At 41.1% G+C, this 143,669-nt stretch overlaps 4 protein-coding genes across 9 annotated transcripts; 2 read left to right on the top strand and 2 right to left on the bottom strand.

Moving 5' to 3' along the window:
* Window positions 1-1,167: 1,167 nt before the first annotated feature.
* TMEM154 (transmembrane protein 154) lies at window positions 1,168-18,110 on the bottom strand. The gene is made up of 6 exons (XM_009898825.2): window positions 17,936-18,110; window positions 9,158-9,466; window positions 7,362-7,389; window positions 6,132-6,217; window positions 4,516-4,576; window positions 1,168-1,344 (listed from the first exon to the last, which is right to left on the bottom strand). The coding sequence occupies exons 1-6, from the start codon at window positions 18,000-18,002 to the stop codon at window positions 1,329-1,331; spliced, it is 567 nt and encodes a 188-aa protein (XP_009897127.2). The 5' UTR covers window positions 18,003-18,110; the 3' UTR covers window positions 1,168-1,328.
* Window positions 18,111-33,292: 15,182 nt separating this feature from the next.
* On the bottom strand, window positions 33,293-34,828 carry TIGD4 (tigger transposable element derived 4). Its single transcript, XM_009898263.2, has one exon. The coding sequence runs from the start codon at window positions 34,826-34,828 to the stop codon at window positions 33,293-33,295; it is 1,536 nt and encodes a 511-aa protein (XP_009896565.2).
* Window positions 34,829-35,520: 692 nt separating this feature from the next.
* Window positions 35,521-74,373, top strand: ARFIP1 (ADP ribosylation factor interacting protein 1). 6 transcript variants are annotated; one of them, XM_054165230.1, is made up of 10 exons: window positions 35,521-35,755; window positions 38,806-38,885; window positions 42,960-43,061; window positions 50,242-50,356; window positions 53,097-53,192; window positions 54,615-54,724; window positions 58,850-59,071; window positions 62,610-62,767; window positions 64,461-64,635; window positions 72,771-74,373. In XM_054165230.1, exons 2-10 carry the CDS (start codon window positions 38,808-38,810, stop codon window positions 72,924-72,926), a joined length of 1,212 nt encoding a protein of 403 aa, XP_054021205.1. In that variant the 5' UTR covers window positions 35,521-35,755; window positions 38,806-38,807; the 3' UTR covers window positions 72,927-74,373. The 6 variants fall into 6 exon arrangements, with proteins under 6 accessions (XP_054021205.1, XP_054021219.1, XP_054021211.1 ...); XM_054165244.1 differs by having other exon boundaries at window positions 53,097-53,168; XM_054165236.1 differs by having other exon boundaries at window positions 50,242-50,350.
* Window positions 74,374-80,948: 6,575 nt separating this feature from the next.
* On the top strand, window positions 80,949-118,206 carry FHDC1 (FH2 domain containing 1). Its single transcript, XM_054165267.1, has 12 exons — window positions 80,949-81,030; window positions 85,513-86,142; window positions 92,963-93,024; window positions 93,558-93,660; window positions 102,620-102,705; window positions 102,791-102,891; window positions 105,525-105,595; window positions 105,698-105,805; window positions 106,692-106,762; window positions 109,006-109,123; window positions 111,303-111,467; window positions 114,458-118,206. Exons 2-12 carry the CDS (start codon window positions 85,663-85,665, stop codon window positions 116,498-116,500), a joined length of 3,408 nt encoding a protein of 1,135 aa, XP_054021242.1. The 5' UTR covers window positions 80,949-81,030; window positions 85,513-85,662; the 3' UTR covers window positions 116,501-118,206.
* The last annotated feature ends 25,463 nt before the right edge of the window (window positions 118,207-143,669 follow it).

Raw genomic sequence — 143,669 nt, forward strand, 5'->3', positions numbered from 1 at the left:
GGATAAGGATAGGAAGGATATGACAGGATGGGATATGAGATATGGTAGAAAAGGAATTTAATATCTTAAATAAGGAGAGTAAAGCTTTGCACAGACCAGGATTCACTTTTGGTTGTGTTACATATTTGAACTACATCCATGAGATATGCCACCTCCAACCAATGGATATGATTATGATATTTATCTTCCCACCTTGAGGTATCTCAGGAGTCTGATTTATTATTTTATTCTTGGTGTGATCAAAGATGACCAGGCATATTTAGAAGTCTATCTTTCAGATACTTCAAGCTCAGTACTCCAAACAAGAAAAAGCAGAAACCTTACTGAAAAACTCAGCCAAGTTGTTATTGCAGAACACATATTCACCTACATTTCTGTTTGGTATGAGTATTTAGGTGTTCAATTTTTCAACCTCTCTTAAAACAAACAAACGAGTTTCAAGCTGAATATTCCTGAAGTACGTGGCTGTTAAAGAACAGCACAGGGCAGAGAGGATAGTTAAATGTGAAAGCTGGCCCAGGGAACTAATCTGTAAAGATAAACTGAAAGGCAATCTCAGAATATTTTTTCTACAAGGCCTTTAATTTGAAATCCAAAAAGCATGTTGCAAAGATCACGCCTTCGTTTGGCTGCAGTTGTTCCCATCAAATCCTTTGAGAGGCTTTTCAGCTGCTCTGTCTGTCCTCAGACCTGAGCTGTCAGTCCCAGCCTGGTACCTTTCCAGCAGAAGTCACGTGCGATCAGTGCTCCATTACCAAAAAAACACATTGAAAAACAAACATTGCACAAGTATGAGCTTCACATCCATCAAACCTGAGTACTCCAGAATTATGGATGCCATTTATATTTTAAAATGAATGAGCAAAACAAACTACAAAAAATACAAAGAAACCCACCAAACTGGGAACAGAAGTGGTTCTGCATGATACACAACTGAAGAGCTAGACAGAAATTTGGACAGTTTTGCAGACTTTTGGGATGAGGCAGGGAAAAGAGGCTTTTCTTGATTTGTGATGAATCTCATTGCAGAAGGAATTTAAATCAGCCCCTAATCTTGTAATAGTGCTTTCCTTTTTTAATCTTTGTTGTTGTTGGGGTTTGTTTGTATGTGTGCTTGTTTTGGTTTGGTTTTTTGTTGTTGTTTTGGGGCTGCTTTTGCTCCCCTTGGTCATGTTTCTTTTCTGAATACTATATGGCAGAACACATCAAACCCATTTTCTTCTCTGTCCTTTTGAGATGAATTATATTTAAATCCAGTTCTTCCAGTATCTGGGAGATCATTAGCTTGTGTGGTGCTTCCCTTTACCCAGTTCTTCACTGTTCCAACTTCATGATTCGCCATCGCTGTGTATATATGGAAAAGAAAAAAACCCACACCACTGTCATGTTTTTGGGTTAGTTGTCTCAGCAAGAAATAATATGCAAGAGTATCTCTCAAGTCCATGAGAAGATGTTATCAGAAGGCAAATGTATCAGCCCTGCAATATGTGAAAGGACCCCATCTGCGGCGCTAGATACTGGCAGCAAGGGCTGGTTTGATTTCTCTGCTGATTAGTGGCTACCCAGTCCATCTTTCCTCCTGCTCCCAGGTGAGAACTGAGCAGTCAAACTGCCCTCTTCCTACTGGTGAGAATAATTTTTCACAGAGAGAATTTTTGTACTAAATTTGACCTCATACCGTGGTTTTTCCCTTTGTCCCACTGGTCTCTCCCTAGCTAGCTTGCTGCCTAGCACTTTCTTAGTAATGCTTGGTTCATGACAACTTTGACAATGTGCCTTTTGTTTATTTTTTTATTGGTTAGATTTCAGTCAGCATTAACAAAAGGGGTTTAAACTGTCTCTGCAGTTAAAAGGGCCACTCATAATAATATTTCACATGTTTTTTTTAAATGCCTTGCTAAACTTAGGCAGTGTGGGAAAGAAGTATTTTGTTCTCTACTGACTTATTCCCTACCTAGAACTTCTCTCTATAAGAAAGAGTCACCCTTTCTTGGACAGAAATACTAAGAGGGCAACTAGCAGTACCCAGAGAAAGCAAATCCACTCTGGGAGGTGTGATAGAGCACAGGAGCATTGCTCATCATACTTGGCAGCCTACAAAGACCTATGCTATGAACAGGACAGGTGGCACTTCTGTTTTGCCAGGGGAGGTCCCCAGAGAAGAGACTGGTCATGCGTGACTTGTGCACTACAAAAACATCAGCTCTTGCCTGCCACCTCTGTGCCTGCCTGTCCTGCTCACTCCTCCTGTTTGCATGGGACAGGAACCTCAGCCTCAGCATGGCTGGGGAACTTTTGTGGTTCTCTGGTTTTTAGGCAAGGTTTTTGTTTGTTTGTTTGTTTGTTTTTCAAATTAACTTGTCTCATGTGCAAGTTAGGTGACCTCCACCTACAAAGGAACCTGGGCTGTCATGTCTTGCCTCTCATACACAAATCTGCAGCCTTGATACTCAAGAGTACAAATTTTTGCCACAGTAATAGTTTTGTTTCAATTTATTTTACAGTCCTTCAATTTTCCTGCTCAAAAGAGCTGCTTAAAATAAATGTTTATCCATATGTAGTTCTCTTTCTGATGTTATTTTTTCAGCTAAGAGTTTGTTCAGGATAAGCAGCAGATCTTGCTCTGATAAGGCTCAATTGCAGAAATAATCAGGAAATCCTACTTCAGTTACCTTTTTGCTTTGTCATGCAGCATGTTTCAAAATTTCATGTAAAATTTCGTTTGAAGGCTTAAGCCTCACTATCTAGGGTTTTGAAATGGCAATTATCTATTTTACTGATGGGGAACCTGAGGTAGGGTGTAGCCCAAAGACACCTTTTGCCAGTCAGGAGCACAAACCCCACCCTCTGAGGGGGGTTAATACAAATCCAGTACAAAGGCACATTAGTAAGGATGGTATCTAAATGTTATCTCAAGCTAGTTGGTCATGATGATTTTTCTTCTGAAAGTGAACTGTTTAAGTTTTGGAAAGTAACTTTAATGCTTAGAGTGTCATTGTGCCTAAAAAAAGTCTTTTATACTATAACTAACTTCTGCTTAGGTTATCATATGGCTCAAGTCTGTTTTGTCCTATACTTCCTATAGTGGTATGCTCAGCAAATCTGTTTTTAGAGAACCAATATGCAAGCTGCCTCTCCTTGATTTTCTCACTGTGGGTTATCATGTAGAGGCTGGAGGGGAAGACCCAGGTGGTCAGTAAATCCAGCATCTTTTCCAGATGTTCAAGGTAAAATACTGCATTTGCTTGCATCTAGAACCTTGGATTGATGTCTTTCACTGGGAAGAAAAACAAGCAAACAAACAAACAAACACCAAACCAAAACAACCAACCAACCACAAAAGAACAAACCAACCAGACAAAAAATCAACAACAAAAAAGCCCCCACAACACAGTAATTTCTCTTGCAACAGGTGTAAGCAGAAGCCTTTTAAATACAAATAACTGTGGTGAAGCAGCCTCATCCGAAAGCTACCCTGAAACTACATCTTTGAAGTAACTGAGTTGCAAACTCTTCAGCAGTGGTGATTTAACACCACTATTTCACTCCTGGGTAAGGGAGCTCAGAAGAGGGGAGGAAGACACTATGATGGTCTACAATGGGAGCTGCAGCTCTGTCAGAGAGGGATGATGAGCTGAGTTACCTAGTGCTATGGGATAGGGAATACCTCCTGCTGCTACCCTCCCTGCTCCCAGCTTTGCCTGCTTTTCTGTTGCTTCCACTGCACCAGGGATTTTCCTGGCACACAGGATAGTTCAACTGATGATTATTATTTTAACCTGGCACAGAGGAGCCGCTTTGCTCCCTCCTCAAAATGCAGCTGCAACCCAAGCGTGCAGGCAAGCCCCTTGTTTCCAGCTGGAACCAGAATTTTTAATTAGGGAAAATGGGAGTTAAAGAGGGCTTTAGGAGTTCTGGCCAAAGTCCTGAGGAAGGCAGCCAGAAAGTTTACAAGCTGTTAGGATTGTGGATTTGCATCCTTCTGGGATCTCTGCTTGGACCGTGAAGTAGTGCCAGCTCCAGAGGAGCACTGCACAGGGGCACCAGGAAGATCCTTTGAGTTTCTCTTAGGGTCAGACAAGCCCCTGCTTGGTCACAGTTCCAGACAAAACATCTGGCAGTGTCTCAGGGACCTATAGGCACCTGGTGGCAGAAGAGAGATGGATATCTGTGTGGGTGCAGAGTGCCAAGGAAGCTATGCTGAATGCTTGTATTAACACCTTGGGAAACTGTGATTAAAGTCTGATCAGCAAATGAAACTCCATCTGTGCCATCTGTTTGTCTCACACAGGTTTACAACCACAAGAATATTTAGTGGTGCAGTTTACAGGCAGAGACCAGCTTAGAAATGTGTCAAACATTTTGTGTCAGTTAAATTCAAAATCCCCATACATAAAAACTTTAGAACTTAAATAGACCAAAGGATCACTATACTTATAATGACATCTTAAAAATATTATCTAATTTTGGAATTACATTGACCATATTTCTTCAAATATAATGCACTAAAAGTACCTTGGGTTGGCAATTGATTCCTTTTCTTCTTCTCTTACAGTAGGCAAACATTCACAGTCAGCTTAAAAAGAGTAAGAAAAAAGACTGTGGTTACTTTGGGCCATTCTACATTTCTTTCAGAAGTTGCATCAGCTTCTATCATGCAGTTCCTCTAGAATGCAAAACTCCAGATGCTCTTCTGTGCCCTTTTCTCTGTAAAATCTGCATGATCCCCATAGCATAAATGTTATGTGGTTTAAATCCTCTTTGCCTTTGATGGGTGTGGCTGTAACATCTTTGTTTTATGTAGTGTAGCTGGTTTATGTACACCTATACACATGAACAACTTTTGAGGATTGTTTCCTATAAACTACCATGAGGAGTACTATTTTCTGACCTTCCAGTGCTTATACTTGCACTTATGCTTTATAATCCAGCTGGGAATTTGGGGTTGGGACTCAGGGAACACTAATAAAAACAAACAAACAAACAATTTAAAAACTCATGTATGTGAAGTATTTGCTCCTTTCTGTCCACAGAATTAAAAATACTATTCCCTGGGTACTAGACTATATTTAATGTCTCTCTTTCAGCACTGCTGCTTAGCACATGTTTTCTACTAGAATTTACAGACCGCGAAGGTCAAAACTCCATCATGTGGAGCATTGTGTTAACACAAAGAAATGCCCCAAGGAGTTTTATGTCCTGAAAAACAAAGCATCCCTAGAAGGTCAGGCAAATGAGCCGTTTGGATATAAGGCAAGGGACCAGGAATGAAGAAAATATCAGGAGTTCAGCATTTCCTTGCCAGTGAAAAGCTGCTAGCAGTTCAAAATCAGGCCTTGGTTAATTCCCGGTTTACTGAACATCTGCATTATTCTGAGGAGAGCCTTCAAAGAGGATGCAGGGCCTTTTAGAAATTTTGACTGGGGAGACTTCAGTTGGGAGGCAAATGGGCTTAAAAATACAAAATGCTCAGAAGGAAATAAGGAGCTGAAGATGCTGCTGGTGGTAGTTGTCACAGGTATTAATTGCTGAATGGGCTGATAGACTTGCCACAGAGGATGTCAATGGTGAACAGTGCTGGCAGCAAAGAGCAGCCTGCATTTCATGTGGTAGAGACAGCAAGTGAGTAAAAGGGCATAAAGAGCTAAGAAATGTATTCATAGGATCCTGGCAGCAGTTATAGGTAAATAGTGGTCTAAACCACGAGTAAATATGTGTTTCTTCTGCAATAGCACAGCGTGAAGTGCAGAACTATAGAAACTCTACAAGGACTAAATGCTTTGGAGAAATTAGTATTTAGCATTTAAAATGTATATTTAAAAATAAAAATACTGTTCACAGCTACACATGTATTTAACAGAAGTGTCTACTGGCAAAACAAAACATTTATGGTATTCCATCATATGTTAAAAATAAGCCCCCACACAAACTAAAATACTCCTCTGAACAATTCTACCCACGACATTTGTGCTGTTATTTTAGTATCTGGGAGCCAAGAACACAGCTAAAAATGTTGTAGGAAAAGCAGTGGCACATACACAAAATGTCTTCCATTGATTTTGTTTTTAGATGCATGGGATCTACCCCACCTAGAAAGAGAGAGATGATGGAGTAAAGGGGTTACCGTGTACCGTTTTTGTTCATGCTGTTCATCCATTTATCAAGCTCTTCCATTTCTATCTCCATAACAGAGGGGGTGTCTTCTTCAAAAATAGGACTTGAGAGGAGAAAAAAAGGCATTACAAAAAATGCTTAGTTCAAATAACTTACAGTGTAGTATTTTTGCATGAATCTTTCATAATTCCAGACACACATATGAAGTCTGGAAAGCCATCCTAGCCTAGTAATTTGAGAAGACTTCAGCTTGATGGGTGTGAACAAAATGGCCACAAAAAGATGTGAAGGAGCGGTGGTGAGATGCCGGTTCCAGGCGGAGGTAGGGCTGACTGGGACATCACATGGTGAGGGACCCAGACAGTACATTCCAGGGTACACCAGAGCTGCAGCTATTCCAGAAGTGTCCCTACTGTAAATAGACAACTGAAAAATAAAATAGTTTGTCTCTGCCCTGCGGGAACATGTCAAAAATCCTGTCACTCCAGTGATAAAAGTGGAGGGCCTAAAGTTTCATCCTAGCTGTGACTGACATTGGCAGCAACTTCAAAAGAAAAGATAATTTATTCAAATACCTCCATTTAGCTTTTTCCTTTTGTTGATCATCCCTGGAGTTGCATGGTAGGAAAAAAAAAAATAGAAAAAAACTCTTTTTTCCCTGTGAAGCCAATTCAGTAACATTAGTAGCATTGATCAGGGACACATAGCTTACTATAAAGTCATGATAAAAATTATTAGTCTAATAAGACCTATGCAAGTTTTTTGCTTGTTTTCCCATCAGCTAAGGCATTGCTTCCACAGCAGCTGGGCGAGTCTTTCTGACTTATCTCAGAGTGAGAAGACAAACTTGTAAAACAGGGGAGCAAGACACAGAGTTTATTATGAGTAGTGAAAGAGCAATGAGCTTGGGAACTGATCCCTTTTGCTCATGAGGCATCTTGTACGTCTGGAGGCTGGTGGAGCTGGGAGTGTCTAGAGCAGGTGTAGTGGCAGCTGTGGGTACTGGGTGCCTGTGGACGGCTCTTGCTGTTTTCTTTTCTCCTGCTCGAGTCTTACACTTTCAATGAGATACTGAAGTCACACTTTAGCCACCTCTAGAGGTTGTTAACTGGAGCAACTGATGGCAAACAGTAATAGTGTTCAGTGTAAAATTACATTAAAACACATGGTGACGGAAATAAAAATTATAAAATCCCATTAAGATTTAAAGAATAATTTTTTTTTAAAGTGATATTCATAAACTTTACCTTTTCACATTTTCGCTCCCCAGCTCATCTGGAAAAGAAAAAATTTGGTGTTCATAGTTCTGCTCTTTGTATATACAGACTGCAAACAAGCCTTTAATAGGGTCACGTAAAACAAGTTGCATTTTCAAAAGCCATCATAGTTAACTTGTAGATGAAAGACAAATCATCTCAACCTGTTTGTAATTTTCAGAGGAACCCATTATTTTTAATCTTGAACACATGACAAGCAGCTCATTATTAGCACAGCCATGCTGGGAGGAAACCGGCTGCTAGCGCTGCAGCGGGCAGGACCTTGCAGATGCACACTTCCCTGAGCAAAACAGATGTCGTGAGAGAAATGGTATCCTGAAAAGGAACCACTCCTGCAAACAAATTGTTTATTGGAAGCATTAGGACATTTTACTGCCAGGCAGAATGCACACAGACAATCCAGCTCTGCTGGGAGACTCTGGGAGTTGCTCATGGAGAGAAGAATGGGGGAGATGGACTTGCATGGCAGATTAAATCTCGGCTCGGCAAATGAAGCTGAACTAGCCAGATGTCAAAAGCTAGTTAGGACCTTAAGACAAAGCAAGTGTGGGGGAGAAAAAAAGTGTAACAACCATTATGCAGATAAATAACTTTGCATACAGGAATTAAGTGACTGAAAAGCTTTAGCCCTCAAAAAACCCCAAGAACAACACATAGGATTCACTTTGTATATTGTCTTAAATTAGCCTATTTTTAATTAATTGTTGCCAATGGGAGCTGACACCTCCCCACTTATTCCAGCACATTCCCTGACTGCAGTGACACTCTAGGGAGCCATCTGTTCCTGCCTTGAGAATGTCCAAAATCCCAGCTTCATGCAATAGGCACAGGGCAAGAGATCCCAGAATTGTGCTCCTGCAAGGTATTACATTTTCCATCCCTCTGAAGGGTGTACCTGCATTTTGGGTCATCCAGAAAGAGACAGGTAACTAGGTGTTTGTTGTGAATTCAGAGTTTGCTATGATAATGATCCTAAAAATGTGCAGGTGAAAAATGACCTGAAAAAAAAGATTTGAAACCTATGCTGAAAGTAAGTCATGTCTGCAGGCTGAGGAGCTTACAGATGCACTCTTGTGTAGAAATGCTGATACTACCATTTCAGGACTTCACTTGCCAGCTGTGTGGCTTTAATATGACATCTTGGTTTGTTTCTTGTGGATTGGCACTCCGAGTTTCCAATTTCTTTGCTAGTATATCAAGGTACTGTCCTGAAGTGCTGCTTTCCCTGTCACAGCTCCCAGGCGGTCTGATCACAGGATTCCTAGTTCTTTTATTGTGATATCTTCATATCTGCCACCACCCTACAGGATCCCTTAAAAGTGTTCCTTAAAATGCTTTTGTTTGTTCTTATTCTATTGAAGCCCCAAGCAGAGGAACCTAGACCTTGTGAGCAGTCTAGGCAATAGAAACATCAAATTCATCTTATATGAAGTGATTAAACATAAAAGCAGAAGTCTTTGCAGGCAGACAGTTACACCCATATGCTGTACCTGGTATAGCTGGGAGTTGGACCTCAGTGCCACAGCTCCCATGGGTGTGCAGTGTGGGCAAGAGGAGGCAAAAAACAGAGCTAGCTCCTGCCCAAGGAAAGACTTTTGCCCAGATACTGCTGGCCAAGGGTAGACCCTTTTCCCCATCCATCAAATATGCATCTACAACTAGAGAAGTACATCCTAGATGTGGTATCCCAGGCCTCCAAATAACATTTTGTTAATGTTGAGCACATCCTAAAAATACCCTTCTGATGCATGAGAAGACAAATTTACCTTGCTTAGACTTTTTCCTTTTATGGTGCATTACAAAAAATATGATCAGCAGCAGCAGCAGGACCAACAGCACAAGGGGGACAATGTATATTAAGATAGAATGTTCTGCTGCTTCTAGGCTGTCCTGATTGTTCTCAACATTCAATTCAGTACTTGGAGTACTTGTTTCAAAGCTGCTTTCAACAGTGCTTGCAGTGACAAGTACTGGCTCGTGGTCACCCGTGGTTGAAGGAGGTGTAGCAGGAGGAGGCGTTACCGCAACGGTGGGTAATATCGGCAATCCATCTCCTGAGCCATCATTTTCAGAGCCTGCCAAATATATGAGGACAGTTTAGCATTTTCAGGATTTTATTGCTATTATCATCAGTGAGTCAAAGTGCACAGCATTAATATGTATTTTTGATCTGATGTCTTAAAAACCAAAATTAGCAGATACCCCATACACACAGATTTGAAGTCTTGGGCATCAGATGTAGAACTACAAATCTGTCACCAGATCTTACCAGTCCTGTTCACATTTGTCAGCTGGAGTTTACTGGCACACATCAGCATGTGTGGCTTTTCTGCACACAGATGTCTCACACAGACTTTTTTCCTGCAGGTTGGCACCTGGTCTCACTCTTGTGCTTCTCAGTGAACCACTCCAACCTGCTTTGCTCCTCAGCTTTGGTGCGTACAGCAGCAATCTCTTTCATCCCTACCCTCACCAAAAGAGTTAGTACTCCCTTTGGGGAGACCATCGTCTATGGTTCACAAATTCCTCTGGCTCACTCATATCCTTGTTTCTATGCTTTTCTCAAATTTGTTAAACATGTTTCACTGTGAAAAACAGAATTAGTGAAGGAAGTCTGAAGTCTGCAGAAGCTGCTGACTTTGACTTCTGTATGGACTAGAAAAGGTAGTAGTAACACAGGTACTTTACTGGATACACATGAAATTAACAGCTCCTCTGTCTGATCCCATGGGCTGGCCGGAGGAGAATTTGGTAAAGAGTCAGTGCTGGTTAGTCTTCACAAAAGCTAAGACAAATGGTTTTGAAACTTTATGTAGGTTTTGGTTTCATTTAACATGCATTTTGCAAGAGAAGTGGCTAAACTTGGCTACATCAGTAATAGTGAAAGAAGGGGGGTGTTGAGGCTAATTAAGAGTCTACGCTGACTGTCATGGAGTTCAAAGTTTAACAGAAGTGCAGCTAATTCTGAGCTGATACTGTTTTTCACACTGCTGCCAAACATCTGGTTGTAGACAAAGACGCAGGAATCAGTCCTTAGATAAATTACACCAATTTATTCCTAAATGCAAAGCCTTCTCTAATTTTCTTTGCATGAAATTAAATGATCACTTTTGTATTACCTGCCCTTTCAGATCCAATGCTGGCATGGTGCAGCTCTCATTTTATGCAATAATGCAGGAATGGATTTCATGACTTTTGCAATGACATATTTCTCCCCGTTCTTGTATAGTGCTGGGCAACCATATTTCCACTAGAGTTAGAAAGAGCTTTAGGTTTTCAGCACCTCAGTTCTGGCATTTCCAATCTCACAGGACTGGAACCAAAAGTACTTAGCATTTTAAATGCTTTTGTAAACACATTAATCTTCATAATGGCCCTGAGAGATGAGCGGTTATCTCCGTTTTACAAATGAGGAATCAGAAGGGCAGGGATGCTGTCCTTCCCAGGGATGGCACAGGAGAGAGGAAAACTGGGATTAGAGCGCTATCTCTTGCCTCGTCCATTCTGCAGCATCTCCTGTCCTGTCATTTTTTTCTTAAAGAGGAGATGAGTATCTCATGAGACCGTACTCCAGGAAACCCAATTCCAAACAAGTAAACTTATTTGAGTGTGACAGTATTGATTTATCTAGATTTTTATGCTGTGCTCATCACTTAGGCACCTGATTGTTTCAGCCTTTCCTAAAAACTAGGGAAGAATTTTAATACTTAAGAAATTACACCTGATACTTCAATACAGCATTTAATACTGCAAAGCCCACCAAACCCTTTCAACATGATATGACAATGAAAATGTTAGCTTTTCAGTGGCAAAGCACTTTATATTCATAGTCTCTCTGTAGCTTTCTTCTCTGCTTAGCATTTCAGTCAGGAGCAAAACACATTCTCTGCCTCCCTTGAAGCTAATGATGTATGCTCCTCCATCCCTTCTCGTGATCTGCTGTCTATCCTTAATCCTATTGCAGAGGATGGGAGGAAGAGCTCCTCTCCTTTATTAGTCTGGCCACTTGACTTTTCTATCCCAAGGTATTTCATAGTCCCTGGTGCCTGTGGCCACTCCATTACAATTGCTGCTGCACAAAGCAGTGAGGTATCACTAGAGATGGCCATACTGCAGACTGTGGTGTGATGGACCATGCCACTGGTGGAGCTGATGGACCACCGCAGCCTCTCTGGACCACTTGGATACCCTTGTTTCATTTTCCTCCTCTAGCCATTGCCTTTGAAAGTTGTCATCTGCCACATTTGACATGATGACAAGGACAAGCCTGCTGCTTAAAATAATACAAATAGGGAAGGGTGTGGGGGAAATGCCATATTTTTCATTTACTCTTAGAGCTGAAATGGATTTTTCGCATGTCTAAAGCATGATGTGACTTTAAAGCAAAAGCTAACTGTCACACCTCATTAACTGCGGCGCTAAACTTCAAGCTGCAGTGTATGCTGTGCTTGATTTCCAAGAGAGACTTTTCCAATGTCTCTGGCACTTTTTATTTGCCTGTTTCTGAGCTATAAGGCAGATTTCACATCATTTGTCTCTCTGTGAAATAGAATTACCTCTTCTAGTCTCTAGACAAAGAAAATAGCAAATCACAGGGAGTGACCTCGCTGCCATGTATTTTTGTTCACATTGCATAATTCTGGGGATGAAACAGCATCTCTTCTGTGAAGGCCATTTCTTCTGAAGAGATATTTTCTCCAACTGAATTAAACACATCTTTCAGTATAAAGGCAGACAATTGCACAATGTTCTTGCAAGGATATTGCTCTTATTTCCTGTGTTTCACCTGCTGCATTAACACATCCCCCTCCAGCTCTTCTGCCTGTCACCTCTGAGGACTAGAGCTCATGCCTGAGGGATGCCTTACCTGTCACACAGGAGCTGCTCTCACTCTTTGGCCACCCACACATCACATTTTTTATGTGGCAGGAAAATCAAGACCTGCATCTGTGTGGACATGCACCTGGCTTGCATGCAGGGAGGATTTGTACCTCCAGCCTGGTGGGGAGGGACAGACTTAGGCCTCCTGATGTAGGTGCAGTTTTCATCACAGCCAGCTGCCTGGAACATGTGGGACCAATGTGATTGCCCCCAAGGTAGCTGTTGCAATTCAAAGTGCTCAAAATAGCAAGCAGGTGGTGTTGCAGCTGTTTTGCAGGGTGAGTGAAAGGTGGACAATTGCATGGTTTGGAGCAGGGCAGGAGAGCACCTGAAAGTCAGAGAGTCTGTGAGATGCTATTCAAACATTTTCTCCATGCCTGGAGGCAGGCAGATTTGCAGTGGTCATTCATACCATGAGCTGTCTTGTCAGCTATGCTTGGGTTTCATCTTGCGGAGATATACTAGCTCCCTCCAAAAGGGAGTCTGACCATGCCACGCCACGCCACGCCATGCCACACCACACCATAGCATACCATACATTCAGGCTGGAAAACCAAAGCCAGTAGAGTAGAAGAAGGAACAAGTCACATCTGACTATATAGGTATCTCCTTGACTTTGCAAAGCTTGTGCACTTCCTTTTGTTGTGCTCAGCCTCACACTGTTGTCACTATGTTGTCATGGTTTCTAACATCCATACTCAGCCTTCTGCATATCTCAGTCAAGGAGCAGGCACATTACAACAGCATTGGTTCCAGCTTTGCCTGGACCACATGTAGTATACGTGCTGGACACTTCTCCCCATGTAAAGGGAAGTGGATAGGAGCACACCACTACTTCGGCCCAGCCCATATTGCCACTTTCCTTGTTTTCAAGAGCGAAAGCAAGAGGGACTGGCACGCAAGTGTGTCCAACTCTGATGGAGAGCTAGGCAGAGCTGGAACTGGTAAACAGGAAGCTGGAATCCATGAAGTCCTCAGATTTTCATCACTGAGATATTAAGGGCTCTGGTCCTCAGGGCACCTAAATGCCTGAACAAGCACTAGCAGTGGTTCAAGAAAGGTTCCATTACAGTTCTTACAAAATGCAAAAAGGCTATGTCCCTGTATGTCGATACCATGGTATAAGAGATTATTCAATATTTTCTATTTTAATCATATGATTGGATTACTGATGGACTTTGCATGTGTTTTGGAGGTGTGCTGAAGCCTGTCTTTCAAGAGAAACAGAGGGAGCTGAATAAACCAAGCAGCTTTACAGAGTGTAGTGCAAACAACTGCATCTTGAACAAACAAACAACTTTTCTGTTACTGCAGCATTTCTTCCTCTGAGGTTCATCATTCCGTGATGAAGTAAGTGGGCAAACAGGTTTCTGATTTCAGTTGGAAGCACAGCAAAGGAAAATAGCCAGCAGTCAGCACATTTGGTTCTGCTGTGAAACCATCAGTCTCCCTGATGCCATCTCATCAGACTCAAGGGCTGGGGTCTCTGAAGGGAATTTTTCAAATTACACTACAGTACCTACTTATAGAAGAAAAAGAGGTGGGATAAAGGAAAAGCAAGAGTTAAGTTAATGGGGTAGTCAGGCCTATTGTTTGAGAGGATTTTTTTCTCTTCAAAATTCTCTATAAGCTATAAAAGTGCAGTGAAAGGAAGGTTCATGAGAGGCTATAAAGCTGCAGATGCTGGTGTAAAGTTACCACACCCTGTATCACTCTGCTCTGTACACACACTGCTTTTGGTGGTATAGTCATATCGCTCCACATGGTCCGTATGATCCTCTTGCCTATTGCTTGACTCATGCTTGTTCTGTTCCTCTCCTGTATTTCACGTTGCTGTAAGAAGGGCTGTTCCTTGCCGTGGCTATGGCTTGCCCAGCTGCTTGTTGTGGCAGGTCCTGCCTGTCAGTCTGGCTGGAAGAGGAATTGTGAAAAGCCTGCAGGCTAGCTGTTGGATACATATGCTCCTCTGATGAGGGAGCACAAACATTTCAGGATGGCTGATCTGCAGACAAGATCCTATTAAAATGGGGTGCTTAGAAAGTGCTATCTAGGTATAACTTGAAAGGGGAAACAGCTGTGCAAGTTCATTTATAGATGATGGGAACTGCTGTCTCCTGACTGTACTTCCATCCAGCTGCATTAACTGCTGGTGTTACAAATTCAGTCACACTTCTTCGCCTCACACTGTGAACCCATAATCTCATTTCTGACCCCTAGTACTAGAGATTTTCTGGACCAAATTATGCATTTAGTTGTGTCCACTTAATCTTGTGGCTTTCTAGTCCTGCATCAGTGATACCCCTGTGACCTCATAGAGATGCAAATCTCTCAGTGCTCTTTGCTCTCAAGATGACTCTGAAATTAAAGATTCAAAAGCGCCACTGTATGTCCAGCTATCATAAAACCAGAAATCGACTGGGGTCCCTGACTGAAATTTAGCATTACAACCTTGTTGATATAAAGGAGGAATTTTCTGAAAAGTCCATGAAGCACTTAAATAGACTACAGCGGAAATACATGTGTATGGATAAAACATATAGAGGGAAAGAAGGAAGGAAGGAAAGAAGGAAAGAAGCAAAGGAATTGATGTGCTCAGTAGGAGGGTTTTTCATCTGCTTTTTAAGAGGCTGCACTTTGGAAAGAGAGGAGGTAGTAAATCCTCATTTCTTACATTGCTGCTTTGCTAGAAAATTGTACTAGGTGACTCAGATAGGTTCAAATGAAATCTTATGTTCATTACTGTAGTGGGGAACAAATCAAAAATACTGCTTCCTTGGAGACCTTGGCTTTGTAGGGGACTTCACCTAAAAGGCACTTCTCTGCCAAAGACAGTTGCTGCCTGTGCTCATGATAACAGCTGCTGAATACCTGGATTTTCAATAGCACCGCTTCTTTGAATGACAGTGCAAAATGGTAGTGCAGAGACGCAACCAAAATGAAGCACTACTTGCAGCCATTCCAGCTCTTCCACTTAAGTGTCACACGCTTTCCAGCTCCTCTCCCTCATGCATTATCTTGCTCCCCATGTCAGACCACTTCTGCTGCAATTGCTTTATGTTTCACCTAACACAAGGGAGATGGCATGCCCTGGGAAATGCCTGTAGGGTCAGAACCTTTTCCTATAAGCTGTAGAAGGGCCTTAACACTTCCTAAGGTCAGCACACACCATGGTAGCATCATCAGCCAGAGAGGGAAGGCCAACACTGTTCCTCAGGTGGCTTTCTGCCTGCATAGATCAAGGGGATGGGCAAGAGAAAAGGGTCTGGTACAAACCCCAATGTCCCCTTTATGTGGTGGAGAGAGGGCTAGTACCCAGAGCTGATGCCTCAGGCATGCTCTTGGAGATATTGGCTTAGAGTAAATGTAACATAGCCAGGAGCAAAACGTCTGTTAATAATAATCCAAATGGCAAGGCCAGGGTTTTTCATAGCTCCAGCATGTTATGGGAACAGGACTTAACAAAGGTTTCAATCTGTCTGTGCTGCAAGATTTAATCATACTCCTACTGCCTATTTTGTAAATGGTTTCTAGACAGTAGAGGTGAGACGTGGGAGATCTCCAAGAGCTTCTGCCTCCTTTCCTCAGCAGACCACTTTAAAGGTGTGTACTGTGTCTGAGACTGAAGGAAAAAAGCAGAAAAGCTCCTTTAAAGGTCCTTCCCTGTTAATCTGTGACAAGGAGGGACAAGAGCAAAGGATCCTCTGGAGAGGATGCCCTTAGTGGACGGGCTCCCGATCCACCAGTGCTTGCATGGTACATAGGCCCCTATATAAACTCATTCCTCTCCAATTCTCCCCCAAAGTCCAAGTTCACAGATTCCCCCCTCCTCTACTTGCCCTTCTACCCTTGCAGTTAGAGTAAATCCCAGGTAAATTTTGGGACTAAGTGCAAAAGCCACCTTTGTATGGAGAGCAAGGGTCCCTGCTCTTGTGGAATCTCCCTCTCTGGAGATACTCAAAATCTGCCGGGATGCATTTCTGTGTGATCTGGTATAGGTGATCCTGATTTTGCAGGGGGGGTTGGACTAGATGATCATTTGAGGTTCCTTCCAGTCCCTAATATTCTGTGATTCTGTGATTCTTCTCTGGATGTGTATTCGCCTCCCCTTTCCCAGCAGCTGAGGACTGCCTCAGGAGACCCAGGGCTGACAGCAGACGAGGAGAGCTCTGGCAGGACTGACTCACTCCCATGGAGGAATCATTCCAATATCAACCCGAATTTAAAGGTGGACCTGCCAGGAGGAAGTCTCTAAAAGCAGCGTGAAGTGGGTGGGGCACCTGGTATGTGACATCTGCCTGATGCTCTGTCCAGTCTTTAATGCCCATCTCAAAGAAGGGTAGTCGGGGCTCAGTCCTAGGCTAGGGGCACTGGGAAGTAAGGCATCTCTCCACTCTGTGGAGATGGTGATGACATACTAGAGATTAGTACACTGCATATAAGCTCAGGAAGCTGGAGCCTGATCACTCTGTTTTGCTGGTGGTATGCCCCTGTTTTCCTACTTTTTGCTCTGTCCACAGCAGCGTTTTTTTCCCCTGACCACTGTGATTCTGAGCTACATTCAGTGCTGCAAGCATGTTTTCCTAATGCATCTGTAATGCAGCAGGGCTGTGGTAACACAGACACGAACAAACCATTCTGTACCTCACTGAGCTCACTCCTACAGTGAATCAAGACTCCTAACCACAAGCAACTCAGCAGCGTACCAGGAGCCAGCAGCCCAGCTTTACACCCTTCTTATAGTACTGCCTTTCAGGGGAAAAAATAGCCATACCAAACCACCTATTTCAGTAACAGATTTTAAAACCTTAATAGAAGAAGTTCAGTCACAGCCAAACAATGACAGTTCTCTCTCCCAGCTGTCTGGGGAGCTCACGCTTGCAACAGCAGCACAGAGGCAATAAACACTTCCAGTCCATAAAGGCACTTCAGCAGTTATTTGTTTGACACCAAAATGCATCTAAGCACCACCTGGCAAGCATTTACTAAAAGACTTGCCTATCTTGAGCAGCCATGGGCTGCCAAAATGCCAGTGGAACAAACTACCCCCTGCAAACAGGTAAGAGCCTCTGATATGACATCCCAACGCTTCAACATTTTATTTCTTTTTCATTTGCCTTTCTTCCTTTCAGGTCAGGACCTACAGGCATGGTGCTGGTCACTTTGTTCTGCAGCTGAAAGTTCAAAATATTTGTCTCCGGAACCATCTGTTCTTTTGTTAAACCGGTTTCAGTGCACTGGGACTACGGAAACTGCCAGTCAGCTTTTGAATGGAAGCAATGCTCCATCTCTAACTTCGCTATTACATGCTGATAGTACGGGTGTGGGGTTAAAAAAATACAACAAATAATTAAAATCAGTATGAAAATACCTGGCAAGACAGCGTGGAAACTCCAGTTCCCCGCACACCTTCAATTTAGGAAATGTAAGAACTGTGGGATTTGGTTCTGCTGTTTGGGATTAGGTCTGAAGAAAAGAAGTCAAAGCTTTGAAAAAGTCAGGCAGCTGAAAACCGAGAGGTAAACACAGCTAAAAGAAGCAGAGAGCAAGTCCCCACAGATCTTCCAGGGCTCAGTTTGGAGGGTGTTGCCCTCCGTCTCAGTCCCTTTGCTGCAGGCACGAAACGTGGTCCCACCTCAGAAGGCGAAAGGCACTTTCTTACTCACCATTCCCAGCAGATCCTCTAACCAGTGACAGGGCAGAAAGCAGGGCAATGAGGTTTGGCTTTCGCATGCTACCCTGGCAGCGCTCCCACCGGAGGGGTGCTTCGGAGGGCTCCTGCTTCACCCAAACATTTACATTTCCTGTTTCCTGCCGGGGAGCATCTGAGCTGCATTTCTTCAGGAGATGGACTCTCTTTGATGGGTTTTAGGAAGTGATGTAATTCCGTCTGGGCCTGTCAAGCAAGCAATGATTGCAAAAGAAAAAAAAAAAAAAGAATTTGCCCTTCAAGCACTAACTCAGCTGAAGCACCTTTATACTGTAGGTGAGCGAGCTCTGACTCCCCTCTACTTTTTTGACTCTCAACTTTACTACTATCATCTTCATCTGCATGCAGCGTCATGGGGACAATCATCATACAAATAGTAGTTAGATACAAAATGTAACGTATGTGTGTTAGCAGGAAGGTTTTAGGTTGCTTTTTAGGGTGGTTGTGCAAGCAGATTTCAATAATGCCCTCCTGTCTTGGTTTTCAAGCTGTTGATTTTCCTGCTAGCAAGGTGGGATACTGTGTGCATTTGTGAGTACAGAAGGCAACCCCCAAGTGGAGCTTACTCCAGCAAATGGGGAAAAATGCCTGCTTCAATTGGCAGCCTATAACTGAGTATTTTGACTGTTTTGAGATGGGAAAGAGGAAAAAGCAGAAAAACACATAATTTGTTGATAGGAGCAGGTGGCTTACCTGCAAAATACTTAGACACCAGTGTGACAATGGCTGTGTATGATAGGGCATAGAAGGTCATGAGCTCCAGCAGGATGCAGTGCCTGGCATGAGGATCAACAGTGCCACAGAGCTGGCAAGGGGACAAGTCAGTCTCTCCTACCTTCCTCCCTCCTTTTGATTTTCTCTCCTCTGCCCCAGTGGTTTCTGTCTGGGCATACAGAACATAAGGCATAGCTGTGCCTCTCCCACATTGCCCAATCCTCTGTCCCCACTGCCCCACCATTTCCCACTCAGAAACATGAAAGGGTTGACTAGGGGCTTCTGTGTTTCACCTGTCACTTGAAAAGTGCAATGGAGAGCTCAACATGAAACCAAACATTTTCAGTTCCTTGCTATATGCATCTAAATCTGGTGAATTAGCTGAAGCCAGTGTTGATGAGTTTGTCTATTCAGATTGGTGGGAGCTGCTGAAGTAACCAATTGTTGCTCTACCTCTTCAGCTAATTTTTTTTTTCCTTAACACAATAGAATAGAATAGAATAGAATAGAATAGAATAGAATAGAATAGAATAGAATAGAATAGAATAGACCAGGTTGGAAAAGACCTTCGAGATCATCAAATCCAACCTATCACCCAACACCATCTAATCAACTAAACCATGGCACCAAGTGCCTCATCCAGTCTCTTTTAAACATCTTCCAGTGATGGTGACTCCGCCACCACCCTGGACAGCACATTCGAATGACAAATCACTCTTTCTGTGAAGAACTTCTTCCTAACAGTATCACAGTATCACAGTATCACTAAGGTTGGAAACCTCCCCTGGTGCATCTTGAGACTGTGTCCTCTTGTTCTGGTGCTGGTTGCCTTGCTACAACCTCCCTTCAGGTAGTTGTAGACAGCAATAAGGTCTCCTCTGAGCCTCCTCTTCTCCAGGCTAAGCAACCCCAGCTCCCTCAGCCTCTCCTCATAGGGCTTGTGCTCTAAACCCCTCACCAGCTTTGTTGCCCTTCTCTGGACACGTTCCAGCAAGTCAACATCTTTCCTAAACTGAGGGGCCCAGAACTGGACACAGGACTCAAGGTGTGGCCTAATCAGTGCTGAGTACAGGGGCACAATGACTTCCTTGCTCCTACTGGCCACACTATTCCTGATCCAGGCCAGGATGCCATTGGCCCCCTTGGCCACCTGGGCACACTGCCGGCTCATGTTCAGCCTACTATCAACCAGTACCCCCAGGTCCCTTTCTGCCTGGCCGCTCCCCAGCCACTCTGACCCCAGCCTGTAGCACTGCATGAGGTTGCTGTGGACAAGCTGTAGAACCCGGCACTTAGATGACAGAAGTTCCAAGTATTAGTAACAGTGACCAATTGATATAGATACTTTGAGTTATAAAAGCCCCAAAATTGAGGCTACCCAGGCATCTCAAATGTGCTCAATGGCACCATAGCTTTGTCTAGTCCAGCAAAGGCAGTGTTTTCATGAGCATAGACTCAGCTCTTAAGGCGGTTACTACTGTCCAGCCTCAGATTTTCCCCAACTTTAGTCAGAAGTAGGTAAAGTAGTACTTTTTAACAGTATTTTTATCACTTCAATGATAAAAAATTTGTTTTCCCCATCTCTTTCCCAAGTTTGCTGCTCAGTCTTTCTTATATCACATGGGCTGCAAACATGCTCTCCTGGTTTATCTTGCTGTGCATATTTGACTATTTTGCCCCATTCTGCAGACTTAGTGCAGGTCATTCACCCTTAACATGAGCCTAGGTTGAAAGACTGGAAAGGAAAAGAGGAATTTTTTTGTTTGTATCTCTGATGCATTTTCATCTATTTCTAATGTACAAGGCTTATATCTTTCCCTCTTTTCCCTTACAATCCTTCTACATAGCTTGTAGAATTTCCCACTCAGATTCCCACCGACTATTTTTGACACGCATTCAGCTAACAACTCATCACTGCCCCTTGACAGCAAGATAACCACCCACTGGTGTGTACCAAATTAATGATTTCTAAGGCAAATTAAAGTTCATGAAATGTGACTGTGTCACGTTATATTTTAATGAAGACTTTTGGAGTGATAGAAATGCATCTGAGAAATGCATCTGAGGTAGAGCAATAGGAGCAAGGTATTTTCGAAGATGATGAATTGGACCGTCATGGAAGGGCAGTTACCTCGGTCCAGCCCCACCAGTGCTGCAATCATGCTCCCCTGAAGCACTCCCAACAGGCTTCCTTTTGCAAAAGATTCGTATCTTTGCTGTGGTTGTTGCCTTCAGCTGCAAGCTTCTCTTTTCACAGTAGAAATGTGGAAACCAAGAACTATAATGACAACCTTGCTGCAAACAAATTTGTGTATTTGGAAACCCAGGTGGCTTCAGGCACAGATTATTTTTGTAAGAGGTAGATTGTAACTGATTTCATATGGTTTACTGTATTTACTAGGATCCACAATGAACTTTAGCAAAAGGAAATATCTTTTCACAGGTGAGATAACTACATTTTGGGAGTGGTTTTGGTGTATGTTATCCAGCTGGAAAATGCCTATGGATGCTTTTGGTACTGTCTTTTGTAATATCAAAGGTATTTCTGACCACCTAGCTAGGCTATTTGCTAGTGTTCTTCCCTAATCAGAGAAGGGTTTTTGTCATGGAGGATGTCATCAGTGTGACATTGTCATAAACCCACAAATGTTTTGTAATGCTGCAGCCACACTCTTCTTGTTCCTTTTTTTTCACAGGAAAACTCTAATAACAACAACTAAACATTTGAGACTGATGAAGCAAGTTGTTTTTTTACTTACAGGACTTCCATTAGAAACTCCTCCTAGTGCAGCTAGTCTGCTGCAGATGTCAGCAGCTAATCTGCCTGCTCTGAAGTGCAGGCAAGGGCTAGCATCAGTTGAGCTTTGCTAGTCCCTTAATGACTTTTTTCTGCCTATGACATATGTTGGGAAAGTACAGATACAAGTTTCTCACGAGTCACTGTGAAAGAATGGGAATCTCACTGTGTCATAACACACTGCACCATAAAAAGGGAAAAAAAAAAAGTTCCCAAGGCAAAGGAGGGTGTGCAAAGCCCATAGGGATCTTCTCAAGCTACCTGCACACTGGCTATGATGCTGCTTCAGCAGGCTTCTGAGATAAGTAAGACGCGAGAATTAAGGCTACGTTCCACAGCATCCCTGTGTATAAGCTTCACATGCGTCTGGAACTACATCCATGGTTACACTTGTTTCAGAGCAAGCTGAGTGAGTTGCAGAGATAAAGCGCTCTCTCCAGTAAACTCTCTCAGTTCTGAATCATATGAAAAGACAAATCACATTTTATTTCAGCCACAGAGGTGCTCAAGAAAAGGGTTTATGCTTTTTTGAAACCCATGCCACAAAATTAGAACAATGTTTATAGCAATGAGATATTGCCCTTAACTGCATATCATAAAATAACACAAATGAGAATGACAATAAAAGCATAAAACTGCGTACCTGCCAGTTTTAAGTGTCTCTTTGCTTAACTGGGCTTGTAAATTTCTGCTTTCTTTTATTGTCTTTTTTCTTTATTTTCTTCCTCACACACAAAACAGGCTGTTAAATCATGGCTATAGTAATTTAGAGACTTCAGCAGGAACAGAAAGAAAACACAAAACGATACCTGGAAATAGTGCAGATGTTTGTATGCAGGTTTCCTTTAACAAAAAGAAAAATTGAATCAAAGAGATATTTCTAACATTAAAAAAAACCCAAAATCTCTCAAATAAAGAAGACTGCAGGGTCCAGCTAGAGCACCGGCAGACTTATGTTGAAGTGTAGCTGGACACTTCAGTTCTACTCATTTTTTGGGCAGCAGTACATGTATTATAAATTCTTCCCATTTCAAAAGCTTCTGAAGTTATTTGTAACTTGTGTAAAATGAAGGAAAAAAATAAAAAATGAAAGAAAAATATGATGCCTGTATTTTGCTTTGAAATATACTGTTTTCTAAGGGCTCAGCTTTACTTCAGGCAAAACCCACAGCTGAAAGCTGCACTTCTAAAAGGATGGTGTCTGGGCAGCAAAGTCATCTTGTTATTTGACAGCTAGAGAAATACAGCTCTACTATGTGACATAGGTAGTGCCTCCATCTACTATGTGACATAGGCAGTGCCTCCATCTAGCCTGGTGCACGGTTTGCCCACAAAATCCTTCACCCAGGCACGATCTTACAGGAATCCTCCCACTGAAATTGAGGTGAGACTCCATGAGCTCTGTCTTTGTTTCAATGCAGCTGGGATAACAATGGTTTGAACAGCCTAAAGTACAGCTTTGGGGTTTGTTCTTAGGGAAAACCTGTACTTAGCTCAGCACTACCAGCTTCATGTCCCCTTCAGCAGCTAAATAAGGGCTCGATCTTAACTTTGCAACTTCTGAGCTGTGGCCTTGCCCTTTTCTGCCCCCCAAATTGTCTGTTTTGACATGGAAAACCTAGATGGGTGGGCCAGTGGGGTCACTTTCCTGATCTTTTATGTATGAATAAATCAGGCTCTCACTTTGCTGAGCAGCTGAGCTAAAGGTTTGTCTCATTCTTTGAAAATAATTATGGAAACAGGGTTGCAGTATACCCCAAACTCATACTGTAAGTGCATATTTGGTCCAAGATAAAATAGTTTAAAGAACAAGTGGTTCACTGAGGAGCTGCAATTCTGTTGACAGGAGAGGGTAGGGTCCTCCTCCATTCCTCATCAGAAGTTTGGGAAGATGTTTGACCAGAATAGGACCCCGAAAGTAGAGGCATGTAATAAGCTAGGATGAACAAATTGCTTGAGATACCTCACAACAGGATGTGAGTGCTCAATTGCCTGTTCAGGGCAGGAGCTGACTTCATTCTCCAGGATCAGGAATAAAGCCTTTTAGTATGGAAATGACTGTGCAGGCACAGGAGGGAAGCAGACCTCACAGTACAGACAGATACAGGACTGACAATGAAACTGAAATGCTAAAAAAAGTATCTGTGCAATTTGGAAAAACACTTCAGAGAATGGAAATGCTCTGTAACTGCTCATGGAGAAGTGACAGTGCCTGAGTGTCTGGTGCAAGGATCAGAGCCTTGTCTGGTCACAGGCTTTCATGTGAGGCTCAGTTAATAGACGTGCAGTCAGCCACATAAATGGGAGAAAAAGCCATTAGCCAGTGAGGTATCTTCACATAAAATGTCAGTACTGCATGTCTTACACGAAGGCACCTACTCATTAGGTGTCACTTTCAAGTCAGTGTTAGCTTACGATCTGGCTCAAAAAAAAACCCCACAGCACTCTATAGAGGCTGAAGCATCTCTCTTAGAGAGATAATGCAAAGTGAGATTTATGAAGGAAAGGATTGAAAACCAAACATAAACGTGAAGTGGGTGTAATCACTGGTGAATTTAGTAAAATGAAGAGTAGAAAAACCAGGTACTTGAGGGAAAGTAAATTTGATTTATTTTTTTTTCCATGTCTTCTGTTTTTATTTGTAGGGTGCCTCAGCTGACTGTTTGAAGAGAATAAAATCTGACTGTAAGAAGAGAATAAAATCTCGAAAGCACAATTTTGGGTAATATGCAGCTATAAAAAAACACACCAGCACATCTGAACTGTAATGTGAGATTTTTCCAGACACACCTTAAGTATCTGAAGATAAACTTTGATGTCCTGCAATAATGTTGCTTAAATGTTGCTTGATGCTTTTTTAGGTTGTGGCAGCTCTCATTTGATCCTCCCATGTAAGTCCCTTTCTCTATTCTTAAATTAAAAGACTCTCTTATTTTTCCTTTGCATATTTTCACTGTAATTACAGAACTTTACAAATTGTTAATACAGAGTTCAGACTCTAAACAAACATTAAAGATGAGCTTTTTTAAAGCTACTCAAATAACTAAAATTGCAAATAGTACACTGTCAAGAGTATGGCTATCTGATCTGGGTCATCTTTAGTTTCCAGATACTTTGAAAAAGTATCGTTTCCTAGTTGGTCATTTAAATATCTTTAAAGGATCTAACCCAAGAGACCAATTTTATTCTAGTTTTATGAGCCACTCTAAAATCATGGAGGCAGCCTCCAGTCCTGTCTTAGTCCAGCTCTGCAGAAGTTGTACACATGTTTAAGTATGTAAATAGTCCCAGCAGAAGCAAAGAGATGGCATCCAGCTGAAAACCAGACAGATATTAAGAGAAAAAGTGTGTTAGTCTGTAAAGAGCTTGTATTTATTATGTGTATACAAACAAGAGGCTTACTTGTATGCACATGATAAATACACTAACTTGCCATCAGTCGCAGCCCAGGAAGGAATATGTTGAGTGGAGTTAAGGCAGAAATTTCCACTTCTCAGCACCATGTGTTTAACTTTCAGTTCAGTTTTTCTGTCTGTAGTACTACAAGAAAAAGAATCAAAATTTTTGCCTTATGTCTTTTCTGATAATTTATTTTTGTTTCTCTCTCTCTGCCTTTCATTCCTCTTAAGAAACTATGCTGAGTTATTACATGTGTGAAGTAACTGGTTTACTACACAGTTAAATAATTTCATGTGGTCATTCTCTTCATTGTGTCTGAATATACAGAATGGCTTCCTGTTTCAGTTGCAATACATAGTGAAACCGTAAGAATTTGATTAAATTGTATGAGTGCTGAGCTTACCAAAATGCCAGTTAGTGCAGCCTCATGAATTTGTATAAATTGTAGAAGCACTGAATTTGCTAAGATACAGGCAGCAGTCTATGTCCATGTCCTCTTTGTCCCGGTTGAGTCTGGTACGGGGAGAAATGTTTTCCAAACAGCTGGGTTATGTATGCTGTAGCTCATTTTCAGGTGGATCCATGTTTTGACCAATATCTGTGACATCAGTGCAAGTTGGCAAACCTTCATTAGATATATTTTTGGTTGCTGTAGAGTTCTGTGACAGTGAAATATACTTCACTATGAGCTAGCAGCCCAATTACATATCCTAGTAGCAGAATACAAACCAATATCCCTTAATTCCTATGTCTCCTTTTCTGTCTCTCCATGCCATAGTCACAGTCCTGCATAAGTGTAGATGCACCAAGCATGGTGTGAAGTAAGAAGTCCCTGGGTCTGACAGGCTGCTACATTTCCTATATGCTGCTCCCTGAAGATTGATCTACTCTCAGGAGGTACTATTTTTATACTTAGGTGTACCCTGTGTATGAGGTAATTAATATTAAAATCCTGTGAGAATGGCATTTGTCCAGTTACAGGCAGAACCATCAAATGAGGTCAGTGCTAATGGCTGGTAATAAAACCCACAATGGAAAGAATTGTAGATAGGATCCTACAGGAAGTAGAGGCTTCCTAGAAGTGGATGTTTAACTCCTCTCAATACTTTTTGGTTCTGAGTACTTAATCCAAAGATTTATGTCTTCTACCATGTCTTCAAGTGTCATTCCACACACAGCCTGAGTCTACAGTCCCCTTCAAAGTCAGCATGGGCAGATCTTTGCATGGTACAAAGTCTATTAATTGTAGCTCTACAGAGAGAAATGTGGAGTTCATTTGAGGTCCACAACTCATTCTTTTCCCGTTAGAGCTGGAAACACTTTTAGAGATGGCAAATATCTATACTCAAAATAAGCTAAAAGATGCCTGCCAAATATAGGCACTATATTTAAAGCCTGTAAATCAGGCAGGTGGACAGCACAGAACTATCCCAGGTTTCCAAACTGGGGGCCTGGATCAGATCAGGCAGGTGGCTGACAGGGAGTTTTGAATCTCTGAGGATCTGGAATGGCAGAAAGGAAGGAGAGTCCATGATGAATGATGAAAAGCAAATCAGTACCTGCATTTCTGCTTTTGGAAGATGTAATCTCACAAATATGCACTTTGCCTGAGGAGTCATCACTCTAGTAAGAGGCTGGCTCAACCCACCCAGGAGACAGAGCAGCAGTTACACTTCTCACAGGCTAGAGCGTAAGGGCTGTTTTCCATACGTTGCAAAATTTCCCCCTAATTCCTTCAGAATAACATGTTGGTGAACACCAGCGGAACTCCCCACAAAGAAGGCTGTTCAAAGTACTCCCTGTACAAGCCATGGGGTTCTCCCCTCTGTGAGATTAGGTGAGAGGATGAAGGAATCTGAAGGAAGTTTTCAATTCATAAAGCTCCCTAATCCCCATTCTAAATAATCCCTTAGGAAGCTTACATTAATGTAAATTTCATACAATCTCATCGTGCAGGATGCTATCTGCCATCCCAGTATTAGTCCTCAACAGATCAGCACTGAGAATGCAGGCATTTAAAAGAGGAATACAAGTTTGGAGTTTGACATGTGCATTAAGGCTGGGTGTAAATAATGGTGGAGGTATTGTTAGGGAATGATCAAATTCTTTTGATTTCATAAAGCTATTTAAACATGAATATTTAAGATTAAACTGCAAGGCAGTTTCTAACCATTCAAGCATTAAGACTGCCAAATACTCTCCTGTTAGCTCTAGTGGGCAATCTGCTGTCATTAAATTACATTTTGACAAATTTTAGAACTCTATGATTTTAGGCACGTTACTCAACATGAGCTGAGTAAAGGCCAGGTGAGACTGGAACATAAAAACCTGCAAGCTTCATTCAGTTTTACCTTTTGTAGTTCTGGTTTCTGCTGCCAACTTCTACACACTACAAGGGTATGAAGTACGACATTGCCAAATCGGTGAGAAATTATCAGATCTTAAATCTCTTTCAGTTCATAAGATGATTTCTTTAGCTTTTGGAAAAAAATGGGTTGGCAATGGGAAAGCTGTTAAGATGGGGCAAAAGACAGTCCTTTACAGTCATTCAGCAAGTGGGGCCGAGAGTCTGTAGCTGTCTGCCTGTATTTGTCTTTTTTGTCTTGCTGTTGCATGTCTACAGCATATGCCAGGCCGGCTCCTGCTTCTCTGCAGACACTCACCATATAATGCACTGAGTCTGACCATCCTCAGCTCTTGCAGGCAACTGAGCTCTTACAGGCAACTGTCTCTGACAGAATTTGAATTGTAATGTTTGTCTGTGCCATGTGTTGAACATACATACAATGCTCCTTGCCACTTGTTTTTTTTCAGAGCAGTAAAATTTATATTAATCAAGCCAGCTTCTCAAAAACAGTTCCCCAGCCTGTACTACAAGGTGTCTCTCAATAACTTCTGAAATACCATGCCAATTTCCAAGTTCATCTGACTCTTCCTGTAGCATCTAGACTCCACAGAAATGTTGCTCTTATACAAAAATGCTGTTTCAGCCTTGCCTGTCTCTAGGCAAATTTCTGTTTGCTTACTGAACTTAGACGAGCCCTGGGCAGTGCAGTGAGATACAGTTTACATAGATTGTGTTTTGTTAACTCTGGGGAAAAAAAAAAATCAACTCATGTCAATTAATTTTTAAGTGGAGCTGAATTATGGGCAGCAATTTCTTGCCATCCTAAACTCAGACAACTTGTGGTGTTATCTTTTGTATAAATTTGTGTGGCTAATTTGTGTATGGATGTGGACTTTCAGAGGACTCTCAATATTGGTTTTGAATAAAAACTCTGCTTTACCTGATGGACAAGCTCTCCTTGAGTTCCTGCAGGGAAATGGCAGTGGACTGGGGATTCACCACCCTCTTTTTTATAATTACCTGGTTTGCTCCATGATTTCAGACCATATGGGCTGGATACAAAAGCAAATAGGGCATAAATACCTGAAATATCACATGCAATTATTGAAACAGGAAAAGTCATAGTGAAAATCAACAATAAAAAAAGTAAATTCCAAGGAAAAAAACTTGTTAGAAACTAGCTGATGTTCAAGATGGCTTTCAATCTGATTTATTTTATGCAACATTATAATATGGGTAGCTATGCAAATCAATAAACCCAAACACTTTCTTTGCAGGTTTTGTTTGTGTTTTTGCAAGCTTAAAAAATGAACCAAATTCATGCTGGTGATCAGCAGTGCAAAAGAAAGGCTCAAACAAAGGAAAGACATTGAAGTGCTAAGAATAAAGAATGGGGGGAGGGGGATGCAAAGAAGTTCATTTAGGGAAAATAATATACCTGAAATTATTACATAATCTTTGTTCTAAGAGTATAATGAAAAAACACCAAGTGAAATAGAAAGTAAAAAAATGGTTGTCTTCAGAGAGAGTTAGATATTTGATTTTGGAGAAGAAAAACAGACATCTATCATGAAAAGGGGGGAAATTGTGTTTCAAATGTTGTTTAAACATTAGATGGGGCCAGTAAAAGAGGAGGGAAGAAAGAAAAGGGAATGGTTAGACAAAGATACTAAATTTCAAATGGAGAATCTCAAAAGTACAGATCAGAAAGGACCACTAGCAGAAGGTATAAATGACGTCACCTGAAAGAAGTGAAAGATTACATGTTTTATTACCAGTTCTCTCAGACATCCTGGGTGACTGCTGGAAAAACCACTGCTCACCCGCCTCTAAAAAAAAAAGAGAAGATGAAAAGAAATATGGACATACTACATGTTCTCAGCTAAATGAAGCAAGAATTTGGGAAGGCCACTAAATACAGCAATGGAGACATTAGGGCCTGAGATCATGAGCACGTGTACCAAGACAGTGATACTAGCTGATACATGAGAGGATTCAAAAATACCACCTGCAAAAGATAATATTAGAAATAGGGAGAGTAAGGAGAAAAGCAGCTTGCCAAAAGGTGGTGTCTGTACAATGCTGCTTTACCATTATAAATGAAATGTGCAAAAGCAAGCTATCAAACACAAATTTGTTATCTTTTCATCTGTCACAACAATTTTCCTATCACTAATGGATCTATTGACAGAATCTCACTGTCACTCATCACATCACAAAAATTAATTAGATTTGTTTGCTTACAATTTGACTGGACTTGGATTTTCAAGGAAGGAACCCCTAAAACAGGTATGTTAAAACATCTAGATGCAAGTACAGATTCCCTTGCTTAAGAACTCTTCTCTGGTGATAGCACCAATTCAGTTCCCAATAAGAACTTTGCAAAATCTTCCTTTGACAATAGCCTCTCAAAAAACAGGAGGCACCGTTTTTCATTAAAATTAAAGGAAGAAAATAGCATGAAATGCTATCACTGCATGATATCGCTCCCAGTCAGCACATAGAATCATAGAATGGTTTGGGTTGGAAGGGACCTCCAAAGGTCGTCTAGACCAATCCCCCCCCACAGTCAGCAGGGACATCCTCAAGTAGACAAGATTGCCCAAAGTGTTGTCAAGCCTGACCATGAATACCTCCAGAGATGTGGCCTCAGCTGCCTTCCTGGGCACCTTGTTCCAGCACTTCACCACCCTCATGGTAAAGAACTTGTTCCTAACATCCAATCTAAATCTACTCTTCTCTAATCTAAAACCATTGCCCCCTGTCCTATCACTACAGGCCACATGTTTTAGTTAAGTGTGAGTAGGATGATATTCACTCTGCCACTGCAATGAACACAACCACTAAAAAAAGTCTTGAAGCTATTTTACTAATATCTTAAAGTTATAATTTATTTTACATTTAGGAAAATATTCCAGTTAAAACTTAACATCACTAAAATGTCAGTGTGTTTCAGACTGTAATTCTCGAATTTACCTAATAATGAGAAACCATTTACTTATTTACTCCCTCAGTTACTTAGCTATCAAAATGTCACAGATCTCAGGCATACATGAAGTCACAGAATGGTGGGGGTTGGAAGGGGAGTTTGAAGATCATGGAGTTCAGCCTCTCTGCCACAGCAGGATCACCTAAAGCAGATCACACAGGAACATGTCCAGGCAGGCCTTGAAATTCTCCAGAGACAGAGACAAGCATGTAGGAATTCCTCTCCCATAAATCTCTGACTCCCCCCCTCTCTTGTTTTTGCCCAAGGGTGCAAAAGCTTGTTTATTTCCTTTTTCCATTAGAGGCGAGTAACCTTCCTTTGAAGAACAGTTTTAAAAGGATATGTATTTTCATAGATCTGAAAGGTATCCAGCACTACACAGAGCAGTAACACCCACACAAAAAGAACAGAAACACTTCATTTAGTAATTTAAGAATATTTATTAAAATTTGCAAATGCAACGTCTTTTGAAAAGCATAATTAATTTTACATATTGCTTGTCTCTAGAATGATTCTGAGGACTCTTTTGATTATATCAAACATACTTTCAAAATACATTTTTCTGTTTTGGCCTTGTTTGGAAGTCAGCTCTATTTTTAAAACTTCGTATTTTCAGTTCTCACTTCTAGAAGTCATTTTGGGTTACTCAAAGCAACCTGGCTGACTTGGCATCCGAGCACATAATTATTATCTAAGCATAGCAAAGAGTGGAAAAGTATACAGAAAAAAAAGCATATAGTTGTTCAGCCTAATATTTGAAGTATTAAAGCAAATGACAGCCGTAATAGCCTGCCTTCTGCAGAAAAGGTTCTTCTTTATAAACATAGTGCAATCTAAAGCAATAGTCTTCCCCTCCCTCCAAAAGATACCACCTCAGACACCCTACAGTTTACCTAGACAATGTAAACAAATCTCTAGCTCAAACTGTGTACACAGGCTGAAAAGGCTAACATTTACATAGCGTACCACATCCTTTTTCACTGCTAGCATTTTGGATCTCAGGAGTCTGCATCTCCCTGTAAACAAACACATGAAATGGCAACAAGCTTCCTTCAGAATGGATTTCATGTTCTCTATCTGACTGTAAATACAACCAAGTGAAAAGCAATATTTGGGCTCCTAAAGAATCCTGAAAGCTATAGAGCTAGAATATAAAGTGTCTGACCTAAAAAAAAAACCAGTTTCAGTGACTGCATTTTAGCTTGGTTTCTCAGAATGAACTAGGAGACTGGGAAAAGTCATATTCACTAAAGTTACAGGATTTCAATGGGTTATATGTTTGGGTTTTTTTACAGCAAGTTCCACAATTCTCCTTCCAAGTACAGGCCAAATTCATAAATCCATCCTGCTGTTTTCACAAGGGAGTATGACAGTATGCAGAACCGAGTAATTTGCTTCCTTAACAGCTAATGACATCATTTCCTATCTCCTGGTTTTGTAAGCCTTATCTTGCAAATATTACACATCTAGATTGAACCCTTGCTTAACCAGGATTTGCCACTTGCGCAAGTCTTTCTCACTCAGCTGCAACAATTTCACACTCAGAATTCTTTAGAAGGCAACAGGAAATCTCTTTACCTGGAGGTCTCCACACGGAGTCGAATCTTAAACAATATATGCATCTACTATATGGATGACAGAAACGTTATCCTAAACTTGCCTTTGGTAGGAGAAGCTCTTGCAAACAAAAAAATTGATTTAAAGTCAAAAGATCACCATAGGAAAATGATCTGCAGGGCTTTGTGGCATTTATATGAACCTCAAACAAGCTTAGCAAAGACTTCACTTCTCCAACAATTTGTTCTATTTTCTGAAATGCTTTCACAAATGGATAAACTGTCCTCCAAAATGTAAGACTCAAATAAGCAAGAGATTGTTGCTCATGGTTTAATCATAGGCACCATAATAGATTGTTTATTACACAGGTTTCCTAAAGGGCTTCCACCAAATAATTTTAATTAGAAAAATGCCTATCTCTAACTTTCAGAAAAATAAAAATGGATAAGTACAGAAACAGGGTTTGAAAAAAGTCACAAGCAGCCTGTCTCGCATACATTGAGAGTTTGGACTCTCACACGATTTCAATGCTTGACATGCATCGTTGAAGATGAGTAAATGTACTGTGATTTACTCAGCTTCACACAGCATTCATGCAACCCACAGCTCTGTTAGTAGTACTTACAAGAATAAACCACACTGGTGCACTGAATCCTACAGCAAAGCCTTCAAGTTACAGTCAATAATAAGTTCAGTAAGCTTTTGAGTGCAGTTACTATGTAAGATTTTTCTCTGTATTTACTATAGTAACACATGGAGTTGCACAAAAGGACCTACATCAAATCCAAATACCAAAAAGGCTAAAAGAGAGAGAAAGACCTTCCTTTTTGACCTCTTCAGAGAAGGTTTGTCTTTTGACTCCCTGATAAATGGTTATGCCATTTGTGTGTAGTCACATGTGAGGAGTTTTTAACAAAAAAAATACACCCAAAGCTGCTAACTTTCTGTTGTTCATCATTTGCTGCAAGAATAAACTATGGCCAGAATTCTTGAACAAGGCAAAACCAAATGTAATCAAAAATTAAAACCCCCTTAGTTGTCAGAACTTAAGCATGTAATCACTGTTACATGCTTTTTTTTTTTTTTAAGTATCAAAAGCACCAACCTGATAAATATATCCTGGTTCACCCTCAGTAATGCCACAGACATCAGTGAAATTATTAATGTGAAGCCGTGCTAATGTCTTGAAGAAAGAATTCCAAGGGGGCATCAGTTCATGAGTGCACCTAACTGCTCAAGGAATTGTTCTTGCTTTCAATGCACTTACTACAGTTATCATTTTAAAGATTCAACTAATTTTCTGTCTCCACCCCAAAGTCTGTGTTCTTTCCTCCTGATTTCATGGGAAACTGCAGTTCACAGCCTTTTTTCTTAATTTCAAATTCCCTTATATCTAGGCATCTGAGAACATTGCAGCAACACTCATTAAACTGCCTGGTTTTGTTTACTTACACAAATAATTTATTTATTTTTTTCCCCAGGTACAAGCTTTCACACTTTGCTAAAATATCTATTTACATGCTACATTTTCAATAAAGTTCTCCAGGTCAGATAGGGAATCATGAAGAGAATCATTTGCGTCTTGACTTCTGAGAAACTTTCTAAGAGTATCTAAAGCACTCAAAGCCTCATTTTTTGATGGTGAAGGCTGTTCAGCAACTTGAAATTGAGCATCTTCATCCTCTTCTTCATCACCCACAAATATCTCAGCATTATCCACTACGCTTTCTTTGATGCACATTGTTTCATTATTTGCTGGCATTTTGCAAGTTATCAAGTCGTCATCTAAAGCTGTGTATTCTTCAAAAGATAAACCTTCTGGAAACTCCACTCCAGCTGCCTGTGCATGTGCAATCAAATCAAAATCGCTTTCAGTCTCTGTGTCATTACCATTTGTGTTGGTTTCTAATTTGAATCCTGCTTCACCATAGCTTTTTACAATAGTCTCTGGTGTTATTTTCCTCCAGCACAGGTTCAGCATCTCAATTGCATCAAGAAGAGTCAGCATAAACTCTTTATTACCTTTTACACAGTCAATGAATCTCTTGATAAGACAGTGCCTGTATTTAACCTTCAGACTTCTGATGACCCCTTGTTTTGTAGCTATGCATGAAGAGTCTGAAGGAGAGAACACTAATTCAACAGACTTCAGGTTCTTCACTGCTGTGTGTGCAGAGAAAGAATCAACAAAAATAACTACTTGTCGATGCTGTGCTTGAAATCTGTCATCGAGTTTACGCATCCACTGTTCAAATACTTCTGAAGTCATCAATGCTGTATCATTTGCTTCATAGTCTACAGGTAGTGACTTCACATCTTTGAGAAACTGTGAACTTTTGATCTTTCCTATGACAAGCAAAGGAAGTTTCTCAGAGCCATCCATATTGGTACCCGTCACTACAGTTATTCTCTCTTTGCTTAGGTTACCTACAGAACAAGTTTCCCCTTTAAATGCAAACGTGTTATGTGGTAACATCTGATACAACAATCCAGTCTCCTGTATACAAAACACACTTTTTGGCTGATAATCATTTTCATAATATGGAAGAACATTTTGGTACCAAAGATTTGGAGCATCCACTGTAGCAGTAGGAGCTGTTTCTACAAGCTGAGCTCTGAAAACTAAACCATACCTTGACTTGAAACGATCGAGCCAGCCATTACTGCATTTAAAATCACTGTGTCCAAGCTTCTGGGCAAAATCATTAGCCTTGAGGCGCAACATGGGACCGTTTACTGGCACATTCAAGCACTGAGCAATTCTGTACCACTTCACTAATGCCTCCTCCAGGTCGGTATAAAAAGCAGTCCTTAATCTTTTTCTCTTAGGATCAAACCGTAAAGATTCAAAGGCTTCCAAAACTTTTTCTTTATTCTTCATAATTGAAGACAAAGAATTCCTCTTTATGCCATACTTGGCTGCGATATCTGCCTTTTTCTTGCCACTCTCCACAGCACTTATGATGTCAATTTTTTCCTGTATGGATATGCTTTTTTTCCTCCTCACTACGGGTTCAGAGAGATGACTCCCCGACGATTCTGCCATGCTAGAGCGCCCACTTTCAGGCGCACGCGTCCAGCCCCGGGCGGGCGCGCTGCTGCTCTGGCGCGTTCGGCTCCGGGCGCCTTCGACGAGGCCCGTTTTGAAGCGCCGCTCACTGATCTCACACTCATGGCACTTGGCAGAGGCTAAAATAGCCTCCTGCTTCCAGCTAGCACACACGCCAGCGTCACGAAGCTTCAGTCTGCGGGCCGCTCAGTGTGGGAGCAGGCGCCTCAGCCCCGGGAACAGGCTCCTCAGCCAGGGGCCGCCGCCTGCGCGGTGCCGCAGGCCCAGCAGAGCGCCTCAGTCCTGACGGGGAGCGCCTGCCCGCACACACGCTGAGGGCTGTTTGCCGACGCCGTCACTGCAGTGACCAGCATAGCCACTGCAGTGACCACTGAACCCCTAGGCTCCCCTGAGAGGAACCAGCGGAGAGGGGTGAGAAGCCCCATGCCACCACTTCCCAGCCTTTGGGCGCCCCCGAGGGCACCCGCCAGGCGGCAGTGAAATACAAGCAACGGCAATGCGCGGGTAGGACAGGGCAGGGCAGAGCAGCGCAGAGCAAGGCAAGGCAGGGCAGGGCAGGGCAAGGCAGGACAAGGCAGGCGGCGCTGCCGGCGGGTGAGGAGCGGCAGCCCCAGCTCTGGTTGCTATGGCTACAGCTCGGCGGGGCAGCGACCATAGACACGCCCGCTACAGTCTAGAGAGGCCGTTGCCCGCCGCGCCTCCCTGCCGAGGCCGTCGTCAGCTGCTTTTCCGGCCAAGCGCTTCCGGCTCCTGGTGGTACCGGAGAAGGAAGAAAATAAAGCTGGAGAAGGGGCAGCGGCACCACCCCGTCCGGCTTCCTCCCTCACCCCCTTCCTCTCTCCGTCCCGTCCTCCCTTCCCCCTCGGCACGACGCCCCCGGGGCCGCTGCAGCGCCGCCGGCAGGTGAGGGCCGGGGTGAGGCCGAGGGGGGCCGTTGGGCCCTGGGGTCGGGTCTGATCGGGCCCGCCCCAGTCCAGCTTGGCGCGGGGGTCCCTGCAGCGGGGCCAGGAGGGCCCCACCTCACCTCCCGCCCCGCCCCATCATACGTGTCGGACTGTGAAAGCGGCCTCCGCTTCCCCGGCAGCCCGTGGGTGCGGGAAGTGGGTGGCTAGGCCTTGTCACGGCCTTAGGACAGCTCTCAAACCCTTGCCGGTTCCACCAGGGGTCTGCCCCCGCCGTCCAGCGTGCAGTGGGCGAGTGATACTGCCGGAAGGGTCGGGAGTGCGGTACGGCTGGGGTTATCCTATCTCCTGGCTTCTCTGCGGGGTTCATGGCAGTGTTCGTACCCCTGGGGAGTTGTGGGCAACCGGAGAGAGCGAGCGGGGTGTAAGGGGTTTCGAGAGAGAGAAGGGGAAATCAGTTTGTTGGTGAAGGAAGAAAACTTTAGATGCTACACGAATCTCATGCCCCTGGGAGTTACTCCACACCCTGACAATCGCTGTTTTAAGTGTTCCAATTTGTATTTTGCAGCTGGCTTTCTGTTCTCAAAACATGGAAACACTTTGGTGTTGTGTGACAAGCAGGTGTTGCACGTGATACTTACAAACTAGAAGCAGTTCGTATGTTGATTGTAGTAGATTTTTGTTCAATCATTTTTAACTGAAGCCCCCTTGCAGCCTTTTATCTTGCAATCTGAGTAGTTTCAGTTTCTAAAAGGTGCATTTTTATGCTTGATGATGGTGGTAACAAGAAGCCTGTTAGTGGCACTAATTTGCAATTAGTGGCTTTGTTATCAAAGTGTTGATTCTCTAGAAAAGGTAATGGAAGCATTCTTTTGTGGGGCTGAGGTAGGATGTCATTTGATCACTGCAACTGCAAAACCAAACAACTGTCTGAATCATGTAGAAGTTGACTTACATATAGAACCATAGAATTGTTTTGGTTGGAAAAGACAATCAAGTCCAGTTATATATGTACACACCATTAAAATGTAAGGAATAGATAATACAGGAGAACAGTAGATTGGGGGAAAAAAAAAAAAAGGAAGCTGAGGCATTCATTATCTTGCTCACCTGTTTTCTTCTCTTTTGGTAGAAGTTGAAACCATAATGGGAGCCCATGCTTTGGTTAATCTGGAGACTCACAGAGCATTAAAGTGCGCTGTTTTATTTATGTCAGGCAGAACTTACAATGACTAGGGTTAAAATTTTATGTGGGTTTAATGTGGTGGGAAAGTTTCTCAGTATCCTCTGTTCGACTCTGGTGCACGGTTTGTGTGGATTTGTAGAATTACAAGTCCAGAGGGGCAGGAATGAATGAGGGCAGGGTTTTGGGCTCAAATGGGTATCAGAATATGGATCAAGCATGGGGGTTTTCCCATGTAGAACATCATACAAAAAATTTAGTGGGGAGAAGGTTGTAAAACAAATGCTGAATTAATTTGGATTTTAATTATTTGGCTATATGCAGTGCCTTCTACATGGGTTTGTGAGATTGTTCATGCCTCTGGATAAGGTTGTTAAGAGTTCCTGAGGCTATCAAGAAAATATTTTTGCTGCCTTTTTTTTTTTCCCCCCACTCAATAGTTTTAAGCAGCATTACCATGGTATGTGAGTTTGTGTATGAGGTACAAGCATAACTCCAGGATCATTAATATGATCAAACTGAGGTTCAGATTGTCTTACTCGAGACTGCACTACAAGATGAATTTAGCTTTTTTTCTTATTTAACCAGCAGTGCCCATAAATTGAGCTTACTCTTGTAGTCTATAATTAAAATACATGATCTACTGGGAAATAAGCTATTAAGCATGAAGGTTGTTTTCAGACATGAGCAGAATTTGGACAGGACTGTGTGGGAAAGCAGCACTTTTACTCTATGGTCTTTCATATTCAAAAGAACTCTAGAAAACTGAAAAAGACATATAAAGGAGTTGTGCTTCTTTCTTAGCTACTTCAAAAGGAATTTTGCATTGGTTAGTGAAAATTCTGACTTCATTCAGTGACATCCCTGAATAAATTGTTTTTCTAAAAACAAACTCTTACTTCACACATTTGGTTTTCCAAAGTAAAGTAATAGGTTATCCAGTGTAAAATGAGCTGGGTAATTCTGTGTCTCAGCCTTTCTGTCTTTATTTTATTTCCTTTGCCATGTGAGCTGCTTACCTTATTATTTGCTTTAACTTAAATGTTTTGTAACTTAGGAAATTGAAATACAATATAAATAGTGATCTCTATAATTTTTCTTACTCTGGTATGTGGTTGAAAAGGTAATAAAATGGTGAAAAACTTAATGAGATGAAGTCATGTGATGATGCTCAGCACTGTCAGACTGTTTAATTTTTGATGATTGGTTGTCTCCTCCTCTCACAGATGAGTGAATTGCAGTATCACCTGTAGTTGCCAGCCATTTGAAATCAAATTTAGGTCTTTTTCTTATTTAAGCTATTTTAAGTATGTAACTTATCTTTCAGGATCACTCTACTCACCAAATTTGATTTCTTCTGCATGTGCTCAGTGTTACTGACTTGGTTTGCAGGATTTTTTTGTTTGTTGGGTTTTTTGTAAATAAAATGAAAGGGATTCTGTTTCTAGTTAGATACAACAGACTGAACAGCTCACTAGGTTTCAGTGGTGGATTAGCAATATAAACTTACACCATTTGTATAAATGAATGTTTTAACAAATTTCTGATCTTTGCAGTGGTAGATAGAGTCAGTGCATTATTGCAGGCAACAGTAAATAACAGCTGAGGAACGTTGCCTTACTGAGTTTTACGTAGCAATCAGCTCCCTTTGCAGGGAAGGTTGCTTTGTCTTCTGCTAGACGGCATTCCTACTCTTGGTTAGATTTTGGAGAGCTAAAGACCTGGTTGTCATCAGAAGGGGGAGGTAGGGTTTTTTACTTTATTAGAACTTGTAAAAAAAATGTTTTCTGAAAGCCTACTTCAGTTTCTTTAAGTGCAAATTCCAGCTCCTTTCCCATCAATTCATGCCAAACCTATTTTATTTTCAGGTATGTCAGAACACAGCAGTGAATCCACAGTACTTGATGGATCTCATCCAGCTGCAGAAGAGGTCCAGTCTGACTCTGAGGTGATTGGGTGATAGCTATATTAATGAAAAATCAACCAATCCCAGCAACAGTTTCAGACTGCCAGAAATTCTGATATACATAGCACAATGAATTTAGTATGGGGATATGAGTTCATACACAATATCCTGAATGAGTGGAGTTGGGTTTGAGGCACTACTAAGAGCAACCCAGTTAATTCATAACAAAGCATTATTTTAACCAGTAGTGTATCAGTGTGATACGAAATTTGTTTTGTAAGTTGAGTAGATTTAGATGTGGTAAAATCTGGCAGGGGGGAAGTGTGAATGCTACAGAAAGGGTTGGTATTTAAAAGGCAGGAATCTTTGTGTAACTTCACTGTAACAGGACATTCTATCTGCCAATGGAGTGGTGAATCTTTTTTTATCTTGGGAGCAGATATAGCTTGTACATTCTTTGTGGAGAAGTCTGTGAATTTTAAAAATTCTGAATAAATTTCTGATGTCCTCAAAATAATGTAGCCAGTCAAATATGTTTGACACAATTTGGCAATCATACTCACTGTTGTAGTAGAAATATTGTAGGATTTATTGGGTTAGTTGTCTCTTAGATCAGTAAGTTTGCCATGATTGCATGAGGCTGCAGGAATATGCAGCCAGAGGTGAAGAGAAATGGCAGCTGGTTTTGTCAGTAGCCTGCAGTTAGAGTAAGTATTTTGACATCCTGCACTACTCAAGTAAGTTGATGCTGTGACTGAGAGCAATCCTTCATTCTCAGTAGTTTCTTGCTGCATTATTAGCCCTCTGTTTCATAGGTACAATTGTTGGAGCTGTGTGATGAATTGTTTTGGAAAGCTAATTTGAGTGGAAAAATTACCTATCCCTTTCTTGAGCAGAGGTCACCTTCTTTTAATCTGCAGTGTTTCCACAGTCTTGTGTGCTGTACAAATACATTGTTCTGGCCTAGGGACGAGTTTGGGGAATAGGGGAGGCTGATGAGGGGAAGAGTTGGAGTGAAGGGCAGAAAAAAAAAAGGGAAGAACTTGTTCTTGGCAGCAGTGCTAGTTTACTGTTGACTAAAATGCAGCTGGTGATTTCTTGTTATGGCTGAGCCAAATTAGCAGTTTATCCCACTTCCCTTTTTCAGTTGCTCACTTCATGTATTTTGTACTTGTCTGACTGCATTGCAAACTGATTCAGTTCACTGAAACTGGAAAATTAACCTGGTGAAAAGGTCTGTTACCAGGCCAGTGAGTTGAGTGTTTGCTGTGCAGTCAGGTGAGTGGCTGGGAGGTGGGACACTGTGGCTCACAGTAGGAACTGAAAAAGCAGGGTGGTGGAAACATCCAGCTTTCAGCGATGGTAAATGGTGGTTTATTGCAGATATAACATGAAACAAGTTAGCAAGTTGTGTTTTGCCTTCTCTGAACTTGATACATAGGTTTGACTTAAGTAAGGAATTCTTAAACTGTGAATTTCTTCTAGATTGTCCTGGGCTTGAAAAACTGTCCAGAGAGGCTGATGAATTTTTGTTTTCAAATATGTATTTACTAGAGACATGTATGTGTAAATGTGTACATCTGAATAAATGCATATGCTTATATCCTTGTACTGTATTAGCAATATTATTGGAGATTCTAGATAGAAAGCACCCAAGCTGAGTATTTGTTTTGCCTTTAACTAAATTTGGGGAAGTAGTTTTGTTTGTGATCCCTGTCAAGTGAAGCATATTCCCCCATGGAACAGGACTTCCCTGATTTATGACAATTTGAAGAAAGAACGGAAATAGCTATGGTAGCCTATGCTAATATTTCAGCATTATGCTGGTAACTGTGACAGGACAAGCATTTTGAAAAATACCTTAACTGTGTCAAATTCACTTCCCAAGAGTCTTGTAGTTTAATCAGATGTGAGATTTAGAACAAGCTTAAGAAACTTGAGCTATTAGAGAGATTTCCTGAATTAAAATCTAATATGGGAGGCACCTAGAACATTTGATCTTTTGGTGCTGAATAGCAGCTCTGTGAGGAATTGCAAGTTGGACTCCATGATCCTTGTGGTTTCCTTACAATTCAAGATACTCTCTATTTCTACATTCTGTTGTTTTAAAAGTATTCATAAATCAAACAAACCTTTTGGTTTGCTTCAGTATTTTCATTTGCTTGAAGTCTGAGTTTTGAGTTTGTTCTGTTGTATGAAAAATGACCACCCCCGCAAAAAGCTGTGGGTAGTCAGTACTATACTGGAGCTTGGGCGATGTGACTATATGGCATGTGACTATGCCCCTCCAGTGCTGAAAGGATGCTAAATGAGAGGGATTGGTGGGGTAAGTTAGTGTGTTATAAAGTAACATTTTCTTAAATTTACAGCACTTTGTGCTGTAAATTATTTAAAATCTGTTCTCTGTATTTAGAGTTTGTTCAAAATCTGTACCAAAATCTTTAGCTTCTCATTTCAGTGAAATGTTTCTTAAAGCACCATTTTGAAAGAGTAGCTTTTAACTCAGTGTTGCTGAGTTGTAGAAAAGGTTTTGGTCCTCAAAAGTAGAAAATACATCACTTTGGATGTTACTTTATTGGTATGCAACCCCTGGATTGTAATTGATATGCATGGTTCTTAAGTGTGGCTTGTTCTTGGCCTTTTTCTTTGTTTTCTCTGTATGGGTAAAAGGCAGAATTTACTCAGAACTTGATGGATTTCCATAGAGGTGAAGTCTCAGTAGTTTATAGTCTGTGGAAGAAGTTGTGGCAACATAGCTTTGACGGTCATCAGGAGTTAGAGGAGTGTGATTATTGGAGCCCACAGGTAGTGACATAATTAGGAGAAAGATTGGAAGGCCTCAAAGCTTATGAAGGAAATCAGGGTTACTATTGTAACTACTCTAGGTGATCCTGCTCTGGCAGGGGGGTTGGACTAGATGATCTTTAAAGGTCCCTTCCAACCCCTAACATTCTGTGATTCTGTGGTAAGTGGGTAATGCATTTGCAATGGGGTGTGACAGAAGATGTTGCCAATTAAGAAGGATGCAGGCAATCCTAAATAAGTACCAGTAAAATCTCTGTGTTACGAGGATACCCTTTAAAAGCTACATGTGTGATTGAAGAAGCTGATGGTGCTTAGACTGGGCCTCTTCTTGGGCCTTTGAAAAGAGTTGATCCAGTTTGATTTAGGAGCTTTAGGGGAAGAAAAGCATCTACTCGCAAGTACCTGTTGATGGGGTACCATGCCTTGCATAGATAAGTGCCTGGGCTGATTTGAAGACTTAAGACAACTTTTTCATAAGTAACTAAACAAACACTGCTTTGGTTGTATGTTGATTTTTCCGCTGTTTAGACTTTTTGTTGACGGATGAAGCTGTCTCAGCAGAGTTGTCAGAGGGCTATCATTTTGATGACTCTTAGTTTTGGGTAGTACTAGAGAGCCATTCCCTCTTCAAGTGCTTGTGACTGGTGTGCATTGCTTACAGGAATGCCTCTTCCAGGTCATTCATGAAAGCAGTCATTTCCCAGCTGCATTTTGAAACTGTCTTGGATTATTGAATTGATGCTTTTAAGTTCTTGTTTCTGCATTTGACTTTGCATTTTCTGCTGTGAATGAAATGAGAGTTGCATACCAGCAGTTTAGCCAGAAGGTGGCACTATATTGCGATAAAGTAAGAAGCGGTTTTAAAGTTTGGAGTTGTTACTACCTAGAAGTTGTATACTTCATATCAGTAGCTAGTACATTTTAATTTTTTTAAAGCCAGGCTCACCTTTTTAATATAGTTTGATATGTATGAACTTATTCTAAGGGTCAAGCATGTGTAGAAAATACTTTGCTGGCCCCATGCCTCATTAATGTCTGACCCCTTCCCACCCCCCCATATCAATGGGTTAAATTTTAGTTTTCTTTTGGATCTTGACGCTTTAAGTTACTTTTGTCTGAGCTGTACTAACATGTTAATGTGGTTTATATATATGATTAAATAAATGTATACAGACCTAGCATATCAGGTATTACCAATAGGAGTTTGAAATAAAATCAACAGTTATGAAACCTATATATCAAAATATTTTCATGTGGGTCACTCATTGAAAGTTTAAGACAAATGCTAACCTGTTTCTTCTTATATTATAGGAAGGTGCAATGGCTCAAGAATCTCCCAAAAATTCTGCAGCAGAAATTCCTGTGACTAGCAATGGACAGCTGGAAGATTCTCACGAGCACAGCTTTAACAGGGTAAGGATTTTCTTGATGTTTAACAAGGTAACGATATCAGAAATGCTGAAGTTACAATGTGATGCCTACCAGGCTTCACTTGACATAATTTTCTAGAACTTCAATGGAAAAACTTCTTTGAAGCTCAAAAATGGTTAAAGTTGACATAACATAATGTGATTGCACATTGCAGTAACCTTTTTTGTATAAAAGGCATTTTAGTAGTGGCAACTATTTCTGTAAAGAATTGGGTGCGCTGTAATGCATAATCAAGTGTATATGCTTCTACACTCTTGTCTCTGATCCTGGGGGATATTGATTTCTTTTTTTAAATCTAGCAGTTTTATTCATAAAGCACAACAACAACCACTTTTAAAATATGAGACTTAACAGGTCGTGTGATTTCAGGCTACCAAATCCTGAAATTTTTACGAAGAATTATCAAATTGTTTGTGGAAAGCTAAGGGATAAAAAGTTCAGAGACCAAGATAGCTGAAAATAAATTGTCATGTCCTACTTTGAACGGGAGAAAAGTAACTTTTCTTGTGTTGGAACTTAAAAATTGCTACTGTATTGCTGTATGCTACATAGGTGAGATGTGTCAGAATCCATCTTAATTGGTGCATGTTAAAAAAAGTTGTACTTCCATAATCTGTGTGCCATTTTGAAGTCTTTCCCTTAACCTTGCTACGTTTTACTATTGGTTCTTCTTGTATTTGTCTGTCCAGCAGAGGGTGCTGTGGTATAGTTTATTGAATTTGGGGCTGGTTTTATTTTACTTCTCATCTGAGGTTGACTAAACTGAAGCAGATGCTGCACATTGCAATAACTACTTTGTTTGAAAGAGATACTAGTAGTGGCAAACTTTCTGAATGTTGAAGAGTGCAAACTGTTGGGTGCTCTGTAATCCACAATCAAGTCTGTAAGTTTCTAATTACTGATTCTAAGCATTGAGGGTACTGATTTTTTTTAATCCAACCATTTTATAAATAAAACAGGAAATCGAGCATTTAAATATATATTAAAATTATAATTTGAAACATTTATTTATTTTATTATAAATACATAAAGTTGTTATAAATTAAAATGCTATTTGAGTACTTAGAAGTATGTATTTAAAAATACTAAGACATAAAATACATGATGAGAACATCATCTGACACCATTTGATTGTGATTGCAGGCTAGTTGTTGAATGGTGAGCATGGCTGTATAAAAAAAGTGTATAACTTCCTGAGGCAGAAACACATCCGTATTAGAGCTCTCACTAACAAAATACTGCCTTTATTACTGGGACTTTTTTTCTATTTCTGCTGAATGGGCCATGATTTTTGTATCAGTAGCGCTGCAGTGAGGGAGGATTTAGGGTTCTTAAGATTTGTCATTCCACTAAGATCTACCAGTAAGACAATGTAAAAATTAAGGTGGCATTTAATGACATCAACTTAAAACTAAATTTTGCTGAAGATGTATCTGTTTAAGGGGCAAAACAGGAATTAACCTTGAAGTGGTAATGAGTTTTAGTTCACGTGGAAGTAGAAAACCAGATTTACTATTTTTAAGCCTGATGACCTCGATCCTGCTGTGACTTGACTACTAAGCTATCTTTTCCTTAAATAATTGCTTCTTCAGTGTAGCACATCTAAAACTTATAAATTAGTTACAATAAAAGAAACTTGTGCTGTTGTTGACTGGGTCAGAATCCTTGTACAGTATAGAAAGGAGAAATACCAAGGTAATTTTTATCTGTGGACTCATAAGATCTGACGTACATGTTTTCTGGCATGGTAATTATTGTGCTGGCCTGGAGTCAACTATATTTTGAAACTTACAAAAATGGGTCAAATATTTGATGGAATTGCAGAAAAGTAATACAGTGCAAGCACAGATTATTGTGCTGCTGTAACTTTTTTTTTTCATTTTTTATTCTGATGTCAATGAAGATGAAGTGCATTTAAATTTTTTTTCTTTTTTGAACTGTCTTGTACAAGTTAACACCTGCATGTGTTACCTAAACAGACTATGTTATAATCAAGACTTCTTATAAACAAAACAAAGAAAACAAACTCCTTGGAATTAACATCTAGGTCTGTTCACTAATGCGTTAGTCTTAAATTCTGAGGTTTAGCTTCTATTCATCTTGTTTTGTGTTTTTTGCTTAATGCTGTGCTTTCCCTTCTTTTCCCTTGCCAGGTAATTTTTTGTTTTATCCTAAAGCAACATGCGTTGCACCACAAAATTTCGGTGCCAGGTTTTCAGGGGTCTTTACTGACTTATGATAATGACAAGGCAAGTACTGATTTTTAGGAGGCTGCTTCAAAAAGGGACAAGAAATCATTGCCACTTTAAGTTGTACTGCTATCACAGTGCTCTATGAGAGTAGGTGACCACAGCAGAGTTTAGAGCTCTCAAACTGTAACATACTGATTTCAATTACACCTTCTTGGAAAGGTGTAATTTTGTTTTCTTCTTATAATCACGGAGCCGTTCATCTAGGTGATATACAATTCAGATGTAAACAATGGAACATAATTTATCCTGGGGTTTTGTGTGTGTGTGTGGTTTGGGGGCTTTTGTCTTCTACAGCTGTTTTGGAGTAAACACTTGAGCAGCTTTGATAATAAGTTTTGATAGACTAAGAGGTAGTTGTATAACCTTTTCTTCAGGACTCTTTAATTGCAAAACTAAACTTTCCTCTGGACTCACTTTCTATTTAACACCTCACCATATCACTGAGCTGCCCAGGCACGAAAATGCATATTTATTTTCCAGCAAATGCAGTGTTTGTGCATAGCCAAGCATGGGAAGTTTTTTATTTTGCAAGGCAATGCATTGCAAATGTATTTACCTGGAAACAAGAAGTAGGGTTGCTCCTTCTTTGAAGAAAAATGCCTTTAGTTTTGCAGAACATCAGAAAGAAGAGATTGCCGTAACATCATTTCAGAAGGAAGCATATTAGCTGCAGTCTTGTGGGAATGTGATGTAGCACTACTCAATACATCTTGTTGGTTCCTTACGTTTAAGAAGAAGAAACACTGTGCTACATTCTAATTCTGTCTTGTTTGTAGTAATAAGAAATGCCTGTGGAATTCTGACAAGTTCTGTCCTGCCCATGTGATGGATGGAAACTTTTTTTTTTTACTAAAAGGCTGTAGCTTCGGTCGTCATTGGATGAAATGTCTAGTGTCCTTTCATTAGAAAAACGCTTGACTTGGTGCTTTTAAGCTTTCCAAGTTCCCTTTGGACTCATTTAAGGCTTACAAATCTAGTGTGTAGAACCATTTGCTGCCAATATTTGGATATGTTTGCCTTAACGAAGGACTTTTCCTAATTAAACGTTTTTCTTACTGCTTTATGTAAGAAAACTCAGCATGCAAAACAGTTTTGCTGGTTTCTATTCTTTGCTTGTTTCAGTTATCCCTGAATTCTAGGAGAGTTTTCTTCCCACTATATTATAATAACGTGATTAGAGTAGTGATGTTTCAGCGTCACTGAGGGGACTGGAAGATGAGGACTATGGGGAAAAAGTGAGGAAGTTTGTTGCTCTTATTTCAGTAACATGCTGTATAGTGTGAAAGCTTCATGGGAATACATTTAAACAAAATACTGTTTGGTCTGCCTGTAAAGGTTTTTCAGGCAGCTGTAAGCTATTTGTTATGTTTAAACTATTGTACAAAATCTATAAAAAGTTCTTATCAGGCTGAGTTGCTGAAATTGTTCCAATTGTTTCTTTTTACTCATTATAAACTCTCTTCTCCTGGCTCTTTTTGTACTCTTAAGGGGACAAAACTGTTACTAAGCATGTGTATAATACCAGGAATAAACTTTAGGCTGCAAAAGATAAATAGAGTTTGTTGTGAGTCTTCCATTTGTCTTAATAGAATCATGAAAAAAGCTCTGGAATCTGATTAATCTGAGTGTCATGTTCTGTAATTTAATTGCCAGACCCCACACATAGTTAAGTTCTATACATTTTTTCTTTTTCCTTCTGGAAAAAAGTCCAGGTCTTGTCATTCACATTTTACCTGAAGCATCTTCATCTCTTAGGTTTTGCCATGTTTACTATCATAGATAGATACTTGGGGCAATTTTAAATTAGCCTAAGTTACCTAAAATAAAATCTATTTCTGCATGTCAGTTCTAGAAAACTGTTTCCTTGAGACGAAACAATTGAATAAAGCCTTCAGCTCTCTTCCCATTTTTATGCTTTTGCTTCTTCAGGCCTTTAGCATGCTGAGTGGCTGAGAATGGGATAGGTAGTCCAGCCTTTTGACTTGGAATCTTTTGCATTGTAGGGGTTTTATACCTCCAGCTGTGGGTCCAAGTGAAGTTGAAGTATGAAAATACTTCTGCTAGGTGATAATTGCATAAACATGCAATGGGTTTCAGTCTTACACAATTGAAAAGTTATGAATTATGCTTGTGTTTGTGTGATGTGATCTCTTAACATATCAACAGATTTTGATGGATTCTAAAGACTTGATTTTCCTTTTGCACCTAAGAGAAAATCATGAGTTTGAAAGCAGATATTCTGGTTATCAAAATCTTCCTTTAGCTAGAGGAGCAACATATAGTAAAAAAAATCACTTTCTGTGTTGTAGTAATAAAACTACAAAAAAGGGGAACAACAACGAAAGTATTGCAGCATTTTTACAACTCTAAAATGTAAATGCTGTTGTACAGTCTCTTAAATGAAGTTTTGTGCACATCTTGTCTTCCTCTGTTTCTAAACAATCCTTTTTTGTAAATTATAGAAGGGATAAATTGGTTTGTAAACAATGAGAAGGTAGTGTTGTGATGATTGAGTTTTTGATGACAAACCTGATCATGTCTAAATCAACCAATGGCAATTTGTATACAAGGGTATCTTTCTTCAGCAGGCTATGTTTCAGTTGGTTAATGTAGGTGTTTAAAACCAGGTTTGAACAGTTCTTTACACTGAATTTTGCCAATGAAAAAAAGTGAAGATATCTTCAGCTACTTGCCTGACTACATATACATATGTATATGTTTATGTACAAAAAACCCCAACCCTTATGTGTGTGTGTATATACAGAATTGTAGATCTTAATAATTTTCATGATTCAAATAACTTTTTATTTAAGAGAAGGCTGTTTTTCAATACTCTGGTTTATTCAACTCTGTTCATCCTGTGATTAGCTTCAAACTGGCATTAGGTTGAGTGGACAGCAGTAGTACAGTTGTTTAAGTTTAGATATAAACTTTTGTCTTTATGAAGCCCTTGTTCTGCATTTTAACCTTAAATACGGATGATTGCTTAGATCGCTATTGCAAACATACTTAAGCAGGTTGGCTGTCTGCATTTGTTTGGCTACAGATTTAGGTGTATTTCTGAGGTGCCAGTGTGCTTTCAGGAAAAAAAATAATTTAACATATCCTTTTTGTTAAATCAGTGCATCTTTGCAGTCTATTTATCTTTTTTCAAGTCTGCTACATTTTGAGTTAAATTGACTTTATTAGCTTAAACCAACATGTAGCAAAAGCTTTCCAGCATGCCACCAACTGCAAATACTTAACATTGGTGCTTCCATTTAAGTCAGTTGCAAAGCCTGAAAACAGTGTGTATCCAGTGTTGTCATATACTTAATAATTTGTCAGATAGGTTCTGCATGTGATAGCTATTTGTTGTTTATACTGTTTATCTATTGTTACAATGCTTCAGAGGCACCAATATGGCATAATCTTACTAAATGTGAGTGGAAGTGTAGCCATAGGAATTGTTTACCCTGATTGCAGCAGTATCCTGAGTTCTCAGTGTCAACAAGATTTCTGTTGTACTGCAGTTCATCTGTTGATAGCTCTTCCTTTTTCTTTCTCTCAGGATTTTGTCTTAAACTAAAGACAACTATCTAAATGAGTGGGAACGAGATCCAAAGCCTCTTCTTGACAGTGTGAGCAGAGGCAGTATCATTCTTGTGCATTTGCATGCATCTGGCTTATGCATCAAGCAACTATAGTAATAAGTCAAATATGTATTGGATTTTAGAGATTGCTTTTTGTTTGTAATTATACACATTGCGTAGATCATAAATAGTTTTGGCACATGTCCAGACACCAACATCTTAAAGCTATGTATAGTTGTTCTCTGCAAGTTTCACTATTGTTACTCTGTATTTTCTCTCTTCTGCCACTCTGAGGAAGCAGAGGATGTGTAAAAGTCCCTACTTCAGAATCTGACAGTTTTCTGATTTCTTGATACTTAATTTTTTAGAAGCATTTTTTACCTTTTTGCGTTTACTTTCAGAGGAGCTTTTCACTCACTTGTTAGTTAGGCAAATTAGTGGTTTTAAATTGCTTTGAATATCTGAATATTTTTTTTAGGCACTAAATATATTCTCTTAACACCAGAGGCTGAAACTTAAGTCATATGGTTGGAATCAACAGGGCAGAAAACCTTTGGTAGTTATTTATAGAGGTCAGTAAAATAGCAAAAATAAGCAGTAACTATGTGAATTATAGTGTATGAAGTCCTGGTTCAGTAACAGGCTTCTGCTGGGTTTCTATGGAGACTTCAGTTGATGAAAGTTGGTTGTAGTAGTTGAACTAGCTCTCAAACAAGGTAATCTCAGGCAATTTTAAGTCAATTAATTTCAAAAACATACAAGCTGCTGAAGTAGTGTTTGAGTGTTTTATCCATGCCAAGTATCAAAGAGCTTTCCTGTGCAATTTGTGGAAATTAAGAATGCTGTGGATTTGAATTTTGAGACCATTTCTTGCTTAATCTTTTTTTACCCTTAACATTCTGATAGTTGTGTCCATGTTTTTGGTTTGTAAAATATTGTCTGCTCATGGTGTCAGGTCATCTATATGCCTGACAGTTTTTAACTGGAAATATTATTAAACCGATGTGGTTGTTTGTAGCAGCCTTGGACCACATCACATGATGTTGTAGGCCACAGTTTTGGTAACTGCTGCTCTAAGAGATGGCATTCTAGTACATTAATATAAAAAAAAAGTAGAATAAATACACAGGCTATACTTCCAGTGTTTCTCGTTCATTTATGTTTTATTTGTTCATCAGAGTAGAATGCTTTGACACCAATGAAGATATTCCAGGCTAAAAGCCGAATTGCTTGTCTGGGAACTGTTGAAACTGCATTGTAATCCCTTTGAGACACTTTTATCTTCTCTTTTAAACATTAACTTCTCATTTTTATTCTTTTTTTTTTTTTTTTTTTAAGGACTTGAAACGTTCTTTACCAGTTGGACTGGGACTTTCTGAAACCAAAATAACATCCCATGGCTTTGACAGCACCAAAGAGGGAGTTGTTGAGGCAGGACCATTTCCAGGTAAAGGTAATTGCTTTTTTTCTCCCTCTGTTTCTTGATTTCAGCTCTTCAGGGATTTCCATCTGGTCAGGAACACAGGGTTCTGTATCTGCTTTGGTGTCAGCATACACATTGGGATATGCATTAGCAACAACCCGTTCGTCTTCTCTGGCAGCTGCCTTGTTAAAATATATGCCACACTTGTATAATCTGTCAGGGAACTTGAGGAAACTACTTACTGTTAAACTGATCTGCATTTAGAGGAAAGTAAGTCCTTGAACACCTTGAAATAGCATGAGACTGAAGAGTTTTACATTGCATTGAAGTTTAATATTGCAGGTATTGTCCTGATGTGAAACATAACTAGGGGGTTGTTTATTTCTTGATACTATTGAACTATTTCTTGATAGCTCAGTTACCTGGAGCAAATGAATGAGTGGGATTCTCCTTTGTTGCCCCTGGGACTCATCTCTCTTTGCTTATAGCGCATACATTAAGGTACTGTCAGGAGTCATAATGCTGTGGGTCTTTTTTTCAGGCGATACCTAATGAGAAATTGTTTGTTCTCATATTTTCTCAGGCCAGAGTTGCCATTGTTCATAGCAGAAGGATTTCAGTAAATTATTAATTCACTATGTAAATACTAATGTATGTTTTAGAGGATCTAAGCTAGTATTAAACAGTGAGAAATACAAAGTGATAAACTAGCCTGTAATGTCAGTGTTTCCTATCTGTCTATAAACAAGAATGCCACAATGTAGTATGTGGAAGTGATGTTTTCATTAATTATGTAGCTTTGACAGTTTCTGAATTGGAAAGGTTTGACATAATCTCAGATGAGCAGCTGTGAAAATGTCTCTTTGTAGTCATATATTTAATTTACATTTTGCTTCATTTCCTGTTTAGTAAAACTCTGTGCTTATGAAAACAGTGATTTGCATGCTGTACTTTACATATATTACAAAGTAAATGCTGTGGTTTTCTTGGGTCTTTGAAATTAGCAAAATATCTAGCTAAGAACTGGGCAGATGGCAAACTGCTCATCGTTCTGTATTCTATTAGCAGGATAACTGTTGCAGCTGTTAAGTGCATTAGTCTGCAAGGGAATTAGTGTCCTAAGACACTGTTTCAAGCCACAGTAGTATGTCTGAAATCCAAATGTTCTGTAGAAAATTAGGTACACAAATGCTGAGCTTTGGACGTGTAATTTTTAACACTTCATACGCCACAGGGTTTTTTTCTAAGGATATTTTCTTCAGGTTTTTCTTAATACACTGACCAGATGTGTGTGTGTGTGTGAGAGAGAAGAGGTGGTTGGAACTAACACACCTTATGAAACTATGTATAAAAGTAGAATAATTGCCCTATTTCTAAAATTTCTGGGTTTTGAGTGCCCTTATTAGGGCTTCAGTTTTTGAATGCAAAGTAGACAAACACTGGAGGAGGGAAGGGGTTTTGGGATTTGAGGGATATTGAATGATGAAGCCTGCGTAAGGCTGCATTAATACTGTGTCAAATGATAAGGAATTTGTTTTTTTTAAGCTGCTTGTCTTGGCTCGCTTGCTGAAGTGATTCAGTCTTCAGGCCTTTAGCAGGATCTTGCAGTCAAACTTTCATGCCTGGCTGAATCCATTTGCAGCTCTTATGCAATGTACCGCTACAGAAGGGCAAGCGAGCTTTCAATCTCACTGTCTCTTTGCCATTGGACCCAAACCATTGAATTAATGTACCCCATGTGCTTTGTAGTAAGTTTAAAAAGCAGAAACTAGTTGTTAATTCAGTTACATTGTGATGATTTTAGTGTTCCAGAGAACTAGATTTAGTGGAAAATATTAAAATTTTAGTTTCAATTTCCTTCCCCCCCCCCCCAGCAGTCAGTCCTCAAATATATCAGAATTTTTCAGCAACAGCAATAATAAGGTGTCACACCTCCCCCAGTATGATGGTTACTCATCACTACAGAGGAAAAAAATAGTTTGTTTGGGTTTTAAATCCTGAACATTTCGTAAGAATGACACTTTCTGTTTAAATTATATGAAAGGAGGGTAAAGCTCTGGAAAGCATAATTGTAAACCAGCTTAGAGAACACACATGGCAAAGATCATTTAAACTTGAGTTTGTTGTGTTGTTTTTTGTTTTTTTGTTTAAAGAAAAAAAGCAAGTGCTATAAAATCGCTCTTTTGGGGTGGAGCCTGCACACCTTAACAGCTAATGGTTTGTATGATCTTCAGGACAGCTTATTGCTGAATGTTTACACAGACTGAAGAGCAGATGTTAATCAAGTATATCTGAAACTGGCACAGATTTCAGAGCTTACTTCACTCCTTACTGCTGTGAATACCATTCAGTGACAGTGCAGAATGAAATTTACTTAGACCTGAAAAAAGAGGTTTCACCCGTGGAAGCCGTACATAACAATCTTTCACAGCATTTTCTCTTGATAGTATCTATTTCACTGTTGAAGTTGTCAGTTGTATTTTGATTAGTCTTACTGGAAGGAAAAAAAAAAAAAAAAAAGGTGGTTTGGCATCACAACCTAGAGAAAAAGATTAAATAATGAAAACTTGGAGTAGTTCACATGAACAGCTGCATCTCTTAAAAAGCATTTCCATCAGAAATTCCAGCGTCTTTTCCATGAATGCTTCTATTTAGAGTGTTGCTGAAGCAAGTATTGCTTTGTTTTAAAAAACACTGTCTATAGAAAAGTGCATATTTGCTTCTAAGGGAAGATGATGAATTTTCATGGTTAAATGTGTCACCTTTTCAGGTTCCTCAGCATCAACCAAATCATCTGTTATATCTCCTAGCAGTGCAGCAGCTAGCAGACTGGCTGGACAAGGTTGTGATTTAATTATTCCCACAGGTATCATAGCCCTGAATGGATAACGCCCTTGTCTTCACTGACACTGTACTAACTCCTCCACATCTCTAATAATTTGATTTATTGTTAGGTGGCAGTACAACTTCTGGGGCTTTTTGGTGGCTCTCATTTCTGGCTTGTAACAGTTCACAAAGTAACCTCTGCTTTCCTTTCTGTATACTGCATTTTGCTCCATAAAATTTTAAAAACTGGTTGCCAGATATCATTAATAGCAAGCAGTAGCTAAAATGGGAGTAACCAAAATCTTTTATTTAGGATGAAGTTGAAACTTTTGGCTTCTTTTCCAAAATGATGGCAGATTCTAACAGCAGAGATTATGAGGTGGCCATTAGGAATTCACAACACCCAAACTAGGCTTTGCCACTTGACTCATTCTGTGCCTGTGGGTAAATTACTTAACATCTTTGTCTGTTTCCTCCTATATAAAAGGAGAAAATCTACTTGGTTACCTCATAAGGGTGTTGAGCGGATTAATTACCAAATGTTTGCGCAGCATTTTGAAGATGTAAAGAACACAGCAGAGCTTGATGCTAAAGGAGTATCTTGAGGCATCTGCATAGACTTTTTTCCAAAAACTTACCTACATAAATAACCTGGTAATGCAAAAGTGCCTGTAAGTAGCAGTAGAAACAGGAGTAGCTGAATAAATGTTGCTTAAAAAGTGGTAGTGCTTTGTATTTTTTACTGTTTGGGACGCTAGGAAATGTTTTTATTCAAAATTAAAACTTGGAATCCACATGATATCCCATTCTAGCTTGAAAATGCTAAGTATTAGCAATTAATGCATGATGATTTGCCCTAGATACTTAATTTGTTCATTAAATCTTTCTTAGTTGCTCTTGTGGCTTGTAATTATTTCTAATAAAATGAGCTAATAATGCTGAAATAATTTAAATATTGGCTGAACATATCTTCTGGGAAGGATGACCTTCATTGGAAAAGATAAAAAGAAATCTGGTTTGAAGTATAGTCATTGTACTCTGTGGCACCAGTTTTTATGTGCTGATAATTTTCATTTGATGATCACAGGCTGCAGCCGGACTTTTACATTGGCTAAATCCAAGAGAGCATTCACTTGTTGGATTTTTTAAAACACACATTAAGACATAAACATGTCTTAAAACCTGTTAAGGTTGATTAGTAAAACTGTGTGTTCAGGTAAGCTTTATTCAGCCTGCTACTACATGAAATATTGAGGTACATACACACTTTGTATCCATTTTAAATTAGTTCCTTCTTTCTGGAATGTATTTTGAAAATCTGCTTATTCATCTTAAGTTCTTCCTAAGAGTTACCTTGCCCTGCTTCTTCATCTGCAGTTGCACAGATTTTTCCATACCTGCTATTAATCCCTTAACGCAAAAAAACCCAAGGCCTTGAAGATTTGCTTTGTGTCTGACACAGGGGGCAGAGTGCAGCAGAAGAGTGGACCTGTTGTGTTAGCAGATGAAGTGAAAAACCCAGCAATGGAGAAACTGGAATTGGTGAGAAAATGGAGCCTAAACACCTACAAGGTATGCAAGTGTGTATATGTATTCTAGAAACTTGCCACTAGATTGGCCTGAAGTTTTCAAAGCATTTTACTACTGTATGAAGGGAACCTGTTGCAATGAGGGTCACAAAGGGTAACAAAGAGGGCATGGGGAAGAATTAGTTTTCTTCCAAGTGTGTCATTCTTTGTAAGCTTTTAAAATCCCTGATTTAGCAAAGTGTAGACTGTTCCGTTTCTCATGGCCCCTTGAAAATACAGAATGTACGCATTTCAGCACTAACGCTTTAATTAAATCTTTTTGCTAACTTTGACTTGAGTGCTGACACAATAAATTCTTTAGTTAACAGGGGAAAATGTCAGGCCCATCTAGAAGTTCCATACTTATTAATCACTACTCTGATGTTTTTGCTGTCTTGGGCGATTGTTTATTCTTAATGTTGGAACTGTTGCTTCCATTCCTATGTCATCACGCTCATCATACTGTTGTATGGTCCTTCTTTGTGAGCAATTCCAGTTTGATAAAGTAATAACAAAAGAATAAAGAAAATAGTATGTAAAGCACACTAGTTTCCAGAAGCGACTCTCATTAAAGAGTCATAGGATAAAGAACAATTTTTCTGGGAATCCGTTACTGTCAGGTGTTTTCAACAAAGGTAAATTTTGTAAAAAACCTTTCATGTCTGCAACTCAAATGACAAAGATGCAGACAGGTGGGTTGTACATCAGTGAGATCTACATCAGACCATGAAGAATCTCTGGAAAAACTTCCCTTGTAAAGTACAGGTCTGAATCCCTCCAGAGTTCTTAAGTCCAGATAAGGACTTCTTCCCTAATGAGGAGGGGAAGCAGGGTTCCAGACATTCTGCAGTAAGTGCTTATGGTGTTCTTTCTGTTTTAATCAGAAGTTTGTATCTCTTTTGTGCCTAATTAAATGACTTGCAGAATTTTTACTTTTAATAAATTTTATAACAACTGCAGAAGTCTGTCAGCTATTCCTGGAATGCATGGTGGTCCAATCAGAATATATGCAATTTAGCTGAAGTCCCTTAAAATTATCTGTTTAAGAAACATTGACTCTTGAGATTTTATCTGCTATACCACAACTAAATAGAAAATTTGACCTTATTCTCTCTTTTTGGTGCCTTGATTCAGAAGACAAAACAAATTCCCATGACTTAATCAGAAACCCACTTTCATGAAGTAACAGCCAGAGGACTATTGAGAAATACTAGGAAAAGTGATCTCAGATCCTTGGTTAGAAGAACATTATTACTTTGGCAGTAGACTTTGCAAAGCCTGGGTTTTTAGATCTCTTTCTTGGCTTAAACCTCCCTCTCGCTGAAATTCCACCGGTTTGGGCATAGTAAACAGACTAGCACTTTCAGAAAACTGTATCTGTTTTCATTCAATCTATGAGCTTGAAGTTGTTTCATGGATATTCCTAAGGAGATGGGTCACTTACCGTCTTTCTAGAACCCTATACTTCTTATATGGCTTTTTTTTTTTTGAGGAATAGGATAGTTCAAAGAGAGCTTTTGAATTCATTTTGAGCTTGAGGGAGCATTATGCAAATGTCTCTGAAAATACTTGATACATAGGCTACATACTAAAAGCACATTTTATTTGATTAATCACAACATTTCAGTTAGTAGACATACTGGCTTGCTTTGGTTCCCATTAGAATGGTTGTGGGAAGAACTCTCTTCCTTATCTTGTAAGAGCTAACTGATCATAGGTTAGAAGATGCAGAAATAAAGGACGGAAATAAGTGGTTAGTGAAGGTAATGCAGCAGTTAAATCTGAGCTGAAATCCATGTACCAGGCATTAATCTGCAAGTGGAGTTGGTGGTTAAACTTCCTACTAGGAGCTTCTTAAGGAATCTGGTATGAGCAGTACCTCTGTCTCAGCATCTGTATTAGTTGTGAAATACGATTATTACTGAATGTGTTCAAAAGCCATACCCATCTGTGAAGAGATGGTTACGTATGCCTTCATAAACTCGGAGTACCTTGCTTCAGTATACCTGTTCTGCAAGCTAAAATTTGCAAATTTTGCCTTTTGTGCCACCTTTGTGAGGAGCACGGTCTTATTCAGAGTTCTGATCTTTATAGATACTTGTTTTGGAACAATGCAAAATGAAATTCATGTGTGGCATTTTCTGTTAACTGGTGAGAATATATAGCAACTTGTGTGTCTGTACTAGTGCACTTAGAACCATAGTAAATCAAAATAGCTAAATGTGTCTCCTTTCTCAGTTCTTGTTCAGCTGTAGCTACATCTGAGTTTAACAAAGTATGCAGTGTCTTTCCAGTTATTAGTTTTTCCTTGCTTGTCGCTGCTGGGGTTTTTAGATGTCTTACTACAACTTCTGAAGCAAATACTCCTTGTTTGAAAAGATACATTCCTTTGTAATTTATTCTTGCTTCCAAACATGGGAGGGGGAAGAGGGTTTGTGGTTTGTTGGTTGTTGTTTTTTTTTTATAAATAGCCAGACTTTGTCTATAATTCCATAGTTCCCAGTGAAATGCTTACTTAACACTTTGATCACACTCTTCACCAATATGTATCTGGCAGTTTCTCTTGCATACTAGCAACATTGTATTCGTGTTGGTATGGTTTGTTACACTCTCTCAAATTTCTCATTTTTAACAGACATATGTCTCCTCGATTAGCTGAGGTCTTTCTTGTTAATTGGTTGAATCTAATTAAGCAACCCAAAGAGTCTGCAACTTCCAATCTAAACCTTATGAGTTATGACCATCTTGTTCTACCTTGTCATTCTTGGTTTTTTTCTGTGTTTGTCTATTAAATGTGGAAAGGACATAAAAGTTCTGGCAGGTTAAATGGTATCTCCTTTGGACATAAGTAAAGACTAGATTAAACTAAAGTAGCTGAATTTGGAACCCCTGGGAAATCCAGTGCTGTTGTGTATTTGGGAATGTGATACAAGGTAAGTTTGGGGATTGTTTCACCTAACTCATTAGCAGCTTTGTGCTTAGATTAAGGTCCTTTGGAGTGGTTGTGGGTTTGATTGACTACCTTTGTGTCCTTTAAATTCTGTTTCTAGCAGTAATTCTTCGTATGTGTAACTTGGTTATCTCTTCAACTCTTGGGACCACAGATGAAGTTAGTTACTAAACCAGTAAATTGTTCTTGCTTTATGTGGAGGAAGTTGTATTGTTTTGATACATATGTGTTTGCAAATGGCTTCTCCTTTGTCTCAGTCAAGGGAAAGTCCAGGGTGCATCTTGGGAGGCTCACTGCCAAGTTGGGCTCAAATCTTTCAGAGAAGGTGCCACAGAAAAATGGAATGTGGTAGCAGCCTGAGCTGTCACAGTCAGTGCCTGGCTGAAAGCGTCTGTAGCTTTTTCAGTTTTCTGCTCGTTGTTTTAATGAACTGCAAATGTTCAGAATTTGACTTGTGACAGAAAAAAATAAGCCTGAGGCAGCCAGCTCCATTTTGTGGATGCATAAATAATCAGAAATGCATTTTAATAGTTTTACATCTTTCTCAGTAAGAGTTCCTAGTTTCTCAGTGAGCTTTAAAATAACATCCTAAAACCCATCACATCTTTACCTTCCTTCCCCCATCACCCTCCCTAAAACCCCAAGCAAATAACAAAAAAACAATGAGCCAAACAAACAAACCAAAAACCCTCAGAATCTAAAAACCAAAATAACATTCTTCTGAAGAGAAAATAACATGGATGATCTGAAATTGGATGCTTGGTAGATAGAGAACCCAAAGATCACTAACTACTTTTATGCAGAACTAGTAATACTCCCATTAACTCTTTCATGCAGTGGCCTTAATCGCTTCTTCTAATGTAATGAGATTCACCAAACCTAAAAAGAGATAAGTTTTCTTTTACTTGAGAAACAATTAGTTATGCTCTTGATTTGCTCACTTGAATATTCATCTTAGCAGGAGTTGAGACTTGTCCAACTGTTCTTGCTGAGTCCTGATAAACTTCTAAAGAGTGTGTTGTTTTTTTTTGGTTTGTTGTGCAAACTTACATTGGGAGGGGTGATTGTGAAAGAATTGTGTGTAATTATACGTCCCTTGAAGCTGAAAATGGGTGTATGCTCTGTTGTCCTGAATATACTTGATTCTTTATAATTTAAATTACTTTTTTTTTCCTCCAGTGTACACGTCAGATCATCTCTGAAAAATTGGGTCGTGGCTCAAGAACGGTAGATCTGGAACTAGAAGCTCAAATAGATATATTGAGAGATAACAAAAAAAAATACGAAAACATCTTGAGACTGGCACAGACACTGTCCACACAACTCTTCCAGATGGTACATACCCAAAGGCAACTTGGAGATGCGTTTGCTGACCTGAGTTTGAAATCATTGGAACTTCATGTAAGACTTTTATAGTGTTCAAAAATAAAATGGCAGAGATGAAGATAAGCCTAATTGACTCATGCAGGGTATACAGCAGTTAGTAGTTACTTTTTTAAACATTGTAGTTAAGTATATATTACATGCTGTTTGTGTTAAAAGCTTATGTAATTCACTTAACTAGAAGAAATTATTGGAATTACTGTAGTTCTTTATTGTTTCTTAAATGTTTACCTTCAGTTGATGGCTGGACTCAAGAACTGACACCTTTCTTTTGTATAGAAAATGCATTTTGCTATGAGTTTTCCTTGTGATGAAATGTCATCAGTGTTCCAGCGTGTTACAACATTTCTTTGGGGAATATACATGAGAGTAAATAGTATAGGGCACATTACTTCACTTGTGCACATTGAATGTGAGCAAATTATTTTTATGTAGCATGTTTAAGCATCAAGATTTAATCTCGAAATCCTTTTTGAAATACATTTTGCCGCTAGTAGGACTAATCTGTACTCTTACATTGTTTGTAGATTCTGAGCAAGAGAGGCTGTCTTTAGATACCAGCATTTGTGGTGTTAACGACTCTGGTTTAGAAGCATATGTAATGCTGGCACTTTTTGTGGCAAGTAATAAAACTGTCTGCTGTAAAGAGGGAGGAAGGTAGATGTTAAGTACAAAACATCGTAGCTGTCTTACTTCTGTACTGATTGCTCTGTATACTTCCAAAGTTAAAGCAATTTGTTACTGCTGCTGCTTCTTTGAAAAACCAGTACTAAGGGGCTTAATAATTCCATAAAACATAGCTGCTGAAACAGCTCAAATTATCTTTGTGTTATTAAACTTCTTTCCGTTTATTCTTCCTTATTCTTGATTGTCTATTCTCATAGAATTTTAAGGGAAGATGTGGAGTTCATTCTTGCACAGAGGAACCTTAACTGAGAGCTAGCAGGGGAAAAAAAATACTTCTGCATTGGTGTGCAGGAATTCTAAATACTACAGGCTGGCAGATCAAAATCTGTGAAAGTAAAGCACTTCTAGCAGCTAAGAAATTAAATCTGCTAAAAGAAGCTGGTTTTTATAATCAGTTTACCCTTGTAACATGGGCATGTTGTTTGTGGCAGAGCTTAGTGATTGATATGATGTGCTGAAGCTGGATGTTTCTTCTGAAACTTGGATTAAATCTGGCATTATGCACTTGTTTAATGATTCTTTTTCTTTCCTTTTTTTTTCCCATGAGTAGCTTGTAACTTCTAGTGGGAATACTGTCATTCCAGGTTATTTCAGCATCATGTACTGATCTTGGAATTTCAGTCATTCATCTCTTGTGTAGATTACTGAATGGGGCTGTTGATGAAAATCAAATAAAGGTTTCTATTGATGTAATAAAAACAATCTAACTTTTGCCTCTTGGAGACTTGCCTGGTGTTTGTCTCTTTCCTCTTTGTGTTTTCCCTTTGCTTAATCTGTCCTGTACTACTATCTGTAGCCTGGCCTATTCTGGGATGTTTGGGTAGCATTGTTGCCTCTAAAACTTGTGCAAGACTAAGACTGAGATCAGTATGTAAGTTGTAAAACAAAGGTGGGGGTGGGGGGGAAATCCCCTCAGTACTACTTAAGCTTATATTTCGTATTTTATACATGATAGCAAAATAAGATCTCAATGGGATATCTGTGGAGGTATTACTGAATGTACATGTTTGGCTGTTTCTCTTTTGGATACAAAGATAACTCTTTGTTCCAGGCTCATGTGTCTCCAATTATACCGACGGATGAATTCCAATTTTAATTGAGCTGTGCATTGAGTATGAACTGAGTGCAAACTCTTGATACGGAAAGGATTTCTTGTTTCTCTCATAAGCGTTATCTGTAGAGGTCATGGACAAACTTCAAAATTTTTTAATACGAAACTGCAGGAACCAGTAGAAGGACAGTTTTGGTGGCTAGCATCTTTCTTAGTACTTCCAGGCCATTGCAGAGTTGTCCTTCTTACCCTCCTACTTTGAACTGGTAGTATTGCTCAGCTGGGTCTAGGATGATCTAGGTCAGAGGACCAGCCGGTAAACATTGCAGTCTTGCTTGCAGGAGTGAAAAGAGATGGGACTAAGCACTGCTGAAGAGAGCAGTCCTGCTGTTCTTACCTCTGCCTGGATGTTCTTATTTATTCCTTGTTACTGTGTTGCTGGCAATGTTTGAACAAAACCAGATGAAAAATACTTATTTTCAGCAAGATCTGTAGTGATTCAGCTGTCTGCTTTTGCCACCCGAGCGATGCAAAGCTGTCAGATCTTTAGTGGTGTGTGCAGGTCTTAGCTCGTGAAAACTTGCATTGAGTTCTCTTTCTTTTTTTGTTGTTCTCCTTCAAATCATTCACTTCCACTGCACCTCCTTTCTACAAGATTCCTTCTTTACTATTGCACATCACCCTTATTCTTGTCAAGTCATTAATATGAAATATTCTTTGGCTTTGGTGTGCATGTTCTAGACAGATGAAAGGAAACTAGAATACAGCACTTCTGAGTCAGTTGTTGGCAGTGCGCAAGCCTAAAACGACCAAGCTTCAAATATGAACCTATTGTGTTTTACAACCATTGCCACCAGAGAGTGTACTGTTTTGTGAGAACTCCCATCTGCAGGATGCAAAGATGCCATATGGATGACATAAATGTAATAACTGAACTTGTTTGGCATCTGTGCATTAGAAAAGTCTTTGCAGATTTCATCAGGGCTTACGCTGCTGCGTTAATAAAGAGACATGAACAAACATATATCCAAATATGACAGAAATGCATTGGAAAAAATTTCACCCTTCATTCAAAATTTATGGCTGAATTAAATTGTAATTTTTTAATTTGCTGTCCATTATAATGATCTGCTCTTCAATTATTTTCAGCCTATTAAAACTGTGATAGATGTTGGGGTTTGGTTTTGGTTTGTTGTGTTTTTTTGTTGGTGGGGTTTTTTTGTTGGGGATTTATTTTGGTGTGGTTTGTTTGTTGTTGGGGTGGGGTTTTTTGTGGTTTTGTTTATTGTTGTGGGTTTTTTCTTATTGTTTGGTTTGATTTTTTTTTTTCTTCCCACTAATCTTTTTCCAGAATGTAAAAATAAAATTTAGTAGCTAATTAATGCTGTGTGCCCTTGTGAATTTAGTTATACTGCTGTATTTAATGTAGTGGTGTCTCTGATATCAAAGCATTACATAGACAATCACATGAGAGATACTGGATTGAAATCCTGCTGAATGACAATATAAGGACTACATCAGTGCTTACTTCTAAGTAACATTCAAGACTTCCAAGTGCAGAAAAATCCTGTGATAAAGTAAGATTTAGCATCACATGTGGTAACAAAGTTGTAAACCATTATTCACTGATACTAGAGTTCCTAAAAACTGAACTGAATATTGCACTGAAGTCATGTATTTTTAATCATAGCTATACCCAAACAGAAGGGAAAGAGCTGCCGTATCTGTGTGATTGGGTATTTTTTTATGTGTGGTTGCTGATGACTATTATGATTTTAAATGATCTACAGTTTTGTTTTCTCTGCTTTCTGTTTATAGGAGGAATTTGGCTACAATGCAGATACACAGAAACTTCTAGCTAAAAATGGAGAAACTCTTCTTGGGGCTATTAACTTTTTTATTGCCAGTGTGACTACATTGGTGAATAAAACAATTGAAGACACATTATTGACTGTGAAACAGTACGAAACTGCCAGGTAGCTATTCTGTGTCCAGCTTATTTTCATTACAAACTAATATTCAGAAAACAGACTTTGTATCAGCTTATTCCTGGGATGTGACTAACCTGTCAGATAAAAAGATTTTAACACAACTCTCATACGAATAGGATTTAACTTCTTCATTGCACATCACTTAATGTTTTCTAAATGTTCTGTGTAGACTTTATTCATTAGCTCTAGGAGTAATTATAGTATGTTTTTCCTGTGTGATGGGTTGAGGTGGCTTTCTTAGCAGCATGACATTGCTAGGTTAACTCTTTTATCCAGGTAAAAGGAATGGTTGGTTTGTTCCATTAAATGCTGATGTGCTAGGTTTCATTTTTTGAGAGCTACACAGAAGTATGGAAGGAAAAGGTGAAGCTTTGGGCCTTGGAGGGATTTCTGATTGTTGCCTGTTGCTTTACTGGTCAAGTGCTAGATGGCTGTGAACAAATGAACACCTCTTGCATACTACTTTTGTATTACCCACTTACAATAATGTCTTAAAATGCAATTTTACTGGCAAGGATGCAGTATTTGTTAGACTTGTTTGTAATACTGCAAATCAGAACATTAGTTTAGTGATACAATCTTCAAACTACTAACATTCCATAGGTGCCTTTCCCACTTATAAATGCTATGTGTTGATGATTAGAAAGCTTAACTTAACATTCTGTAATCTTTTTTTAAAGACAAAATTGAATATGCAAGGTTCTGCATTAAATACTTGAACGATATTCTCATTTTAATGGAAAAATTCAGAAAGAACATATGGTTTATTTCCTTTCATATAATGAAATGGTACAGCCTAATACAGAGGGATATCAAGGATGTTTATATGGGGGCTTATGATTTTTTTTAATAAATAGTAGTATATGTAGACTAGCTGGTTCAATTAAAACCTTATCAGGTATCTGCTCTTTTAATCTGTCTTATCTAGAAGTGGGATATATACCTTTGGTATTGAGTTAGGTTAAATACTTAGCCAGTCCTTAGTTTTAACTCTCTTTTACTTCCTTTATCTCCTTCAATGGTGGTATTGATCCAGAGAGTCTGACTTTCCTATGAAAATAAGATAGGCCCTCAAAAGAGCGTACATAATGCATCATCTTTTTGCAGCATGTTTAATCCATGGATAGACATGTTCTCACAAAACTACTTGTGGAAGAACTATGAAGCCATTCTAATGAATGCATGCAGAGAAGCCTAGAGCTTACTGAAAAAGCCTTAGGACAGAGCCTGGTAGAAATGAGCTGTTGCTCAGATACCTGCTTAAAGGAAATGTCTTGATCTTGATGCTTCTCTTGCTCTAAACATAAACTCTTCACTGAATTGATTGAACAAAAGAAGAATAACCTGGAAAAAAGATACACTAGCTTTATATGATTTAAGAAGCTAAGATGCCTTAGGAAGAGTTCTGAGCACTGAAGCCAGCACAAAGCAATGGGTTGGGAGCATGTGGCTGAGGCAGGGACAGAAAAATGAGGGTATTTGTTGAGGCAGCTGTACAATTTACTTAAGGGTGCGTAGTAGGAAGGGGGAGGGAGAGGAATCTTGTCCAGGTGTTTTATTTTTTCCGAACTTCACCATTTTGTTCATCTTCTATTGTACTTGGCCCTCTATGTGAGGTCTGTTTTGAGACAATCTGCCTTGAGGATTGTTTTTTTTTCCTCCTCCTTTTTCTTCTCAGAATTGAATATGATGCCTATCGAACAGACCTAGAAGAGTTGAATCTTGGCCCTCGTGATGCAAACACTCTGCCAAAGATTGAGCAATCGCAACAACTGTTTCAAGTGCATAAAGAGAAATATGACAAAATGCGTAATGATGTATCTATCAAACTCAAATTTTTGGAAGAAAACAAGGTAAGCTACAGCTTCTGATTTTACATTTAGGAGTTTTCTCATATAAGTTTCTGCATTGCTAGAAATATTTTCTAGATCATAAAATATATTTTAATTTTAAAATAAATAAAGGGGGGGAAGGTGAAGGCTTGATTTTTTCACAGTTCTTGCTGTACCACTGGAGAACACACTTTTAGAACAGGTAGCGTGGAAAGTGTCTAATCAAGCAGCTCTAGCTACAAATGGCAAACAGGGTACTAAATTTCTTGTTGATATGGGAGGTTTCAAGTTTGGAAAAGGATTACTTTTTCAGCTTCTTGCATTTAATGATTAAATTAGTCGTATAGCTATTGATTTAAGATTGCTGGCAATGCTTTCATGGCACAAAGAAGATGAGAGAAATGCGAAGGAGCTTCTTGAAAATTTAACTTGAACTTAGAAAGACAACTTTCTGTAATTAATGCCTTTATAGTTTCTTAGTTCTAAACAGGGCTCTTGAACTGTTGGTTTGAAAGATTTTTGTCCCCATCCCTGTTTGTTCCAGCCATGCTATTTCATGTATACCTTCTTAATGGAGATTCTTATCCCTCTTAACTCTGTTTGCCAGGCAGAAATAGATTTGCAATACAGAACACAATTTGAAACTGTGCTTTCTTTGATAAACAAGTCCTTCTAAACTGCTTATAATGAGATTTTTAAAGACCTGAGTTTTTACATCTGATTGTTGCTTATACTCAGAGTAAATGAAATGCCCATCATAATCTGTGACTGTATTTCCTGTGTCTTCAGAGGGAGGAAAATATTAGCAAAACTTACGTCAAGATAGTGGTTTCTCAGTTTGTCCATGTATACTAGTGGACAAACATTTTCAGCATGGGTTAATTCATATATTTTAAAGATCTGATGCAGGTAACAACTGCTTGTCAGAGAATACATGACCCTAATGACAACAGTAAGAAAATATGCTCCTTGCATGGAAGTAGGAGACTTTGGGATGGAACATCAAGGGGACAAGCTGAACCAATTAAAACTGATTATTTATCTGAACTTTTGAATGCTGCCACATATGCAGTTGCTTCAGCTAATTAGAATAAGGATGAATGGGAAGAACCATCAATAAATGAGAAGAAAAAAAGTGGAGAAAATCAGTAAACCTCATGGTTTCAAAAACAATACACACTTCAAATGTTGCTACTGAGCACTGTTTCTTCATACGGGCATTTGCATTAGGACCAGGGGTCTGAATTGCATCGCCATTAAGAGCTGATGAACCAGATCAACAGATGATTAAAAACTGGTATTGCTCTGACTTCCATTTGCTGTTCTTGTTAAACTTGTAGCCCATTAACTTTCAAATTGAAAAAAAATCCATACTGAAATTAATTTTCTTGAACAAGCTGAAGTCTGATCGAAATGCTGATATTTAAGTTTACATTAGAAAATGCTGATAAGAACTGAGTTTTGAAACAGTATTAGGCTGAATAGTATAGTAAAGGTGTCCTTTTTTTCTCTTCCCCTTTGTTTTCATTTTCTGGTAAGTTTTGTGCTACTGATATAATATACTGCTTTTGAAATAATTGAATCCTCATTTGAAAACAGCACTTACCCTGCTTCCTCTTAGTTTACAGTAACTACATTGATCAGTTTATGTTTATCCTGATAGGAAAGCTTCAGAGTGAAAGCATTGTATTTCCATCTTGCACAAAATTTTTCATATTAAAAAAAAATAGGTAATTTAGGGAGCATTAGCACTAGTTGTGGTTGTGGTTACAAGGTGGTGTCTCTTCAGGTTCCCAGTATGCACTGAGTAGTCATTCCCTCCAGAGGCATCTGCTGGGGCTGAAAGGGCGGTGTTTCCTAGGGAATGCCTAGTGTAAGCCTTGCTTGTCCCAACCCTGCTTATGTAACCTACACAAGAGGTACATGAGAAATGCTGGGAGAGCAGAGTGCTGCATCTCTGGTCATGAGATATGCCTTGCTTAGCTTGAGGATAAAATTCCTCTGTCTACTGTGCTCTAGTTCTCCCCACTGTTGCCATAAAATACTTGCCTGGGAATCACTTCTGAATTCTTCTGCTCAGTGCTCTAGACCTGAGCTTTTACCCTCTGGGTCTGAGAGCATTAGCACAGTCTTCCTAGTGACAGCCCTGAATTAGATCAAGCATCCTGTTAACAGTCACAGCCTACAAATCTTGTTTCTGAAAGAGATTGTTTTTCCCTTCCTGCCTTTTCTTTTAGATTAATAGAGGGGACTTTCACATGCTTAAACCTTTTTATCACTGGTTGACATTCCTCAGTTTTGACACTAGAGATGTCAAAATATTTACTTAAGAGTGTATTTAATTTTGTTCCCAAATAAGTCACAGAAAGGACTTCCTTTACAGTCAAATACTGGCTTAAATAAAATTATCTACTGAGAGCTTTACGCTGGTAAGCTTTACTTTGGTGGTTTTGTTTGTTGTATAGGGTTCTCCATAGTAAAGAACATGTAATCTTAATCCAGAATTTTTATTTCATTTGATTATTTTTTTTCCATCTTGCATCTCTCTGATAGTTTTTGTTCTTCTGTTACCCAGAATGCTTGCTGGGGTGTAGTCAGAGACAGTGATTGTTATCTCAGAGATGATGTTCTTACTAGTCTGACATGTTTCTTTTTCTGGTGACAGCTAGCTGGTTTTTTGGGTGTTTTTTTTTTTTTTGGTTAATTAGTGTCAGTGGAGGGGGAGCTTCTCTTAGACCTCGTACTTCTCCTGCAGCTTGTATTAAGGCACTGGAATGTGCAATTGATTTGCCAGATAACTTTATAATCATTATAAATATTACTTCTAATTTTAGCTGCATACAGAGTGTATGTGACTGCTCTCAAGTGAAGTTGTTACCTCACTAAATACAGGATCGCTAAGTATAGGAACTAGGTTTTAATTTCAGTTAGATTTTGTAGCCTCAGATGTCTACTTTTTACCATAGGATATGATAGCGATTGTTGCGGTCCATAATTTAAACATTTGTAAATGCAGCATGTGTGTGAAGGAGAAGGAAGAAAGAAGGAAGAACACAGAGAACAACACAGCTGTATGACTATGTATATAACTCAGCCACTTCAGCTGTGGGAGTAGTGTACTGTTTAGGAGATGGCTTAAACTGAAGACCATATATGATGCTGAATTCCCAAGTGGAAGAATGATTTTGATATTGTTAAACTGTTACTGTAGTCCCTGGGAGGAATTGTTGTAAGGGCTTATTTGTAGCTGGTTTTAGAAAGCCTGTGTTGTTTCAGGTTTGCTGCATAGAAGACAAATGAGGGTTAGTATTTGAGCAGCTATATCAAGGTATGGCCTTACCAAACTCATGTGACAGTATACCAGAACTTGCAGATTCCTGATCATCAGCTTTATTAATATATGGTGTCATGTTGCTGAATCCAGATGTGAATTAGTGTTTATTCTGAGGCTAAGAAGCCTTTTTAGATAAGAAAATAGTGCAGTAGCTGTATAATTTCCCTTTCTTGTAGACCATAAACCTTTGGGATTCAAGTCTTGTGTATATTGATACAGGCTGTAATACAGTGTGGTCTCAGCCTTAGTTGGTATCACTTGTGTGTTGAAAACAGAATTGTGTAATGAAGCCTTGCCATTGCAAGACAATTAAGCAATTTAGGGGTTAATTTTAGATTAGATAAATCAGTTCATGATTATCTCCCAAAAATGGTTTTACAGTCTGACCAGTATTAAAAAATTTAGTGAGACCAAAATGTAAGTTTAGTGTCAGAACATAATCCTAGATAGGCTTTTGTAAATGTATCTAGTAAAGATACACTCAGTTATGTTCTCACTGAAAAGTTTTGTCCCATATTTGGTTAAGCACGAGATACCAGAAGAGCAGGGAAAACTGGGAGGTGATTCAAGCTGTCACTGCAAAGGAACTATAAAGGCAGTTTAACTGGTTGGTGGGCTCCATTTGGTCTGTGTTGCTGCAGATGTCACCAAACAGTCATCATCTAGCTGGTCCTGTGTTGTGGAGGGAAAAAGGTCTTACGTGGTTGCAGTCTCTTTGTGCTTGTTCTCCTGGGTTCATGTTACTATTTCAATTTAAAGTCCCCCAAAGCTTCTGAGAACTGCATTACAGTAAAGTTAGGATTGCAGTTTCCTGTGTGTAAAACCAAGACACAGAAGATTGCTATTCACTTTGATTATAGAATTTGATCTTGAAGTTAGAACTGATGTTGTTTGGTGGTTGCTTTCTGGGGGCTTTTCTAGTGTTGCTACCAAGTTGTATTGGTAGTATACCCAGCTGGCAGAGTTCTGTAGGAGTTTGTGGCATGAAGTAATAAGAGTAGCTGCAGTCAACTCACAAATAGTTGGTGGTTTTCTTTGGTTTTGTTTGTTTAAAAATTTCAATGACCCATTCTTAGCTTAAAGATTTCTGCCACTGAAAGTTGTTTGTTATTGTAAAAGCATTGCCTTTATGAGAAAGGGGAAAAAATGTTACTTGTGAGAAATGGCAAATAGAATTCTGTGTACAGAAAGAAATTGAATGCACTTCTGTGGGTTATAAGTCAGGAGTTTGATGTTTAAATGCTTGCTGCTACAAATGAAAGCAATATGCAATGTAATGGAAACCCAGATGGCCAAACAGCTTCAAATAAAGATAGCTAGAGGAAAGGATTATAATAGTTGTTAGAAGGTAGAAACTGACAGAAGGATTGAAATGGATGGCTGAAACAGTCTGAATGAGGAGAATGTAAACAAATCTGTATTTTTGAGTGTCTAGAGGGAGGTGGGAGGAAGAGGACAGCATTTTAAAAGAAGAGAAATGCTAAGAGCATCCAGAGGAAAAGTGAAAACTCCAATCCAACCCATAAAATCTTCTGTATATGCAAGTTAAGTCATCTGTTTAGGACATGCCTGTTCTTTATGCTTATCCACAAAGTTTAGTTTTGGTTTGAGACTTGAAGTTTGTCACGTATGTTATGGAGTGCTTGCTCAGTTTGGAATTAGGAACAGAAAGGTGTATCTAGTTAAAGAAGGAGGAACAGTGATTTTTAAATTATGTTCAACTGTAAAACATGATAAGCATGCTGGTCATATGTTGGGACCCGTATTTTAGCAGTGTACCATGAACATCATGTCTGATTGAAAGGCAGATCTTCAAATGCTCCTTTACTGCAATAGACACTAGCTTAATGCTCGAGTTAACTTGAAACACTGTAGTCTGGAAAATGGTGATCCCTTCATCCTCCATGCCCCTACCCTCACATTTCCTTCTCAATTGTATTTACAGAAGTGGTTTTGCAGCTGTGCAGAGAATCAGACTGGGGAACCAGTTCACATTAACACAAATATGTTGTTGTCTGGTTAGTTTTAATCTAGATCTGTTCCCTGATTCAGCTGACTGCATAACTTCATGAGAGTTTTGCCAACAGAGGGCTAAGGTGAAACAGTGTGGAAGTAAGAGTCAATGGCTGGATAGAGGAGTGAGTAAAGCTAAAATTCTTCCATGGGGAAACTGGTTAGGTTGTAACTCAGTTCTAAGTGAATACTTGTCACATTTTTAGCTGTGATCTTAGGTGCTTTTGCAGTGAACCTCAGGTGATTTGAGATGTTACAGCTTTTTTCTCATAGCTGGCTGCTGCTTCATAGTAGAGCTTCCTTGTACTGTATCAAGGCAATTTAAGTGGACTTTTTCTAAAAATTGAGTCTTAAAATTACCTGAATTAAGCTATGGATAAAAGAATCCCACCATTACTTCTGGGATTTACTTAGCAATCCTCCTTTGAAAGAGAAGTTGTAACACCATGAACCTCAGCAACCAGCTTGATAGCGATCACAAAATTTACACCACAGTGATCGGCTTGGGGACAGAACTTCATACAATGAGTTAGCTCTGGTAGTTCAAAAAAACTCCACCAAAGTGAAACTTCTTTTCATTCCAAATCATCTGCTTCTGCCTGTGCATGCACATTTACTTGAGCCTAGGCCTGACTGAATTTATAAAATTGTCAGAAAACATCAGGGCAGTTTGCAGAAGCTTTGTGTTAAAAGCTAGCCTAACAGAGTACCACATTTGATCTCAAATTAGGCAGTTTGGGCTGGTAAGAGTGGGTTTATTACCCAGTTTGAGTTCCTATAAAGAGTATGAATAAAACTCTTGTAGCCTTTTGATATCCTAGAAGAGTGCGTGCAAGTGAGAGACTGTACCTGCTAAATTTTTTTTTCTTTAAACTTTTACAAGCCAAGCCTTCGTGTTATTTTGGCATTTTCTACTTGTTTGACATGGGAGATGAGCATTATTAGATTTTAATTTTTTTTTAAGTATCTGTATGTGTGTGCTGAAAACAAACCGAAAGAGAGGTGATCTTTTATGACTCAGAACAGCTGAATTATGTGTGCTAAACAACTGTAGTTAACTAAATTCTGCATCTCCTACATGTTAAAACATTTAATTTTGTGAAGTCTGCTGTAAATGAAAAAAGCAGTCTCAAGAGATGATGTGCACAGTGAACTCCTTTCCGGCCATATCTACCTCTCATGGTTTTTCTTGGGAGAGCATTTTGACAGAAGCAGAAAACCTATTCTTTTACCATGTATTTTGTTAAATTATCCCAAATTACTAAGGAAGAAAATACAGGGATACTAGTTTTGGTCAAATTGCAACTTAGATCAAAATTTGGGTCACCAAACAGAGATTATCACATAGGTAGGATACTAAGGTCTGTGCAGTTGTCAGTTTACAGGCAGAACTTAATGCATTAAATGACTGTTCAGTTAAAAAAAAAATGTTGTATACTAAATAGAAGTCTCAATTACCTGTGCTGAAACTTGTACATACAACTGAGTGTATGCATGCACACAGACATATGCTCAGCCCTTTAAGGAAAAAGTATTTTATTTTAAAGGTATACTGCATTTCTGTGTAATAGTGTAAAATGTTTTGGGTTTCTAGTGTGCAATATATGTTGGGATTTTTTAGTTTGAGATGTTTTCTTAAATGAAGGCAATGAAGTATTTCCATACTGAGTAGCACGTGTTTCAGAAAAGCATGTTAGGTAAATAACCTGTTAAAACAAGCATGGCCAATTGGTAGGCGTGGACCAAACCTGGCCCAAAGACTGTTTTGCTTCACAGCATGAGAGGAGTAGACTGTTCCTTGTGAATTGTGCTCAAAGATAAGGCACTGAGCCAAAATTGAGTAGAGAAAGTTTAATCTGCTACCTACCGCATCCTCCCTGTAGGTTAGGTCAGCCAACAGGCACAGGGCCACCATTTTAGGATGTGGATTTGACCTCTAACGCAAAACTAAGGTTGTGGTAGGCTGAGAATACACTCAAGAATAAAAAGGGCAGGGTTTGACTGCAGGAGGAGCAAGACAGATGCCTTTTCAGCACACTACTGATCCTCATTCACAACATCAGCTTTACTGGTGTACTGATATGGAAATGTAACACTCGCTTAACTTCATCAGGGCTACACACATCATCGCTGCCATCGTAGACTAGACTGGAAGAGAAAAACAGTCGTGCTTTCCAGCTGATCTTGTGATCTCTTCCCCAAGTTTTGATTAGTGGTATGATCTGTGTGTTTCATGATTTGCATAAATGTTATAGTCAAGATATTGACCAAGTCCTGAGTTACAGGAGACGGACAAGAAATACTGCTGGGAAGAGAACATCAGTTTCATTTGACTTAGGTGTATGTGAGCTGTAAAACTGCAAGGGGGAGGGGGCATGTGTGCAAATAAATGAATTGTATATTTAGATAATGCATTTGTCATGTACTCTCGGTTAAGTCCATTTGGCCTTCAAGTAGGTGTCTTAAAGAGAGGTTTGTCATCTAATTACAGGGAATCAAGTACTTGTAGTCAAGTGTGTGATACTTGCGAACATTATGTTGTTTGGTGAATTGCTTTTGGCCTGTGCATACCAAGTATTGACAATTAAGCATACTTTATGAAAACTCTAAATCACTCCCATGTCAAAGAATTATTTGGGATTATTTACAAACAAAAACAACAACAAGAAAAACCACCCCAACACTTATAGTAAATAAACCTATATAAAATCTGAACATATCAAATGTACCTTTTCTCTTTCGGTACCTGCCCTATGAAGTTGTTAACATCTGCTTTCTTCTTTTAATCTATCTCTATTCTTGTCTGCAGGTTAAGGTATTGCACAATCAGCTTGTTCTGTTCCACAATGCCATTGCGGCATACTTCTCCGGGAATCAAAAGCAGCTTGAACAGACTCTTAAAGAGTTCCACATCAAATTGAAAACTCCTGGAGCAGATGCCCCATCCTGGCTTGAAGAACAGTAATCAGATGAGAGGACCCAATGTTAACATGAAATCTTTAAATCTGATAATAATCCAAGGTTGGGGCTGAAGGGACTGTTTTAGTGATTCTTGCACAGAAAGCTTTAATTACTTCCCCCTCCCACCCCACGCCTTTGGTAATACTGTAAGACTGAGTTTGGTGGGGAAATGGGTGACTTTAAGGTAACCAAACAATTTCTTTCCTTTCAAATACGGAGCACTCCTTTTGTATGTAGAAGTTGGTGGTTATTTCTGTAACCGGGATGGGGACAGTGGGGAGGGAGGGGAAACAAAACTTACAGATTTGCACTGACAAATGATGTTTGTGATTTCTGGTCATTTTGGTGGCTAGTCAAAATATTTGCAAATGAAGGTTTACATGATTTGTACCAACATCTGGTATTTTATAGATGAATATAGAAAACATCTTTAGTAATTTTCCTATGACTTTTAAAAAGGAGAGTGTGAAAAGAACGTTTTGCAGATTAATATAAGGCCTATATGTAATATCTGCGTACAAGTAGCAGTTGGCTCATGGACTGGTGGAATTGCACAAAATGCCTTTTTAAAAGATGTACCTTTCCATCATAGGTTCAAACAAAAAACACTAAAGCAAGAATCACTGTCAGTCTGAGGCTTCTAAGCACATGTTTTTGCTTTGCACCGAATGGTTGCTCAGTGAGGCCAACCATGCAATGTACTAATTTCATTTAAAATTTTACTTTCTCTATGAAACAAATACCGTACTAGCCTTAAATCACAGGTATGTGCCTTTTTATAAGATAATATTTTCTCCAGTGTACATAATTAAAAAATCCTTTCATGTAATGGTTTGTTAATTCCCACCGAGGGGAAGGAGACTGTATAAATGGTGTTTCATTGTACACTTAGAGCAAGTTAAAGCTTTAGTTAGCCTTCATGGACAGGTATGATTTTGAGAGAGGGAAATGGGCCAGTATGGTTTTTCTTTTTGATTGAAAAGCATACTTAAGTAATGGGAGTAACATGGAGGACAGTTTTTTTTTCCATTTCTCCATCAATCCTGTAGTCTTTAAGTGTAAAATTGTATGTCTGTCTTACCATAGACATTTTTAATTCAATATATTTGCATCCTCATTTGCACATATTACGTTGCTTTGTGTTATCTTAAGTAAAATTAAATTCTTCAGATATGTTATTTACAACGGTGTGGATTGTATGATTTATGTACTGTATGTTTGAATGCCTTTCAGCTGACGTTCTTAAAGTTTTCAGTGCTTAACACAACTGTAATGTAACTGTAAATCAAACTTTTTAATCGTTCCTCATTAAATTCTTGGCCTGGCAAAGCCGCCTTTGTCTTTGTTCTGTCAGAATCTCTTGTAGTAGTTAATTTATATTCCCCAGAATGTATATCCTATGTGAATTTTGTATTCATATTAAAGGTGTTTGCAGTCAAACTTCCTTGACTTGTGATGGTTCAGGGTAGAACTCGGCTTCTGCAGTAAACACAGTCCTGTTTTTCTGAGTTGCCATTGCTGCTGAAGCACAGTACTAGGTTGTAATGCAGGCTATTTTGTTTCACCACGATTTAATAGTGTGTGAGTTCAACTTGAATGTAAACGCATAATGAAACAAATCTTTCAGTATATGTAATTGACTTGACTTAAACTTTTTAATGAAATGTCGTTACAACTCTTACGAAGTCATTGATTTCCACTGTCTGACTCCTGCCGTGTGTGGTATCATGGTGCAGGAAAGAAGTTAGCTTTTTTATAACTGTATGGTTGAGCTGGGAAATGCAGGTAGCAGCGTTATAGCAGGGGTGAAGAATGCATACCTACTGACTACAGCTGAAATGTCAGCTTTTAGAACACTAGAGGAAAAGGACACACATGGAACATGTACTATTGTTTTCTCATGTGTCTCCTGCTGAGAACAGTTGCTGCCCAGATAGAGCTGATCTGATGGAAACAGCAAGAGTGTAAACTTGAATCTGAAATTGCTTTGTGCAGGAATGATGCATGTGTAACCCTTACTTTTTTGCAGTGGCTTAAAATCACTAGAGCCTCTTCGCTTGGAAGAAAAGGTGGGACAACTGAGATGACTCTCTAAAATCTGTGTGGTGTTTAGTACTGGGAGAAGGAAAAATTGCTTCCATTTTGATCATCAAAGCAAGTTTTGTTTTAATTGATTTGTTCTAATTAATAGTCTTGGTGAAGAGGGTTCTGTGTTTGGCTGACTGACAGGATATTGCACTCAGCTTTCTTTGCCTCTATTCAAATGTGCTTATGAAATAATTCAAGCTCATATCATATATTCTAACTTAGCTCTTATCCAAATTTTAGGAACTTTTGCTTCTGGAAATCCTACAAGGATCTGAGGTTTCTAATGGGAAGTAATTATGTTTATGAGGCCTTCTGATACTGATTTTAAAAAAAAAAAAAAAAAAGGCAAGCTGTGTCTGAGGGTTGTAACCCTGGCATTTATCTAGGTATACAGTTGGCAGGCTGGATTTGTGTGTGTGTGTGTGTGTGTGTGAAGAGGGGCCATACCCGCCTGGTAGAGTCTTGCCTATGAAAGATTTAATCTCTGTTACAAGTTACCACACTAGTCCTTCCAGTGTTGTGAGAGATTTCTTGGGAAGAAGAATTTAAACCACTTAATAGTGTTTCAGATATGCTGTTGTAGCTGTTCCACCAGAGACCCAGGGAGCCGTTTCATTTCTTGGTGACCACACTAAGTAATATGCACTGCTGGCTAATTTGAAACTTGCAGCTCATGTTATTTTGTTTGCATGAATTCTCTTTTGTTCTAAAAATGTTCTTTGGTGTACTTCATGCTTTGTCAGTTCCTTACAAAATCTTTCTGGTTATAAAATGTATGTATAGTTGTATTTGAAGAGAGGTCTATGCAAGTAGAGTATAGTAACATGCCAGTGTCATGAAACTAACAGCTTGATCTCAATCTTCTGTCAACTGGTTTGCCCAGCAACCTTATCTCTGTTCTGTGTCTGCTTCAAAAAAATTATCAAAGTAATATAAAGGAAAAGTTAAGTGTTTTACTCAACTCTGTGTTGAACTGAACAGGGGGTATTGTCAGTTTGTATTTTCTGCTTATCTGCTCTTGTTCCTTGTTGTGGTGTTACAAGAATCGTAAGGTATTATAATTATTTAGCATTCCTCATCTGCAATTATCTTGAGAGCTGGGTTTGGTTTGGTATTTTATTTTAGCCTGGTTATCTTTTCCATGCTGTGTGCTTTATGTGGGGACTGTACTAGGCACAGATTTTTTTTTAATTAGTCATTGGTGGGTTTTGGGGTTTGTTTTTTGTTTTTTTGGGTTTTTTTATGTTTTGTGATTGCTTCCACCCCAAACTTACCCAACTACTGTCAGCTAAGTTGTGTCAAATTGAAAATTTGGAGTGGGTTGTTGCTGCTGTTTGGGGGGTTTTGGGTTTTCTCACCACCACATTTGTTTTAATGAGAGGATCCACAGAGTTGACTGTTATTTGGTCTGTATTTGTACTTGGTCTTGGTAGTGGCTCTGATACCTTTTTGTTCTTTCAGGTGATTTTTGGTGCTAAAGCTAGTGATTCATAGGAAGCACAATTGTGTGTCTGTGAGAGCAGTCCTGTTCATATCACTGCACCTATTTTCACCAAGGTCTATTCTCTTAATTTCTGTCATTCTTCTATGGAAATCAAGTGGCCAGGTAGACTGGGGTGTGTTGACACTTTTTATCATCGCGGCAATAGTTAGAAGTGAATTAAGGAAGTACCTTACCTTGTGACGTAAGTATAGGAAGTCAGATGGCTTGTGCCTGCATAAATTGATGGGAAAACAGTGGAGAAGACAAGTGATGTGTTGCTGTTTCATCAGAGTCCCTATACTAAAATGTAGAGGAGCAAGGTACAAATCTTGCAGAGTCATGACCTTGGACATAAAGGCTCAAATCTATGGTTTGCATAATTTTTGTTTCCTATGGCTGAGTGCTAGCACAAAAGCATTTCTTTTCATGCTTCATCTGCCTTTCTACAAAATTTTAAGGAGGCAAGGACAGCAACCCAAATGTACTATGAAAGCCATTTCCCCCCCGCCCTAATTTCTTAAATGTTTACTCCTTTTTCTTTCTCCAGCTCCAACAATAATTAGTATTGCAGAATCAATAAGAGGGGCAACTCGAGAGGAGACTACATGGAATGTGGTTGAAGGTAGGGAACTGTTTGACATCCCAAGTCCCAGGCAGAAGTAATATGAGGACAACCACAAGAAGACCCTGGAAGCAGTGAATTCAGTTCAGATTTCAGGCTCTCTCTCCAGTGTTTCAGTTAATGACAGAGAATAAAGGGTTGACAAGTTTGAAGGCCAGCTCATTTCAACTACAGTGTCACCTAGAAAGGGTGTACCAGATGATCCTTGAGGTCCCTTCCAACCTGGCATTCTGTGATTCTTCTGCTTCACAGAAGCAGCTCAAGGAGTCATGACAAGGTCCCGTTGCTGAAAAATTGGTGTTAAGAAGTGAGACTATCGGATTGGCCTTGCTTTGAGCAGAGGACTTGGAGACAACGAATAAATGCTCTCCTCTCCATCAGGGAGGACCCAGAGTGATTGCTAATCAATATTTAAAAGGTGGGTGTCAGGAGGATGGGACCAGTCTTTTTGCAGTTGTGCCCAGTGACAGGACAGGGAATATAGGGCACAAACTTGAGTTCCATCTAAACGTGAGGAGGAACTTCTTTAAGCATGATGGAGCTACTGGAGCAGGCTTCCCAGAAAGATGGCAGAATCTTCATTTCTGGAGATACTCAAGGCCCATCTGGATGCATTTCTTCTGTGATCTTCTTTAAGTGAACCTGCCTTGGCAGGGGGTTGGACTCCATGATCTCCAGAGGTCCCTTCCAATCCCTACCATTGTGTGTGATTGTGTCCAAGGCGGTACATCAAATGTTCAGGTATGATGGACACGGCCTTGAGCAACCCAGTCTAGTAGAAGTGCCAGTCTCTACCCATGGCAGGGAGGGTTGAAACTAGATGAGAGTCCTTCCCAACCCAACCCATTCTGTGAATTCTGTGCTGTCCACTATTGGTAGCATACTCTGAAGTACTTGTGTTCAGCAAAATGCACGTTCAACTTTTAACAATTGCCATAGGTGAAAAAAGCCTTTGTCTGATCTCGTTAGGAGAACCCATTTTCAAGATAACAGCTATTAGAAGAATTGAAATATTTCATATTCTAGGAGAAGGATAAGAAGAGATCAACAGTATCTTTCAAGAGTTCCCTTGCATCATTGGTTGGTGGGACTGAGGTGGCTACCAGTGTGGCTGTATGATAACATTTCTTAATTAAGAACAGAGATCAGATACTGAACAGAGTAAACCTGAAACAAATTCTTAGTTTGTTTTTGCCATGTTTATGCCATATCCTTTGGTTCAGTTACGAGCAGTTCAGCCATCAGCACTGTGTTCCTAGTTAGTGGTATTGACAGATGATATGCCCTACTGTGCTAATTAAAAATAGTTATGCACTTTTCTGCCTTTTTAAGAATACCAAAGGCTATAAATGCAAGCACTTAAGAGTTAATGCTAAAAACTAGTTTTGCCTGTTGGATCTTGATTTGTTTTTCTTACATGTGTGTATGCATCGTGATAGTGGTAATTAGGGATTTGTTTTGAGAGGTTAACTACCATAGTGCTTCATTTTAAAACCAAGTAAAACTTGAGGTTTAGTGTGACTTGAGTTTCACAGTTGACTCTCTCCTGCCTTTGTCTGAACACTGCAGAAAAAAAGGGCTCGTAATCAAGATGGTAAATTTTGTTCAGATGCTTAGTTCCCATTAGAACTGTTCACTCATCAGACTCATGTTCGCTCTGTAGCATTAGAAGCTTTTTGTGCTCTGAGCAAAAGCTGGGCTTACAAAAGACTTTTTTCCTCTTAAAAAAAAAAAAAAAAAATCATGCCTTAAAAGTAGTCATCTTGAAAACTGTTGAGCATTTCATTAACTATAAATTTTAAGATCTTCACAACAGGACATGTTTTCATAGTATCCCAAACTATCTAAATGCTATCTGTTCTAGGGAGGTGCACTGTTGCTTATTATAGGTGGAGCTGCTATGATTAAAGTTGCTTAATACTTCCTACTGTAAAGACCTGTTTTCAGTTGTTTGCAGCTCGGATTTATTTCAGCTATGTGGGCAAAATCTGTCTGCTGAGCATTCATTTTTTTTTCTTTGGGGGGGGAGGGGACACAGAGGGGAGAAATCATCTGAAAACCTCAATTTGCTAATGTTTTGGAACAGTTCTGATGTAAAACAAAACAAACAAAAAAAAAAAAAACCAAAACAAAACCAAAACCAACAAAACCAAAAAACCCCACAACACCAGAAAAGTGAAGAATTTAGCTTCATATCTGGACTGGCTCCCAGGTCCTCTGCTGCCCTGTTCAGGTTTTGGTTTGGTTTTTGTTTTATTTTTATTTTAGCACAATGCCATTATGCAAGTCCCTTGTTTGGCTTGCTCTTTCCGTCTCTGAGGGAACATTTGTGCTTGTGACTAGCAGGCAATGTTTCCTTGGTTCCAGCACAAGCAGCTACAGTCCATGCAGCAATGCACTTCCTTGCTGGCGACCTCAGGAGTGACCTGACACTCTCTAGGAATGTCTGTGCTGGCTCAAAGCTGAGCATGTCCTCCGCAGCTGCTGCTAACCCTGCCAAGTGGGGATGTGTGGCATGAGATGAATTGCCATTTCCTGCAGCTGGACCATTTTCACTCGGTGAATTTTGAGCATAAATGACCTTAATTTTTTATATTTTTTTTTTTTTAATCGAATGACTCAGGCTGTGTGGCCAGACCAGTAGGTCAGATTTGTGGCTGCAAAACTGTAAGCTAGGATGGTGGTTGCTGAGATTATATGAGCCTGGGTTCTAGGTATGGGGCCAGAAGAGGCTGCCTGGCTCCTCTTCCTCTGGTTCCTGACTTCTGAACCCTGGGCAGAGACAGCAGCGCGCAGGTTAGGCACTTCACACCAAGATGAGACACGTTTCAGTGCTCCTGCCTGCCCACTTCTGGTCGTGCCAAGGTATTACTTTCTCTCTGGTATACTCAAGCTCCGGTGGATGATTGTGCAAAGCTAGAAGTGAGGCTTTTCTCTCTCCCACCTCAGGAAAGTTTCTGATTTTGCCTCTGAATTGACCTCATGTAAAAAGCAATGTTGAGGTGTAGGGGGTTGTGTTTGTTTCTAACAGCCCTCACTATTTATGTGAGTGAACTTCTTCACCTTTACTCTTCTTGCAAAAATGGTTTTATTTTGGCAAAGTATTTTAGAGCAGTGTTTGTTTGCTGTATCATCTGTGGATGACACTTTGGCTTTTAGGTGTCCAGAAGTCCTGTGAGCTGCATGCACGACATAACCCAGGGCTGTGATCACCTCCTAACAGTTGTAAAACAACTTCAGACACTGTCCGCTTCGGAGACACTGCCAGCAGGGGCTCCTAAAGTGTGCTGGCTTGCTCCTCTTGCTGGCCTGCTCCTACAGGCTTGCTCCGCTGACCCAGCAGCTAGTGCCGGAGTGAGGAGGCGGTGGGAACTGGGATGGGAAAAGGGGATACTTGCCTGGGACTGAGGTCAGAGGACAAAGGCTTCAGTCATGGTTGGATTAAAGGGAAATTCTACCATGTTTGTTCCACGCGGGATAGTGGCTCCTAGGACCCCTGCCCTGTTCTTGTAGAAATAGGTGCAGGGATGTCCGTGAAAGCACCTGGTATACTATACGTACGTTTATATACCCCTCGGAGCTTGTCTGGACCGAAACCCACCGGGGACACACCTCCGCAGGCCGCGGCGGCAGCACCCGGCGCTGAAGAGCCGGTTCCCCTCCACCTGCGCAGGCGTTGGGTACCCTCGGCCGCGGATGGAAGAGGCCGGGGCGACGCTATCCCGCGAGCAAAGGCCGGGGCGACCTCGCAGACCGCCACCGTAGCCGCCGTCACCTGCCGCGGCCCCGCCCGCGTCGCGCAAGCGCGCAGCCCCGCCCCTGCCCGCTCCGGCGGCGCGGCCGCGGCGCGATGGGAAGAGGTGGTGGCACCGGGCTCTGCTGCGCGCGGCGCCGCGTGCTCCCGCGGGCGCGGAGGTGAGCGGCGGCGGCGGAGGGGCGCGGAGGCGACTCCGCGCGAGTCCCCCGTTGGCTGGGCGGGGGCTCCGCAGGGGCGGGGGCGCGCGGCTGGAGAGCGTAGGGGGGTCGTTGCCTGCGTGAGTCCTCCTTCACCTTACTGCGACCGTGGAGGGACAGGGTGCTCCCGGGGGAAAGGGCTTCTCCCGGCGGGACGCTGGGGTTCGATGTCCCCCGGTGTTTCCTTGATCTCTTCGCCCGGCCCTGTCAGCGGGCGGGAGCTGCTGCCGCTTGTTTCGCACAGCGGGCGTGTGCGGTGAGGCTGGGGCTGCCGCCGGGACTGTCACCTCTTTCCGCTGGGGCCAAGCTGGGGGCTGCCGTCGGTGTTTCTGCGAGGGGTGGTCGGGCAGCTCCTGCCGGCGAGTGGCGGGCGCAAGGGCGCCCCCTGCGGGTTGGGCCGAGCCCGGCGGGTTGGGCGGGACGTAAGGGAGCGAGGCTCCTGCCTGGGATCAGGCGGGAGCCCGGACTGAGCAGGTCGTGGCTGCACCCTGGGTCCAGCCTAACCGCTGGAGCAGCATCTCTCCCACGGACTCTCCCTTCAAAAAGCCCTCGGTGCTCCCCCGTGGCCTGCGGCATCGGTCGAAGGGCCTCACGAAGTCAGGATCGCTTTCCGAGCAAGAGCGCCAGTGGTAAGGCTGGGGGCAGCGCTCCTGGCGTCCCCTGCCCTGCGGCGAGGTGAGTGCAACTCGCTGGAAGCCCAAGCGAAAAAACAGCTGGAATCGAGCCCCCTGACAAAACCCGTCAGGTCCCTGCCTGGCAGAGCACCCCTCTGGCTGCTGCCCATCCCGCTGCGGGGTAAAACAGCCTGGGCTTCCTTCCCCGGGCTGTCTGGCCGGGCGGTCGCGCTGGGAGAGTTGTTGGATACATTAAGTGGTTAAACGCTTAAGTTGCTGTGATAGCGCAGGCTGTGTCTCCTTTGTAACCTATGAGATTTGGCAAGATCAGCTGCTGGTTATCTGAGGCAGCGCTAGCAGTGCTTTTATCTGCAGTTAGCAACTAGTTGCACCTTTTACCTTTTTGTATTGCTGTTGTTGAGACCCAGACAGCCAAATAGTGTGGTTGGACTTTGGTGTCAGGATTGGCGTTGTTCTCATGAGAATTTGGAGGAGCCCTGACATAGAAACGTGGGCAGCAAAGAACATAATGTAAGTTAAAGGGAGTTATATCTTGCAGTATGAATTATGAAATGCCCTTCAGCGCACTGTGCATTTCACCTGTTAATTTGTCTACGCAAATGTAGTGTATGTCTGTCTCAGTGGCAACTGCCTTTTTTTGCAAGAAACAAATTACTTCAGAGTGTTTGTCTTCTTACCTGGGGAGAAAACTGTCCCCACCCTCTAACTTTAAAATACATTTCTAAGTGAGATTAGGTTGGCTGAAACAATGAATGAGACAATGAAATAAAATGCTTTATGCCAAATATGGACACAATGAAAACGTGCAGTGAAGATGTTACTTTAGAGCTCTCGTGCTTCTTGGGATGTTTTGGATAACAAACATGCAATAAGGAAGTGTAATTGAGGCATCTTAAATGTTTGATCTTGTGTCTCTTTTTTCCCTTTAATCCTTTGAAAAGTGTTTAGAAGCTCCCTAGGAGTTAACATTTTGCTTGGGCTTTGTTAACGCATCTCAGTCCCAGTGCGTCTTGGCAAATTGTAGTTCGCAGTTGAAACAGCTGTGTTGTTCCCCATCTCTTCTTGCTGTGCATCCTACTGGAAGGCACCTGCACATACCAACAAGCAGCCCAGGGCTTGTCCTGGCTGTCAGTTTCTCTCCTCTCCCACCCACGGTAATGGTGGGGGCACTGGGAGCATCTTCGAGCCCCTCCTCTGAGAGGCAGCGGAAGGCGGCAATTTTGACCAGTCTCCAGGTATCTGGTAACTTGAGACTGCCATCCTCTTACAAGCAGGTGACCTCTGTCACCTGCATCTTGCTTATCTGCCAGAAGACATAGCTGGATGTCAACCTTTATGCTGTGCCTTTCCTCTCACACCTTCTTTCCAGATGCTGATTTTTCCTGGTTCTGGGTGACAGTTACCTCATCTGAAGCAGTGTAAGACTGGTTGGCTTGAAAAGAGTTTTTCCGGTTTTATCTATTGATCTATCTTTACATCTAGGTTGGGATGTTTTCCTCCCCTTACATTCTCCACTCCTTTCACTAGGAGTGTCCCCTGTCTAGCTCAGAAGCCTCAGGATTGAGATCAGTCATTTTCCAGTCTTGTGTGTTAGCGCTGGGACTCTGATGATTCATCACCTACAACTTTGTTTCATTAGGATTTGATCCCGTTTTTCTTGAAGCATCTAAATTTATTGGAAATTTCAAAATGAGGTTCTTGCACATTGCATAGGTGCACGCTCATTTGGTCAGTCTGTCTGTCTCCTTTTTTCTTTTTTTTTTTTAAACTCTGTGGGAACCCAACTTCGAAAGTAATTACTGTTGAATACTGCTTTGTGATTGTGGGAGAGTAACTAATACATTTTTCATTTTTAAATGAGTGGTGGGGAGGAAAACATTTTTTCCTGGTTGAATATTTCTTTAAATTAATGCAACACTTAATTGCTTTGAGTGGTTAATCTCTTTCCACCACCTCACACCTGCTTTTTTATGCCTCTCTGACTCTATGATCATGAGCCTGGTAGGAGACGCATGAACATACAGAGCTCTGTAATAGCGACTGGATATTGATGATGCCTTAAATTTGAAACCTTCTATTCTGATCCACTTTCTTTGTAGTTCTTCCCCTTTTTAACCTGCCATTAACATATTTTCCATCATTACCATGACTTAAACTTCACGGAGATTTTTACGTACTTCTTTTTTCCTATTCTTGGAAATACCTTGGTGAGGTATGGTATAGGGTTAGAAAATCAGAATCAGGGAAAAGGAGTTCGTTGTTATGTATGCAAGCTTTTGAGAAGAGAAGGTGCAGTGGATAATTTTGTCAGTTTCCATTGACTTCAGTGAAGCTGTGAGTGGCTGAGTCCTTTCAGACCAAGAGAGAATTTGCCCTAAGGCTTGTTTTGTGACTTGTGTCTGTTTGTTTGTCTACACTCTTAATGACGGATCTCTGGCAAAAACAGCAAAGGTTTTTCATCACTATTATTCAATGTCAAATTGATCTGGGTTGCTATTAGCTCTATGTGAACCCTGCTGAAGAGGCGTGCAACTCAATCAGTGCCAAATTTCTGATTTGATATTGTTCTTGTGCCAGTCCATTACTTCAGCTTTTTCTGTTGAGGTTTCCCATGACTGATTTTTGTTCAGAGGCTATCTTTCTTCAATCTAAACTTGTATTGAGTGGTATCTCTGGTTTTTCTGCTAATTTCTGAGGGGTTTTTGAGATAATTTGCAAATGTCATTAGAACCATGGAATTCTTCATTGGTCTTTATTTGAAATGCCTTAATTTGTGTTCTGTAAGACTTATGAAGTAAATATGTTTTAATAGACCTGGTTTGTCAAAACTGTGCTTTTTGCAGAAGTTTTCAAGATTTACTGTCAGTATCAGCGTCTTCATTTAGTTGGTGACCACATAAGAGAGGTTGCTCAAAACTATAGCCATTCCTGTTAAGCTTCTTCATGAGGTAATCCAGATGTAAAAGCTTCCCTAAATAGTTAAAGCTTTGTGTATGTACTGTACTTAGGATGTGTGGGTTACTGTTCCAGCCAGCCCTTCAGTCCTTTCTGTCTCCACTTTTTGAACCAGCTGTGTTAACCTAGACACAGAAGCAAATTATGTGGGGCAGCTTCATCAAACTGTGGTCTTTCCTATCTTAGTGTATTTTGGGAGGTGGTGTAATTAGACCAGTAATGATAAAGTGCAACTAAATATTGTAGGTTTATGCTCAGTGAACATAGAGAGTTTAGGGACTGCAGGCTGTTTTTCCCTTATTGACAACTGTGTGAAAAACATGAAGGCAAAAGAGCAGTACAATAGACTAGATTGTTAAATCTTCGACATATTGTTCATTATTTTAATGCAGCTTGGACTTAACTCATGAATTAAAAGGATTCAAACACAGTCTGTGTGGTCCAGTTAGTCCACCACCATAGTTAGTACTTATATTTCCCAACTGTGTGTAATCACCTTTAAAAAAAACACCCCTCAAGATTAGAAGTGGAATAATATTTGTTTTAATAATTTGAGATAAATATATTCTCGTACAAAATTGCACTGAACTGTAATAGGTGGGTTTCAGAAACACTGTGGGTGATTTAAGAGGTACCTTTATTTTTGTATATGTTCTTGAAGTCCAAGTACCTACAGCTGTTTGAAATCATGGCGTGGATAAATTTTATACAATTACCCTGGGAAAGACTTTTGATTCACTGAATTGCTTTTCTGGATTAAAAACTTGATACATCTTAATTTTAATGTCTTTTCAGTACAAGGGACAATACTCAGTGTCTCTGATCTGAGTCTCCCTATTGTCCTTTGTTGTAGGTTGCGAAGATGGTACAGTCCCCTCTCGTGTTGCTGTTGCTGGCAGACTAGAGTTTGAGAGAGTGTGGTATCAGTTGCTGCTGCACTTGCTATTCAATGTTTCAAACTGCTCTAAGGAAGTAACACTCTCCTCTTCGGAGAGGACATAAAATGCATGTTATGAATTGTCTCTCCTTGGTCAATGACAAAGAAAATGGGGCTATTCCAGTTACAACAGGATTAATGAATGAGGACACGACAGCATCTCAACTTGCTCAGCCTGAAGCACCACCACCCCCTTTGCCATGTCCCCTCACAGGGGCACCCCCAGCCCCTCCACCTCCCCCAGGGATGCCGCCCCCACCACCCCCTCCTCCTCCGTTGCCTGGGCCAAGCGTACCTCTGCCACCACAGCTAATAAATGGGCATGACAGCCATGGCAAAAAAAAACGAATACGGAGCTTTTTCTGGAAAACTATCCCTGAAGAGCAAGTCCGTGGTAAAAACAACATCTGGACAATTGCTGCAAGATCACAATATCAGATTGATACAAAGACTATAGAGGAACTTTTTGGGCAGCAGGAAGAAACAAAGCCCCAAGACCTCCGAAGTCGATCTTTAAAGTCTTCGTTTAAAGAGACTAAAGAGGAGGTAAGAACTCAAACCCTCTTCTTGTAAAGCCATAGGAACTGACTTGAATTGTGATTTGCCTTTATCTCTCTCTGTCATGCTTCATCCTTAAGGCAAATTTGTCTTGATTTGAAGTAGAGGGGAACAACAGGGAGGATAAACTCTTTGTTTTGGTGGACACATTTATTTTTCAAAGAGCTCACAGTGTTTTGACTTGGTAAGTGCTGTGATTTGATGATATGTTGAATACAAATACACAGTAAGAGGTGAAGGCATGTCTTTTTCCTCTTGTTGGATAGCCGTTGTGTTCTGCTCTCTTCAGCTGTTCCACTGTGTCTTTTCTGCAAGCAAAATGTTCTCCATATGAACATATACCAGGTGGGAGGGAAAAGAATCCTATTGCAAATGTTAATGCTGTATATACCCTTGATATCCTAGAGAAGAGAAGTACCAATACAATGGCAAGGAAATAAATAATAATATTCTGATCAAGAGAATTTGTTATTTGAGATAATCTTAAAGTTTCAGCTTTTATAAACCTTACTTTCTTGCTAATGAAAACTTTATTTCATTTACCCTGCTTTTTCTGGATGCTAAAATAAACTTTCAAGAAGGTCAGAAGATTGTTACTGATTTCTGTTGTTGTATTGAGAAAGTATGTAGTAAGCACTTCCAGGTTCAAACACCCTCTGGTGAACTGATAAGTAGCTTTTCTAGTTCCTAATCCTGATTTATAGACAGGCTCTTTGTGAAGCCTAAATTGAATTGTCTCAAGTGATCTTTCTGTGAAGTAATTGGAAGGTTGACATGCAGATTTAATGACTGGTGTGTATCTAGGTACATGTTAGCTTATAAACAAAATACAGAGGGTGTGGAGTCAAGAGATACAACAGTGTATCAGTTTTTAGTGAGAAAACAGAGACTTGAAGTTGTTGTTATCCTGCAGGATTCAGGAGATGTCAAAATAAGATTGACGGGGGCAAGGTGTGAAACCAATGTATGTTATACACAGGCCAAAACAGGGGTTTTAAAAGAGGTATGTGTATTGCAGACTCTGAAGCCCTGACATGGGGAAGGAGTAATTAGGACCATCATCAGATGTAGTCATTAACCTCTGCATTATTTTCAAGCTATGTTCATCTTCAAATCAGGATTGGAGTGAGTGGACTTCCTGTGCTGCATACACATGTACACAACTCTGGCCTCCTGTGTTTCCTTAGAAGCTCCTCCTTTCAGAACTACTATGTAATGAAGATCTAGTTCTAGTAAAACTATGATAAGCTTCATAAACTGAACATGGTCCCTGGTGTTCAGTAGCAGGCGTGGAGAAGGCCTCAGCATACTACAGCACTCATGCATTTTCATGTACAGCTTGAAACTCAAGGGCATCCTGGGGAGCTTAAGATTAAAATTACAGACCTGCCAAACAAGGGTTTCTTCAAGAAAACAAAAGCCTGCCTTGCTTCACGTTAATGTTTTGGTACATCCATCTGGAGCTGATAGGTTGTTACAGTGCATCTCTACTGCGTGATGCCTCTCCATCCTGGCTCAGGGCTCTCAGGCTGCCTTTGTAGGTGGCAGGCAGTGAGGCAACAGGATTTGACTTTGAGTTATGCTACTTAGGTGACAAAATGTTCAACTCTGTTGCTAAGCTTCCTCAAATGTGACACAGCAGTGTGTCAGACAGTGATGAGCAACTCCTTGTGAGTTAATGGACTTTGCAGTACTAGCTGCTTAGGAAGGAGATAATCCTGAAGAGCTATATGTTACTGGAAGTGTGGAAGCACAGATATGCAAGAGCTCACATGCTTGATGTTACTACTGGCAGCATTCAGCAGGAGTGTGGAGATTGGAGGCATAGGCATGTTAGTAATTTCCGTCATCAGTGCTGTTGGCTGTTGCTCACTTGCTTTAACCTGTGGTGGTTATTTGGTGGCCTTGTGGAGTGCACATTAATGTAGGAGTGAGGAACCTGTAGTTGTGTTCCCTGCATCGCCAGCCTTGTGGTGAAAGGTGGACAAGGTATTTTGTGTTTCTGTACCTCTATTCCTTTTGTGTAAAACACAGGTAATTTTAGATAGTGCTTTATGGTCCAGCATTGAGAAATGTTCTTTAACATTGAAACAGTGGGATTAGTCTCTTTGGGGAGGTCATCTTAGTAGGTCAAGAACAGAATTTCAAGAAAACTTGCAGTGCATGAATTCAAGTGTTGCTTATCCAAAGCTGTACAACCAGCACACGTCCAAAGAACTATACAGATGTGCATGGCTGGAGAGTCTGCTCTTTTGGCTCAGTGGCATTCCTCTTGCCGCAGTGGCGTATCTTCAGTGACAGTGGTGAAGAGTGACTCTCCAGCTAGTGTTGAGGGTGTCCCCCAGAGACTGTGGCGGAAATAGGAGTTTCATACCTTCTCCAGATACCACTGTTCAGTATGAAGTCATAAGTTTTGAATGAAGCTCTCTCTTTGTGTAGGAGCTTACAATGCTGCATGTCCTTTTTAATTCTTCCCTTTTCACTGATTTAGACAGAAAATTTAGATACCTAACTCAGGTCGTTGAATCCCAGTTCTGGAGGACTAGAACACTCATGTTGTTCAAATGTAAGGAGTTACAACTACCTAGTGACTGATCTTTTTGTGTCAAAAAGGCAGTTTTCAGTGAAGAATGCTCACAGAAAGGCCAGCAGGAGGATCACTGGCAGGGGGTGAGACAGGGACTCCACATCTCCTTGAGTCTAGTTGAGAGGCGTCCCTGCCCATGGCGGAGAGGTTGGAGTAGATGATCTCTGAGGTCCCTTCCAGCCAAAGCCATTCTATAAACAGAAGTCCCTTTTGAGATTTGAGTCACCCCTACAGCAAATGCTTTCCTTTTTGTAAACAATCACTCAGCAAACCCTTAGGAGGTTAATTAATGTGTTTTCTTGGCTAAAGGTTTAATTTGTCCTGTGGTTTCATGTAATTTAAGCCTCTGAAAAAATAGGGGTGTAGAGTTAAGTTTATATGCCCATTTACTTTCCCCTTCCTTTAGTAGTGTCACAATATGGCACAATATACGCTCATCTAGGCTATAGCTAGCCTGGCATCAGAGTGGACAGAACAGCTGGTTGCCAGCCAGGGGTGCTGGTCTTGATTTCTCCATCAAACTGTTCCTCTACTTCTATCCCCCACCTCACCCTACTTGTGTACTGGAGAGAAGAAGCATGTCTCTTATCCCCTCTCCTAGACATCCCCCCACTCTGTTTTCCATGTGCTGGATCAGATGCTCGTTCCACCTTACTAACACAGCAAAAAAACAATGACGTGAGTAGCAGTCCCCTCCAAAGGGAAAGAGCAGGCTAGGAATGTGACAATGAAAGATGACATGGAGTGGGATAACCCTGTGGTAAACTGCTGGATTCACTCTGTCACACTGTGGAAGTGCATCTTTCCTTAACCACTCCAGGCACTGCATTAAACTCAGCAGTGATGGTTAGTGAAGTGGAAGTTGAAGCAGGAAACGGTTTATATCCTTCCTAACCTTCAGCACAGAGCCTGCTCCACTGGGCTGGTGCATGCTTGCTGTAATTTGTTAAACAGTATCCCATCGTGTGAAACCCTGTTGTTCTTATCCAGAGAATACATAACAATGTTTAGCTTTCAGTAATCTCTCATAAATCCATTTTGTGGAGTTCCTGTTCCTCACTGACAAACTTATGGCAGGGAACTCCTATTACATTTCTGCAGTCACTGTGAAGTCAGTGTTGATCTGAGGCTCTTTGTGTCACCCAGAACACTCCTCTGAATCTTTTGCACTGATTGCAAGTTTGTCAGAGTTCTGAAGAGTTCCTGTGGTACTCAAGTTAGTTTTCCCCTTTCCTTAATGCATCTAAATCAGCAGGTATTTCAGTAGTGGATTAATAGTTGTCAAACCATTGCTATTACTGCCCTGCCTGCTGCAAATTTCAGAAAAACACTGAGTTGGGTGGTATGGTGATGAGAAGCAGATTCATGAGCGAATCATCTGTCCTTGTTTCAAAGATTGAGCTGTTTCTGGAGGAGGGATGGCAGGTTTGTAAGGCAGTGACACTTGCATTTGTTGGCAAAGTGCAGGCACTGAGATGGTGCAAAGTATCTGAGAAAAACGTAATATTTCCAGAATAGGATGAACAAAAATTTAATAGTTTTCTCTGTCAGGATAGCTGAAGAAGATGACAATGGGGAAAGCTCTCCTGAATTTATCTGAAGTAAATAATGAGAAACTGTATGAGAGTTTTCTTTGGTATGGAGAATCCCAGCAAGACTAGGAAAGCCTGCTCTTAATTCTTTGATTGCAGTTCAGTGTATGTTTTTGAGTCATGAAGATCAAGGGTATTACTGGTGGACAACACTTCAAAATCTCTTAAGGTGGCAAATAGAGATGTGGAACATGCTGTGCTGACACCAGTGCCAAAGGTGTATTTGAACAGAAGATAGGAACAGACTGGGAAGAATTTATAAAAAGCTAGGGTAATGTTTAAAGGGTAAAAATCAACAACTTGGTGCAGACAGCTTCTTGCAAGGACAAAATCAAATGAAAGCTCAGTGGGAAAGAAGAGTACACATTACAAACAGATGTTAAGGCTGAGATTATGAAACTTAATATGCAGCTGAATGTGAGACGGTAGATACTGCATTTGTGTGCAAAAAGTAGCAACTTGTCTTTATAGAGTATCTGCCAGGTTCCCCTTTTGTCTTCATCACTCTGCCACCTAGAAACTCTTTGAAGGGTGTTACATAGTGACAGCTTTTTCAAACACATTTTATAATCTTGAAGTGGACATCAAGCAACCAGGACCAGAAACTGAGCCATGTCTTTTGGTTGTGTACTTGAACAAGAAGTCAGGATAAATAAAAGAGTATGGTTATATACAGAGGAAGAAGCGTGTGTATGTGTGTAAGGTCATTGTAATTAAGAACAGCTATGACATTTTTATGTTGGCCTGGTGAGACAAATGCAGCTGTATATGTGGCCATCTGTTGCTTTTCTTCAAGGGAAGATGTTAAAAAAAAATAATAAAAAAAATCTCTGCTTTTGCTGAGGTTCTACTGTAAATCTGAATCTGAGTTCTGCCATGGAAACCAAAGGTTTACCCAGCTTGTGGTCACTCTTACTGTAACAGTTGTGGACTGCAACTGAAAATAATATCTACAGAAGGTTAACTGTTAACATGCTTTAAAAACCAAGGTGGGGGGGAACAACAAGCCCAACAAACCACCACCCCCAAAAAAACCCAAACAAAAACTACCTAAAAAACCCTGCCAAAAACCCTCCCACAAACAAAAAGCCAAATAAGAATGGCAAAGCTTAAAGGCTTAAACTTGTGCAGAGAAATCAGAGAATTAGGAGTGACCAGAGCAATTGGAAATTGAAGCTGCAGTTCGAGAGGTCAGTGAGAGGTCCTTGCTGTAAAGCATTTGAAAAAGATTAGATATTTTAGGGGGAGAGATAGTTGAACCTGTCTTATGTTAAGGACTTTCCCCTTATGATCTGTTGGGGGAACTCTCAGCTCCTAAGATAACAGGGGAATAAACAACAATCTGTCCTCTTATCTTTGCACATGCTAAAACTTAAGGGCTTCATGCTAGCAATTATCTAACTAAAACTGATACACTGGTATTTCCTGTGTTTTCTAGTGTTTGCTGGGTTTGGAAGAGAAAAAAATGAAAAAAGTCAGAAAATTTTAATACTTGATCCTCTCTTTCACAGCAGCTGAGGAAGCTGTCTCCTGGGTTTAGGTTGAGGATAGCACATTCACCATGCCTGTATTTTCACTGTCACCTGCTGACTGCAGGCTAATTCAGTTTTGTGATAAGGCAAACATTGCATTTCTCTCTTCTCTCTCTATTTCTAATTTGTGCACTATCACAGAGGTCAGGACACCTTTCCAGTTTTCAAACCCTCAAACATCATGTGAGTCCAACAGCAGTCTTGAGCATCTGTGTGTACTGAGTTTTTTTATTGTGGCAGTCAGGTGTCACTGGTAGTGTGAAACAATTCTCTTGTCCTTGTAAATCTCATGACTTGTAGCTGTTGTCACCAAAACCGCTGTGGTAAGATTTTAACCTTAAGGACATAATTTGCTAAAACAGGGCAAACATCTCAGATTTGACCTTGTGCGTTGTAATAGGAAGAAAAGCTAGTGTAAAAAGAAATATCACTTTCATTTAAAAGTTTATAAAATGGGGGGGGGGGGGGGGGGGGAACCCACCTCCCTCTGCATATTCTTTTAACTTCTAGATAAAGCAAACAGATTTGAGCCTTATATGTCTCAGGTTTTGATTCAAGGTGGATCTACTTATCTTCCTCTGGATCAGCACAGCTATTACTTGGCATGAATTAAATGGAGTGCATACTGACCTCTGCTTAGAAAACCCAGCCTCACATTTGATATAAAAACTCTGAAATACAGGGGGTTTGAAGTGTAGTGCTCGCTAACTGTGGGGCCTCAGAGTGCAATACAGCGTATTACTTGATAAGCAACGTTTTTCAGGTGCCTCATTATGAAATGAGCAAGAAGAATGTTTTTATTTTGTAATGAAATAGAATCTATTGTGATTTCATTCTTCTTTAAATGTTACTAAGGGGCTGGTTTTTTTGCTTCACTTAAAAAAGGTATGGATGTGCTGTGTATTTCCCTAGTAAAAACTAGTTCTGTAATATATTGTCTTTGTTGATAAGAAGTAACTCTTGTTTGTTCATTTGGCCTGCAGTTTGGTGGCAATTGCAAACAATCATCTACAGATTGCAACATAAGAAATTATTTCTGCATCATGTAGTATTTTCTTAGGTAGTGGTAGATTAATCTCTCTTGCTTTCTCTCTCAGGTTTCCATTTTGGATGCAAAAAGAAGTATGAACATTGGGATATTTCTCAAACAATTCAAAAAGTAAGATTTGATCTTTTTCCATGCAGCTAGTGCAAGCTGTAGATATGTTAAATCCTTTGTAGTTCTCATCAAATATGTTGTCTGTTTTGCTCTGTTCTTTGCGGAGTTTACAGTTCTGCACAGGTTTGTCCAAAGTAACTGCATTTCATAATTTGGTTTTCTAGTATGTTTAGATTTGAGCCATTATGAGAGTTTGCTACTATTAACCAGTTGAAGTGATTTTTCAGGTGTATATAAAGGAATCCTTTATAGCTCATGTAATACTGCATAACACCTGGTTTTCATTGCCTTAGTTTCTTTGTAAAGAATTAATAGAAAGGGCTGAGGAATTTTTAATTATCTTTTTTAAAGCAAGCTGGTTCAATGCTATCTTTATTCAGCTGGTGATGTTCACAGGATCACAGTTGCCCTTCAGTAAAAGCATTGATCACTTTGAGTAGCCCAGGCATGATTGGTTTGTTGTTTTTTTTCCATTCATGTAACTATTCACCCTGCAAGTGTTAGAAATGTGTGTGCTCAACTGTTTTTTCAAGGTCTGCTGAATCCATCATTGAAGATATTTATCGTGGAAGAAGTGAGCCCTATAGTTCTGAACTGCTGCATGAATTTCTTAAATTATTACCAGAAGCAGAGGAGGTAAATAATGATTTTACATGGAACTTACTTGTAGAGTTCTGCTGTGTGGGATTCTGTTAGGAAGGTCCGTAAGAGGAATATCAAAATCTTCCTGGGGCTAGGGGATTAGAGACCACTGAGTACAAAAGCTGAATCTGCATTTGATGTGTGATACTGAGGTTGCAGTGTAGTCATTTCCTTCCCATCAAGTAATTATAAAAATTTACTTTTAAGATAATTCTTAACAAAAGTGGTGATAAGATATTCTTGTTTCTCTGATGTCCCTCATGATGTCCCCTTTGTCCCATAAAAGTTTTAATAAGACGTGAAACCCTCCTGTAAGCAGATAATTCTGCTCTGAGGGGGTTGGAAAACTCAGAATCAAAAGTATATCTTAACTCAAAAAATGAAATTTCACTTCTTTGACACTTGCCTCATGCTTTCCCATTGCAGTGCCTGTGAGTTGAATATTGGTAGCCCTCTGCCGCTGTTTCTTCTCCCTTCTCATTTGGTGCCTGCTTGGTGCATCTAGGATCTGCCTGTTCCTGGGCATTTGGTTCTAACAGGGTTGAAAGGCTTCTCTGCTGTGCAGCAGCCATGGAATACTTTGGCTTAGTGCTCCAAAGGAGACGTGCTAGAAGGCACAGAATGATCAGCAGCACTTTCCGCAGCATCCCTGTGCTTGCTATATGACCAACATGCCAAGTGTTCCTTCCCCTCCCAGTCCCAACATTCAAGTCCATTCACATGATTAAAGAGCTGAAGCTTCATGGACTGACCTGGGAGCCCTGCTTAATGATGCATGGTTCCTGGACTGCTCAAGTATTTGCAGTGACCCATATGTATGTACTTGAGATAAATGTATAGCACAAACTTGACAAAATTAGCATTAAAATTGCTTGAGTGCTTCACATCAAAGTGATGGCTGAAACCTGGGAAATTGCTAGTTAACATCTGCATACAGATCAACCTCATCTTGCTGTGCTTTACCACTCCAAGGTTACACTGTCAAATGCACTTTGCTTCCTCTGTGCAGCAGCAAATTTCTGATCCAGTCAAATATATAACCCTTAAACAGGGCTGCCCTTCCAGGGCATCTTGTAAAAATTGTTATTATACTGAATATACTTTTGGGGTTGGGTAGATACCAACCAGTTGAAATATAATTAGTCTGGGGGGGAAAAAAAGTGGTGATAGTACATCTAGGAGCACAAAACTATCCCTCCTTCCCTCTTTGTTTGAATTTCAGTATGTATTCCTGCATTTAAGCAGAATTCATCTCCTTTCTCTGAAAGAGTCAGAGGAGAGCAGTAAAGTACTGACTTAAAAGAGTGATTTCTGGTTAACTTTGTGTATATCCAGCAAATTACACTGAAAGAAAGGGGCTTTTTTTTCTTCTTTTCCTCTTTCTGATTTAGATCGTGGTTGTTATTTTGCAACAAAAATCTGTCTAAATGTAATTCAGCCAGAACTGTAATATAAGTTGTTGAATTTTGTCAGAATTTTGTCTGCAATACTCAGCTAGATGCTTTAGGTATCCGATAGGTGTGATTTGAGTGAAGATGTTCTTTCCTAGCAGATTATTTGATAACAGGTCTGTCTGTCAAGATAGGCCAGAGCACTTAAGAAGTGGATTTAAGGAGGCATTTGATAGATTAATAGATGAGATTTTATGGTGCAGAGGAGTATTAAAACTTAAGAGGCATTAGACATTGGATTTATTGTTGTTCCTAAGGGAAGGATGGGAAGAGACTTGTTCCCAGTGTGCAGGTATTTGTATGTATTTAGTTCCATGCTTGAGAGATCTAATTGCTTACCATCAGCAAAAGGAAAGCTCCCCTTTCCCTTTGATATTTTCACTGTAATTTTTTAACCTCTTGGGAGTTTTCTCAGGGAGAGTTGGGGTGGAGAGGCAAGACAGGGAGAAGATCCCAAGTGTGAGGGTCTGGTGGTTCTGCTGGCATGCAAAACTATTTCAGTACCTTCATGTCCTCATGTTTCCAGTATTCAAAGATTAAGTGGGTCCTGTAACTTGTTCACTACGGTGGCTCCTAAGGTTTTAGTGTAGCCAGTTGAAAAATTCATTCCTCAGACCTTTTGTTGTTCATCTTTCTCAGTGTGTTTTTTTTCCCTAAATGTACATTTATGTTTCTCCTTGTATGTCCCCTTCTTTTTATTAGTTTATTGCTTCATTCGTAGGCTCCTAGAATAGTGATTCACTGTTTCCTAAGCGGAAGCCGCCAGAGCTAAGAGGCGGCCACCAGAACTATAGAGCCTCTCTCCACCCACATAGAAATAATCCCAAATCACTACAGGTTGAAGTGATGCTGCTTATTCTACTGTTCCCTATTCTGTTTAATAGTCCCTAATTTCTTTTTAATCTGATTATTGTATCATATGAGATAGCTTTGGTAAGGTGTTGTCATCACATTGACCCATCCTGGCAGAATGTTACACTTGTCCTCAGCAGGGGTTCCCTGGGTTACCCTTAGATGCTTCCCATTCTTATAAAGACTTGCTTTGTTGCAGGAGCTAAGCAGTCAGATCCTAAGAGGTTAGTTGTCATTCAGTTATCAGTGATGACTGTTCTGGTGTAACCATGGGTGTAATTCTGCAGTTCCTCTTTGTGTCAGGTATTTACAGTCACATATCCCAGTAGCACAGTTGTCTTGCAGGTTGGAATGAGAGCCAGGTACCCCCTGGCAGGCATGTGCTCCACCTCAGTAAGTGTGTTTGGAGATGGCTCTTCCTTTTTCATAGTATCATAAGTCCTATGTCTGTAAAAGTGAAAGGAGAGTGGAACCACCATTCCTGGTCATGGCTGCAGAAAGGGCAACTCTGGACTGTCACGTTTCTGTTTAATTAACAACGTTTTCAGTTTATCTGATGTCAATAAACATTAGATTTATGCATTATTAGAAGTGTTGTGATACATAGCTACATGACCTGAATGTTTCCCTGGTCACTAGTTTGACATATGTGGCATATCTTTCATCATTTCCATCCATATTATGTCATGCATCTGATAGACATTCCAGCTGTTTGACAATGGAGGCTATGTGCATGGGCTGACAAATATATTCAATATCTTGTCTTCAAAGTTATTCTTTCTTTTCTTAGTATTGTAATATGGCAATTCTGTTTACATGCAGGTGTCAGTGCTAGTACTTTTCTAGCTTTTTCCCATGAAAAATCCCAACGACTATGAAAGTTGTTGGGATTTCTCTGTGTAAGTGGCAAATACTGGCTCTTTACTGGATGATTTTCTCAAACTGAATTAGACCATTATTGAAATACTGGAAGTGCTGTGAAGTCTTTTGTCAAACTGAAAACTTTGGAGTATTTTCAAATGCTTAATTTTGAAAACTGGGCAAATTCTTGAAAGTGGAAAACCTGGACCTTGCTGCAGGGTTCCACTCAATGTTTTGTTCAGGGCTGTGAGTGTGACACCAGCCTAGCCATCATAGAGTGGTTAAAATAAAGACCAAGAAAAAGTATTGAAGTTCTTAACACATTAGCAAGCACAATGACATCGTTGATTTTGTTTAAGCCTTGTTAGAATTCCTGCTGTTTGTACCTTACTTTGGTTAGCTGTTTTGTAAGATGTAATGGAAGAGAACTGTCATTTATTGGCATCCTGGCCAAGACAGAGAAGAAGCTTTTAGCTGCTTTTATGTGCATATCTTCAGCAGGCCCAGACTGGTGAAAGCTGAGAGAGTCCAGTGTTTAATGAGGTAGAATAGCCAGAATTTGTACTTCAGAAGGGAGCGTATCATGCTGCCAATCAGCTCACACACACGCCCAGGTTATCAACACATTGTCTTAGCTTCCTTTATAATGTCTCAAGCCTATCCTTTGCTCATATATTCTGTTTTAAAAACCCTAGTCACGTCACTTGTTTTACTGGAATTGTTTCTGTCGGTAAGCTCTGCTCTTTTCAAACCATGCTGGTGTGGTTAATTTCCCCCTCTTTTCCTCAGCCAGTGCTGTATGTGGCTGACCAGGCTTCATAACTTTTTGCCACTTCTGATAGCTGCAGGATTTTCTTTTGTCATTTGCTGGTGGAGGTTTGCCGCTGCCCAGGCACGTGCCTGTGGTGCCTCCACACCTAATACGTTAGCTGCTTTCGCGTATGCTCTTGTAGTTGGATTTCCCTGTCATGCCTCTCGGGATTTTGGTGTATTTTATCTCTGTTTTGCTTCAGCACCCTGAATGTTTGTAATTATAGAGAAATATAAAAACAAACAAGTAAACAAAACCAAAACAGAGAAAATATTTACTTCTTCGGACTATTGCACTTGGTTTACTTCTTTATTTTCAGCATTGGGAATATTTCACTTACTTGATTGGAATGTGGGGGAAAACTCATTTGCAAGCATATATGAGGATGAGTAGTGTGCTGTTCTATACTTTTCTTCAAAGATTCTATGCTATACAGTAAAATCCCAGTAATTGTAAGTGAGTGTTAGTGATTGCACAGAAATGACAGAAAATTTGAGTTGCAGGAGTGCAGTACCTTTCCTGGCTGTGAGGGATAATGAGATACTAGAAATAGACACAGCTACTCCAATTGTTCACAAATCAAAGATCAGACTTTCTCTGTTTCATAGTGAAGCAAATTACATCTGTGAGAACCTTTTGTGTCTAAAATCTGGTTTAGTGTGCATAGGCATGCATGGACAATGCAAGGGCATATTCCCTATATAAATTGAATGGAAAATTAAATCGCTTCACCCAATTTGAGTAATACAAAACTGAGCATACAATGTGATTGCGTTCTGTATGTATGTGTTAGACTGCCGTATCTTGGGGCATGGCTGCATACTGCTGTGGAAAAGATGTTGACATAATATGGATGGAAATGATGTAAGATATGCCACATATGTCAAACTAGTGACCAGGGAAACATTCAGGTCATGTAGCTATGTATCACAACACTTCTAATAATGCATAAATCTAATGTTTATTCACATCAGATAAGCTGCAAACGTTAATAAAAAAGAAACGTTGCATACTGTTGTGGAAAAGAAGTGCATAAAGGGAGAAGGTCAAGGCTAAAAGTGGTGGTTATTCATGGTGATTTTAAAATATACCACATTTTTAGCTCTTCTGTGCTCTCAGACCAATTGCAGGCCTACCTGTGTCTGTTCACTTGATTAATGATGAACATTGTTTTCAGTCCCCATAGTTTCTTTGCAGTTCTTGGCTGCATTTGACTTCTGCTTCTGGGAGCCATCAGTGAATCCTAGTTCTTTTTAGAAAGACTTGGACACCATGACTGCAAAGAGAAGAGCCCAGTCCAATCCAACAGGCTTTTGAGTAAACTTCCTTGGAACATATAGGAGCAGCCATCCAAAATGTGTTTCAGTAGTTTTTAACTTTGAGGTTCAGAAGCTGTTCCTTTTAGTTTATATGTAGTGTCCATTAAGACAAATAATGTCTTCTGTTGTTTGGTTGGGTTTTTTTAATCTGCTTCATGGTGAGGTAACTGGTCTTTTTGAGTTATGAAATTTGTATTTACAAGTGAATACAAAATGAATTGTTGTCGTGACTTAGCTATTCCCCAGAGAATTTACTGTTTTAAGGCCTATTAAGCAGAGGGTTTTATCTCATGAGTTGAAAACATAGACATGTATGGAGAACCAGGCTATGCTGTGCTGAGTTCCAGGACGAAAAGGACTTTAGAACTGTTTTGTGTTTCTGTTTTTGTCTGTGGAAAAGGTCACTATTCTCCACCTTGCTTGGGTTTGGGGCTTGTCAGATGAGCTGCTTTGCTGCTTCTCTACCTTTATAGATACAGTTAGACATCTAAGGCAATGGCAGTAGAGGCTAAGATGGCTAATGCTTTTGGTGGAGGGCTTGGACTCAATGATCTCTGGAAGTCCCTTCCAACCTCTGCGGTTCTGTGATGTGGGCTGGGAAAAGTGTAACCAAGCAGTAAGAAAGTCTTTGTTTTAAGGCTGAATAAATAGACTGTATTTTGGGTTAACTACTGCCCAAAACTTCTTCATTGTGACATTGACACCTTATGTACCCATCAGAAAGCAGCCTTGTCAATGTTCTGTTGTGCATGTATAGAAGGGGTCCTCGTCTGGATGATTCTAAGATTTAGTACTCCCTTGTGCCAATCCAAGCATTTTTCCTAATATAATAGGGTAGTAGAAAGAGGATTTAATCTATTATCTTTAAAACTAATATTTCACACAGATAACATTGCTTGCTACCAAAGTACATTTAAATATAGTACAGGTAGCATGAATAAGTTGATATCCCTATGAGTATCTCATGATGTTTCATTGTTCACTTCTTGTGCATTTAAATCTTAAAATTGCATCTTTCTATACTTGCCTGTGGTTTCTATCATCTTGATTTTGGTGGTTTGGGGTGGGTTTTCTGGTGGGCTGCTTTTTGGTTTGGTTTGGTTTTCTCCACCCCCTCTCTCCCTACTCCAAATCTGAATGCCTATGTCATTTTTCAGGTAAACTTCGTAATCGTAACATTAAAATGAGGCTGGAGAATTTGCAGTCTTTGTTGTTGAAGTTGCAGAACACTATTTTTTGGAAGTTGGGTTAAAGAACACCTGCAAAGACTAAAATAGATGTCTCTGTCTCCCTACTTCATTTGAAAAAAAAGAAGTGTTGTTTATTTTGTGTCTGTTTCTTACTCATTTAACAGCTCAGAAATATCAAGAATGTCAAGCCTGATCTTTCCTGTTTTTTGTTGGCAGACTTCTTAAATTACTCTGTAAATTAGGAGTTTTCTTAGGCCTCAAAAAATGGGTAGACTATTTATCTTAGTAGGAGCTTTTGTCTGAGTGTCTTGAGTTAAATGATGGAGGGGGAAGGTGTTAGGAGGTACTAGTTAGATACCATTAATAAAAACTGTTCTTTGATTAGAGTTCTCTTTCTCAGTCATAAGGTTTTCTTGGTGTTTCTTTTGGTGTTAGATTTGGTGTTTGTTTTTAAATTGAAAAGTAAGTTTTTCCTATTCTAGGATTAATTTGCAAATTTTTTTATTATTATGTTCTCAACATTTTTATTTTTTTGTGATGTGGAAAAAGAATGAAAACAAAGCAATATAGAATAGAATAGAATAGAATTAACCAGGTTGGAAAAGACCTTTGAGATCATCAAGGCCAGCCTATCACCCAACACCATGCAATCAACTAAAGCATGGTACTGAGTGCCCCATCCAGTCTCTTTTTAAATACTTCCAGTGATGGTGACTCCAACACCTCTTTGGGCAGCCCATTCCAATGGCCAATCACTTTCTGGGAAGAACTTCTTCCTAACATCCATCCTAAACCTCCCCTGGTGCAGCTTGAGACTGTGTCCTCTTGTTCTGGTGCTGGTTGCCTGGGAGAAGAGACCAACCCCCACCTAGCTACCACCTCCCCTTAGGTAGTTGTAGACAGCAATAAGGTCTCCTCTGAGCCTCCTCTTCTCCAGGCTAAGCAACCCCAGCTCCCTCAGCCTCTCCTCATAGGGCTTGTGCTCCAAACCCCTCACCAGCTTTGTTGCCCTTCTCTGGACACGTTCCAGCAACTCAACATCTTTCCTAAATTGAGGCGCTCAGAACTGGACTCAATACTCAAGGTGTGGCCTAACCAGTGCTGATTACAGGGGCACAATGACTTCCTTGCTCCTGCTGGCCACACTATTCCCGATACAGGCCAAGATGCTATTGGCCTTCTTGGCCACCTGGGCACATTGCTGGCTCATGTTCATTCCTACTGTCAACCCATACCCCCAGGTCTCTTTCTCCCTGGCCGCTCTCCAGCCACTCTGTCCCCAGCCTGTAGCACTGCCTGGGGTTGTTGTGGCCAATCTGTAGAAGCTGGCACTTAGATGTGTTAAATCTCGTGCCATTGGACTCTGCCCATCTGTCCAGCCTGTCAAGGTCCCTCTGCAGAGCTCTCCTACCCTCTAACAGATCAACTGCTGCCCCCAGCTTGGTGTCATCTGCAAATTTAGTGATGATGGACTCAATCCCCTCATCCAGATCATTAATAAAGATATTGAACAGGATGGGGCCCAGCACTGATCACTGGGGGCCACTGCTAGTGAAACAGTAGCAGAACAAAACTGTTAAAGGAATCATTCTGCTACTCCACATTTTATTTTAAATCTCTGATTTAGCATAGCATATGTTGTCTTCCACTTCAAATCACTGACTTTTTTACTGTGAAACCAGGAAAAAAATAACTTGAGTGATTCATTTGGAACCTGGAGCTTTAAAAGGTGCTATGGATATCTTGCTAAATCATGGCAACCTCATCACTATTGATGCCTTGGTGTAGTGTGTATCTCTACAGGATAGTTTAATACGCTTTCTAAAACTGAAGCCTGTCAGTGTAAATGTGGTTGTGAATGGGCTTTAAGTGTAGTGTTATGAAAAGGAAGGATGATGGTGTGTAAATTGATGGAAACATACAACTGATACTGGGTGTGAACTTGTTGGTTGCATGAAGAAATATTGTAACTGAGAGTGAGCTCTGCTTTTGGAAACAGTTGCTGTGTTGGAAGATGTGGAAGAAATTCCAGTTACACTTAAACATGTGCATGTATTTTTCCAGTTCTCCTATTTAAATAAGTAGTAAATATGTGGGCAGGTCAGTGACTCCCAGATCGCACAGATAGATGGATTTTGGTGAGTGTGGAACAGCAGTGTTCTAAACAAAGTGATGAGCACAATCATTAATCAGAAATCAGAGTGGATGGTGTTGTATTTTTTCCACTGGACTGTGTTGCTAGGTTTTTGAGAGAAGAGTAATGTTACTGGGTTGGGTTTTTTTTGGTGGTTGGGGTGTGTGCAAATTACAAGAGCTTGGACGGTGAAGCCATTCAGTCAGTTGTAGAATAGATTTTCTAATACCTCCTGCTAAGTTTACTGCTTTTCAAGGTGTTTCCTTCCAAAGTCAAGTTAAGCTTGATCTTTGATAGAATTATTTTCTACTTTGTTTTTTGTTTTTCTTTTCTAGGTGAAGAAATTAAAAGCTTTTGATGGAGATGTATCAAAACTGTCTCAAGCTGATTCCTTCATGTATTTACTAATCCAGGTGCCAAAGTAAGGAGATAGTAGGTTTATTCTGTTCATGATAGATGTTCTCTTTTGGCTGTCAGCTCTAAACCTGTTTGTTTGTGTACTTCAGCTATGCTCTTAGGATTGAAGCCATGGTGTTAGAGAGGGAGTTCTCACCCTCCTGTGCTTCTCTACAGGATGACATGAAAATTATAAGACGGGCAACAAAAGGTAATTAAACATGCCAGGACATGCATAATACTCTTGTTTTTGTTAGCATGTTAATTAGTCTGCATTATGAAGACTAGAGCTTGAATTTCAGGTACCTTAGCTATTAAGAGGAAGCTAACTCCTCTCTGACAAATGCCATCAGGGTGTGTCTGGTGAAATTTTGCTTCCAAAATAAAAAATCTGGAGACTTTGGACGCTGGTGATGAGTTCATAGCCCGAGTGTACAAGCTGTGTATGAAAAACTGACAGAAGAAAAGATGTCCAAATTAGCATAAATTGTCTTTTGAGTAGAGTTTGTTCATTCATGCTCATCACTGCTGATTGAATGTGGTTATTACACCTCCCAGCTCACACTTGCAGAGATAACCATGGTACAGTTTCCAGATTCCTATATATGCTGATGCCTTTTGAGGTGGCAGTATCAGTAGGCTAAAATCTTTCTTGTAGAGACTTAATACTATTGCTGTTCCTTTGGTTTCTGGTTTTGTTCTTTATGTTTCTCTACGTTTCTGTCCTCTACATTTCACAATTTTTGTAATGCTGCAGCAGGTTATTCAAAAGGTAATCTGCAGTCTTCTACTTTGCAGGAAGATAGCTGATTTCCTAATTTCAGTTAAACATCAATGCTCACCTTTTCAAATGCCTTGAGCGCCTATTTGTTTTGTACCTCAATATGAAATTCCTATTTCATGCTGGCAAATTGTTCAACAGGCTTCTATAGCACCACTTAGACTGCTTCTAGTAGTATAAAAGGGCACTGCAGTAAAAACAGTCAACACTGAGCACCAGTGCTTAAGATAGTCGCTTTCAATGAATGAGAGAAAAGCCTGATGTGTTTTTCTTATCAGTGGAGGTTGAACTAGTCCTTCCCGACTCAAAAAAACAAACAAACAAACAAAAAACACCCAAAAACCAACCACCACCACCAACAGAAAACTGAACTTGGGCTCAGGTTTGAGTTTAGCCTTTCATTGGAATCTCTTTCAAATCATTATTCTTTGTGTTTTGAGCAACAGACATATGCAAGGGAATGTGTTATGTATAAAAGCAGCCGCAGCCTATTGTTCTTCATGTCCTTCACCCAGAACATCTGTGAACTGATTAATTTGTTCTCTCCAGAGGAGACACTTTGGTCTCCAGCTCCTGCATCAGGCCAGTCATGCAAATCAGACTGAGCTTCCCTGTGCTCAGTCCACTTGTGTCATGTGCTCTTCTCCATTTGGTCTTTTCACTGCAGGGTTTGTTGATAGCCTGAAGTTGTTTAGGAATCATCTCTACTTTCCCATTTCTATCTCCTATGTTTCTTTCCTTGTAATTAAGCTGAGAGAATATTTACTTAAAGTCTAATGCTAGGATGGTCTAAATAGCCTTATGGATTCTCATCTAGCCAACAAGTGGTTGTAGGCTTTTACTACACAAGATCTTTAGAAGCTGCCTTTTCTTGGCCTTGTGAAATTTGGTATTCCTTTACTTCCTCCTCGCTTCCTCACCTATAGCTTGTTAGATCAAAAGTTATTTTATTAGTTGTGTGGGTTTAGGCTGCTAACACCAACAACACAAGGGCCATCTGCTTTCAAAATGATAGATAAGTGCATTATGTTGAGCAGTTAAATACAGGGTAAGCTATAGAATGTGAGCTTGGAAGTAAAATAGTTTTTAAAAGTATTTACACTGCAATCAAAAGGATTCCACCTTTTATGAAGGTCATCAGTGTAAAATACAGTACCTTACACTGAAACCAGCTCACATTATTTTTCTTGCAGTATGGTCATTGGTGGATTCGGAGTTGGTTTGCTGTGCCGCTTGCGTCATGCTAATTCATTAACGCTCTACAGTTCTGAATGTCTGTGTCTTGTTTCTAAGGCAATCCCTCCAGTGACTTTTAAGCATATGTATCATTTTCTGTTCTTATGTGGCTGGGTGAAAAGGTGTATGAATTCAGACAGAGCACTGCTGTGCATTTGGCAAAAAATGGAAATACCGGCCAAATGTGCTTCTGTGCTGGAAAAGCCTTGAAAGGCAATTTTATTCCACTTGATTCTTTCCATCACACGGCGTGTAATGTTGTGCTAAATTGTCTTTGATGTGACTGAAGTAAAAGAAATGCTGCTCCAAGTTGGTGATCACACAGAAATAAAGTGATGATTCATAGTGGGAGTGGGATAAGCAAGGAAATTTACACATTGCCTGTTATCTTTTCAAGCCTGCTGGCTAAGTCTCCCAAAAGAAAAAAGGAGCAGTTGTTCAAAAGCCCAATCCCAGCAGAAGGCAAATGGATCATGCAGGGCCCAGAACACTTGCCTCATGGTGGAATTAATAGGTGGTGAGGATATTTGACCACTTTGCACGTTGCAGGATTGGACCCGAATGTTTCATTAGCTGCTAGGGGTTGCCTTGGAAATACTACTCTTGCTACGCTTAAGTCTGAACATGTACTTGAGGTTTGTCAACTGAGCTTATGAATTTGAATTACACAGTACCATTTTTTTTTATCATGACCTTTTCAGTTTATTGTAGTTTCATGTTAAAATAAACATTTTCACCTTTAAAAGCTTGAGATTAAGAGGAGTTTTGCAACCATGTGTATTTCTAAGCAAACAATTGTTAGATGGTAGTTTTCTTGTTCCTCACAGAGTTGATGACTTGTGAGGAGCTGCATTCCATATTGCACTTGGTCCTTCAGGCTGGGAATATTATGAATGCGGTAAGTGACATCCAAAATGGAGATGGCTGATTGACCAAACTTCCTTGTAAGTATTGCAGTCCATTGATGTCATGCCTCAGCTGTTTGCTCTTTTTGTTTTAGGGAGGCTATGCTGGCAATGCTGTTGGATTTAAGCTGTCATCACTGCTCAAGCTGGCGGACACAAAAGCAAACAAACCTGGGATGAGTCTGCTGCATTTTGTTGCTCTGGTATAGAAAAGCTGTGTTGCAACTGCTACAAATGTAGAGCCATAGATGATAGACAATAGAAGGAGGCATGTAACTCAGAAAAAGCAGCTTTTTTACAGTTTTGATTCTAGTCTTCTTTTTTTTTTTTGATCTTGACATAAAATTCACCAGTTGACCCATGTCTGATCATCCTATCCAGAAACTTATGGAAGACTGAAAATTTTTTTATCACATAAAATTTTACCTTCATCTGACATCTTCAGTATAGCATTTCTTTTATTGTCCTGAATTCTTGCTCTGTGGAAGTGATTTCTTTTGATAAATATTCTTTCAGCCATCCTGTTGAATCTTTTGAGCAGTGTTTTTGGTAGAGGGGTTTTTTCTTCCTCCACCAGTGACTGACATGCATTTTTAAACTGCTGAAGACTCTTTTTTTCAATTGACCCTTGTTCACTTTCAAACTTAGTGATTTTAGCAGGGAGAGAATTTAAATACTTCTATGTATGACTTTGGTTATCTGTGTACAAACCAGCCTAACAGATTTCCAGCCACCTGAGAATAAGGAATTAATTGATGTTTGTGCAGGAAACATTGTGTCTTCTTGAACAATGGGCATCAGTAAATTGTCTTTCCCTGACTTTCCCCATTAATATGTGTGGCTTGCATTCACTGGCAGAAACAGTTGTTGTCATACACTGCAAAATGGAAGCTGCTGTTTAAAGGCCTTTTGTTCAGGGGCATCCTCTGCTCAGTTGTGTTAGGATTGAACAGGAGGGAAAACGGTGCAGGAGAGAAACCTTTTAAGTGCCCAACAAGAGGCTTTAGAACTGCTGGATTCAGGGACTTTGCCATGGTGGTGGAATGTTAATGGATTGTATGTGTTTTGGCTGTGTTCTGTTTGTTTCAGGAAGCCCAAAAGAAAGATGCAGCTCTTCTCAACTTTTCAGAAAAAATTAGGGATGTTCATGATGCTGCCAGGTAAGTGAAAAGAAAACCACAAACCGTGACTTGGAATTTTCTTATTTGTGGAGCAAAGAGACTTGTTCAGAGAAGTCTTGGCACCAAAACTGAGGCCTTTACAATTGTTTACTGTAGCTTTGAGGATTTTGTTTCTGTTTGCTAGCAGAAGTATTCCTGCAATGTGCCTTCAGGTGTGAGGTTTTTTTTATGGCACAATTTCCATAGCGTTTGGTAGTTTTGTCTCTGTCAGATACATGTGTGTGTATGTTGTTTTTAAGGGATTGTTACTGGTTTTCCTTAAGCAAATTTTCATCTGTCTCTGAGCAGGCTACACTGCTGTTCCAAATCTGATACTAGGTACAGTTACTGGCCCTGGTTTCTGTCAGATGCTTTTTTTTATATTTTGTTTGCTTCTCCATTTCTGTTTTGGAGGGAAAATCTAAGGGTTTTGGGGCTCTATGTTGTTTTCATCCGTACCTCTTCCACAAAAGCAAGTACAGTTAGCAAGTGCAATCTAAGATCCAAAAAATGGAAGCTAGAAGTGCTGGAGTTCGGTTCCCCAGTTGTGCAGCTTTCTTACTCCTCAGATTTGGGCAGTCTATTTACATTCTTTTCTAGTTATAAAGTGGGTCCAATCTCTTAGATCTAATGTAGGGTTAAGTTATGTCTGCAAAGGACTCTGAAATCTTCAGAGGAAAGGAGTGGCCATAGAGTTAATCAGAAAATTTTTGAGAGACCACCTGTGTGGCTTTCTGCCATCCAACCTACACACCTTTTTGGCAGTCTTCCATGTGGCCTGCTGGGGAATGTAGCTTCTTTATGCATCCAAGCGCCCTGGCAAACAACAGGGGAACAGGCAGAATCCCAAATATGGTGATTTTGGTTTTTTTAACTACTTTGTTCTTTGACTACATTTGTGTTTGAAAATATTCTGTTGTAACTCATTTTGAAATCTATTTAGAGAATGCACTCTGTACAGGAAAATGAAACAAAACAAAATTCATGTCTCACCATTGGGCATGAGGAAGATCTTAATTAGAGCCAACTGTCATGTACAAGTTGCTCATAAATCCTCCCAATTAGAGCATGTTAAAACAACTGCCAGTATGTTCTTATTATTATTTTTTTTAGTCTTCCCTTCTTTACTTGTGGACCATCCTCTTCCTTGTTGTGATCATAAAAATACAACCTGTATGTTCTCCTACTTGCAAAACCACCTATGATCTGCCCACAACAGGGATCTTACCTTTGCAGGTGAAGTAAGCAGACTATAACCAGCACCCATTATATTTATTTGTGTGTTCACTGACAAACTTAAGCATGCTGTCACTATCCACTGCCATGTGGACTTCAATCTGCCATAAATTCTTCAGCTTCACTGTTTTTAAGTCATGCTGCTGGTGAACTGACCTTAGTTAGGAGCAAGTGTGCAGTTGTTAAATTCTATCATTTTGGAAACTGTAGTGCCTCAATTCCTAGGCAAAGCTCAGATCTCTTGTGAAGGAAATGCTGTAGATTAAGAAGCATCTGTCCTCAAATGACTGAGAGATATGGGTGGGACCTTCCATTTTATGTAGTGTAGGTCTCCCAAGATAAAGCTTAGATTACAGCAGATCAGAGCTTTTTCCTATGGTCTCCAATTTCTGAGCTCTCCATAGGAGCAGCTCTGCTGCTGGTATGTGATAGAAGGATTAAATGTTGCTGAGACAGCTTAGAAGAACTTTCTGTGCAATTTCATAATGCCAAATGCTACTGCCAGAACGGATAGCCTTGGCTGACAGTCCCTTGCGACTCCCTTTTTGTTCCAGCTCCTGTACTTAAACAGCCATGTTAGCATCCGGAGCAAGTGAATTATCCATCTGGAAGCAAACTGTTTTTTCCTTTTCTTAGTTAATTTTCAGTACACAGACATGGCTAGCCATCTAGAAAATGAGTGCCAGGCACCAGGGAGAGAAAAGGAACACCTGGTCAGTGGCAGGGCAGCATTACTTTTTCTCATGGTAAGGTTGGATGGGACTGGCTGGAGTTAATTGTGAAACCACACCCCATGGGAATCCTTTCAGGTTGCAAATAAGAAGAAATGTGCTTATCTCTCTCATAACTTTTAGTGTCTACTCTGGAAAGATTTCCTGAACAGGCAGGTCTTGTTTGATAGCCAGGTTGTACCTCTTATTAAACATCCACTTTTAAAGCATATTGTGGCTAACCTGTGGGCAACTCCCTCCTCCTTGATAAACATTCTTTATATATGCTATTTTTAGGTTATCCATTGATAATATAGAAGCAGAGCTCCAGTCACTGTCTTTCAAGGCAAGATCTGTTAAAGACAGCATTCGGAGAGACCCAAAACTCTTTCACCAAATGGAAAGCTTTCTCCAGGTTTGTAGGATATCCATGTTGCTGTTGCTTGAATACAGGAGCGTTCCTCAGCTGAATGTAATCTGTGTGAACATGTTAATAAACAGAAGCGTTGTACTAATATGTCTAGCCTATCAGTCGTACAAAGGTGTTTGCATGCTGTTTGTCAAGTAAGAATGTTGGAAGGACTGTATTTTTACAGGGAGGGATATTGAGTGTACATTGCCCCAGGCTTGTTAGGCAAGCATGTTTAATGCCTGTGAAATGGCTGATGAAGATCAGCAGTTAAAATGTAAGACAGTGTGGGCTGGTCACTGGTTTTGTACTTTGTAGCTGCCCAAAATGTGGTATCTCCGTGCTAAGTACTGGGGCGTGCCAGTTTTAGCTGAGTCTGTGCTGTGTATCTGAATCCTGATTGTTGGGGGGCTGAAGAGATACTGTTAGAACCTGGAAGGGTAAGCAGCTGTTATCTCTGCTGATTTACCCTTAGCACAGAGTGTATTATTCTGAGCCATACCATTACTTCTGGGTGATTTCTTTTTATTTAGAACTGCAATGATTTTATGAACAAGAATGTGTATAGCACTGAACCTTGAAGCAGAGTTCGTGGTATTTTCTGAGTACGTGATGATGCTTGGAGAAACACATCTTAAGCTTCAATTAAATGATTTTTCTGGTTTGGGCTACAGACAATTATTAAAAGTAAGAAAGCAGGTGTTGATCTGGAACTTAACCCACCCTGATTTTCAACTTGCAAATGCAGTTAATAGTCCCTGCAGTATTTCAGGAGATGAGAAGTTGATGAAGAAGGGGGCGGGTTAAGATTAAAATACCTGTCTTCATTCACTCTGAATTGTTGGCTTTTGTCCATCGCATTCAGACTCTTTAATGTTATGTTCTAACATGTTCAGGATTTTTTTTTTTTCTTTTTAATTTAATAGCTGGTTTTATATAACACTACAACCTTGTTTAGGCCACATTCCAAAAGAAATGTTGGGGGGGGAAAAAAAAATCATTTTACAAATGCATACCTTACATAAACACTTCCGGTTTTTGTTTCTAAATTACAGGTGATAACCAAGCTGATTTAAAAGTCAGCTTTCATTATCTCATCCTTGTGAATAAATTACTGAAATATGTGGGAGGAACTCATTTTCTATGGATGCTTTTATCAGTTGTCCAGTTTATCTTCAGTCCAGCTTTTTATTGGGTGCTTTTTTGGGTTTGGTCTGGGTTGTTTTTTTTTAAAGACCAACAAGTAAGATTTGTTCCTACCCTACTTACTGGCATAATTAGCCAAGCAACTTTCTGATAGCAGGGTTGACTTAAATGATCACCGGTGCCTTAGCTGCCTGTTGCCATCTTGGAGTTGCAGTGTCAAAAGTATTTAGGTGATCTTGACTTAGTGTCAGAGAACACTTTTCTCCACAGGTTACTTTGAGCCACATGTGGTTTCAGATCTGGAATTGTGCATTAATGGGAGTGAATGGTGATATGGATAGGGGAGACAGAAGCAACTGCTGAAAGCATTTAAAATAGATCTGCTCAAAATCTAACCACAGCCTTACTTTCTTTCTCCTGAACCTTTTTCCACTAATCTCCTCCAAACGTATCTGTAGAGCTCTACACTTAACAATTCAAAGGTCTACTTTATGGGGACATTTTCTGGATGTCTCAATTCCTTATCTTTCTGGTATGAAAGCCTTTTTTATTTTGGTCCAAGATTAATTTAGGAACAAGTTGATATGTGCACATGGTTTGGGGAGAAAAGTGAGGATGAGGGAGTATTCTGATTATGCTTAGGTGAAAGGAGCAGGAATAATGGGAAAACAAGGCATGTGGAACTTTCAAGGGGTTCTCTGGTAGTCTGTCAGTGTTCTAGTACAGTATTTTGTTTTACTCATCTAAAAATTAAAGTTCTGAGTTTGTTCAGGGGCTTTTGAAGTTTTGCCTGGTTTGTATCCTAGTCACCACAATTTACATTTTGATTGATCTGTTTTCCCTGACCTTCTTGACTCAATTTGCTGAAATGACATGTTTCCTTTTGTAAGTAGGAGTTCTCCTTCAAAGTGTTAATCTCCTGGGCTCTGTAAGAGTTCCTAGGCTAGATCATGAAATTCCTAAGTTCCTACAATATACATGACCTGTTGTGACTTTAATTTTTCTGCCTGGTTCCTACCATAATGTGTTTTTGCTACAGTTTGCTGTAAGACATCTAAAGGAGCTTGAACACCAGAAACGGGAATTACAAAAGGAGGGGAATGCTCTCATTGACTTTTTCTGTGAAGACAAAGAAACTATGAAGTTGGATGAATGTTTCCAGATATTTAGGGACTTCTGCGTAAGATTCGACAAGGCTGTTAAGGTAAGAGAAGTGAATGAGTTTCTTACACATCTGAAATAGGTATTGGCTCACAGAAATCAAATTGTTTATTCTGCTGAGGGGACATTTTATATCTTGTGGTATGTGATATATTTGTTCAAATAGCTACAGCAAACTGCCCTCTTGTAGGCATTCCTTGCCAGAAGGCAGGTGAGGATTGGTTGTTTGGCCAAGCCCCATGGCTCTGCATCTTCTGCTACAAGTGGACTAGACCATTGAGATCATATGTCAGGGACTTTCTGACTAGTACTTACTGTTCAGGTGTTGGACTGGTAATGTTAGATGACTGGAAAGGTCTTGAGATATGTCACCCCATTACATAGACATACCAGACTGAATCAGCACTAGCTCAGGCTTCCCACTGCCATACTTTACATGGCTGGACACACTTTGCCAAGTAAGGACTGCGTATTCTACTTTGCTCTTTCAAATGCTTTTTGTAGGTGAAAACTCAAAAAATGAGACAGATCTACAGCATCAACATACCTTAGCCCCAGTGTGACAATTCATTTGCAAAGTATCCCAAATTTGGCCCAAAGAATTAGAATAGAATAGAATAGAATAAACCAGGTTGGAAGAGACCTTCAAGATCATCGTGTCCAACCTATCATCCAACACCACCCAATCAACTAAACCAAATCAACTAAATTGGAGAAGTACACTAAGACAAAGGAGCAGTATTGGCATTGTCTCCAGTTTTGATTCAGCAAAGTTTGCATATTGTTACAAGTAATATTTTTTAGACCTTCTGGATATCATGAATTAGATGTATCCACATATTTCTTTATTTTTCTGCCTTAGGTAATCTGCATTTGACAGCACTTTGTGTAAGAGCTTTAGTTCAGAAAAGAGAGAACAGGCTTGATTTGTAGAAAGCTGACAAGGGTGTTCAGCTGGCATACCTAGTGTACCATTAGCTTACCTAACCTTTACCACCCAAGGCAGCAAGCAGTTAGTCATGTGTGTGAATGTTATACAAATATATAAACCAAATGGTGGTAACTATTGCAGAGGTGACCGCACGCATAGATGTTTGTTTATTTGGGATTGGGGGTTTAATTCATAGTCACACATTGCAAGTGGTTGTGGGGTAGCTCTTAATTTGAGGTCCAATTGGGATCCTTCCTCCTTCTCTCTGTAGTAAGTAGTTACACTCTAGAAATGACAAATTGGTCTCTTATTTGCAAATGCAGAGAAGACTTGCTTACTAGGTATTTTGTGGGGCTTAAAGTCTTTGGTAGGGGGTCCCTACCAAATTAGCAGAACAGTTCAGGATAAAGATTGCACTTCTGACAAGTGCATGCGATGCTGGGACAGCGCAGCCAGCAGTTTAAAAGGCTGGCTCGTACCACAGTGGCCATGTGCACATATTTTGCACCTTTAAACTTATTTTTAAAGTTTTTAACGTGTCTGTGTGTGTTTAAAATAGATGCTTCATTTGAATAAAGTCTCCTGAAACATGTTTTGGGTGAGGTTAAAATGCTCTGTGTCTAGAGTGGAATATAATAATACCTGCTATTATTTTTAACCATTTGTTTTTACAAGGGGGTGTTTAAAGTTGAGCTTTAGTGTTTGGCAAGAATTTGTTCTGTATTTCCATACCTGTGAAGGAAAGTTCCCTGTCACAGAGGTTTTTCCTGAAATGCAAGTTTCTTCCTTTTTCCTTTCAGAAGTGTTCAGGTTTCTTAGGTCTTTCCTGCATCTTAGCTTTCAGAACTCAGTGTGTCTCAGGAGGTGTAAATTAACCCATTCATCAAAAAAGACATTCAGCATTAGGCTTTTGTTTACTGAAAGCTTTCAGGCAACTTTTTCTAGTTGTTCAGCTCCTCTGTTGTCACAACAATGGGAAGATCAAACTAGACAGTGCTTCAGACAAATGTAGGTGTGGGGTTTTTACACAGTGTATCATTACTTAGATTTAACAACATACTGGAAAATCATGTAATTTTGGAATCCTCTGTCAAGACTCGTCTCCTCCTTTCTTTTGCTACATCTGGCTCTAGAAAATTAGGTTTTCCATTTTAGAAAATAACCTGGAAAGTTCAACCAAAGGTTCAGCTAGATTAAATCTAAAGCCTAGGGGTGACAGAATGTTGATATTTGCAGTAATGCACTACTAATGATTTTAGTAAAAAAGTGTTACTATGTTGTAGTTCAAATACAAACTACCTCTTCTTATGGCTTCCTGAACCAAAATCCTTCAGCCTAGCTGCCAAAATCTCCAGCCTGCCCTGGGCAACCTCTGTGCAATAGTTGCCAGCTTTTCAAGCCAACAGTGAATGCAAGATCCAAAACTGGAGTGAGGCATTGATTAATAGTCCTTGAGCGCTATCAGTTGATGTTTCAGTAATGATGATTAAGGCATTGTGTAAACTTTTGGGTTTGCTTTCATATGCAATTAAGTAATGTCTTTTCCCAAAATTTCTAATTGGTTATGCTCAAGTCAGAGGTAAGTAGCATCCTGTAAAAACCTCGTGTGCTGACGAACAATTGCACTTGTAATAAGGGAAAGAGGTAAAGGAAAACATTGGCTGTGTACTCTTCAGGCAAATTTGTCTTGAAATATCAATGTAGTGATCAGGTAGAGGTTTACTCACCTGATAAAATTGCCAGCGTTACATTTAGTTGGGACTAAATGCTCTCCATCCTATAGCTGGAACTATTTGCCTGCAATTGTAATTGGGTTTGCCTGCAAACCCAGTTGGGTTTGACAGGTCACATTCTTGGTCTCTGCATGCATTTGTGCATTTTTTTTTCTTATGCTGACCAGACTGATGTGTTGCCAGCATTCGTTATGCAGGGAACTGCTCTCCATGCAAGCTGTGGTTGCCATGGTTATTTCTTGTGTGTATTTATTGGGGGTTGGGGAGGAGGGTGATAGCAGTAGGAGCTAATTGCATGGGAAGATAAAGGACTCATTCTCATGCACAGGATACTGTCCTCTGAGACGTGTTTATGCTTTTCCTCGTCAGGAAAATAGAGAACGAGAGATCCAGGAGCTTCATAGCCTGCAAAGGCAAAAGGAGCTGGAGGAGAAGCGTCGATCCTGGGCAGCTGGAGAGCTTGGGAGCTTTGGGCGGAGCAGCAGTGAAAATGATGTGGAGATGTTGGCCAAAAAGGGACTTGAAGAATTTCTTCCCTTCTTGCAGCAGAGACCTCAAAGCCCTTCATACAGAAACCCTAATTCTAGACGCTCTCGACTTTCTTTGGGGCTTGCTGCAGACAGGGAACTGCAGAGTTTCCTGGAAATCTCAAAAGATGAGGATCCAAACAAGTTTAACAGCCTTCCCCGTGCAAACACCCGACAAGCAAGACCAAACACAGCCTGGGCTGAATCCAAAGAAACAAGAGATCTCAACTTAAATACCTTGCACTTGCACCAACATTCTGAAACCAAAGTGAAAAGTGGCGGCCGACTGAAGGTGTCTCCAACTCAGCCCAGTCACTTCAGTGGCTCAACCAGTCCTGGTGCCCGTTACTTACAAAGAAATACTGACTACAACATGCTCACTTCCAATGTGTCCTGCGAGGAGCCCACAGATATAAATGCACTGTCCCTTGCAATTGAGGAGCATGAACTTGTTAAAGGATTGTGTAAGTTTGATATTCAGGGAGCAAAGCCTACAGAGGATACACCTTTACTGTATGTGGAAGGTGCTGGTGGAACAGACTTGGAGACTTTAGATGATCTAAGTTTTCGTTCCCTTAGCACTGCCGATGATGACCTGTCCCCAGTTTGCAGAAGTTCCAGAGAGGCCCATGACCATAAAGCCAAGGCAGCAGAGTGCAAAAGTGAAGCTTCAGAGCCCAGCAGCAGCAGCCAAGTGTCTATGGATACAAGTGTTTCAGGAAGTAGGGAAGATGGGCCAGTGTTCTACATGTCAGATACAACAACCGATTGTTCTTTGACATTGGACTCTGAAGAGGGAAATGATTTTAAATCAGCAGGCAATGGAATAAGGAGTGAGGCTGTCAAAGCACGTTTTTCTGGGAATGACACTCAGGACAGGGCTCAAACGTTCTTCTCAAATCTGAATTCTTCTGCCAAGGATCTGTCTCTTCACACTTCCACAAATGATAAGGACGATGCCAATAGCAAGCACCCCCTTCCTAAAGGGGGGACCATAAAAGCTAAAGATGCAGCAGGACCAAAGAGAAACTCTCTAAAAGACAGATCTCCAACCTCTTCAAAACCTAGTGGCACTCGCCCTAGCCACACAGCTCCTTCCAGACCTGTAAGAACTTTGAATGCCTCTGAGAATGAAAGTATGAGGAAAGTGGTGCCTATTTCTCGGTCAAACAGAGCACCGAGCAGCGTGAAAAAGCCAGAAGCTAAGCCAGCACTTCGTGAAACCAGTACAGTGGAGAGTCGACTGTCCCGTCGCAGCTCTGTCCGAGGCACAACAGACACCCTGCCAAGAAGTCCTTACAGGCATAGCATATCAGTAGAAGAGCCAAAGTTTCAAAGAGGTACTGTCACCTCGAGCAGTGCTCATTTTGAGAGGGACAGAGTATCTCTCAAGAAGCCAAGCTCTAAACCTGTTAGGAATAATGTCAAATCAAAGGTAGATGAAGCAAAGATGTGTCGCTCCAGTGTAAAACCCCAGACTCCTACAGATGACACTAAGATTGCCACAGTCAGTGTTCCCAAAACACCATCCACTGTCCCAAACTTTGCAAGGAATACAGTGGCTTCTTCTTCAAAACGTGCAAAGGTGGATCTTTCCACCTCATCCAGACCTCCAGCCATCACAAGGTCTGTGTCCCAGCGACTGCCTAAGGTGAAAGCAGCAGTGACCTCTGATGATCCAAGTCCAAAGGAGAACAGTGTGAGTACCTTAAAGAGAGCAAGTAGTGCCAGAATGGTTGGAAGAAGCATCCTGCAGGGAGAAGCTGTCAGCACTAAAGTAGAGCCTGCACCAAAGGAACAGGGAGCAGGGGAAAAGGCCTCTCTTAAACTGAAGGATGCAAACCGGACCACAATTGGTAAAATACTGAAGCCACTACTGAAGTAAGGGAGAGAGGTTTTCGAGTCTTGGAATGTGAACATTTGTTCAAGCACTGGATGTCTGTTATGAAATTCCTTAAAACAGTAACATTGCCAATAAGCATCATCATGTGCTCATTAAGTACAGCACACCATTGGAAAAGGGCAAGTAGTTGTGTTCTGGTCTTAATCCTTTTTAATGAATTTGAATGTATTTGAAGCTGCTGTGACAGAATGTGAGTGTAACAGCAAATCTTTACATATTTGCAATACAGAAGGTCACCAAAAGCCAAGAAGTTTTAAGAAGTTAAACTACAAGCTTTGCAACAGAAAACATGGATAAAGGCCAGTTTTTGTGTATATAAAATTATTGCTAAGACTCCAGCCCTTGTGCAGGTTGGTTCCTTATTTGACGTCAAAGTGAATTCTGTGGAACAGTACTGAAAACAAACTTAGGTGATTGTACTTTCCATTGCTTTCAGCTCCTTGGATTCAGGAATTCTTCTTGCCTGTTGCAAAGTCCATTGCTGGCAATTGGACAGACTGGGAACTGCTGGCCAAAAAATAGTAAACCAAGACATTTGCTGTTTGTGGCTGTCTTTAACCTCACTGAAGAATTTATAGCATGTTTTATGATTGTGTACGTGTGCCTGGAGGTGGCTTTCTGCTGGGCAGGAGGTTTATTCTCCAAGAATGTGGCAGCATTGTCTTGCATGCACAAATAATGTGGCTGGTGCTGCATCGAGTAGCACAGCTGGAGGCTGTGCCTGTTGGAAGGGCCATCGGTAACCACTGGGATGATGACTACTCCTGACTAGTTTTGGTCACAAACAAACTTGCCAGCTTTTGGTCATAGAGAAGTGCCATATATTTATGATACATATCAAGGATGTTTGCAGTTCAGCTCTTGAAGGCTGCAAAGTGGTGCCGAGCACTTTCTTACCATTCTGTGTTTCCATCGGTTTATCCACTACCAAATTACTTGAATGTTGCAACGGCTCTGATTGAGCCATTAATTTCCCTTCCTCCTCCTCCTGCCCTCTCTTTCCTTGTCAACACGAATATTTAGCATGAAACACAGAGCTTATGCATGACAATGTTTTTGTAGACTTCCTTGGTTGCTCTGAATGTGGATTTTAATGTTTAAAGACTCTAAAGGATGAATTAAACTAGTATTTGATAAGCTTTTTACAAAATAAAAACACCTCTTTTTTTTTTCCTGCAGTTAGAAATTTTAACTCCTGTCAGACTAAAGTACAGAGAATGAGGGAAAACTTGTTCAGCGTGCTGTGCATCTTCCCAAAAGAAATGCACGTAGGTGGGGAAACTGATCGCTGTTCTCCTAAGCATTTTGTTTAAAGAGCTGCCTTTTTATTCACTTATGAGTGAAGCCTCATTTAAGAATAAAATTTAAAAAGAAAAAAAATGTAAAGGAAAATCTCTTTGGACAAGTGGCATTGACTTACTAGAGATAGATCTGTTTGTCTGCTCTATCCCTGTCTCCCTGCTGGGAGAGTGTAATTCAATGAGAAAGAGACATTTAGTTGTTCACATGCTTCTCATGGGCAAGTATCGGGGACAGCTAGCTTTGTGTTTTGAAGTTGGCAAGGAGCATTTAGCTCTTCCCACGTACCAGCAAATCTTGATGCAGACATCATACCCAAACAACCTGAAGTATTGCATAGGGCCTCTTGTTTGAGTCTGTCCCACAGGGAGAATTTCTACAGCTTGATCTTTTTTTTTTTTTTGGCAAGGGAGAATTTTTGCTTGAAACCCTGTTCGTTTTTTTGGATACTGCCTGCCTTGTGGGGTAGACACAAAAGCATCTCCCTTCTTATTTGTATCTGTGTGTGTGTATGCACATCTGCAAGGGCAGATGATTGACTTGTTTTCTTTTTTTTTTTTTTTTAAAAAAAAAAAAAAAGAAATTTTTTTTTTAAAAAATGATTGGTAGCAAGCTTGAAAAATAATTTAAATGTTTGGAATTTGTAAATAAATTTCTATAACTCTGTGTAAAAGAAAACTGAATGTATTTAATGGAACATTTATACATTTCGGAGTAACTTGGTAGTTTAATAAAGTTCCCGTTTACTGGGTATGAGGTTTGTACTTTCTTCTCCCTGTTTTACTCTTGTCTTTGGTCCTGGAGATCTCCAGCAACTGGAGTCTTCATGCAGGTCACTGTGGAAGAGGCCCGGATGGAAGGTCTTTGCATTGGGAATCCTGGCATTTAAAATGCCAGGTTTGTTTTTATGCTAAGACACACAATTTAGCTTCAGCTCCTGAACGCTTCTGACGCAGGGCTTTCTGCTCGGGTTTAGGTTTAACGTGGAAGGCGTTAGACGGTAGATGCAGTGCTTTGAGTGCCGTGGCCAAGACAAACGTTCATGGCACTAACAAGTCTGGATCTGTCACTGTCTTCATGCCTTTCAGCTTAGCACACTTTATTGAGAAATCCTGGTTTAAGACTCCCAGGACACTGGAAAGAAAGAATAGCTTGTTTTGCAGCAGCAGGTGGTGACTTTTAGGCTATAATGCTGAATTTTTACACTTCATCCCGTTCTGCCATCATTCTTCCTTTACTACATACAAAAGAACATCTATTTAGCAGAAGCCAAAAAGCAAAAGCTGGCCAGCCACCTTTTCCTCAGGGAGCACTTCCTCCCCTCTGCTATGGAAATTATTTTTGGTCTGGAATTGCTGCTATTTGCAAACTTGTTTAGCCCCTGACTTTTCTTGTTTGGTGAGTGTGTCTTTCCTTGTATGGAGTGGCAAGCACCTGCTGTCTGCCAGTGCTGAGTGATGGCTGCTGGTGGAAGCTACGTGGGAAAGCCCTTCACCATCCAAAGGTGTGTCTCAGAAGTTTATGGGGTTTTTTTTAAACTTCATTTTTATTTCAAAAGGGTTTATAATTACCAATTCATTATTTAAACTACCAGCTGTCAGAGGCTGTGATGCCCTGTAGGTTTAATTTCCCATGTCATGCACTTTTCCCAAACATTAGCAGGCCGCAGGGCCAGCCTGGTTGCAGTTGATTTTCAAGAAAGAGCCTAGACCTTTTGTCCGGCTTTGCTCTACCAAATGGCTGATTCTTCTGATTGTGAGCAGGAACAGATCTGTCTCCTTAGGTGGCTGTTCTGATGCCAGTGAAGTGGGGGAACCCAGGGGACCATGAGGGGATCTGGAGCTGTGAAGCTGGTGGAGATTGAGAGATAGGGGGAAGAGCTGTGGGAGTAAGAGGTGCTGATTCATACTTGGAGGAATTTAATATTCACGTCCCATGTGGGAACTGCATACAAATGAGGGGCTTGATGCATCCCTCATTACAACAGTTCATTAAATTTTCAAGAAAGACAGAAAGGTTTCCCATCACGCCTCCCACATTGTACAAGTCTGGGCTATGTCATTCAAAATAACCTATCAGTATCTTTCTAATCTTGGGGTATGTCTGTGTGGACAGATGCAGACAGCCACATGTTGGCTCCAACCTAACCAGACCTGAGCCAACTCCAGGCTGGAGGCATCCAGCACGTTAGCTTGATGCTGACCATGAGCTTGTATACCACGGCTGTAATTGCAAACCCTCAGCCAGGCTCACTGCCTCCAGCTCTCTGCACACCAGCAGGACTATGCTGCTTCAGCAGCACCGCAGCAGAGCCCTGTCTGTCCACCCCAAGGAAGAACTGTCATCCAAAACCCATCACTGCTGCTGCTACATGAGAGAACATAATCCCTGCGAGAGGCCCAGCTCAACACAGCTCCTTTCAGATTTGGCTGCTCAGTGTTTTCCATTAACTTGATACTGTTTACATCCTATTGCCGCCAGTGCCAGAGATAACTGCCTTGGGAACAGCTCCCTACAGGTATTGTTAACAGCTGCTGAAAACAAAGGAGTTTGTTTTAGCCACGTCACTATCTAAATAGCCAGAAATACATTACTTCTTTATTACTCGTAAGCCAATATTAAAAAATCTGTCTTGTTTTCCTGGCTGAAAGATGCATTCTGGAAACCTTGCATGCTGTTAAAGCTGGCAGCTGAGCAAATATCCTTGCAACTGCAGAGGAAAGTGACACTGAGGTGAAGGACATGTGAAGGTTCTTGAGGCAAGAAAGCATGCTTCTCAACGTGTCATCATCGCCACCAGCCTGAGCTACTTGCACTGGGGAGAGAATTATTTGCAGCCAACCGTTCTTCCTTGCCATGTAGTTGGATTCTGTGTTGGTTTCAGGCTGAAGGCTGAGGCTGCAGGATATGCACTGCCTCAGCTACAAACTTACTCTGATTAGTTAAAAAAACAACCCACAAACTAAAAATCCTTGCTAACCTCTAGATGCTGATATCCTTTGGTTTTGCACTGAACCGCCGGGGAGGAGGGAGGGGACCTTAGCATGTTGACTTTAGTGGTGGTGGTTAGGGTGAGGTTTGCAGAGGCTGAGCAAATGCTCAGCAAGGGTGGCCTTGTCAGCATGGAGGGGATGGGGTTACCCACGTTTCTGAGACCATTCACTCCATCTGAAGCAGAGGCTCTGGATATACTGCCTTTGAACAGAGATGTGCCTCTTTGTTTTGATCAGGTCTGAACAATAGCTCCTTGTTTACCCTATTCCATTCTTACTGGGAAGAGGAGAAAAAAACCTTACCTCCTCTTGGATCAAGTGGAGGAAAGATATGAACTCTACCTACTTACTTTGTTTTGTTTTTTAAACAATAGGACTTTGATAAATAGAGCTGGTAGCTTCAAATAACTCTGCTGCACAGGGGCACCAGGTATTTTCACTGCCTGCAGTGATCCAGCAGAAAAATAGGCATAAAAGCAAGAACTCTGTTTAGCTCCAGAATACATCCAAGTGGCGATTTCTTCTTTGCTCTGAAATAATCCATCCCAGCAACTGAGCACTGACAATGTTCATTTGGGCACATAAAAGAAGCTGACTAGGAAATATTTTATTTCACTTTTAAATAGCTGTTTAACATAGATTTTACTACCCATTACTCTTCCATTTCATCATCATTAGAAGTAAAAAGCTACCTTCAATGGAGAGCAGTACAGCAGGGCTGGCTGATGCAAAGCCACAACCCTCAGCTCCATCATTTCCCTGGTACTTACTCCTCATGGCCCTTTTCTGTAGGGTTAGGGGGGAAAGTTAGTTAATAATCTGCCTTTTGATAGTTTCTTTGAGAAATTAACATTTTTGCATCTTTCCAGTGGCCTAGCACAAGTTCTGGGAAGAAACCTGAATATACTTCTAAGATGGATACATGCACAGCAGGCATGAGGAATTACTGAAGGCCAGTAACTTTTGGAAATAAGGAGAAATGTACATAAGGGAAAATGTGATGACAGTGAATGGACAGGCACAACTGGAGACAAGTTTTCAAAAACTATATGAATCTTTTTCTCTCTGTCATTAGCATCCTTATACTTCCCTACGTGTCTGCTCTTTCTGGCAAGTCCAGGTTTAAACCACAGTCTTCAGGAGAAAGGAGACTTCCCTGTGCCTGACTCCATGGAATCACTGCAGAGCCACTAGAGTCACTTGAGTTCTTGGGCTGTAAATATGACACGTTGCTAGCTTTGTGTTTTGGGTTCTGGTGTTTCTCACACAGCATTTTAAATTGATGCAGACGTATTCCCCATGCAGATCTTTAATCTATTTTTTTAGGATGAAAAACGGGTCTAAATGTGGTTTTGATTTTCCCCCACCCTTTTACAGCTGTATTTGCCCCTTTACATCCCACAACAGCTTCCTCCCATTCCTATTTCTCTATTATTTTTTTTTTGGTCCTACTCAAATTTTCCAGCCTCCACTAATAACTCATCCCTTTTCTTTATCTTCTTTTCACGTGGCAGGCTTTCTGTATTCTTCTGTTCACTCCATTCTAATTTCTCTCAGTTTCTCAACTCCAGTGGCCATTTTGCTCTGTCGCTTGCTTTCTTCTTTCTGCCAATGTCTTTCCCCAAATGTCTGCAGAATCTGCAAGCTGAGATGTTTTACTGCCAGCTTCCAGTAAGATGTGGGAATAGCGCAACAAATGGTCTCAATTTTTAAGGTTTACATGTATGTATTTTGCAGTTTTGCCTTGTCATTCCAGGCAAGTAGCTGGAGGAGGCTATTACCGAGCAGAGGCACATCTTTGTGTCTTTTCTATGTGAACATTGCTTACCTCCTACACTGAGCAGCCTGTGGGGAGGTAGGAGGGGAGCAGAGGAGCTGAGTGCATGGGGTGATTTTGCAGAGGTAGGTGAGGAAAGTCTGTTCAAATAAAGGGGTGTGTGATTTAGTTTTGTGGTTCAAGTCTAAAGAGTCCTAATGAAAAACTCAACACCTTAAGAAAATATTTGAAGTGATTTCTAAACCCACCCATAATCTTGGGAGCACAAGAGAACAGATTTATGCAGTCAGATCCATGCTGTTACCCTGTGCATCAGAGCAAAATAATTATATTATTGTTTCTTAAATTAGCACGTAGCTTTTCATGGTGCAGATTAGAGCCTCCAGTAGAGTCCAGTTTTCACTTGCAGTGCAAGGACCAAGACCTTTTTCACAACAAGAGATAGCATCTGGAAGCCTAAAGATGGCTTTTGGAGAATAGGAACTTAGTTTTCAGTCTGCTGGAAGTAAATACTCACTACATAAAACGGGGAGCATTTGGAAGGCATGGATAGCGAATGCATGTACTTACATAGGGTATGTACTGCTTATTGCTGTCAGTACTTGGTATTCACATGGTTTCTTTCTAAAAAGAACCAAATCCTGGTTAAGATGACCTTTCCTCCCAGGAAGTTATAGCCTAAGCCATTGAATAGTTGAGCTAAGAAGGCATCTCTGGAGGTCAGCCAGTGCAGCCTCCTGCTCCAAGAAAAGCTAACTTCACACATAGGTTACTTTGCTGAGGGACATAGGATGTTGTTTTTAGCACAAAATGGTTATAAGAGGGAGGCATGATTTTGCTACTGAAACAAGGGTACTGAAGATGGGAAAACGGTAAGAAAACTGCTGGTGTATAGGCTATGGCTTGGAAATGGTTTGCCACCTACCCCACAGAGTATATTGCAACTTTCAGGTGGCTGATGGTGATGTGAAGTCAGTAAAGAAAATAAAGACAGAAGTCAAGAAAGAAATTTGAGGGAAACCTATTGGGTACAAGAAAGAAAGATGTTTGTGACTTAAACAAGAAAGGAAACATGATTAAAATTTGCAGAGGCTTGTGAGAAAAGGCAGATATTTTCAGTTTGGATGAAGAGAAAGAAGTAGAGGTGAGAGATGTTCAGCAGACAGATTATTAATTGATCCAATGCTGTTAACCTCAGCACAGATGGGGCTGCTGAATGCAGGCAGCAGCTGGCAGCACCATAATTGATCCATGGGAAAGCCAGGAATGACCCTTGTAAGCTCAATAGTTCAAATCTTCATGGCAGATATTTGCTTACCTTCTTAAAGGAATTAAGGGCCAAACAGAAGAGTAAGTTACAGTAAGTATTCTTCATGACTAGCTTGTGTCCTGCAGGATGGGATGCCTGTACTTGCATATACAACTAAGCAACAACCGTTCTGATAAATGTGATAGTTTTGATGCATGTCTTTTCATGCAGCATGGTTTTACTGATGAAATCAGCACCTCCACACTTACAGTAGAGCTGCTGTGGTCATCCCAAGTAATACACATGCTCATGTCAAATGTAGAAAGCAGCTAACTGGTAATCAAGCAAATTTTGTTTCACTGCGGTGAAATAGTACCTGGGTTGCTCTGTAGAATTTGATACAATCTATTGCTGGAGACTGGTAACTCAGCTGGAGGGAGCATGGGCTGGAGCATAGAGCAGCTTCTGCTGGTATTTTTGGTGCACTACATGAGACCGGTATGTTCCCCAGTAGAGATGGTTCCACATCGGAGCTCAGGCTCTGACGGTCTATATATTTATGGCAGCAAAAGATCACTATAGAGAAAGCATAAATGTGTAAGCCAAATCTGAACCCATGGCCTCCCTGTGTGTACCTTTTAAGAGCATAACCAATCCTCACTGGCCACTTGGACTCACTGAACAAAACAACCAGCCAAAACCAGACTCCTGCAAGACCTCATTTACACATGAATTTCAAGCTGAAGATACAGTGCACAGGCAGGGATGACTGGCCAGGAGTGGGGTGTTAGCAGGGAGAAGTCTTTAAACTACAGTGAGAAGTATCACCAAAATCACATCTGCTCTTCAGCTGTGCAGCAAGTGGAGAAGCAAGGCCACCAGGCACAGCCCCTGGCATCCCAGCAGACAGGGTGTCCTCAGCACACACAAAGACAGTAATCTGAAATAATGTGGAATGTGGCATAAGCAACCCACAGAAGAAGGGCATGTGGAAATTCAGCAAGAGACATTTTGTAATTGTAGAAGCAACTGACAGTATTATAAGAGACTACAAAGCAGAGATTTGCAGGAATGTGTAGCTTGAAAATACTGCATGAATTGGCAAAGTGGGTCCATGACTAATCAAAGAGGCCCATTGTATGATTGAGTCTAATCTCTTGTTTAATGAAAATACTCTTCTGAATGTCTCATTTAAGCTACAGTAAATATCTCTGAATAAAATGTCCAGCCTTAATCTACAACATTTTAAATGACAGAGAAGTCACCCTAACCTTTGGTAAATAGTTCCAAGAGATAATCAAGCTCTCTGTCTAAAACTGTCATAGTTTTTCTTGCACAAATTAATCGGGGTGGAGTGTGTAATTGCTGGTAACTGGATCTGTTACGATGATGGGTGCCAACCTGGCAAGCTCTTGTTATCAGATTTCTGCTTCTCAAATTAAGTCTTTGCAGGAAAGGAGCTGTGATTTCCCCTGGTGAAGACCCTCCATGGTTCTGGGGCCAGTCCACAATCCAGGGACAGTGCAGGGTGCAGAAATATGTGGGAGAAGGTGTCCCACTGTGCTCCTACTGCCAAGCAGAGGCAGGGGGAACATTGTTCCTGCCAGGGCACCATGGCTTTTGGCATCAGGGGCAGTTTTTCTACCCACAGGCACTGGCTTTCTGTCTCTGGCCAGTCCCACTGTTGAATACATGTGGCTGGAGGCTGCCCTGGGAGAGTGGCTCTGGCCAGCAGGCTGCCACATGCCCACTGGCCTGGGGAGAGACCCACAGGAACTCTTTAGAAACCTGTTCGCCAGAGTTTATTTTGACATGAGGTGGAAGCTCTGGAAGGTTGGATCTGTGTTTGCTGCAGTGGTTTCCCAAAACTGCTCTTGGTAAACCTAGCTTAGACTCTGTCACATTAAAAATGTGACTAACAAAGGCACTTGCTTTACAACTGTGTGATAGTTGTGTTCAGATGTTTGGTTTTAGCTAGGCATCCACTATCTGGCCAATCACAGAGCCTGAATATTGCTGGAAATCACCAGGGCTTTCTTTGTTCAGACCTGTTGTACTCCCTGTTCCTTTCTACCTGATGGGGACAATGTGAGCACTGATAAACCCTATCAACTCACCCTTTTATTGTTCTGCAGCTGGCCTGCAGCTCTTTGGCCTTGTCCTGCTGTCTCTTAGGCTGGGAATATGCATTTTTAAGTATATCTCTCTCCCTCCCTCTGTGGGACTGTGTCAAGCATTTGGCAATTAAGGGGGCAGTGATAACATCAAGTGATTAATTTACTGACATTCTTTTAAAAGGAAGCTCTGACTGTCCCCTCTTCTCCTGGGTTTCCTTCCCTCCTTCCTTTAAGTTGAGGTTTACAAGGAGCCTGGAGCTATTCTGTGGATCAAATGGTACCTTTGCCACCTGCTTATCAGTTGACTGTTTTTTGACTGTGCTGACCATTTGCTCTGTTTTAAGGCTGCCTTTTACAAAGAGAGGACTCTTTTTGGTTTTGTTTTTGTTTTTTCATTTTTCTCCCACAATCTTTTTCTTTTGTTGAGCCTACATGAGCTGTGCTGCTCCCTGATCACTCACGTTTGCTCTGCCACCAATGTGAAGCTTCTCTCAGTCAAGCACACCTTTGCTGCAGTGCCTGAGGGGACTATTAGACAGGTGGCCTCATCCCAGGTAAGTTTTCATTATTGATGTTATTGTAGAGCCCCATGCTATGGCAACCACAGGAGTTGTGCTCTTTGGAACTGGAGTGGGGTGGAGGGAGGGAGGACACTGAAGCTGCTGTTGGGCACCAGCCCTGCTCCATCAGCAGCAGCTAGGTTGGCACTGGCACTCTGCCAGCTCGCTGTGGCGCATATGTTTATCCAGCACGGTGGTGACTCATGGGTGCTATGCTCCACCAAAGCCACCTCCGGCAGCTTCCCCGTGAATCACTGCAGCCTGAGAAGACTTGCAGCAATTCCTGGGCCACCAGAAGGATGATCTCATTGCCTGCTGAGGGGAGTAAGTCACATGGAGCTCTGCTCTCAGAGCCGGGGAAAATGGCATTCCAGCAAAGAGCTTGTTGGTGACCTAACTGGACACGTGATTCTGTGTTTTGGGACCAAACAAGGCAGGATCCTTCTTGCAGGGAAAAAAGAGATTGCAAGATGCATACAAATAATTTCAGGTGGCTTTCGTAACAAAACCTGTAAGGCAAGGAGGAATGATATGGCACAGGGTCCACAAAGGATTTGATTTTAAGTATTTCTCTTTGCATTGCCTCTTTTCACTTACTTTTATGATTCTCCAAGCGGTATTGCCTATCATGGGTGGTCACTGTGTAAAGTCTGATCTTTGCATATCATGCTCTGTTCATGGAGCTGAATTACTATGATACTGGTTCAAACTTGCTCACCAAACCCAGCTGAAGGAGTTATTCAGGTTTAACACCATCTGAAATCAAGTGCTTTTGCCTCTGCTGAAAAAATAAGTTCATGACACTTTTCCATTTCCATTGGATTTGTCATTATTTCAAAGAGGTTGCTGATTTCTGAGCAGGCATCAAGTGGGTTTTTCTTATTTTAAACATAAAAAATAATAAACCTGTGCTTCTCCCCCTAAGACAAATCTCAAAATGCTGTGAAAAGTGCTAGTTACTTATCTTAAATGTGTCACCTTGTAAGATCAAGACCCGTGCAGAAAATTGGTGGATTTTTTTTAATCATCTTGAAGTTGTGTAGGGCTGAGAACTTCACCAAAATTAAAAATCAACTTGTTTTTTGTTGAGAAAGGCTGGTGGGGTGGATTTCGTGAAGCTGGAATTTGCACCTGTGCCAGTGAAGCAGCTCAGAGCTGCTCCTTGCCTCCTTGCCTGTTGCTGGCAACTGGAGCTCAGATCTCAAGAAAAAGAGGAGGAAACTTCATCCCAGAAATTCTTGTGGTTTCAAGATGCCACATCTGTTGGCTCCAAAGTGTGTGCCTAGGCTGTGGGAAGCCAGTGGGCTGCTACAAGGAGCAGTCAGCAGGGACCAACTCCCACATGTAATTGCTCCTTGAGCTGTGAGCACAATGGCCATCATCCCTCTTCCCAGGCAAGGCATCCCCATGCGTCGTTGCTAATTGGACAGTGCTGACAATCCTCAAAGCGATATTTCATCAGCTACTTTCCATTCCTTGACTCTTAGGTGTATGTTGTTGGCTAGCTACATTTAACAGTGTAGGTTAGGTAATGAAATGATTGTGGTAAGTGCTGATAGACTGAAAAAAACAATCCCAGATGGCACTTTCTCAGTGTAGACCATCAGATTGTACCACCAAGCCTGCATCCACTCATGTCCATTACTTTTCTCTTCCCCAGGCCTGATGTTGGTATGTGTCATGGAGAAGCCTTCTAAAAATCTCAGCTGAGGATGAATGTTGTGGTCCTCCATGGTGCACTAGTCTGAAGGCATCATCCTCACATTAAGTACTTTTGAAAATCAGCCTGATATATTTTCCTCTTTCTGTTCAGTTTCCTGTTCTGCTTTTAATATCTATCGATTTTGGGACAGCCTTATTGCTTCCCTGCTAAACTGGGGCAAAGGATCCCTTCTGCTCATGTGGGGTGCACTGCTTGACCTGGGAAGCTCTCTAATGATCTTGCAGGTAAAATGGAAATTGGCAGAAAAAAGGCTCTTTGCCTATCCAGAGCAATTCCTTCAGTAGTGCAAGCCTGTATCTGAGCATGGCCCATGTTGGAGCAGGAGCACCAAGGGCACGATTTGCACAGCCTCCATGAATACCAGATCTGTTCTGGCTTGCAGAGTTTTAAGGAAGTGAGCTGCAATCATGATGACATCAGGCAGCTAACACCAAATTTGGGATTGGTGAACTCTGAATGTGCCTGCTCTTTGAAGGTGAATCTGGAGCCTTTTGAAAAGACTTTCCTTAGCTGCTGTACTTGCTTATTTGAGTCATAACTGCAGTGAGTATGGTGTTGCCCAAATGCAGCAAATGACACAAGTCTCGATCTTTGAGAAAGGTGTCTCAACAGCTTTCAGTGTGGGGTGTTGAGTAATCTTGGAAACAGATATTTTCCTATTGAGTTTTATAAAATTGGAGCATGTGTGCATGGGATGGGGTATGAGGTGGTTGCTGCTCTCCATGGCTCATTCCTATGGGACCTGAAAGGGTGGCACCTGCAGCAGGTTCCCTGAGATGCTCCTTGCTCTCTGAAAGATTTAGTGAGGAGAAGGTGAGCAAAGGAGCTAAAATCTTTGAATCACAGATATAAATGAAAGAGGGCTTTTGAGATGTTCTCCAATCAAGCAGCTGAAAAGCAAAAGTGTTTGGAAATGTTCTGAGCGCCACAGAAATAAGTTGTTTATTGCATCTCCGCTCACCCAGGCCTGCTTTATGCACAAAAGTGGCCAAAAATTATTTTTGGAGAGCTACATGGTGATGAGGAAAGACAAAGAAGCAAGACCTATTGGTCTGTTGCCCTGCTCACCAGAGGGAAAAACAAGCCCTGTGGTGGAGGGGATACGCTTGAGGGGCTGTAGATGGCCAGAGGTGAAGCACAGCTCATATATCTCTGATATTTGTTGTAATACAGCCGAAGGACCCTGCCCTTAGTCCTTCACCAATACCTGAGTTTCATATGTAGCCTGTGCTGCTTCTTGTGACACCAGACATTAGTGTGTTGGCAGTGGCCAAGCCAAGGTCCCACCAGGCACAGGAGACAGCATAGCTCCTGCCTCTGCTTTCTGCAGAAAGGTGGAAATGTGGCAGTCTGGTGGTGCCCTCAACCACCCCAGGAAACCCAGCCTCTCTGCCCCTAAATCAGTTCTCAGCCCTGTAAGCTGGGTATGAGTGCCTTGTTTTCATGAATGGGAAAGCTCTGAGCTCAGTGTGCACCAACACTTTCTTTTTTTGTCTCCCCTGTCTTTTATCAGTTTGTCATAATAGAATTATGTTCATGTTCACCTTGGCCCAATCCCAGGGTTGCCTTGCATCCACTAGGAACAACCATAGGCCACAGCCAAGACTTGGAGTTTCAGGAGAGATATCTGGGGCCACATGAACTGCACACCCTAAAATTAGCTGTGTGACTACAGGACTCCTCACTATCAATGCGATGTCTTAATCACTGTGACTACAGCACAGCCCAGCATCTGAACCAAGGTTTTCCCTTTCTGTGGGCCTCAAATGCACCACAAGGAATGAAAAATACAAATTAGAGGTCTACACAAAGCACTTTACGAGGAACTTTGAATGAAGGAAATATGCTGTATGGATATAGTATCTAATTAAAAATATCCTAAAGACTCCCTTCTTTCCTTAGAGTGTTTTACATCATTTGTTGTATAGAGAGCTGTGCTGCCTCTCTGGCAGTTACCAATTTTCTGAGCTTCTGAGAGAATGCTGAAGCTTTCTAGTGAGGAATCAGCCTCTACTGCCATGTGTTGAAAACAAATCTTAGCTATTTATTTCATTTCATTAAAGAAAGAAGGAGGAACCTGGGGGGAAGAGCATGATGTGTGAGATAAGCAAAGACAAGCAGAGCCAAAAGCATTGCTGAGTAGTGACCAAGAAGTGTGAAATGTCCTCAGGTAGGAGCAGGTCTCCAGTGTGATTCCTTGCAGAAGAAGTTGCTCCAGGAGCAGTCGGGTTGAGGCATGCACTATATAGTGGTGAGCTGTTCGTCATTACTCAGGGGAGCAAGACAAATGAGAAATCAATTGAACATCAAACCATTGTTACTGATTGCCTATGTTGAAAATAAATGATTCATTGAGTGCTTTAATTGATTCATATACATGGCAAGGAGTTCCAGTCTTAATTTATGGACCTCTCCACCAGTCAGGCAGGAAAGTCTTGCTCCCACTCACTTTATTTGTGCAACAAACATCCTTTTCTCTTGGCATGGATTAAGCCAACCCACTTACAGCCTTTTTTTCATCTATCTGATTGTTTACTTTGCCTGTAAGTGATTGGTAATTCCACTCACTTACGTGGTGTGCCTTTCTTTTTTTTAACTTTCCCATTTAATTATTTATTTATTTTCTAGCAGTGGAGCCCAGAAAGGCTGTGGATGTCTGTGTGCAAAGTGCCAGGTTCTATGCCCAGCAGGGCAAGCAGATGACCCTATTGTCAGAGAGCTGCAGTGTACAGAGCACCATGGATTTACCGCATCCACTGCCAAATCAGTGGGAAAGGGGACACTGAGTGACTTAAAAGTCTTTTCTACCTCCTTGTGTGATATACTCTGGAGTGCTTTGTGCCTTCAAATCTGTATGCCCTCTGTAGATAGGAGTGGCTGCTCACAGAGGTTGAAGGGACTGTGCCTCCTCCCTGCCGCAGTGCCTCTGTTTACTCATCAGCCTGAGGAGGAGGTGTTGGACATCTGCCTCTGCTTTTCCACAGTAGTTCGATAGGGTCGTCAAAACAGAAGGGAAACAAGGGGGTGTTTGCTGTAGGTCAGGGGAAGGCATGGGTAGGGATATGTATCCCAGCTTGTGTAACTGGTGGGTGGTACTGCAGTAGAAAAAGGCATCTGGAGAGCTGCAAGAGTAGAGGGGTCCTCCCTCGCTGATCAGGGAGTGCAGGTGTCTGGTGGTGCTGGTTGGAGGGAACATTATCCAAAAAAAAAAGGAGACAAAAAAAATTTTACAGTTGTCTACAAGTTTATCAGGTGGCAGAGGCAGCATCTTGCTAGCCCTAGGGGAAATGACCTGTCAGCCCCTTCACCACCTGACCCATGTCATGGCAGCTGTTGCCATTGGATTGCATGGTTTTGTCTAGGCTTCTCTGCATGTCCTGAGGCCAGGCTGCAAGGAAGCAGTGCAAGCTATCTAGGGAGAGCCTTTTCCAGTCAAAAATACCGTAATGCCAACATGCTCCTTGATCTGCCAGCCACCACAAAAGAGATGGCTACCAGCAAACTGGGGCTGAAACGGCAAAAGAAAAACAACCAAACAAAAGCAATGTTTTTTTCATGATTTGCCACCAAGTAACTCAGTCATCCGGAGAATGATGGCAGGTGGACTTTGACTAGCTTTTAACTTGATACAACCCACAGGTGCTGCTACAGGATTAACTGGGTTGCAGAATAAGGCTTTCCACAGTATGGTTTTTTTCATCTGGATTTTTTTTTTCCATCCAGCTCTTTGCACCGGTGCTGGGACTGGTAGGGAAGGAAGAGCAGTGCAGGAGATGGGAGCAATAGGGCTGTGCAGTGTAACAGTGCTGCTATCAGTGTAAGTTTTTCTGTAACAGTGCTGCTTCACTTCGTACCATCACTGCTGGGGCTTAGGCTGGCAGCAACTGCACCAGCCTGGCATAAGGGGTCTCCAGCCTCTGTATGCACAGGCCCCCTTGTGATTTGATTGACTGATGTTTTGGCTTGATCTGTTTGGGGATGAAACAGATAACAGTGTTCCCACATACATTTGTCTGTTTTTGGAGTGATATATTTATAATTGTACTGGAAAAACTTCATGTCCCATGTTGGTCTGCTCAAGGGAACCCTCACAAATGAGAAGAATAAACATAGAAACACTTCCTGCTCTGCATCGCCATCCCAAACTATCTCTGGTGCTTGTGAGCCTGAGCTTCTCACAGCCAGACAGCGTAGCATGACTGGCTTACCCGACTTTGTTTCCCTAATCAGATCCTGGGTTCTGCACCAAAAGGCTTTGAAAACCTGTACAGGAGGAATCTGAGTCCTTTGCCCTCTGTCCAAAGAAGATGTGCAGGGTGGCACAGATGGGACAGCTTCTGTATCACAAATCAGTGCATGTTGGCTCTTCAGCCACAGGAGCTGAGGTGACAGGAAGCTCTCTAGAAACTGGGTCTAGTTGTTCCTCTCTTTGATGTGCAACTTCCATTGCTGAGCAGGGTTAAGGACTGGGAACTCTGACTTCAAAACTGTTTTTGTTTGGTTTTTTTTAAGGGGGAAAGGTAGCTTCAGGGTTCAGAATCAGCAATCTGTGGTGAAAACAAAGATGAAGAAAAGAAAGAGATGCTGAGGATGGTACTGAGCAGATAGATGCGATGAGGTAGCCACAGACTGGGACCAAAATCAGGGAGGATGTTGGCTGTGCTTGTGCTCCTTGTTAGTTCTATTTTTGCTGCAGGTTAAAAGTTAGCAATGTAAATCTGGAAAGGATTTGGCATTCCCCAACTGAAGGACACACGTTAGCAGAGAAGCACCTCTGTAAGCATTGCTTCAGTGCTGGTTCTGCAAAGAGGTTGCAGGAACTCATTATTCATGATTTTATCTTGCTACCTGAAATACATAAATAGCCTAAAGGTTCTTCTGATGGACTTCTTCCAGCTCTTTGATGTGCCAAAGATAATTTCTGTACATACTCCCTCAACCTGTCCCCACTCCCTACCTAAGGTTTAATGTTTCTACTTGTTATGTTTACCTGTCTGTACTAGACTGCAAGCTCTCCGAGGCAGGGACCTTGCCATCTTTCATGCTGAAGTACCTTGAAAGACTTGTAACATCAATAGCTATAAAATGTGATATAAATTATCAAAGCACTGTTAACTAACACAACTCAACTCTGGCCTCTTCTGTGCCAGGCAAGTTTTTTGTGGGGCTGCCAGCTGCTTTTGACACCAGCTTGGCATAATCTGTGCCAGCAATGCTGGCAGCCTGGCCCCAATGGGCAGCCACTCTTGTGAGAGCACACAGTGCCTTGTAAGTGAGTCCCATGGCTCTTATGATGAGTGGGGTAAGAGCCTGTGCCTGACTCAAGCTGTGCTCCTGATGAGGCTTTTTGGAAATCACATTGCCAGCAGCAGGACCTCATACCTCCATTGGTTTAAAAACTCAGAACTATATGCCAGAACTTTTAATAACTCAAGAACCTCGTGGTGCTCTGGATTTAAGTTGCCTTGTGTGATACTGTAACAGTGGAAGCAAATGGATGCATCCCTGCCTATGTGTCCAAATGCAAGAAGCAGAACAAAGCAACCTGCATTCCCCCTGCCCTAGCTCCTGCGTGACTTGAGAGCACCCTTGGGTCCAGAGACACTGTCTCACAGCATTTCTGGGAGCTCAGACCCACAGTCCACAGTGCTTTTGCAGTCAGCTCTTTTTTGCCTTCTCTTCTTTGGAGCTGGTTTCTTTTTGCAGCTTGGGATGTGTCAGGGGGAGACCTTGTTTTTATAACCTCCTGTTATGGCTGGAGGTAATGCCTCTGTGGTAACAGCTGGAAAGCAGTCTTTGATCTGGTGCATAGATGCCTCCTCTGGGAATTCAGGCCTCTGAGTCTTATTTGCCCTGGGCAATAGTCAAGAGTATTTCCCCTAAGTTAAGAGCCATCAAACCTTATCAGCTGTCTTGATATTCTTGTGTCACCACCCCATGAAGACAGCATCTGCCATAGAAAGGTCAGGCAGAGAAATCTCTGAGTAAAAGCTCAGTGTACAGCCCAAAGAAGCACAGAACTGGAAGGACATGTCCTGGGGTTATCCCAGCCCTATGAGGAAGGAAGCTGGCAGCCATTAGGCCAAGAACTCAGGTTCCAGCTAGCTCCCTGCCAAGCACATAGCTTTTATGTCCTCCCTTTAGTATGCAATATGTGTGGGCAAGGTGTCATCAGGGTCTCACCAGCACTGAGTGGATCCCACACACCTAGGAAAAAACCCACAGAGAGCTCACTAAGCCCTGGCCAGAAGGCGAGGGGCCAAGATGGGCTGAGGCTGTGGGCAGGCAGGTGTTTGATCCTGCACTTGGTCCCTGGCACCCACTGGTAACAATCTGAGGCTACACTACGCTGCTGGGGCTGCTGCAACTGCTGCATGATCTTTGCATCTCTTCTCATTGCAGCACTCCAGAAATCAGAGGAATGAGGACTGGTTGAAAAGTAGGGTCCAGATTAGGGATTAGAAATTAGGGCATCCAAGTTCTGCTTTTGGCTTTAATATACATCCTTACTTTTCCTACCTGCAAAAATGCTGTTAATGTCTTCATGTTTTTCATGCCAGTTTGGTTTCTGAAGGGTTGGCTGTGACATTTGGTGGTAAACTAAGCTGAATTCTAATGCTATTGCAAATATAGGTTGCTTTCTTCTTTAGCGAAGCATATTTCCACAGGCAGGGGAGTGGCATGCTGTTAAAGGCTCCATAAACTGATTCACGCAGGGAGCTGTAGACCCTACGCCCAGCCAGACTGCCTGGCTCAGCACTGGCTCTACATTAGATCTCAGAAGTGCCTGCAGTTTTGGTTACTTCTTTTGCACATCTGCTCCTGCAGACTGCTCAAGACTCTTCCATATTTCTTTCAAACAGAGGTATTGTTTCACTGTCCCAGTCCTGCTGTTCACTGCTGAATTGGATGCTGTTCACTGCAGCTTGAAATGCTATTTTACTACTCTTAATGCTTCCCATTCATTTACTGTGGCAATCAGATTCATAACAGCAGATATGCAGCTTTCATTGATGAAGCAGCGATGCCCTCAGCAAAGGCCTTTTTGTACATAGGGCTCCAAACCTTTCAACCACGCCGTCATGGAAAGCCATAATGTCCCTTTTCTGCACTGCCCCTAGCCACCTGCAGTCCCTGAAAGAGCACATTGTTTCTCCAGTTAAAGAAACAACATGGGCAGTGTCTGCACTGGTTGCAAGGGAGGGCTCCACACAATCTCTTTTTGCCCTGCCCCCATACTGTTTGAGTCTGTCCCCATTTTGTCTCCATTGCTGTTTGAAACTAAATGGAAGGATAATTGTAGGATGGGTTCTTTTAGCTGCTAAATGAGCCTCCTGATGTTATGCAACCAGGTGGAGCTGACTCTCCTGGGATGCCAATCCTGCTAGGAATGATTGCTGGGTGCTGGGGTTTTACAGGTACAGCCACAACTTTCAGAGTTCTGTCTATGGGAAAATCATACAGCTCTATCTGACCAGTGGGGAGTGGGGGTGTTTTTTCTGTTTCTTTTCTGTTTTCCAAAAAAAGAACTTGTGTGTGGGGTAGGTGCTGCATTAGCTTTTGCTGAGAGAAAAGGAGTCTGACAGCTTAGCATTGCTCAGAGACAGGAAAATTACTTTGTCTAGTGAATATTCTAAAGAGATGAAATAACAGGGCACACTCAAAATCCTCTGCTTAAAAGAAGAGCTGTCTCAGTTCTGCTAAGCCACAATTTCATTGGTTTTGCTCATCTTTTGCAGAATAAGCTAAGGGAAGGAAAGGTGGAAATAGCTGTAAACACTTTTTGATAAAGAAAGGGAGGAGTTAGGCTGTAATACACATTGGCAACCAGAGGAAAAAATCTCTGTCCCGACAGAAAAGTTGTGGTTTGTTACGGGCATATCTTTGCTGGCACTTGCCCGTTTCACCTACTGCAAAAAGGAGCTGTCACCCACAGCTCGGAGCTGTCAAGCGCCGCCCAGCAGCAAGGCGGCTGCCATTTGGCGTGGTGTGGTACCAACCCTTGCTTGTTTTCAATAAACAGATCTATGTTTTGCAGGGAATGGCAACATTGTTTAAGAAAAACAGAGTACTTAAAGAAAGATGGATTATATGATGAGTTAGAAAAGTGCCAGGGATTATTCTCTGAGCTGGCACGCTTCAGATCCCCCAGTTTCATATCACAGGGAGAAGTGGCTGACAGGTTGTTATCCCACAGCCAAGAGCTACAGGGAAATGGACAGAGTGCTTTGAATCAGCACTTTTTCCCTGCCGCACATTTTGTCTTTCCTCCTTGTGGCTATTTTGGAGCAGCTAGAAAGCTGGGCTCACTTCTGTATCTCAGGAGCAAGAGAAAGTCACCTTACATGCCCAGGCCTTGTAAACATTCCCCTCCTCCTTTCATAACCTGTGCTTATGTTTCTGTTTTGCTCTGCTTCAGAGCAACTGCTGACAGGTGTGCAGGACTTGGGGGAAGGGGTTCTGGGGACAGTGAGGTCTGGTGGCATTGCTATCTGGGCTGCTGCTGGCAAGCAGGGATGAGGCTCCCAGACACCATTCCTGCTAAAGTTCAGGGAAAATGAAAATAAATTAAAAAAAAAAAAAAAAAAAAAAAAAAGGAGGGTGGGGGAGGGGAAGGGGAAAAAAAAGGCGGCACAGGACCAGCTCTCTGGGATTCCCTTTTCCTGCTATTGACTCGAGGGCTGAGCCACTTGTTTATCTTGTGGGAGAAGTCTGCAGCCACAGTTAGCTTTGCATATTTGATCCTGTCTGAGGTAATTTCTTTTCCTATCTGCAATATTTCTGCTGTAAGAACCTATAGGTGTTTCATTGAGGCAATGCTTACAATTGCTCAATGAATGTATTTCCTCCACTGTCCCCATGATCTCAAATACAAATGTTGTGGCAGTCACCTATTGTTTGTGGGCTTAGTGACAGAGGTGCCAATAAACAACTGCCAGAGCTAGACACAGCTGGCCCTTCAGAGCCAATGCCTGCAGAAGCCCTAGGAGCCAGGCACAGTGCTACAACCCCTCCACCAACCCAGGCTGTACTTGAATGGGAAAAGGCAGAGAGACATATGATAGGATTCATAAGAGATGTGCAATGCTACTCATATGGGATGAGACTGAATTAATCAAGTTCAGCTTAGAAAAGAGATACAGAAGCAGAATAGCAGGAGGAATGGCAGCAGTTGCTCAAAAGACAAGAGCTGAGGGATGTTAAATGAAATCATAACGCAGATATTTTTTAAGGCATAGAGAAGGAAGTCTCTCTTTTTTTTTCCCCTGCGCAACCTTAATTAATTGGTGGAACTCATTGCCATGGGATGCTTCAGGTGCTGTGACTATACATCAGTTCAAAAAGCAATTAGGCAAATTAATGTGACAGCAGTCTATGGAGACCTGTTAGAGCTGCTGCTGCAGATGCAGCCTGTGGCTTGGGAAGTCCCTGGGCTGCTGAATGCTGGGGTTTGCAGTGTTGCATCAGGCTCACCACACTGTTCCCCAGGTAACCCCTACGGGCCAGACCCAGAGAACAGCTCTCGGGTGTCTTCTCTTCCCAGGGCTCACCATACCAGGCTGGAAATACTCCCTTCGTAAGGATTTTTCTCAAATGTAAAACAATCAAAGAACTTATGAATATCATAATGAGGTACTCAGAGGGAGGAAAGCTTAGCAGATTTCACTTCTCTGAAGTACATTACTGTGGGAGCATAAGCTGGCCCCATTTAGAGAGATGCATTTTTCCTTTCTTCTCCACCCTCAAGTTCATGCTGGCAGCAGTGCTGCTTGACCAAGAGCAAGCTGAGCCACAGGGAAAGCCAACAACTGTGGGTGCTGACACAGTGTGTGAGGCTGTTTGAGCAGTAGCACAGAGCAGAGAGGCAGGATCATGTTAGCTGCCATAGCCACACCCTCAGCCTCACATCCATACAGCTGGACACCTCGTTCCTCTCTGTTTTTCTGTGGGATGTGAAGGTGTCACTAGATGCAGGTACAATGTCAAGGCACTGCAAGGCAACAGTCCCCACGTATATACAGATGGGGGGGGGAGGTGGCTGCAGGCTGTGATTAAAGCTCAGTGCATTTACATTTTAAATGCTTCAGTACTCAGTCAGTTTAGCTAGCTGAATCTTTGAGAATTAGATAGCTTAATTAGACAGAAATAGAAGCTGCTCAAAGAAAGCTCTGTAAAACCCCAGGGCTGTAGGTATGGCAGCCCCAAGTTTGTCTTCATTTTTGTTTAATGCAGCAGTTGGCTGGGCACTTTAAAGACAAGCATGAAGACAAAGTGCCGGAAAGAGATTTCATGTGTGGAGTTATGTAAAACAAGACCTGGGATTTGTTTATTATATTGAAGATTACAGCCAGAGCTTTAGGATAAAAAGGTATAAAATAAATTGCATGGGAACCCAAATGGCAGCATTTTTTTGCCTGGCAAAGAGAAAGGATGTGGGTTGTGTCAGGTTGCCTCTTCTGCCTCTGGTTGGGGTTAAAATGATGCTTACATTGGTCCTGGGTCTGTCCTACCCGAAGGGCTCCTGGTGTTATGCAAGGAATCATAGTTTTGAGGAGGGCTTTTGTATAGCAATTCTGACCTATTGTGCTACATGTAGAACATGGGAAACCTGTTGGGGTGTTCACTGTGGCTGTAGCAGGTATGTCTCAGTGGCTACAAGCTTGGGATCACAAGGACACTGACTACCCCAATAAGGGGACAGTCAATGGATGTGATCTACAGAGAATAAATCCAGAGTGACTCCAAGGCTGTTTATTGCAAACCAAAGTTTACCACTGAAAATTGGTCTTGGAAAATAACAGAACTATTCACCCAAGAAAAATGTACTTACCCCAGGGTGTGCAAGCATGGGATTATTTACTGGTGCCAGAAGGGTTCTATTCAGGGTGGGCAGATATGGGTGGGTAGACTTGCCCTGTGGGGAAACCCTGTGCAGGCTGTGGGGAGGCCATGCTCAGCCTTTCCACCACTGGACAACAGGCATCTATTTTGCAGAACTGAGAGAAGTTATTGTAAGGAAATACTGGAAGGATTTCCAAAATGTAGGAGCATCTCCTATGCCCTTCATTCATCTCTTGAGTTTTGGGGGTTTAAACTCTCCATCCAGTTAATATTGTACTTCTTCCCTCATTGTTTCTTTCCTCTGCTAATTGTCTTTTTTCTCTTTTTCCTCTAGAGGTGATTGAGAATCACCAGAGAAACACTCATTTCAGGCAGTCTCTTCTCCATCATCCTTCCTTGCTCAATCCAAGAGCAGTCAGCTAGGCTCCTTCTCCTTCCCCTTTGCCTGTCTTCTGCTTTGAGGGCAGCCTCAGGGTTAGTCTCCACAAACGAGCCACCTCCAGCAGGGTAATGTGAGCTCCTTGGGATGCAACACCACGTCATCACCCCTCTGTCCTCCCACCAAAGCTGAAGCTGTGCTTTGAGGCCTGAAGCATGTCAAAAATCTCTCCAGTTTCCATCCCCAGCCAGATAGCACAAGGCAGTGAGGCAAGGGAGAGGCTAATCTATTCAGGTCATGAAGACGTGGGCAGAACTCAGCCTGTCCCAACGATCCCCTTTGAAATTCTATATGTACATAATTCATCTTCTGCCCTGGTGGATCCTGCCTGAAACTGGTATTGCAATTCTAAGCATCTGCTTTTGTATTCAGTACTTTGAGGTACTTTACATAAATGGGTGGCCGTAGTTTGTGTTCCCATTGTAATTGCCTTCCAGCTGTGTGGGGCTGGGCCCCCTCCACCCAATTTTTGACAAGGGCAGACTTACTGAGGGCACAAGGGGGCATAGCTCTAGCCCAGAACTCTCCAGGAGGTAGCAGCAGGCATGACATGTGCTCTATGACAGAGGATTGGGAAGCCCTACAAGGCTCCCCGCAGCCCTCCTTACTGGTCAGAGAAGTCTGTGACACCCTCACTGTGCAGAGCAGGACCACAAAGGCAATGACAGTCTCTGTCAGCCCATGAGGGACACTGAGAGCTGGCTGCAACAGCTTTCAAAGCCTACTGGGTCTATTTGTACAAGGATTTGTTTGATTTCCTTTATGAGTAATTTTGAAGGATCAGATTGTTCCCAGAGCATGCCTTTCAGGCTAATTGGATTGCCATTAGCCATGACCTTCCCTGCTGCCAGTTCTTGGCTCCCCTGGCTTGTTCCTCATCAGGGTGGAAACTGTTTGTGGCAGGGGTGTGGGACTTCCTGCACCAGCATATCACTCCACACTATCTACCACAGCCCCACTCAAATCTTGATTTGGGGTCTTTGGATGTGACCACAACAGACACCTCAGGAGCGACAAGGCAGGTCAATTCCAGGCCATGAACATTTCTGCTGTTGAGAGGCACCAGCTTTATGTGGGCCAAGCAAATACAACTTTTGCATGCTAAGGCAGGACAGCAAGATGCTTCCCTGACAGTTGTGCTCTCATCATTACCCAGTGAAAGGGTCCTGGGAAAAAGACACTATCCTGCTGCCTCCAGGGTGTTTCAGACTGCTCTAACCAGCTTTAATTTTAGCAGCTTGGCATAACTGGTGTGTGTGCGTCTTTCATGTTTCTCTTTGCAGTCCATCTCTGTAGGCTTTGCTGAAGCTTGTAGCCTGGAGCCTGAGCATATGGCAGATGAACACTAACAAAGGACATGAAGATTTGAGATAACTGAATGCTTTCTCCAGTACTTACATTAACCACATTGATCTCAGGTCAAAGCTGAAGCTTTCACTGTAAACCATAAATAAGAGATGTCAGACTCAAAAATCATCTCTCATCTGTCTTGAGAAGACACACAACCCCTTTATGAGTGCAGGAACCCATCCTGGGGCTTGGCAGAGAAGGTGCCAAGGAAGGGAGTCAAAAAGAACACCACACCTCTAGTGAACATGGTGAACATATCAACAGTCATACAAACACAGACAAAAGACACCTCACTTCACATCTTTCCTGACCAGGTGTTCAAATAGCTGTTAATGCTGGCTAAAAATCTGATTTGGGAGATTGGCAGGCAAAGAGAAAGCTCAATATAAAAGAAGTAATTTCTGACAGATGCAAAAAGTAAGGAGTTACTCTGTCTTCAGGTTGTTCACCTCTCCTCAGTGTCACCTGTAAGCTGAGCAGCAGAGACAAAGCAATCTTTTGCCATATCATACAGGGGACCCTTCTTGTGTGCCGGCCAGTTTTTGCTCTCCTCCGGGCATAGAGCAGTGCTTTCCCCAGCACTGAACCCTGGTATCCAACAGCACTGGCCTGGTGGCAGCCTGGGACCAACAGCACAGCTTTCTCTGCATGTGGTTGTACTCATGGTTTTGGCAAGTGACTACTATGGGCCAGAGGCTGCTTTTACAGCTCTCTCTCCAGCTGCCTGTGCAGGCAGGGAACTGTATGTAGGCAGTGGTTATAAGGGTCACTGTGCTCCCATTATCCCATCAATGTTTGGACTCTTGAGAGACACTGCCTGAGCCTAGGTTATCAGTTTGGACTAAACCTGTCAGAGGACAAGGGATCTTTCAGTCTCCCTCCCCCCTGCATCGGCCACTGGGCAAATCCAGTCTGCCTTTTAGTGAAGAGGAGTGGTTTGCACAAATCTCCAGCTAACTGGAAGGTGCTACAAACAATGGCCACATGACAGAGATTTGGCAATTTTAGAAGCCCTCCCACTGCTGAAAGAGCTTCTCTTTCTCCTGCTCCCAGGACAAACCACTGGCCTCCAGTGAAAAAAAATGTACCTTTCATTCCTTTTACTGTAACACACCCTACACTCAGCTATGCTGTGTTAGTGAGGGTCCCTGGGTAGAAACAGACACCAGCACTTGAGCTTCTCCCTGCATGCTGCAACTCAACAGCTCTCCCCTTCAGGGGTACAAGACAAAATTCCTGAAGACCAAAACTGATTTATGCTTGATTTTTCACTCAAAGTCACAGTAAGGTGTTGCAGCTCATCGACAGAACTGCCTTTTAAATGAAAGGTGGTCTGAAATTGTCAGAAATCCTTCAGTTGCTCACTGCCATGTCCCTAGCACAGATGCCAATGCTCCCCACCCCATTCCCTTTTCATTTCTCTCCTTCTTCCATTTCTTACTCTGAGCTCTGCGGCTGAACAAGGCTGTATAGACTTGTAGTAGAATTCACATGAGTTCAAGCCTGAGGCTATATTCAGCTCACATTCATGTCAAAAGGCCCAGGGACACTAGAAAGCAGGCTGGCTGGCAGCAGCTGAAAGTGCTCAACATCACCACTATAGAGTGGATGTGCAGGAGATAACGTCAGGCTTGGGGGGCCAGGAGCTGGGGCTCCACTGGACAGGACATTCACATCTTCCTCTGCATCCATGCTGCCAACATTCCTTGTGCAGCTGAGGATGAGGGAGGATCTTCTTCACAGGCACTATGAACTGAAATCAAACTGAGCTTTTGGGCAGTGAGGCTCCACATGGCTGCTCTGAGCCCACATAAAACTGGTGAGTGCAAGAGACACAGAAGGCTTCCAGAAGCAAAAGGCTACCATGTTATTTCTTACAGGACAAAGACAAGGCTCTCAAAATCCCTTGGGCCACATCTGTGCTTGGGGCAGGCTTCTGCTGGCTTAGCCCTGCAACCTGCATGCTCTTGTGGAGAGTCACCTTGGGCTGCCAGCTGACTGGCTGGGATGTGTGGGGATTGGTGCCACCTGTGTCCAGCTCCTCTGGCACCGCAGACTTGATGGGCTGGGCTTGCACAAGGGTGTTTGAGTTTTACCTCTCCTAAGAGTGCCCTGGGGCAGCTCTAAGTTCTAACCTAAAGCTGTTATGTGAGCATGTTGGGTGGCCAATGAGTCTCAGCAAGTCTTGAGGCAAGCTTCCTTGGTGGCATGGGCAATGGTGCAACGTGAGACCTGGGAAACGAGCACCTCCACATGTTTCAGGGGACAGACAAGGAAATTTTAAAGTGATAGCACCACGTCAGGGCTTCCATTTGCCTAAGTTAGGTGGCACAGCTGAAGTCAAAGACTGAATTAGCCTTGGCTAAGAATGCCATCTAAGTTTGCCTAAAACCCAACAGAATAGAAAAAAAAAACAGAAAAGTTTTATTTTCCAGCTTCTTGGCATCAAATTGCAACAATAGAAGGTACTGCTTTGCTTTCTGAAGACAAAATTAATTATCAAATTAGATCAGAAGTCATGAAGAAACTATGTCTGTTCATTACAGTGGGGCAATAAATGGCTAGACTCTTGAAAGTTATCAGTCTTCTCAAAACTGTTCACCAGGCACAGAGGGCCCAGGTTTTTTCAGCCTGTAATCCTATAGCTTTAGTCTTGCGTGCTCCCTGAAGCTTTCTGTAAGGGATGGGATAATCACGTCACACTTCAGTGCCTGCATGTATCAAGGCTCACTCATAATTCTGTTTAGTAATAATGTGGCCACCAAATGTCACCTGTCACACCTAAGCAATGTGACATTCGTG

Source organism: Dryobates pubescens, chromosome 1, assembly GCF_014839835.1.
Source record: "Dryobates pubescens isolate bDryPub1 chromosome 1, bDryPub1.pri, whole genome shotgun sequence".
NCBI lineage: Eukaryota > Metazoa > Chordata > Aves > Piciformes > Picidae > Dryobates > Dryobates pubescens.

What these genes read in the sequence shown, in the direction of transcription:
- TMEM154 (XM_009898825.2), bottom strand. Translation starts at nt 18,002, where the DNA reads ATGCGAAAGCCAAACCTCATTGCCCTGCTTTCTGCCCTGTCACTGGTT. An exon ending in GGGAGCGAAAATGTGAAAAG is followed by an intron (nt 6,218 to 7,361) that starts GTAAAGTTTATG and finishes TCTCCTCTCAAG; the next exon opens with TCCTATTTTTGAAGAAGACA. An exon ending in GAACAGCATGAACAAAAACG is followed by an intron (nt 4,577 to 6,131) that starts GTACACGGTAAC and finishes ACTCTTTTTAAG; the next exon opens with CTGACTGTGAATGTTTGCCT.
- TIGD4 (XM_009898263.2), bottom strand. Translation starts at nt 34,828, where the DNA reads ATGGCAGAATCGTCGGGGAGTCATCTCTCTGAACCCGTAGTGAGGAGG.
- ARFIP1 (XM_054165230.1), top strand. Translation starts at nt 38,808, where the DNA reads ATGTCAGAACACAGCAGTGAATCCACAGTACTTGATGGATCTCATCCA. An exon ending in AGGTCCAGTCTGACTCTGAG is followed by an intron (nt 38,886 to 42,959) that starts GTGATTGGGTGA and finishes CTTATATTATAG; the next exon opens with GAAGGTGCAATGGCTCAAGA. An exon ending in AGGACCATTTCCAGGTAAAG is followed by an intron (nt 50,357 to 53,096) that starts GTAATTGCTTTT and finishes TCACCTTTTCAG; the next exon opens with GTTCCTCAGCATCAACCAAA.
- FHDC1 (XM_054165267.1), top strand. Translation starts at nt 85,663, where the DNA reads ATGCATGTTATGAATTGTCTCTCCTTGGTCAATGACAAAGAAAATGGG. An exon ending in GATGTTCATGATGCTGCCAG is followed by an intron (nt 106,763 to 109,005) that starts GTAAGTGAAAAG and finishes TGCTATTTTTAG; the next exon opens with GTTATCCATTGATAATATAG. An exon ending in AAATGGAAAGCTTTCTCCAG is followed by an intron (nt 109,124 to 111,302) that starts GTTTGTAGGATA and finishes TTTTTGCTACAG; the next exon opens with TTTGCTGTAAGACATCTAAA.